The sequence below is a fragment of the Emydura macquarii genome, unplaced genomic scaffold (assembly GCF_026122565.2).
Source record: "Emydura macquarii macquarii isolate MOO-44397 ecotype Brisbane River unplaced genomic scaffold, CSIRO-AGI_Emac_v2 contig_1043, whole genome shotgun sequence".
Lineage (NCBI taxonomy): Eukaryota > Metazoa > Chordata > Testudines > Chelidae > Emydura > Emydura macquarii.
This window is the reverse complement of record NW_027131180.1, coordinates 17,321,258-17,464,853: the sequence shown is the minus strand read 5'-3', so window position 1 is coordinate 17,464,853 and position 143,596 is coordinate 17,321,258. Positions and strand designations below refer to the sequence as shown.

The 143,596-nt window shown below is 41.6% G+C and overlaps 3 protein-coding genes across 8 annotated transcripts; all 3 read right to left on the bottom strand.

Moving 5' to 3' along the window:
* Positions 1-10,535: 10,535 nt before the first annotated feature.
* Positions 10,536-30,756, bottom strand: LOC137151022 (histone H4 transcription factor-like). Of its 2 annotated transcripts, XM_067545211.1 has the most exons (10): positions 30,733-30,756; positions 29,189-29,352; positions 26,567-26,790; positions 19,733-19,844; positions 18,844-18,996; positions 17,802-17,879; positions 16,639-16,759; positions 14,812-14,950; positions 14,369-14,484; positions 10,536-13,959 (listed from the first exon to the last, which is right to left on the bottom strand). In XM_067545211.1, the coding sequence occupies exons 2-10, from the start codon at positions 29,337-29,339 to the stop codon at positions 13,566-13,568; spliced, it is 1,488 nt and encodes a 495-aa protein (XP_067401312.1). In that variant the 5' UTR covers positions 29,340-29,352; positions 30,733-30,756; the 3' UTR covers positions 10,536-13,565. The 2 variants fall into 2 exon arrangements, with proteins under 2 accessions (XP_067401312.1, XP_067401311.1); XM_067545210.1 differs by lacking the exon at positions 30,733-30,756 and having other exon boundaries at positions 29,189-30,090.
* Positions 30,757-42,241: 11,485 nt separating this feature from the next.
* Positions 42,242-81,462, bottom strand: PRDM15 (PR/SET domain 15). 4 transcript variants are annotated; one of them, XM_067545205.1, is made up of 26 exons: positions 81,357-81,462; positions 77,590-77,674; positions 73,250-73,295; positions 72,270-72,363; positions 69,788-69,941; positions 68,732-68,984; positions 67,113-67,235; positions 65,041-65,139; positions 64,027-64,251; positions 62,325-62,460; positions 60,648-60,829; positions 59,970-60,064; positions 58,977-59,064; positions 56,567-56,734; positions 54,946-55,040; positions 53,913-54,044; positions 52,475-52,609; positions 50,625-50,788; positions 49,889-49,968; positions 48,844-48,963; positions 47,991-48,122; positions 47,439-47,522; positions 47,031-47,206; positions 45,785-45,865; positions 44,176-44,385; positions 42,242-43,690 (listed from the first exon to the last, which is right to left on the bottom strand). In XM_067545205.1, the coding sequence occupies exons 3-26, from the start codon at positions 73,284-73,286 to the stop codon at positions 43,214-43,216; spliced, it is 3,540 nt and encodes a 1,179-aa protein (XP_067401306.1). In that variant the 5' UTR covers positions 73,287-73,295; positions 77,590-77,674; positions 81,357-81,462; the 3' UTR covers positions 42,242-43,213. The 4 variants fall into 4 exon arrangements, with proteins under 4 accessions (XP_067401306.1, XP_067401307.1, XP_067401310.1 ...); XM_067545206.1 differs by lacking the exon at positions 81,357-81,462 and adding an exon at positions 81,019-81,119; XM_067545209.1 differs by lacking the exons at positions 77,590-77,674; positions 81,357-81,462 and adding an exon at positions 81,019-81,043.
* Positions 81,463-89,570: 8,108 nt separating this feature from the next.
* On the bottom strand, positions 89,571-134,634 carry C2CD2 (C2 calcium dependent domain containing 2). 2 transcript variants are annotated; one of them, XM_067545203.1, is made up of 14 exons: positions 134,213-134,634; positions 131,219-131,317; positions 119,539-119,658; positions 118,847-118,951; positions 113,926-114,048; positions 113,478-113,598; positions 109,899-110,007; positions 106,743-106,804; positions 103,027-103,154; positions 102,373-102,544; positions 100,570-100,683; positions 98,907-99,034; positions 96,893-97,205; positions 89,571-91,078 (listed from the first exon to the last, which is right to left on the bottom strand). In XM_067545203.1, exons 1-14 carry the CDS (start codon positions 134,483-134,485, stop codon positions 90,852-90,854), a joined length of 2,094 nt encoding a protein of 697 aa, XP_067401304.1. In that variant the 5' UTR covers positions 134,486-134,634; the 3' UTR covers positions 89,571-90,851. The 2 variants fall into 2 exon arrangements, with proteins under 2 accessions (XP_067401304.1, XP_067401305.1); XM_067545204.1 differs by having other exon boundaries at positions 96,893-97,190.
* Positions 134,635-143,596: the final 8,962 nt, after the last annotated feature.

The following is a 143,596-nucleotide window of genomic DNA, read 5'->3' as shown; positions in this document are numbered from 1 at the left end:
ACAGACAAAAGTGCTAGTGTAGACATAGCCTTAGTCCTATATGTTTCAGCTTGAGCACCCAAAAACTGGGGCATAAGATATCAGTGACTTGTTTTGAAAATGTGGGGGGCCTTTATCGGCATTCTGATTGTGCTTTTTACTGTAATATTTTAAACCAATACAAAACTTGGAAAATAGGGAAATATTTTAGAAGTGGGGAAACTGAGGTACAGTGGGTGCAATCCACAAAGGTATTTAGGTGTTTATGTCCTGTTTTTACATACTGCTGCAATCCACAAAACTCCTGGTGGCCGCCTAACACCATAGGGGTCTAAACTCACCTGGTGCCTACATTTTTTTCCTTTGTACCTGTTCATTGCCGCTTCACTCTAGGTGTCTAACTCCCGTCTGAGCATGCGCAGTAGTGCCTCATAGGCATTCGGACACCTATCTCCTGCCTAAGCTCCAGAGCCATTCACATAGGCATTAGGCAGCCCAAGTCGCATGGGTGGGGCCTGATCTGACAGGCGATCTCTGAGCATGCCTACCAACTCCATCCTCTCATGCGAGTTCACACAAAAACTATTTGACTTGAAAAGAGGCAGATCCCTGTTCAGATCCCTTCCCCCCCTCAGGAGGAGGGGAAACTTGAACTGGGTGGGCTCCCACATCCTGGGTGAGTACCCTATCCCCTCGGCTAATGGATATAAGGGAGTTCTCCTTTCCTCCAGCCATTTTGTTTCAGCCCCCATATGCAACATAGGCTGCCAAAGGCCTATCTTCCCCCAGTGGAGCTAGGTACCTCCCTGCAGCCCAGACTTATGCACCTATCTCTAAGAAAGGGGCAGTGCTTAGCTCACACCCCTCGTCAGCATCTCCCATCAGCTACTTTAAGCAGCTCCCCACCTATAATCCTTTGTGGATTACAGGTGTGAGACCCCTCTCTCTCCCTATTCATTGTATAGGGAGTCTAAGGACCTGACTCAGGCTTTGTGGATCGCAGTGGTGTTCTTATGATTTTCTAAGCAACTAAAAGCTAGGTTCTGCAACGCTCAGCATTGTAATGTCTGCAGCCCTTCATGGATCCCACCCAGCATGATTTGCTCCAGGTCACACAGGCAGCCTGTGCAGAGCCAGAACAGAACACTGCAGCTTCCCATGCCCATGCCTTACTCAGTAGGCCATTCTTCCTCTTCATTTGCTTAACTTATTCAAGCACAAAGAAGAGGGACTTGCCCAATAATTTGTTATTCTATTAAAACGACTGTTGCAACACTCATATACCATGCACCAAAAAAAGGGAAAGCTAGTTAAAAAACAGGGTTACTTACCAGTAACTGTTGTTCTTCGAGATGTGTTGCTCATATCCATTCCATGTAGGTGAGTGCGCGCCCCGTGCACGAGCCTGCGGAAAACTTTTCTGCCCTAGCAACCCAGCGGTCGGTCTCGGCGCCCCCTGGAGTGGCGCGCATATAGCGCGGTATATAGGGCGCCACCGACCCCACCAGCCCCCAGTCCCTTCTTTCTGCCGACTCCGACAGCGGGGACGGAGGGTGGGTTTGGAATGGATATGAGCAACACATCTCGAAGAACAACAGTTACTGGTAAGTAACCCTGTTTTCTCTCTTCGAGAGTTGCTCATATGCATTCCATGTAGGTGATTACATAGCCATACCTTTGGCGGTGGGAAGGAGTCAGTGGCGTGAAGCCCTTCTCAGCACGGCTCTGCCAACTGCTGCATCCTCTCTTGCTTGTTGCACGATGGCATAATGAGAGGTGAAGGTATGGACCGATGACCAGGTTGCAGCTCTGCAGATATCCTGTAGGGGCACTCGTTCCAGAAAAGCCGCCGAGGTGGCTTGGGCCCTGGTTGAGTGTGCTGTAATCGGTCCCGGGAGTGGTACCTTCGCCATCCCATAACAGGTGCGGATGCAGGTGGTGATCCAGGAGGAGATGCACTGGGTGGAGACAGGTAAGCCTTTCATGCGGTCCGCCACTGCGACGAAGAGCTGTGTGGACTTCCGGAACGGCTTGGTCCGGTCTATATAGAAGGCTAAGGCTCGCCTGACATCCAGTGAGTGCCATCTCCGCTCCTCCTCCGATCCATGTGGTTTGGGGAAGAACACGGGGAGGAAAATATCCTGATTATAATGAAACTGGGATACCACCTTAGGCAGGAAGGCCGGGTGGGGTCTCAGTCGCACCTTATCTTTGAAAAATACCGTGTAAGGAGGGTCTGAGGTTAGGGCTCTTAGCTCAGAGACCCTCCTAGCCGATGTAATGGCTACGAGGAAGGCTACCTTCCATGATAGGACCAGAAGAGGGCATGTAGCCATAGGCTCAAAGGGGGGACCTGTGAGGATAGTTAGAACTAGATTTAAGTCCCAGAGAGGCAAGGGTTCACAAACTTGTGGGAACAGCCTCTCTATTCCCTTGAGAAACCTGATGGACATCGGGTGGGAGAATATAGACCTCCCCTCCACTGGGCAATGGAAGGCCGAAATGGCCGCCAGATGCACCCTTAGGGAGGCCAGGGCCAGGCCCTGCGTCTTTAGATGTAGGAGGTAGTCTAATATGGCCTGGATAGTTGAGTCCAGGGGCAAGATGCCACGTGACTGTGCCCAATAAGTGAAGCGTTTCCACTTTGCCCGGTAAACCACCTGGGTGGAAGGTTTCCTGCTCCCCAGCAGGACGCTTTGGACTTGTTCTGTCAACCATGGAGCCTCCATGCCGTCAGGTGGAGGGAGTCCAAGTCTGGGTGGAGCAGGCGACCCTGTTCCTGGGAGAGGAGATCGTATCGTCTCGGGAGCGGGATCGGTGTGGCGATGGAGAGGTCGAGCAGCATACTGTACCAGTGCTGTCTCGGCCATGCCGGTGCGATCAGGATGATGTCCGCTCTGTCCCTCTTGACTTTCAAGAACACTTTGGGGAGCAGTGGGGTCGGTGGAAACGCGTAGAGAAGTGGCCCCGACCAGTCTATCAGGAACGCGTCCGAAATGGAGTTCTGTTCTCGCCCGCGCAGGGAGCAGAATTGTGGGCATTTCGTGTTCTGTAGCGTGGCAAAGAGGTCCAGATGGGGAACTCCCCACTTGCGGAAGAGAAACGCTGTAATCTCCCCATGGAGTGACCATTCGTGGCGGGGAAAGAACGACCTGCTGAGGCAGTCTGCCTCGTCGTTCCTCACCCCTGGGAGGTGAGATGCCACCAAGTGGAAGTCGTTTCTCACCGCAAGGTCCCATAGTTGTAGCGCCTCGCGACACAGGGTCGAGGAGCGCGCCCCGCCTTGTCTGTTGATGTAAAACATCGTGGCGGTGTTGTCCGTAAGGACTTGTATCACCCGCCCCCTGAGAAAGCGGAGAAAAACTTTGCAAGCGAGAAGGACTGCTCGGAGTTCCCGAACGTTTATATGGAGCAGTCTGTCTTGCAGTGACCACTGACCTTGAGTACTCAGGTTGTGGGTAATGTGAGCCCCCCACCCGATATCGGAGGCATCTGTGATCAATGTTACCGAGGGGACCAGGTCTGCGAAGGGGACTCCTTCCATTACTTGTCTCTGGTCTGTCCACCAGTTCAGTGACGCTAGGACCTGGGGTGGGACGGTGACTACCCTGCCCAGAGAGTGTCTGGCTGGGGCATATACTGACGCTAACCAGCCCTGCAGAGGCCTGAGTCTGAGGCGAGCCAGCCTGACCACGTATGTGCATGCCGCCATGTGTCCCAACAGCTGTAGGCAGCGCCTGGCTGTTGTTGTGGGAAATGACTGTAGCTCGAGTATGATGGCAGTCATGGCTTGGAAACGAGGTAGTGGAAGGAAGGCCCTGGCCTGTACTGCGTCCAGAGTGGCCCCAATAAATTCTATGCGCTGTACTGGGGTCAGTGTGGATTTCTGCTCGTTTATGAGCAGCCCCAGTCGGTTGCATGTCGCGCACGTTAGGGCTAAACTGTTTGCTACATGGAGTCTGGATCTTCCCCGAAGTAACCAATCGTCCAGGTAGGGGAAGATCTGGACCCCTTTGCGCCTCAGGTAGGCCGCCACCACCGCTATACACTTGGTGAAGACCCTGGGCGCTGAAGAAAGGCCAAAGGGGAGGGCTGTAAACTGGTAGTGGCCACCAGCTACCATGAACCGTAGGAAACGTCTGTGGCCAGGGAGGATAGACACGTGGAAATATGCGTCTTTCAAGTCGAGAGCGGCATACCAATCTCCAGGATCCAATGTGGGAATGATGGAGGCTAGGGAGATCATGTGGAACTTGAGCCGCCTGATGAACCTGTTGAGGCGGCGGAGGTCCAGAATGGGCCGGAGGCCTCCCTTTGCCTTGGGAATAAGGAAATACCGGGAATAAAACCCCCTGCCCCTTTCCATAGGTGGGACTTCCTCTACTGCCCCTAGGCGGAGCAGGGAGCGGACCTCCTGAAGTAGGAGTTGCTCGTGAGAGGGGTCCCTGAAGAGGGACGGGGTAGGGGGAGAGTCCGGTGGGAAGGCCGAGAGCTGTAAGGCGTAACCCCTCCGCACCACACTTAACACCCAGCGGTCTGAGGTTATGCCTCGCCACTCTCGGAGGAAGGGGTGAAGTCTATCTTTGAAAGGTAGGGTGAGATCCTGGTCGACCCCTGGGGTCGTTAGAATGGCAGAAGTGCCACTCCCGAGCGTCCCATCAAAAAGGGCGCTTGCCGTTCTTGCGCGGCCCGGATTGGGAGCCCTTGGCAGGCCCGGAGCGGTTCCGGCGGTTGTTCTGCCGGAAACGGTCCCCGGTTCTTCTAGGTTGGGTCTGGCGGGGGGGCGGCCTAGGAGCGGGCTGTTGCTGTTGTTGTCTCTGGGGCTGCTGTCTGCCCTGGCGCCTCGTTGTCTGCGGCACGTAAAGCCCTAAGGATCGCAGAGTGGCGCGAGAGTCTTTTAGGGCGTGCAGTTTATCGTCTGTTTTGGCGGAGAACAGGCCTGTGCCCTCGAAGGGCAGATCTTGAATGGCCTGCTGTGCCTCAGTGGAGAGGCCAGATGACTGTAGCCAGGACGACCGGCGCATAACTATGCCGGACGCCATGGCCCTACCCGCCGCATCGGTCGCGTCACTGGCAGACTGGATTGTAGCGCCCCCTACCGTTGACCCTTCCTAGAGGACGGTGGTGAAGTCCTGTGCTAGATCTGGAGGAAGGGCCGACGTAAATCTCTGGAGTGAAGCCCAGAGATTCAAATTATAGCGCCCCAAGAGTGCTTGGTGGTTCGCTATGCGGAGCTGAAGGGCCGCGGTCGAGTACACCTTTCTCCCAAAAAGGTTTAACTTCTTGTAGTCTTTATTTTTGGGAGTATTAGCCTGGGCACCTTGGCGCTCCCTCTGATTGACAGCGTCCACCACTAAGGTGCCCGGGGCTGGGTGGTTGTACAGGTACTCGAACCCCTGCTGCGGTACATAATATTTTCGCTCCGCGGTCTTAGAGGTTGGAGCTACCGAAGCAGGGGTCTCCCATAGGGGCTTGACCAGTTTGAGTACCCGGTCGTGCACCGGGAGTGCCACCCTAGAGGGGCCCACAGAGGCTGGGATACCGAATATAGGGTCCTCCTCCTCCGAGAGCTCCCTGAGGTCTATTTTAAGGTTCTCCGCCAGACGCTTAAGGAGCTCTTGATGTGCCTTAAAATCAGGCAAAGGGGTCCTCCGATCCCTAGATGTTGTATCAGGGGGAGAGGAGGAGGAAGACTGTAACAATGGGCCTGTAGAGGGCCCTTCCAGAGGATCAGACTCGTAGTCCGACGAATGATCCCCTTCTTGGGGGGGCTCCTCCTGTTGTGCCCCCTGTGATGGGGGGGGTGGTTGAGGTTTGGAGGAGGAGGGAAGTGACCCTGTGCCCTGAATTGTCTGAGGCGGCCAGGGTCCCCAATAAGGCCACTGCCAGGGGCCTTGCCCCCACGCCGGTACCGGTCCCGGTGCCAGGTAGGCGGGCCCAGATGGATGAGCCGGGCTCCGACTCCTCTTGCGGTGCCCTTTAACCGGAGAAGGGCTGCGGGATGCAGGAGAGCGGTGGTGGCGCTTGGAGCGTCGGGGAGACGAGCTGGACGAGGAGGAGTACCTCCGCGACTTATGACGGCGCTTGGTGGCGTGAACCCTAGGGCTTCTTGAGCGCCGTTTCCCCGTGGACAGGTGCGGTACCGTAGAGGTGTCCGGTGCCGAGGCGTCCGGTACCGACGCTCACTTAGGAGTACGGGAGCGAGATGTAGATCGCTCCCGGTGCCGATGGCTGTGCGCCGGGCTGCGAGAGCGGGCCCGCGCGGCGTGATGGTACCGGCTTTCCCTCGGTACCGAGCTCCCCGAACGCCTTTGATGTCCCGCGTCCTGTCTCGGCGCCGCACGCCGCGCTGGAGAGGAGCTGGCGACCTCGATCGAGTTCGGTGCCGTGTAGTATCTCCCGGTACCGGGGATCGAGAGGTGTGGCGGGGGCGAGATGTATGCCCTGACGCCCTCGCGTGTACCGGGCTGACAGAGCGCCGGTACCGCTCTTGAGCCCTCGATGCCCCTGAAGTAGGAGCGTCGTGTGATGGGCTCGGGGTCCGGGTGCGCGAGCGAGCCCGGCGTGGAGGAGTGTCCTGTTGCCTCTCAGGACGTGACACCGGGGATCGAGACCGGTGCCGTGGTGAGGGCGCCGGGATCCGCACCAGACTGCGTTCCGATGATCGGGAACGATCCTTTGTGTGTCTCGGCACCAGAGCCAATGGAGAGCGGTGCCGAGAGCCCGAAGACGAACGGGAGCGGTGCCGTGGCTCCGACGTCCGGGTCTTTCCCCGCCTTGCTGAGCGGCGCCGGGGCTCCGAAGGTCTCAGATCGGATGCGGAGCTTTCCCGGGAACCTCCGGAACAGCTACGGTGCCGTTCTTTGGAGGAGCTCGACGACTCGCGGTCGGAGCTGGGGGGGGAGGATGTTGCTCTCCCTCTCCCCGACCGTCTGGGGGGAGACACCGAGTCCTGTCTCGACCTCCCACCGGAGTAGCCCAGCGCGGGCTTACCCCGAGACGCTATCCCCGATGCCCTCGGCCGAGGGGGGGATGGAGGCGTAGGCAGGGCCATGAGGGCTCGTGCCGCTGTGAACGCCTCCGGCGTCGACGGCCCTTGTAGAGGCGCTCCCCCACCCCTCGGGGTCGGGGGAGGCTCTCTACGAGGAGATGCCGGTGCCGGGACAGATTCAACGGCACGTGGCTGGGGCATCTCCTGTATCACCCCCTGCTGTGCCGGTCGCAGGGGGGAGTCCATAGGTGCGGCCGCTGGCCGTTTCTTTTTCTTCGGTGCCGGCTTAGACGGTACCGATGGTGTTGCTGTCGGTACCGGTGGTGCGCTCCGGATCGACAAGACGCTCGGTGCCGTCGGTGATCTGGACGGCTCGGAGTCGGGACGAAGTGCCGTCTCCATCAGGATCGCCCGAAGGCGAGCGTCTCTGTCTTTCTGAGTACGCGGCTTGAAAGCCTTACATATGCGGCATTTGTCCTTGCGGTGTTGTTCTCCGAGGCACCGAAGGCAGCGGTCATGGGGGTCGCTGACGGAGAACACCTTACCGCAAGCCGCACAAGGTTTAAACCCGGTGGAGCCAGGCATGGCTCCTAAGGGAGCCCCTTAGGGGCTAACTATATACACTATATTACACTAACTATACACTATAAAAACAATAAAAAACTTATATACAATACTAAGGTAGGTTGCTACTTGCTGAAGAGGCAAGGGGCAGACGTTCCACTGACCGTCATGGGCGGAAAGAAGGAACTGGGGACCCGCGCGGTCGGTGGCGCCCTATATACCGCGCTATATGCGCGCCACTCCAGGGGGCGCCGAGACCGACCGCTGGGTTGCTAGGGCAGAAAAGTTTTCCGCAGGCTCGTGCACGGGGCGCGCACTCACCTACATGGAATGCATATGAGCAACTCTCGAAGAGAGAACATAGTAATTACTGCAAAAGGCATAGTTACGCCAATATAAAGACAATGTGGAGAAGGAGCGTGATCTAGAGCACCGAGCAAGATCAGAACCAAAAAAGGGAATGAATAGCCACATTTGGGTTCCCCCCAAAATCTATTGTCATTATGTAATTGACAACCTGGGAACAAATGACATTTTGTAGTAAGAAGGTAAATGTTTCTATCCTTTAACATACAAAGAATGCTATGAACCTTATTTAACACACCTCTATTTTATGTCATATATTAAAATACCTCACATTAGAAGAACAGTAAGGTTGCAAAGTCAAGCACTCAGAAGTTAAGGAATGCCAAAAACAGTGCACTGAATGAGGCAGAAGTTCTGTAGCAAAAATTATAGATCATCACAGAATTAAAGCCTATCATAATGCATACACACAAGGGGGCTAAATTAAGGTGGCACAGACAACCCTAATTCTGGCATTTCCTAACTTCTGAGTGCTTGATTTGCAACTTCACATTCTTTTAACTTATTTTTTCAAATATTATTTTCTAATTTAAAAAAAAAAAAAGCAAACTGGAAAAAAAAATTCCATTATGTGGCAACATATTGACCGCTGCATGGGTCATCAGCAGAACTGGAATATTTAGAGCCACATCACAAATTCTACTAGTTGAGCTAAAAGAGCAACTAATAGTAGTAGTAAGTTGTCATCTTCTACATGGACCAACCACTAGAGAGGGGCGAGATGCACATTTTATCAGTGAATTTCATACCATTTGCTAACAGCAGCAGAATGGTGAGATTTGACCATTCTGGGTTCCATTCCTGGCTTTGGAAATAAGTATGCTCTAGTGGTACAGACTCTAGATCCTTCTTGTCCCCTTTCCCCCCTGATCAAGACTTACCCTTTCTTCCTTCCTCCACCCAGCCCCTTTCTGCCCTCCCTCTCCCCCCAAGGCTCCTGTCTTGCTTTTCCCTTTCCTGGCTCCTATCTCACTCCACCTTCCCTCCCCCAAAAGCCCTCACTTCATCCCTTTGCATTCCCCTCAGACTGCTTCCTTATCCTCCATTCTCGCTCAGCACCAACAAGACAGACATGAAGAGCACAAGAGAGAGAGTTTCTGTGCTCTCAGTTCTTGTGTCAGGCACCACAATGGTACCTGCAGCCAGAAATAGCAATTGCAGAGAAAGTTGTACTTAGCTCTGCATTCTGTGGGAATGGAGCATGCTCAGTACAGAGAGAACCTTCTGAGAATTTAGTTGGCAAACTACAACAAGCCTCTACTTAGCATGTATGAACTGTGATTTTTTTTTTTAGAGGCTTATCATTTGGCCTTATTAAATGGGCAAATTTTCATGGGAATGGCAAAAGGCACATCCCTGACATCAGGCAGACCTCTGCCAACTTTCAAATCCCTGCTTTTCAATTAAACAGTTGTAAGAATTTGTATAATATGAAGAAAACATTGTATTTTTCCCTAATTGCATTCTTAGAAAGAGCTGGGCTGCTTTTGCATATATTTTCCCCCCAAAAAATCAAGCAGAGGTAGATATCCAGCATGAGAAATTTCAGTCAGAACTATTAAAATTTGGCAAATGTATAAACAACTGAAATCAGGCCCTTATAATGGAAACTTGGAAAGTGTTAGAAAACTTTAACTATATGCTCTGTCTATAATAACATGATCCTCAGATGAAAGGGGGACCTATGAAAGGGCAAAATATGAATAAAACAAATGAATTTTAAAATAAATAACTGAAAACTAAAGTTGCTTCCATAGTGTTAAGAAAAAATGGGGGTTCCCCCCTTCCTCACTGGGTTCCTCAAGCCCATGAATGCAAATTGTAAAAGAGCAACAATCTCCTCTAGCTCAGGCTTGCTGCTTCCTGGCAGGTGTAACCACTCTTGTGGTACATTTCCTCCTGCTGCAAGGTGAGCAGGAGGGCATCTAATGAGTTCTCTTTATATCACTTGTCAGTTGGTGCTGCAAGACTGGTGAGCTCTCTTTGCTCTTATCTCCTCAAAGCCAAGGGACAATCCTGTCACACTGAAGCCCATTAAAGTTAAAAGGCCAGATCCTCAGCTACTATAGATTTGCATAGGTGCCTAGACTTCAATGGAGCTATGCCAGTGTACAATAACTGATGATCTGGCTCCATGAGAACAGGATCTGGCCCTAAGTGAATCATGGCCATCTCATACCTGGAACGTGGTAGTAAAACAGCTGTTTTTCAACCTGGGTCTCACATATCACAATACATGATTTTACATTTCTAACAAAGCTTTTTCCTCACTAAGAAATAGCTGCTTAAAACATTTATTAAATTAGTTTGTTTCTCTCTCACACATACACTGCACAGAACAATGTATTACACCAAACTAATAATGGATTATAATCATGAGCGTTTAGTACACCTGCACCCTCTACAGGCACATCCATGAAATGGCAGCCTCCTCAAATTTACACCTAATGCTGCTGCACAACCGATGGAAAAAACAACTTGAAAGTAAAGTGAAAGGCTAAACAGGAACTAGAGCGTTTCTGGTGACTTCACTTTTCCATTTTTTTGGACTGAATGAGCACAACATTTTTGTAGTTCGGAATCACAACAGTGTAGGGAAATCTAAATGAAAACACTTTTTTCCCCAAAGAAGGGCTTTCTTTAAATAATAAGATAAACGTATTTATTATATTTTGTTTTGCATAATGCAAACAGGGATCCTAGTAGAACACCCAAAGCTGAAAACAAAAACAATAAACCACAAAAACCGTCGGACCTGAGCACTGGTGAACATGAGCCCTAAGTACAAGCAGTGTAAACAAAGCCTCTTGATCTGCACAGGAATTAGTATATGAACATGTTATAAAACTAGAGAACTACAAATCTGATTTGAACACAAATTACACTTTGAGCTTTCTAAAGCCCCAACCCTGCAGACACGTACATGCTTAACTTTACTACTGTAAAGTTAAGCATGCGTATAAGAGTTTGCAGGATTGGGGTGGGGGGGTGTGGTGTCATTAATAAAGTAACTAAGGCAGGAAGTCATTTTTAAAAGTGTTAGCACTTTCCATTATAAAAGATTCTTTTCTTTGAGAAGCATTAACACCACTAGTGTTTCCAGCAGGCCTTTGATAGTCAGCAGGGAGAAATCCCTCAGGCTACAGAAGTGCCTTTTTTTTATCTAGTGAAATTCCATTCAGATTTAGGTGAGTTGTAAAGTGTTAACCAAAAAACGCCCCCCAGTTTTCTTTTTCTTACTAGCATTCCACAGGAAAGTACTGGGAGCCTGCCAAAATCAATCATTATTCTAGATAGCCTGGTCTATGCTGCCACTAAAGTAGTTGCAGTTGGGAACACTGGGAGCTGCTGGAGCAACTGCATGGGGGAGCGGGGGGGGAGAAGAGCTAGGCTGGCCTTCTCCCCAGCACCTCTCTAATCTCACCCCAGCATCCCATTTCCTACTCACCCCATTTCAGGGGGCACCATATGCACCACGAGCTCCCCCAACTCCTGAAGGGTGGGGGATGACAGAGAGAGAGAGAGAGAGAGAGAGAGAGAGAGAAGATGGAATTCCAACATTAAACCCCCCTTGACCCAGCACATGACCCCATCAACTCAAACCTCCTCTGGAGGCATCACATGGGGGCAGATACTCCCACAACTTTTAGGATGGGAGAGAGCGAGCCAAGCTGGACTCCAACAATAATGCCCCAAACCTAGTAGATGGTCCCAGCACCCCATCTCCCACTCTGGGGGGAACATATGGGACAGTAGCCCCTGCTCCCAGGAAGGGAAGACAAAGAGCTAGATCAGGACCCACTAGATACTCCCAGCATTCCATCACCGCACCCTGGGATACACTGCTACCAACTGAAGTAGAGCTACAGGACTAACATGTGGTAGAAATCTGTACTGCAGTGGTGGAGGTTCAGATGTACATATCAAAACTTGTTTTTTCCCTTTAAAAATAAATCTAGAAAAATTATAAAACTACATTAAAAGAACATTACTTAGGTTGCAAAGTCAAGCACACAGAAGTTAGGAAATAGGAAAAATCAACCCACAGTGCATATGCATTCTTATCTTTAATTATATAGGATGTTTTCACAGGCTCAACCCTTATTCAGTGCATAAATTGGTTGTGCAAAGGGGCTGAATTAAGGTTGTCTGGACAACTTAAAACCTGGCATTTTCTAGCTTTGGAGTGCTTGACGTTTCAACCTAAATAATGTTCTTTTAATGTAATTTTTACTTGTAATATGTGATTAAATGCAAAAAATATGTTAATAAAATACGATGGGACTGAAATTTCACAGAAGTAAAAAAAAAATTAGATTTAAGGTAACTACAGGTTTCCACAACCTTAACTCAGCCTTTATTTGTATGCAATACAATATTTTGATCAAAATTAATTTTTTCTAAGAACACTTTTGTTTTGGTCAAAAATGTATGGTATTTTGACAAAAAATGAAAAACTTTTTTGGCTTTTGTTTAGATAAAAACCCTAAAGATTACATCTCTGGTAGGCATCTAGCTAGAAGGAAAAGGTCCTATAACAATTTCTGAAACAATTAGGTAATAAGGGGCAGGGCTGAACTTGGTGGCTAATTCAACTAGGACTGGAATGGGGACAAATTTTTCTCAAAGGACGGTTCTTTATTGTGGAATTCCCTCCCAATAAAGGTCTGCAAGAACCCCTCCTTAGCTGCCTTTTGGGTATACCTCAAGTTCTCATGTCAGCTGGACTATTTTTGGCTGTGTCTGAGCTCCCTCCCCTTGTTTTTATATCTGCTATTCTTGGTTCTCCACTTGTACTGGTCAGGATCTGATCCCACTGCAGGTTGGGTTATTTGATGTATACTAGGTTTGTGTTAGGTAACGATTGTAATGGGTATGACCCTGGCCTAGTTTTTCTGATAACCTTGGCTGTATGTAATTATTTCTGAAAACTACAGTCACCACTTCTAGTACCAAAATGATTATTCTAAAATACTTTGTAATCTCTCAATTACAATTAGTGTTATTTGAAACCAAGATCAGTTCTGTGAACATCTTTTTCACTATTCTATGAATGCAAACAATTCCTGCATTATAGTCACCTTTAAACAACGAAAAAGATTTTAAAATTATATTCATTTAACACATTATAGCTTAAAGCCACGGTACACTAAATACAACAATCCTTTAGCACATTACTTGAAAGACACTTAAAATCACTAACTAAAGGCAAAGAAACCTGTCAAAAAACATTGTAGACCATATGCATTATGAAAAATAAATGTGTTGATCTCATCAAAAATAGCAATACACACTCTACCGGATCAAACCTTTTGTCCAGCTCAGAACTTTGCCTCTGAGAGAGAGATTTGTTTGCTTTATATATATAGACTATAACAGGTCACAGGTTAATGAAATCCAATACTGTCTTGTTTGATGAGTTATTCATCTTAAGTATCACATACTGTCCATACAGAAAAACCTTTCTGGTATACTATCGTATGTATAGATAAAATAATTTAGTATATTTAGCATATTTAACAAATATATACACAATACTACATATAACATTTTGACAGGTGATAACAGTGCAGACTCTGTGTCATATTTAGTTAAAAGAACAATCTCTTCTAAAGGGAATACTAAATAGATTCCAAGTTAAAATCCAAGAAAATGCGTTTTTTTCTTAAACACCAATCTGAATTCCCAAGCCCAGTGCTATTTCTTTTAATGTTTCCTTTGTACTCATTGCTTCATCAAGTTCAGAGGGAGCAGCAGAGTTTTCAAATGACTGTGGAGCAGTTTGAAGTTCAAAATAAACTGGCTCCCTTATGGAGGTCTCTGATTCTACTATAACCTTTTCTGAAGTAGTCTGTGACCATCTCTGAAATCTTGTGGAATGTAGTTCCACTGACGAATGGCTCCTTTTGCAAGAGGCATAGCTCTCTTTTCCAGTGCTGTTCTGAACTACTGAGGACTTCTTTGGTGCCATCTTGTTCTCAAGACCCTGATCTAAACCCACAACGGCATTATAAATTGCTACATTCAGCTTCAAGTACCCATCATCATCTTCTTTGTATCTAAGAGAATAAAATTAAAGTAATGAAAATACAAGTAAATGTAGCTTTATATACATGCATACAAATTCAAAATTTACATTATGTCATCTAATTAGATTGCATAAACCCAAAGGGCTAGCATTTAAAAGATTAATATAAATTTGAATTTACAAAATGGTAGTTAAATGAAACAAAATGTATGCAAAGAAATAAACAATGACACTAACTACTTTGTGAGACTAACTATACTTGAAACACGTATACGGAAGAGATATCTATTCATCTATATTTTATTAGAAGAGCTCCTCATTCTCTAAATTGAGAATTAGATGGTAATCAGCTAAATATCTGTACCCCTTCTACAGGACTGCCCCTGCAGAAAAAAAAGATTTAATGTTTTGCTTTGGGTAAGAATAAATTGATAACATACCTGAAGCGAGAATGATAGCTGAGTTTATGTGCCTTGCGAAGATGCAGAGTCAATGTGTAACACCAGGAAAAACATTTCTGACAGATGTGACATTTATATTTTAAATTGCCAATATTCTGGAGAAAAGATAGTGTGGAAATCAGTAATTGCAGCTGATGATAAATATAAATCCCTATATATTTACAGAGTGCAGTAAATTGGCATAGGAATATATTCCTTGAAATATTTTGCTTCTCAAGATAGGAATGGCTTGCTGATTTACAGGAAAGAAAAACATGGTATTGGCCCAGTTTTCAAGACTGGGAACATCAATTGTGTACATCTAATTTATACACCAAAATACTCTATATGCAAACACAAGTCAGGTATTTGCACATACACATGCATTTTGAAAATCCCCCTATTGTCTATTAAAAGATACTTCACTCTACTTTAATACCCACCATATGTGCTCTCTTGTAATGCTGTCTCATGATCTGTGAAGTCCGCGAAGTAAAAACACATCCTTCTACATCACAGCTGTAAGCATTTGAATCATTGTGTGTTTCAACATGTTTATGCAGATCATAAGCATTCTTAAAACTGAGGAGCATACAGGTGAAAAATTACTTTTACTGTTCAAGCAACAGCAATAATAGCAGAGAGGTGTGGTCTAGTGCAGTGGTTCTCAACCTTTTTTGACTCAGGACCCATTTGTAAGTGTTTGTACTCATTTGTACAGCCTGTTGAGACGCAGTAAATAGTCTGGGGTGGAGGCCCTGTGGTGGTTTCAGTTTGATCCTGCCCCCCGAGTGAGGTAGGGTCCTGCCCGGCACTCATCCCACAGTGGTGGCTCCTGCAACTCGTGTACTGTGGGGCTGGCTGGGCATGGTTCTCCCTCTAGGCATTGCAACCTCCGTTGCAAACCTCAGGTTTGGCCCTGCTCCCCTGACTGGACCAAATCCATATGAGTGAAATTGTGACTTGGTTCATGGGGTTGCAGTGCCACTCGCTCAAACGTGGCCTACCCTGGATTCCAGTCATACCAAACCTGAATGGCACTGGGACCCCAGAGGTTGTAGTGCATGGAGCAGGGAGGTGAGTCCAGCCAGCCCGGAGGGACAGGAACCCCAGGAGCTGCCATGTGACACTTTGAAACATTCTGATGACCCAATTTTGGGTCCCAATGCACAGGCTGGGAATCCCTGGTCGAGTGAATGAAGCACAGAAATGGGAGCTATAGATTCTTAAGTTCCATTCCTGGCTTTGACAATGATGAGTGAAGGGGACTTTCTACAAATCACTTAACCTCTCTACTTCCATTTCACAATCTGTGAAAGGGGAATAATACTTTCAACATTCTTGTTGCTATGATTTGGGGGTCATCTCTGATTCCACTTTCTTCCAATGCATCCAAGCTATGTGCGAATCTTGCCAATTTTTCCACAATAACTTTTCAGTGAGCCACCCATGCCTTTCTGTCCCTGGATCTAAAACTCCTGTCCATGCCCTGATCAACTGCTATCATAGTTAAGAGCAATTTCCTCCTCTCTAGTCCCTCATATTAATCCCTCCAGCCTACCTAAAATACGTACACAAAAGTGTTATCTATTTATCTGACCACATTATCCTCTCCCGGTATCCATCCACTGCATCAGGTTTAAACATCTTATCCTTCCTTTCAAGGCCCTACATAATTTTGCCCCGCCTACACATATAACAAAAGTGTCCTATTTCATTACACCGTGCTCCCTTTGCTCCATCAATGTTCCCTTTGACTGAACTGGAAAAAGGAAAAAGGGTTGGGAGAGCCACCAGGAAGTTAGAGAATGAGGTGGGGAGTAGAAAAATAGTGGTGGCTGAGAGGAAATGGGTAAGATGATCCAGTGGCAGGAGGGCAGTTCAGAAATGTAACTCTCACAGAAAATATCCAGTAACCCTTGGAGCTGGCAAAACACAAGTTAAGAGATGCCAAATTAAGGAAAAAATTGTTGCTAAACATACCCTAAATTGACCATTAATTACTTTTTCTTACACTATTCATAGTCTTACCTGGAAAACTCATCTTTTGGCACTAACAAAATAAGCGTCAAACCTACTTCCACCATAAGTTCAAGAAGTGCCTTTTTGTGTTCCAACAGACTAAGGCATCAGTCTATCTAATTTTTTTGAGCAAAGGGTGACTATTTTAAGGGTTGAGAGTTTTTCTTAACTTTTATCTCTTACATTCATTGAACACTGAATTATTTCCATACTTTTGTTGATTAGCTACGAGTTCCAAATCTTCTTACCTACTCTCACAGAGATCACAGTGGAAAGGGCGTTCATCACAGTGTCGAAATCTGATGTGCACTTTCACAGAGGAGACACTTGTACATACCATGTCACAAAACGGACATGTAACATGGGTAACTGGAGAAATAATAATACTTTCATTTTTAAAGACATTCAGTCTGCGGTGCAATAGTATAAAAACACTTAGAAAAAGCCATTCACACCAAAATTAACTAACACAAATTTAGGTATATGATGCACAAGAAAAAAAAGAGGGGAAAAGAGAGAGAACAGAGGGGTAAGAAATATGGGCCAAACATTGGACATTCCAATGAACATGCAGGTGAAAAAGTGTTTTGAGGTATTTTCAAAAGTTAGGTGGAGAGAGAAATACATTTCAGAGAGGTAGGGGAGTTTGTTTCACTCTTTAGGGTCTAGTAAAACAAAGGCATAATTGCCTACTTGCTTATGGTACAATGGTGGGATTCCTAAAAGGTGGATGTTGTGAGAGTGCATACAATAGGAAATTCTGAATGTAGCCAGGATCTGCATTCTGATGGGGAGTTAAAGAAGTGTGTCACTTTATAATCAATCAGACGCTTTATGGGCAGCCAATGTAAAACGTGTAGGGTTGGCATAATTGCTTATGCTAAGGGCTTGTCTGGATGGGGAAATTGACCAGAATAGCAACTGAGAATAAGGTATTCCTCTGTAGCTACTCCTGGGTAGCTCCACATGTGAACACTCTTATCCCGAAATAGGAGTGCCCTTTTCTTATTGAGTTTAATCCACTTGGAAAGGTAATTAAACTAAATTAGAAAAAAGGCTCTCTTATTCCACAATAGTGCTAGCATTTTAAATTTACATCCTATCTTATTCCAGAATAACCTCCTCATGAAGACAAACCCTAAGAGAGAATTGGAATACTCAAACTTTGTAGTCAAGTGGGGACATGATGAGGAGAAAGTCCTAAACAAGTGGGCATGTGAAGAGGAGAAAATCATCTCACATGGACTATGGGTCTGATGTTAAGACTTCTGTTTCCCCACAGTTGTATCATAGTTGCCTTGCGTCTATATATTGCATCATATGTAAAGATATCTTAATACTATCATCTATGTACAGTTGCCCTACGTAGTTTAGTAGAAAATGTATTTTATTTTAAAAAGCTCTGACTCACCATGTCCTCTCACATGGTCTCGTAGTAACCTCTCATTGGCAAAGCGTTTGTCACAATTCTGACAAACAAATGTTTGTTCTGAAATTTAACGGGAACTGATCAGTGATACAATAGATATTAATTGATCTATTTTTAAAACAAATGTTTTAAAACATTTTGATCACTAAACAGCAGAGAGACAATTTCGGTATTCTTTTGCATTCCTGATGTTCTTAAGAAAACCTTGTTTAGGGTAATTGCAGAATTTTCATTAGCAATACATTACTCCCAACAAAATAACAATCTGTTAAAAAACATTAACAGTTTGAAACCTGCCAAGTTTTTAAGTTATATAGCTTACATATATATATTAAGCTATATATACTTATACAGACCCCATCATCCATAGTACCTGAGCACTTTCCAAGTATTTAAAAACAGAAACACCCTCTCTCTTCCTTCCAGGCCTGCATGGAAAATAACTTGATTAGTTTACTGTTTATTGAGGGGGTGTCTGTGCTGCAGTGAAGAATATACTGACTGAAATCTAGGCTCAAGAAAGTGTTGCATTTAGTTCTGAAAGTGGTTAGCTCCATGACCACTTAAATCACTTGCAGAAGTGAATTCCATAATGTAAATCCAGCTCCTGTAAGAGTTCTGTCTCTGGCACTCAACAGCCTCTCCTACTGGTCATCCGTTTCATTGTTTTAGTGGAATTCAGTTGCCTTGAGAAGCCATGGGCATGGAGTCAGAGGCAATCTCTGTTTTTACAATGTGATGCCACAGCTGTCAGGTGGATATAGCCACTATGTTAACACATGCATCTGTGAGTGCTCTCTCTTTCCCCCATTACCCCAATTCATCATTTATGTTGGGCAATCACTGCAAAGCCAGAAGTGCTTCCATGCTTCAGGAAGATAATTGACTTCCTAAAGTCAATTTTGCATTTTCATGCAACTGACACTTCTGAAAAGTAATAATGGGCATTATCTATGTACTGTTATAAAGCAGCTCAAAAGTAAATGCCTTAAATAAACAAACAAAAATAGAGCAAATCACTTACGATCGTCTGAAACTTGTCGCTTGGCATGATCAAAAAACTTGGTATTATTGGAGAACATCGCTCCACAAGAGGGACAGGCCACCACTCTTTCTTGAGTGTGAGTTCTTAAGTGATCCCATAGCTTGTGCTTTCCTTTAAATGTTCTTGAACAGTCTAAAAAACACATACTATATAAGATTACAGAACAGTTGCACATTAGCACTTTATTTTCTCTTGAGCACAAACAGGAAAGATTGTATTATATACTTATAGTCCACCGTTACATTTTTAGAAGAGCACAAGTAAAATGCTTTTTAGGAAAAGTCAGAACATTACTACTGCAAACACTACAAAGAAAGAGTTCAGTTCTGCAAATGCTACACAGGCCTGTTCAAAAGCATACTGAGGTAAACAGAACAATTCCCACTGACATCAATGGGCTTTGGCTTAGGCAAAATTCCCATTAAAGTTATGTGCAGAATCTCCATTAAATTACTGTTTTTGCCTTCTTACAAAGAGGGAAAAAGTTTTAGGGAAGCAACATTGTTACTCTAAGCTCAAAAACATGCCTTCAAAGTGGACCCCAAGCCTGTTGGTGCTGAAAGCTCTCAACTCCCACGGAGGTCAAAGGGAAGTTGAGGGTGGCTCAGAACTTTGAAGGATTGGATTCTGGCATGCTAAGCTTTTAATAAAGTGACTTGGCATTGCTAGTGCAATCCATTTAAACTGATCAGGGAGCATGCAATGTAGGTAAAGTACTTTAATTACTTCAGATCACTGGGAAAAGGCTGTATGAAGATATCTAACATATTCCTGTACTTCATGAAACACTCGGTAAATTTTATAGAGGCAGTGTAGTTATTAGGACAATATTCCATATTTTGTAAATTAAATATAATATGTGAGCTACCTTTCCAGTGACAACAAATTGCTTTCTTGTTACTTGTAATGTTTTCTTTCTCCGTACAGAATGCATGCATGGCAACATGCCGATAAAACCATTCTGGGTTGTTGTAGGTAACCTGAAGACAAAATAGAACCATGGAGATGATGGATAATATTGGCAGGAAATCAAATGACAAGAATAAAACACATTGATAGAAGTGATTTCTAGAAATCAAAGAGAGGGACTAATTAGTGTAATAACATTTGGATGAAATAACTCACCCCAACATAGAGCAAATGGTGCCTTATCTATTGCAACTCTGGTATGTTCCATATTTCTGCTTCCACATATACCAGATCCTGAATTTGGCCTTAACCATAGTAGCTTAAAGATAAAGCCAATCTAATTTAGTCCAGTGGCTCAGACTTTTAGTTATGATGGGTTAGCAAATAATTACCATCACCATCCCATCGCACCGTGCCCTGGCATAGTTTTCACTGTCTATCCATTTTTCATTATCTATTCTTTTTTTTGCTTCCCCCTACACTCTCCCACTCATCAGAAGCCTACTAGTATGGGTTGCTCAGAGTGGACATAGATGGCATGTTGCACATCATGTCAGTAACTTTAAGAGATTTAAGTGTTGCTGCAGTGGAGGGGATAGAGAGAAGCTTAAGGGCTGCTTCTTGAGCCAGAAGCCTTGTACCATTGAGTTGACTGCAGTTTGATACATTAGGAACCACCGAAGAAGCTGAGAAGTGGGTGATTTTCAAGGAGGACTTTATCCATAGCTACAGGAGCACATTTGCAGTGGGAGTGGAAGAGATTAGCAGCTTTCCCTGCCCCCACTGCTCTTCTCTTTTGTTGTGCATCCTACCCCACCTTTCTAGACTAGTCTAGCCTGCCTACCAGGTTGGGAAACACTGTTTTAATTAATAAAATTCTTAACAGCAGTTTAAGCTTGAAGGAACATGTATAGAAAGATTTAGCAAAGTGCTACACATAGAAAGAATAAAATTAAAGGGCATATTCTCCTCTTAATAAGTGAAAAAAATGCATACGAAAAACCCCTGATTATCCATTAAAACTGATTATATGTTAACCAAAAATGAAGTTCCTACCCCATCAGAACAACTCCCATAAATGTTAAGGGTTGGGTTTTCTTTCTTTCTTTCTTTTTTTTTAATAAAAACATGCTCTGCAAAAGAGAACATGTTTCTTAACATGCACAACCAAGCAGGCTCTTGGTTCCTGGTCTGAAAAAAAGATGAGCTCTCTCTTAGTTTTATTGGTATTTCTTAAAATTAAAAGACCTACCCATATGCTGGATCAGTTCTAGTACGTATATCCACAAGGACTTTAAAAAAAAAAAACAAACAATCATCGTGGGAAAAGCAACCTCTTTAAGTTATGGAGCTCAATGGAAATGGTGCTTATAGGTCAAGCTATACAATCATTTATAACATATGATACACTAATGTTTATAATATCTGTTTTGGGTTTTAACTTTAAAGAGAAATTAATGTTTGTGAAAGGTTCTGTGTTTAACGTACGGGACCCAGATCCACAGAGGGATTTAGGCACTTAGAAAAATCACAGGAACAACTTTGTGATCCACAAACCCTGAGCTAGGCACCTAGGTTTCCTATACAATGAATGGGGAAAGATAGATGCCTAAAGCCATTCACAAAACTCAGCACCTTAGGTAGGAACTGCCTAAACTAGCCAGTGGGAAATGCCACTGAGAGGTGATTTAAGCCCCACCCTTGTTATGGAGATAAGTTCCTAATTCTGGGCTGCAGGCAGGTGTCTATTTCTGATTGTGATCCACAAACTGGGAGAAAATATATATGACTTAGGCAGAGGAATGCCTGAGGCCTGATCTGGTAGGCATGCTCTGAAGCCACCTAACTGTGCACAGAACAGCAGGGAACCCTAGTTGAGGTCTCATATGGATCTCCCTCATTCTTCCCTTTTGAAGTTGTTCCACTTTAAGTAACTGAAAATTAAGTGGGCCAGAAAAAAGTGTGAGAATCACTACAGGTTAGTGAGGGATTTGAACTGCTGTTCTCCAGTATTCTAGATGAGTCCTCTAATCACTGGGCTAAAAGTTATAAGGGAGGTGCTCCTTTCCTTGCCTGCCCACCTTCCATGTTTGATGTGCTTGTAAACCTAACTCCACATCTATTGGATTGAGCCCCGCATGCAATTTAGTCAGAAGGATTCCTATTTTCTTGCATCATGGCTCATGTGGAGGTTTAGATGACAGATATGCATGCACATGGGTCAGAGCAATGGACTTATAAACCAAAGTTTGAGAGTTCAATTGTCATTAAAGACTTATTTTCAGACAATTTTCAGACTAGAAATATTCCCTTCCAGCCTTGGAATATGTGAACGCCTACAGTGAGGCAGCAGCATGCTTGCCCAGAGACAGAAACATAGGCACCTAATTAACTTTTACTGCAAAAATGTCAATGCTGAGTGAGTTTAGGTACCTACAGGGTTAGGCAGCAGCCACGCAGTCCTAAATCTGGGGGTTAGGCACCTAAGTACCTTTGTGAATCCAGGCTCTGGTGATTAAAATTCTGTTTATAGAGGCAGAGGTTGTTGTGAAATGTTGGTTTTAATCTGTCAGTAATTCTTATTTGATGTAGAAATACAAGAGAGAAATGCAGAAGAACATGGAGAGAACTCAAGAGTTATATGAGCACTGTCTCTTTAAAGTCAGAGCCAAAGCAACAAATGAGCTTTCTTCTAGGTTAACATCTCAAGCCAGAGAGATAGACCAGGATCCAGTCACCCTTTAGGTAGACTAAGGTCAAAGGGTTTGTGAAATACTACATCTTGAGAAAAGAAATTAGGAAATACCTCCAGAACTAGATAAGGGGACTGTTAATAGAAACATGGGACAACAGTCATTGTACAGAGAATGGAAACTATACCACTCCCTCAAGATAGTACACCTGTTCAAACACTACACTGATTGAAATTCAGCAATGAGCTCCATTTAGGCAGACCTTTGTACCTGTGCAGACTCCCAGTGAGATCAATGGGGATACACCTAATGGACTTCACTGTAGAATCAAGACCATTGTTCGTAACCTCAACCACAATTGGCACATATTTAAAATGAAAAAGGAGTCACAGGCGAGAAAGGGCTGGGATCTGAGGGGAGGAAGTACTTGAGACTCCTGAAACCATATGATTTTGAAAGGCTGAGAGGCCAAAAGAGTGTGGGGAGGGAGAGAGCTCTTTTAGAAATGTGTTTATTTTTAATTCTGTTGAGTTAAACCTAAAGTGAACCTATTTAGATGAGATTTGCAGAATTTGAGTTTCATAGAGTTTCTGCATGCCAAGTCTTTTGTTTTAATCTGATTCTCTCTCTCTCTTTTTAATTTACTTCTTTTTTATTAAACCATTTGAGTCAAAGACTGATGTTTGTAAATTTCATGAAAAACCAATCCTGAGAGGGGCAACAACCTTCAACCTTTAAAAAGTGGTAGTAGTGAAGGAAGATTGTCTGAAGCCTACCTTGGTCAGTATGCTCAATCCAAAAGGACTAAGGGCATTCTCTCCCAGTTGGAGTGTTGCTAGCAGGCCTTCAGCCCAATGGATGCAAAGATAATGCCCACTGACCATGTACAAGAACTGAGTTGAGGGGGCCAAAAATGACAGAGACATTGTTTCCCCACGCTGCCCTACCAATATGGACCCACTCTGTTAGGAGTGACTATCCCTAAGGGGCAAAAGATAGTTTAGTTTCAGAGCCCATTCAGACATTACTAGCTATGCTAACATTGGCAAAGAAGATATCAAATGGTGTAAAATGTAATGGTTCTCTTGATACAGAGAGACAAAGTGAGTGAAGTAATACCTTTTATTGGACCAACTTCTGTTGGTGAAAGACACAATCTTTCAAGCTTACACAGAGCTCTTCTTCAACAACCAACATGGTTACTACAACACTGCAGACAACTCTTGATGCAGACACTGTCCACTAGGAACTGGATGGAGATCATTAATTAAATTTTATATATTCCACCAGAGCTGTCAGAAGCTCACAATTTTCAATTGAGACCAGGCTATGTCAGATTTGAACAGGGTGGATAAAAATCAATTATTTAAAAAAAAATTAAAAAATGGATTTTTTTAATTTAAAATAAAATACTAAATTTCTCTCATTTAAAAAATTACAGTTACAATTAAATCTCACCATAAACATGCTAAACGTACACTTACAGTCTCATAAAAATGAATTAATGGCTCTAATCTGTCCAGCTTAACTACAAGCTCTTGCTTCTTGAAAGTTCTGGGCTTTCAGTTTCTGTCTCTCAGCAGACTAAAGTCACATGTGCAAAGAAAGACACAGGCTGGATAGGATTATTGTTGTTCTGTGCCTATGTGGTGGTGGAGCTGGACCAAGCAAGGCAGAGGAGTTAGTTAAGACACTGTCTTAAAGGCACAGAGAATATTTTCATCGTTTGGTATTATTCACTCAATGCTGCAAACATGGTAAAGATGAGAAGATATTTAGAAGAAGAAACGGAAGGATGCTCCTTAACGTATGGCTGCACTGCCCATTTAATGCATCTTTTAGCCAAAGACTTAGGTACATCTTCTCCAGGAATAAAAGAAATTGTTGAAGTCGCAAAATACTTCCCTAACAGCCATTTTGTTTCAGCTTCACTGAAGAGTGCAGGAGGATCCAAACTAATTCTCCCTCAAGATGTTAGATGGAATTCTGTGGTTGATTGTTTTGAACAATTTATTAAGAACTGGCCTATTCTCATAAAACTTTGTGAAGAAAACCGTGATAAAATAGATAGAGGTATCTCATCCAAAGTATCTAACATTGGATTAAAAAGGAATGTAGAGGATATGCTCAATATACTGAAGCCTATATCCATAGCCTTAAACAAACTTCAGAGAAGTAGTTGCTGCATTGCTGATGCTGTCGAAATTTGGAAGGCACTTCAAGAGACATTGAAGAAAGAAATACCTCACCAGAAATTTAAACTGCCGGCAATAAAGAAGCAAATGGATCAAGCACTAACTCCACCTCATTTTCTTGCAAACATTCCCGACCCCAGATATAAAGGTAGATGCCTAATTTCTGCAGAAGATACTGCTGCCATGGCATAGGCATCTCAAAACCACTCCTCAGTTATGCCAGTCATAATAAATTTCAGGGTTGGAGCAGAACCATTAAAACAGTACATGTTTACTGATGATGTTTTGAACAAAGTCACTCCCCTGAATTGGTGGAAATCATTAGCCAGGCACCTTGAAACAGAGCTCCTTCAGTTGCTAAGCCAACTTTTCACAGCAATAGCTTCCTCTGCAGGCACAGAGAGAATGTTTTCATCGTTTGGTATTATTCACTCAAAGCTAAGAAATCAACTGGGATTTGAAAAAACAGGAAAACTCGTATTTCTGTTTCAGTCTATGAATAAAAATGACAGAGGGAGTGGGAAAGATGAGAGCTAATTGTAGAAGTTTTAAGGACAGCATGCATTTAGTGTTGTGATGACTCGTCAGTTAATAAAATTTGAAAATTTTAAAAAAAAAAAAGTTTAAGGACAGACGCCAGCCAATAACTCAGGAGACTGCTGCAATTGCAAATGTGAAACATTTATGTAACATTTAAGATTTAGTTTAATAAAATAAGTGCTATTGTGTGTCTGATTTAGTTCTTACCATTCCTAATGTACTGCTGCTGCATCTGCAGCTTGACACAGGTAGAGTATTATGTATTATTTCCTAAATTGATTTAAAAAAAAAAATCACACAAAATATACCCTCCTAGATGTTGTAAGATGCTGTATTGAGTTGTAAATTAACATGTTTTAGTGATCAGATTTGCACCATTGTTTAAGAAATGTGAAGTAGTATCAGTGGGAAATTTGATTTAAATCAATGATTTTCTCTTGGTGATTTAAATTACCTTGATTTAAGTCAATCCACCCTGGATTTGAACTAGTGACCTAAAGTTGCTCATTAACAAGTCCCCTGGGCTATCCAGTTCCAGAAACAGTAAAAAGCTGCAAATATCTGAGAAATCATCAGATATTCTGTCCATTTCCTTGAACAAATATTAGACAAAAGGAAATACTGTGGGTCTCTAACAAGGTTGATGGCATATTCGTTAGCTTAAAATATTTCTGGTTACTTTACAGAGATCTTTAATCTGTGGGGCATGCCCCCCAGTGGGGTGCAGAGGAACATTCGAGGGGGCATGACCAGGCTGGGGCCTGACCCCACAGGGAGGGAGTACCACCCTGCCCCACTCTGCTCAAGGTGTGGACACTGCCTTGGTGCCTGGCTGCAACCTCCCCAGCATCAGTGCCCAGCCCTTGAGTGTCTGCGTCCGACCCCAGTCTCAGTCCACAGCCTTCGTGTCTGGCTCCTGGGGCCTGCTGCAACCTCCGTCCACCATGGTCCCCAGAGACAGCCCTCAGCCCCCAATCCCACCCCAACCAGCTGGGGAGGGTGCAGGGGGCACAGACAGGGGTAAGGAGGTCAAAATTTTGAGGACCACTACTTTACAATTTTGTATGATATATTTCTAAAAAACACAGAAAAAGTAGTGCAGTGGGAAAAAAAGTCATTTTAGTTACTAACAAAAGGAAGAATACTTGGATTTAAACTAAATTGCTAAAATAAATGGTGTTTACATACAAACAGCATATACTTTGGCAAACTATCACAATAATTACCATTTCTGCTTATTGAATGGAACCACTAATAAATGATAAAAAAGATTCAGCAGTGAAACCTCTTTTCCAGGTTTTGGAACTTGGGAGGGCTAAGGTAGAATTAGGAGACAAAAAAGGAAGCAACATTCACTTCACTTACATCACAATTCTCCCAATGGCAAACAAACATCTCTGAAATCCTTGGTATCTGATTCTGATTATGGCTGTTCTGGGAACATGCTGGCAAATCTTGTTGTGATGCCCTTAACTGAGAGCCTAAGAATTTCAGCTTGGTGTGGTAACTATGAAAATGTACATGGGTTATCAGCTCCCTGGGACCTGTAGCCAAAAATTCACAATTTCTCCACCAACACTGGTACTGTTCTAAACATAAAAAAGAAGTAACGTTTAATGGAATATTGTATTAAGTTAGAGACTATGTTAGACAATCTTCAAGAAGGTACCAGAAGATAAAACGTGAGCAAAGTTAGGTGATAATCTACTAAACCATAGGTAAAACCTGTAGAGTAATGGATAACTGCTATGGACAGATTATTAAGTATCTAAAGATTTTAAGCCTCAGGAATAATAGATTTTTCCCTTTCTTAAAACTCTGATAATTCTAGTATACCCAACAAGGTAACAAGTAGAATTTTCCCCAGAAAGAGAGAGGGGGGCCTAGAATCTCTGAATAACATCTATTCTGTTGAATGGTTCTCCAGTGCTAAACATGTTACTGATTACTATTAGAAAGACAAGCTGGGTGAGGGAATATACTGGGACCAACATGGCTACAATAGTAATCAGTTGTAAGCAGTGTTATTTATATTGTGGTAATGTTTGAAGGCTTGAGGCCCGACTCTTAGGCACTGGACTTTTAACAAAATGACAGTCCTTGCTCCAAAAATCTAGGCTGTGTTTTCAAATTTTACAAAGCAAGAGGCCTACAATCAATCAATTTGCACTCCAGCCTGTGTAACAACCAAGCAAACTTTTAAATTATTCAATAATCTTTCCTGAACTTACTCGAGTAGTTAGTTATATAGTACAAACTGGATTATCCAAATGTAATGGCGCAAAAAATAAGTATGGAAACAAAAGGAAATTGCCAGGCATTGAACCAAGAGAAGAAGATATAACCATTTCAGATAAACCATTTCAGATAATTTTAGTCTGCAAAAGAGAAGAGTGAGGGGGGATTTGATAGCGGCCTTTAACTACCTGAAAGGGGGTTCTAGGGAGGATGGGGCTAGGCTGTTCTCGGTGGTGGCAGATGACGAACAAGGAGCAACGGTCTCAAGTTGCAGGGAGGGAGGTCTAGGTTGGACATTAGGAAAAAGTTTTTTACTAGGAGGGTGGTGAAGCACTGGAATGGGTTACCTAGGGAGGTGGTGGAATCTCCATCCTTAGAGGTTTTTAAGCTGCGGCTTGACAAAGCCCTGGTTGGGATGATATAGCAGAGGTTAGTCCTGCTTTGAGCAGGGGGTTGGACTAGATGACCTCCTGAGTAACTCTAATATTCTATGATTCTATGATTCTATGATAAACGAGTTTCAGATCATTTTGATTTCGGTATTTGAGTGTTGCATAATATTTGAGTTTTGGTAGTACAAAAATTAAATCCTAAAGGACATTTTTGTGAATGCTGAACAGCCAGTTTCTGTATCATGTATTTTTAGTTTGCAGGCCTACACACTGTCATCACTCTGTTCCGCCTACTTGTTCCAATCCAGTGAGTTGGCAGGGACTCTAAATTTGACAGGGACTCCATCTGGGTGCAAGGATTTGCCCACATAGAGCCAATTACAGAAGCAGAGCCCATGTAATAAGACAACAAAACAAAAATGAACACAAGAATTTACTCGTGTCTCTAAGGCTCAGCACTCCAGTAGGTTATATGCAGCTGTAACATCATAGAATTATTCATTCTGGAACACCAAAGCAATCCAGGACAAGCCCAATAGTTTCAGAGTACCAATACAGAATTTTGTAAAAGTTAACTTTTTTCTTATGTATGAGCTAAAATACCTGTCAGTCTGGATAGTGGAGGCATTGAACACATATTGTTGACGTTGGTTTAATTTTACTTTTCATTTACCTTTAATTAAACTCAGTCTAGTATCTACATAGGCAATTAAAATGTGTGAAAATACTATTAAGAATAAAGGTCATGATGAATAAAGAACCACAACAATGATATTAAAAATATCTACTACACTATTGCTATTACAGTCTACATAGGCTACTTACAATTTTCTGTGAATACAACTGAGTTTTTCCTTTAAGTAACTGTAATACCATTTGAAGAAAGATGCAAGACATATAACAGCAGCAATTAAATACTGTTTATTTCAATTTCAATAAAAGCAGCAAAAGGACAAGTTTCTCTATATTCATTCCTCCAACCTCCACCTTAAACCTAGAAATCTTAAAAGTAACACTAAGTTCCAGAAATCTAAAATTTTTTTTGAAACTACCAATTAAAAAAAAATGTCAATGCACTTCATCCCTAATTCAAGAAATTGCGTTTGAACTTCTGATGACTTCACCTACATTAGCATTATTTCTATTTTAGTACTATATCTTTAGAAAGAGAAATCCAGCAACATCAGATACAAAGAAAAAACAAAAATAGGCCCCAGCCCTGCAGGTGACCCTGCACACACATGAAGTCTCATTGACTTCATTCTACCAGCACTGTGCCACTTGCAAGATCTAAGGCCACAGAATGCAAAAATCCTCAAAACTGCAATATCATCTGTATCGTGAATGAGACAGATACCTGTTCTTTCCAGTGGACGTTGTAGATACTCTTTCAAGTGTTCTGCAATGTGATCACAGAATTCCTCCATGTATTTTCCTACAAAAAGGCATTCTTCCCATTCACACAATAATATCAGTTCAGAGTTCTTGAATCTGTTTCCAGGGGGCATTGCTTAAAATCCTCTAAAGTACAAAGTAGTTTTATTTATTACTACATTTACAGATATTTCATCATGTAATTTAGCCCCCAAATTACGGCATGTACCTTTTTATAACTGGGTGGATAATATCATTCAGAATCTAAGACCTAATCTTGCACACACTTAAGCATTGTGTATACAGAAAAGTTGTACCTCTAACAATATTGGTATAGTTAAAGCGGTACACACACAGTTATGTGTGGACACAGTTATACTGATATAAATCTGTTTATACTAGTATAGGTTATTCCTGTACAGGAAGGGGAGTAAAGTATTCTGACATAAGGACCTGTCTAGCATAAATGTGTTCATACTAGGGGTTGTACTGGTATAACTATACATTGGTAAAAAACCCACATCCCTAGTCAACATAATACCAACACAAAATCTGTGTGAAGACTAGGCCGTAGGCAGATGTGTATAGAAATGGGCCTCAAATCTGCCTGGCTGACTCTCTCTATTTCAAGATCATGAAATTAAATAGGTATTTACTGCACTTGCTAACAATATTTTTGTACTTTGACTACAGAAAGTGCAAGCAAAAGGAACACAAATTAGCTAAGCACCCTTTTCCAAAACCGCTGACATACCTGAAAACGTTATACTGTAAAAGGTACCTCTAACAAATAGTAACAGTGCCACCTGAGCAGTTACAAATGATTGTATTGCTCCATTTTCCTAACTCTTTGACCTGTAGGACAGAATGCCATGATGGTCTAGAGATGTCCTGAATTCCACACCCCTCCCACCCGTGTAGTCATTCATTGTCAAATAGGGCATTAGTGAGTTACCCAATTTTGGAATAATTAACAAAAAGGCCCAAAATCATCATTCTTCTTAAAAAATCGAGCTCTCTCTGCATCCAAAAGCTGCCAGCACGCTGCCAACGGGTGGGGAGAAAGAGGACGGGGGGGGGAATTTCCACTGGTGGAAAGGAGCCACTTGCAAACAAGGCTGGACAGGCCAAGGTCAATGCCCACCACCTGGAGAGCGCTCCAGGACTGGGTCCGGTATTTGCTGACTGCTGTTACAGCAGCCTCTCAGGGGGCAGAGCCCCATGGCTGCTGGGGGGCGGAGGGGAGGGCCCCTGCTGCAGGAACCGCCCCCTCTCTCGGAACTACAGCGGTGTACACCTTTCCCTTCGCCCTTCCTTTCTTACATTAACCCCACGGACCCGGCTGCTTCTGGGGTGTGTCCGTGGCCCCGCTTTAACAACCCACGGATGGGAGTGAGGGGGGGCAGCGTTGTGTTGACACTCAGGCGCCACCCCCAGAATTGACCAGAGCCGGCGCGCGGGACACGGACACGCGCCGACCCCGGCTCGCGCCGCACGCGGACCCACAGACCAGGTCCTGCAAAGCACCTGAGGGTGGCCGGGGCCGGGCCCGCGCGCCTCAGTCGCTCTGGCAGCCGAACCCAACCGTCCGAGCCGCACGTTCGGAGGGGGGAGGCTGGTGAAGAGATCCCAGACGGTGGGCGGCCTCGTGGGGAGGACGCAGCCGCAGGCGGCTCCCGAGCCCCTCCTCCAGTCCCGGCCCAGTCCTCAGAAGCGGCTCGAGTCTCCAAGTCGTCCTCCGCGTCCGCTCCTCCCAGCGGACGGCACCCCCTCTTCTTCCCATTAGCGCCGGCGGCTAGGAGAGGGGCGTGCCCAACCGCTGCCAATGGATGAGCTCCGCGCTCATCGCCCCCACCTTGGCTGAGCGCCGCATCCTCGATCAACAACAGCCGCTCCCTGGGATCGTCTAGGGGCGGGGCTAGAAACCGCCGGCAGTCGGCCCCGCCCCCTCCCCGCGTGCCAAAGGGGGAGGGGACAAGGAGGGGTCCAGCTCCGCCCCCCTCATACAATTAACAAACCAGGGGAGGGTCGCCTCCCATCCCCCATCCTGACACTGCCCTGACCTGCCCCCAGGTGCTGTCTCCCAGTCCCCTCCCCCCACCGCCTGCTTTATAGGGTGTGATTAAAACATCAAGCATCATCCTGAGGCAGGGCCATCACCCCCCACCTGCCCGTCTGCCCTCCCTCCTGCAAAGCTGGACCAGGTTTCCCAGCATAGTCGGGGCCACAGTTGTCGCCTGTGACCTTTGCAGGCGGCTTGGATTTGTGGGGCGTAAGATGTGTAAGTTGTACATTACCCGCTATGACATCGTGACACATGCACACACACACACACACACAAAAAGGAGGCCTATAACTTGCATTGAATTTAATCATTTCTCTTTCGTCCTATCTGTGATGTCTGCTCTCATCTGGGAAGACAGCGCTGGAAACAGTGTTCCTAGGATAACTGGGTGATTGTAAGAATCCATTTTTCCAAAAGGAACTGCAGTGCCATTGTTATCCAAATAACAAATATCACAGGATCTTTTTCAGGGGATAAGGCAACAAGCCAAGTTTATTGTGAATACAGAAATTTGGTAAATAGTATCAATAATGCAAATACCAGGGAAACAGGATCAACACTGCAACAATATCAATATTGTGCTTTACAAATACAGAGATTCTTGCTAATAAAGTATACTTCATTGACAGGTTTCAATTGGTACTTTCATTCACACTCATACACACAGACAGGCATACACAGACAGGGAGACAGACAAACATACATGGGGGTCTCACAGGTGTTATAGTTACCAGCCTCTTGGTTCTCATGGTAGTCACTAGCCAGGTGACTGTAGCACGAGGGTGAGGAGCAAGGTTCTGCGGATGCGCATCATTACTCCTGGATGGTGTGGTGATGGAGACCCGAACCTCCAGCCTTCATCTTTCTATCCCATTTTATAGGAAAAAGATTCCATGTGAGTCGATGGGTTTTTGCTCTGTCATGCAGATGCATTTGGTGTGATCCTTAATCACCCACATTGTTGCAAGCCTGATCAGATTTTGTCCTTTGAAGTGGGCTGACTCCAAAGTTATCAGGGTGGACTCCTCTTTGGCCAGTTGCGTGGTAAAAGTTATTATCTTTGCTCCTTTCTTCTTCCCTCAAACGTTTTAGGTGAGGCTGGTGTTTTCTTCATCGTGTTTCAACATCCCTTACTGAGACCCAATTGTTCAATCACTCTCCCTGTCTACACCCACCTCAGTTGCTCAGCCATCCACACTTCAATCACTCAGTGCCAACTCCTAGTTGAAGAATTCACGTATTATTTTTAAAGCAAACATTATTTCATTTTTGCCAGTGTCTTTCACAACTAGGTAGGTATATTACATTTCACAGTGTGGCTTTTTATACTTAAAATAGGGTTTTTACAAATATATTGGAAATGGGTAAAATTAACAGATAAAATGGTCAGTGAAGTGGTTTTACAAACAATCTTAAACCAAATAGAATTATACAAAGTACAGACAGACTTGAATTATTATGCAGTAAATGGATATTTTAAAAAGACTGAAGTGAACATTTCAAAGGGCAGAACAATAAGAGTCAGTTGAGGTTTTAGCTTTTGATTAAAGTTACAATGTATCAGGCTCAAGTGCCTCTTGGTAGAAAGAGTGTGTGTGGGGAGGTGTTTGTGGCTCTGTTCTTTCATGTATTTCATTAAAACAGGATTGGGCCAACACCATGGGCTACTTGGTTTAGGCGCGTGTTGCCAGTCTAGGAAGCCCGTGCTATGCTAATTAATGTGAGGGGCACTGAAGCTCCAGGCCTGTAAACATTAACATGCATGTTTAACTTTACTCATGTGTGTAGACTTGTTGAAGTCAATGGGACTACTCAAGGTCTTAAAGTTAATTGCGTTTAAGCATATACAGGATTGGGGCGATATATGATGACTCATGTGGTTAAACACATGTAAATTTTTGCAGGATTGGGGCCTTAGATTATAAATACTTTGAGGCAGGCACTATCTCTTACTATATGACTGTATAGTACCTAGTACACTAGGGCCTCAGTCCTGCCTGGGGTCTGTAGCCAGTACCACAATACATACACAACACATGTGAGACATTGTTGATGTCATATCATTTTCTTGGTAGCCTACTGAGCAATTGCTATTTATGTCTTTTATTTTTCCTTGAAATGTCTTTGTTCTGCCAGTTTTTGAGAATTTTTTTGAGACCAAATAGAATATTCATGGAACAAAAGAAAAAGAGAGGCAAGGTAAGTGATGTAATATCTTTTATTGGATCAATTTCTGTTGGTGGAAGGTACAAGCTTTCAAGCTACACAGAGCTCTTCTTTAGGTCTGGGCAAGGAAATCACAGTGCCTGAGCTAAATATGGTTTGGGATAGATTATTCAGCATAAGGGGTAATACATGTTGTAGGCGATTACTTGAAATGAAGTGGGCAATTGAAGGTTAGATTTTTACTCATAACGAGTTTGAAGTGGGCAATTAAGGGTAGCAGGTAGTGTAGTGTATTAAAGATTGTTGTAATGAGCCATAAAACCAGTGTCCCTGTTGAGTCCACAGTTTTTGGTGTCTAGTGGAGTTATGAATTTAAGTTCCCAGACTTGCCTTTTGAAGGTGTTGTGCAGGTTTCCTTTGAGGATGAGTATTGAAAGATCAGATATGGAGCGATCTCATGCCTTACTCTGCACATAGTCCCATTGATCTTCAATGGGATTACTCAAATAGTAATGTACAATTCCACATGATAACGGAGATGATAATCTAGCCCTTAGCTGATAGCTATTTCTGTTTGAGTCCAATAGGTTAACAAATCAAATATTGCTGGCATTAATTTTAGTTGACAAAATAGATTTGCTTTTTGATAGACTGGTAAATGCAAAAGTCTGACTGATAAAAACTACACAGGGAATTTATTTATGAGAGGAAAGTGTATAGGCTTGTGTGACAGAATATACCCATGTGATCACACCCTACTTGCTATTGTAATAATTTTTGTACAAGGCATGTCTTGTAAAATATCATTTGAAAACTTACCATTTACTAGACAGTATCATCCTGATAAAATATGTGTGGCAACATTGTATGTAAATTTATAAGATTTCCCTGTATGATGTTATTAACACATGTTCCAAACCCCATGGTCCCACCCAAACTGAAGTTAGCAAACAGGTCTGTCCTAAACAAAGGAATGTGTGCTCTGTTTAATTTGTATTTACACCGTAAGCAGAGTCATCAAGCAGGAACGGAAACAAAGAAAGCTCAAAGAGGTGAAAAAAAGAGCAGGGAACATCCTTCCACATAGACTCTTTTTCTCCTAGTTCCCAGCTAGAAATGTTTTTCAAGAGAGAGACTGAAACTATAAAAAGGAGGGACAAACACCCCAAGACACCCTTCTCCCTCTTCCTGCCTATTGCAGTCACTGCACCTGAAGTGACAAAGGAAGTATTTGTTGGACTTTGTGGGAGGAGTCCTGACCTTCAGGGTTTGGTCAGGAAGACTGCTGAAAGCATATGGTGAGAAACTTTGCTTGAATGTGATATTGTTTGTTAAATTAGGTATTAGTAAACATCTTATCTTTATATTTCTTGTAACTATTTCTGGTTTTTCTGTCTCATTACTTATACACACTTAAAATCTCTCTTTGCAGTTAATCAACTTGTTTTACTGTTTTATCTAACCCAGTGTGTTTAAATTGAAGTGTCTGAATAACTATTTGAGATAATAAAACGGCATATCATTCCCTTTAAGGAATAACAGACTTAAAATATTTTGTACTGTTCAGGAGAGGGTTGGGCAGTACAGGACACACATTTCTGGGGGGAAATCTGGGACTAGCAGTATGTTGGGGTCACCCTGCAACACAACCAAGGCTGGTGAGAGCCAGAGTGTAACCCAAATGTGGCTGGCAGGCCGCAGTTACACACAGGTATTCAGGGTGTGACTTACATGCCGGAAGGCTGTTTGTGAACAGCTCAGATGGGAGCTACTTCAGCAAGGCATTGTAAGGCACCCACAGTTGCAGGGCAGGGGTGACACAGTTGCTCATTACTCTGGATTGTACCCTGGTATGTCACAGCTTGATCTACAAAATAAATTATAACTGTCTCTCTTTAGCGACCTTTTTGGGCTGGTGTGGGGGGAAGGAGTCTAGATTATTTAAGCCTTACTCCCATCCCCTACATGTGGAAAAATAAAAGAGAACCTCCATTAAAAAAAAGTGGGACTTTCCTGCCCCTTCTTACTTTTTCATGTTTACTATGTTCTATTCTAACTCAGCTGATATTGGTTTCCCAGGGCATTGTCTGCAGCCCTCCATTTATATTGCTGTTACTTTGGATGGCAGCATTGAATGTGTTGCATATGTTGCAGTCCTAATGTGGTTTGTCCTTAAAAAATAAAATAAAATTGTAAATGTCAACACTGTTTGGCCCCAATCCTGAAAATACTTATGTACACCTTTAAAGTTAAACAGGTGTGTAAGCGTTTATAGGACTGGGCCTTTTATTTGCAGCTAGGTCAAAGCCACACATATTTGGTTAATTTTGCTGTACATTGTGATGGTTGCCTGAGCAGTAGTCCAGGATGTGTGATAATCAGACAGTCAGAATTTAGGCTGTTACAAACTTCAGCTGCATATGGCTAGTCAGTGTTCAGTTTAAATTAATTTTTAGGTCACTGTTCATTTTGGTGAAGTCCTTGAATTTATGGTTGATGTCTATTTTGTATTTAGTTTACTGACTACGATGAAAGAACAGAATGTTAAATAGGAAGGTAATTTAACATGCTATAGAAGGAAAATAAGAGCTGTCCATTTGCCAACCAGAAATGTTTTGAAGAATGATAGGATTCCTCTAACGCAAGAGCAATAAATACAGTGTGCCTTGTAAAAACCTTTCTGCCAGCAGCATATTATATATCTGTTTCAGGAGATTGTTACCTGTTTAACCCATTTTTCTCACTTAACTAACCACACAAATAAATTATGCCTATAAGAAAACTTAGTTCATGTTGAGATCTGTATGTACTGCATGGGAAAGAGTAGGGAGTAGAGTGAATGAAAATAAGATACATTTTCCCTCAGGAGCAAATTTGTCATTTTTCCTTTTGATTTCTCAAGTTAAACAGTTCTAACTTGTGTATGTACAAAGACAAAGTCTTTTGTTTTACCTGAGTAAAGCCTGCAGGATTAGGGAAAAAATTGACTGATCTTGACTTCTTCACGCACACCAGAAAAACAAAATAAAATATCTCTCACATAACACACTGCCTCACGTACCTTCATTTACACTGAAAACTAATCTTTAAACTGCATATGATAAATTGGACTGTTTGGCACATGCAGCACTTGTATGTCAAGGTCAGAAAATATGCAGTGTTGTTGTAGTGGTGTTGGCCCCAGGATATCGGAGATACAAAGTGGGTGAGGTAATATCTTTTATTGGACTAATTTCTGTTGGAGAGAGAGACAAGCTTTTGAGCTACACAGAGCTCTTCTTCAAGTCTGAGAAAGGTCCTAAGCGTGTCACAGCTAAATACAAGATCAAACAGATAGTTTAGCATGTCGAACTATCTGTTCTGTCCTGTATTTAGCTATGATGACACTCTTAGGCAAGCAAGGTGGGAAGGCGCCTTTGCTTCACTGCCGGACGCCATGTGAGCCAGCCAGCTACCCGCATAGTCTAAGGATGAGGTCAGGGCCTGGCCAAGGCTCCCCGCAGCTTCCCTACATCTGCTCGTGTCAGCCCCATGCATCTGCAGGGCAGCTGCAGTGACGGGGGGCAAGCAGCGTGCACTGGGGTTGCCTCCCAGTGGGGAGTGTAGGACACTGGCTGTACAGAGGTTGGGGATCACCCTGCAGCCCTCCTCCACCTTCCGGGACATGGACTTGGAGGGTGGGCCTGCCCCAGAAACACCCTGGGGCCCTGCCTCTACGTCGGGTGCACTGCGATAGCAAGCAAGAGGGACAGAGTCTTTCATGCATGCCCAGCCCTGCCCCGCCCTGCCCCGCCCCGCCCCCTGAGGCCATGAAAACTTTAGAAACATTAAATAAATATATAACAAAACTAAATATTAAAAACCAGAGAATACTAGTAGAAAGAAATTAAAATAATCTTAAGTCAACCTGAACCCCACTGTCTAGAGCAGAAGAGAAGATAAAAGTTGATTAGATGTTAAGTGAAGCCCATGGAAGACCCTTATATGGTGCCAGAAGGCCAAAGGCTGTCTCCGTCCTGTGTGTACCCTTGGTGTGGTTTTTAGAGTAATTTAGACAAAATCATATTGCCTTGTTGTACCAGAGGATGACGGATGATGAGACAGAAAATCCATTCTGCTGCAGTTCCATAACTGGACCCCAGCTTGTCTCACTAAGGCTAGTACAAGATAAATGCTTATGCAGCAGCTGCTATCCATCGTTATGGCAGCAAAACCCTTGGGAGAAACAAAGCAGGAGCACCATGAATCCCCAGTTGCAAGAGACTTGGATCTGGGCTATTGTTCCTTCCAGGGGAAGCGGACACACAGAATGGAGTCTGGGTTCCCAGAACTTCTGGGCCACTGGTGCGGCTGATGCTCTTCAATTTGACTACCTGTCTGGGGAAGAGCTCAGAGCTGGATGACAGGCAGCGGTAGAGGGCTGTGTGCGGGTGCAGAGACAGCATGAGAAAACTCAGGACAGCCTGGGGGAGAGCTCAGGGGCAGTAGAGGATGCCTTGGATTCTTTAGAAAACAATCCAAAATGTCAAATGTGATTTGACGATATTATGGATGCTTCACTTGATGAGTTTGTTTGAAATGGAAATGTGGGTTCTGTAGCCCAAACTAACAGTGTGTGTAGAAAGGTAGGAAGAAAACATCCAAGACAATGTTTTTAAAGTTTATTTTAAAATGTGCTTGTATGCTATACTTTGTGTAAGTCACAGCCTGAAGTAAATTATCGCAGCATTATGAAGCCTTCCAAATCAGGGGTTTATCAAAAAAACTGCAGCTTCTTCCTTCTTACCTACTGCAGTGCAAACATGATAGTAGCAGAAAAATAAACCGAACATCTCAAAGCTGGAGGAAACACCCTTTGGAAGTGCTGATAACAACTCTGTGTCTTTTCCCATGTTCAGTTGTTTCTGTGAAACTGAATTTTTAATTTGTTTTGGACATTAGTGGGCATGAGCTTATCTCTGTTGTTTTTTGGGGTTGCAGAGATCATGATGGAGTTGCAAGGTACAAATACCACATTTGTAAGAAGTGCTTCTCTTGCTGTTCTAGGTTGCTCCACCCCGTCACAAGGCTCAGCAGCTCCAGTGGCCTAATAAGTATTTTCATTTTTGGTAAAGTTATTTCTCTTTTGGATATTGTCTCAATGCTATTTGGAACAACACCCCTTCATTCCCATTGAATGAATTCAGATTAATTTCTTTAATAAGTTCCTGATGTCCTCCAATGCCCTCTTGTAAGACCTGATACTTGTAATGGTGTTGCAAGGTAGCTATTTTGCTCAAAGAATAAAAATAGTAATTTGATTTTCCTCTTTTACCCTTAGCATTTTCTCATACTTGTGACAGTTCCCAGGGAGAGTTTTTCATTTGTTACATTGGAATGAACACAAATTTAAATTTCTAGATCATCTTCAAAAATCTGGAAACTGAAATTCACATCAATTCCCAAACATCAGAAGTCAGCAGCTGTTCCTTGTTCTTTCTACCAGTACTATTTTGGCTTCTCTTTACCAGGACAAGAATGCTATGAATGAAGTCACTGACTCACAACTTAAGTGAAGGCAAAATACTGCAGGCCCCTGAGTGGCAGTGGGAGGCACAGTCCACAGCAGATACACTTAATTTCCCTTCTCTAAGGAAGCCAGGAATGGGAGATGTTACAGCACCTATAGTCTGTGTATATGGATGGCATGTAGACATTTCAACTCATGGCTTTCAGGATGGGAAATTCAGGTACCTTTATATACACCCACACAGCACCATTTACTGGATCGTTATATTACACACTAAGTTCATTTTTCAGAAAATATTTCCTAATTTTAACCTACCGAGGTGTCTACTTCAGACAAAATCCAAAACATTAAAAGGTACAGAAACTTAGCTGTTTAGACAAATGGAAAAGCTATATATGTTTCTGCATAAAATATACACACCTTCCATACTGAGAAGTCTCAAAAATTTGTAATAGTAGACAGTGTAATAGCACTTGATTCAGTATGTCTTCCTGAGACAACTCAGACTATAGGTGAGGAGTACTTAACCTCTTTCTCATCCCACTTTTTGACAATGGAACTGCTGCAGTATAATTATTTTAAAACTGTACCCTCTGATGTTTGCATTCTGTGGCATGTACAAATGTAACATGACAGAGCTATCAAATAAGCCTATTGCCTTTAAAGCAATTCTGTGTAGCTTGTAGGCAAAGCCCTATGGTATATTAATCCCTTTTTGGTTTTGAATTATAGCACTAGTAAAGATTCTAGAGCTTGAGCCTCCTTCGTTTGTGTCCATGTGCCATAAGCAGCATTCAACTAAATAAATGTTTTACCAATAAACAATTGTATGTACATGGAATGCTATACAATGTCACTATTTTGGCTCAAAATAATTTAATATTTTGCCATTATCTATGTGCAAAATTCCCAAATCATTGTTGAAAAGATAGAGAATAACTTCACGTTAGTCAAAAAGGCTGGGGATTTATTGGCAAAGATGTTCAATAAATGTAGGTCTCTGCTGGATTACACATCCCTCGTATATTTCCTTTGAAACAAGAGTGGCGTAACTTTGGTGTTACTTGGAACTAATGACAGACAATATTTCTTGTGTACATTTCAGGAAGCTCTGCTGCTATGCCAAATAAGTGTAGGAGATATAGAAACTGCTCAGATAAGCAAGTTCATCATCTTGGGCCAAATTATCAAAGAAAAAACCTTGGCAAACTGAATGTGAAAAAAGTTAAAAGCAGCCCAATCCTGACTACAGCAGCATTGTGAAGGGCATGCTTTCATGGGGAGAGCAGTTGTGAAGCTGCAGCACTCTCTATTTCTCCAAGATCAGTTCACTTTTCAAAATCATCCACCCCCAATGTCTCCAAAAAGACACCAGTCATGCTGCAGTTCCATGCTTTGCATATCACCCTGGGGACACAGCTTTTTGGAGGGAAGCTTAGTGAAAAATTCAGCAGAGAAGTGCTTTGATAAATGTGATGCTTGCAGTATACTCACCAAAGTAGAATAGTTTAAAGTTGTGTTCTGAAAAATTCAGCTGAAGTTTATTGTTTGAAAAATGTTCTCTTTAAAAGTGGCCTGGTCAAGGAACTTCAAATTTTTTGTTCTGCGGTGAAGTGCCTTTTAGTATTTTGGGGTTAGGGCAGGGCTACTGGAGGATTAAAAGAGAGACATTTCTTTTGATATGATTACAGTAGATCAAATAAATGGTTGGCATGCAAAAATTCATTATATGATCACATAGATAAAAGCCTTTCCTTCTCCTCCACCATGCCCATCCTGATCCCACCAACATGTAAATACCCCCGCCACACTTAACCTCCTATGGTCTTGCTAACATCCAGAGGGAAGAAGCTGTGCTTCATTGCTCCTCATGGTATCTGTCTCAGTAGGGCTCTTTATCTCAAATCTTATAACATCAACCCTATTTCAATGTCTGGCACTTAAAGGGAAAAAGTAGGGTAATTCACACACAAACCACAAACTTCAGTGGGAATGAGTTGATCTTGAATGTGTATAGCAATAGCGCCGATCCTGTCCCACGGCAAGCGCATTGTAATGCGTCTGCCTCAAAAATCCTTAAATATGAAAGTCTGGGAATGAACAGTTAAGGGATGAAGCCACTTTCCTCATTATTTATATTGCAGAAACACCCAAAGGCCCCAGTCTGCTAGGCTCTGGAGAAAAGAAAGAAACTAAATACACACTCATAACTAAGGCTAAGATTTAGTCATGGGTATTTTTAGTAAAACGGATATGTGATGAGCAATAAACAAAAATTCGCAGCCCGTGCCTGTCTGTGACTTCTACTAAAAATACCCGACTAAATCTTAGCTGCTCCTGGGGGATGCTGCTACTCTGGAGGGTCTTGGGGACTGATGGCTGGCCCCTGCTCCAGTGGCAGGGGCTGACTGCCCCCAGCTACTGGCTGCTCTGAGGCCGCCAGGGACCACTCTCTCACAGCCTCCGGGGCCACTGCTCCAGCTGTTCCTGGGACCACTGCTGGCCCAGCAGTCCCAGAGGTCAGCTGTTCAGTCCTGAGGTCAATTGCACCGGCCACTGCAGTTGCAGAAGTCACAAAGTCCACAACCTCCATGACAGACTCACAGCCTTAATTACATTCTTTAGGGGTGAGGCAGATCTTGCTAACACACACTTTCAAGTTTTAACTCATTCCTCATCATGTTTTTGTTTACAAATTTAACAATTTTCATTAACATGTTAGGCACAGATGGGCTTTTCATCAACATCAGTCTGTCTCCATTGTGAAGCCCAGCAATTGCCTTATCATCAAGGAAAATCTCTCTTACCAAGTTTGAGTGTCTCTGTTTGTAAAGGAGCAAAGGAATTTTTTCTTCATCCATTAGTGGTTTGGAAGATTTGCCTTTCTGGTGTCCAGGGGCAAAGAGCAACTTTTACTGTTCACTGCTCTTTGAGAACAGTAATGTTTTGTCCTTTGTGTGGGAAGATATTACTTTCATTTTGACATGCAACAATCCAGACTGCAAAGTGGCAAAAACAGAAAATATGGAGGATACATCTTATCAGGCATTGGAAATGGCAGTCTCAGCATAATGGGTATATCTGTCCTTCATTTCCCCTGTATCCAGGCAGGCCTTTATCTATTGGCTCAGACTGCCTCCTTGTGGCAGTATACGTGTATGTTAGACATAGCACTTCATGACACAGGTGTGGCTGTGGGATTTGGAAATTCTACCAGCAGAATCCACACACTAGTTCTGCCATGCAGACGAATAAGGAGATGAAAAGACACATGGAACTAAGTCAGACCCGCCATTAATATGTAAATATCCACCAAGAACACAGTTAAATACAAATGCTATATAAAAAATTACTTTCTCAAATGTTTATTACATGATGAAAGAAGACTAATTGGTAAATTCACATCCTGAACTTGATCAAAGGGGACTGATTGCTCTTCAGGCCTATTAGCTAAAAGCAATATTAAAAGAGCAGTAATTTTGACAAAATTACATAAAATCTTATGTTATGGTTTCAGCTCATAACCGGCTTAATTCAAACTTAACTGTACTAGAAGACATAAAAGTTGTTTTAATATTAGACTGGCTATTTGCTTCAGGGAGCAATGACATGTTTTACTGATAAAAGGTTTTTCCATCACCACAATGGAAATACTTTGTGAAATTGGGTACATTTTCTTTCACCCCATAGATTTCCCCCCTCCTCCCAGCCCCAAACCCTCACCCTTCCTTTACCAGATGTTGTTAGATACAAGACCTTCTAAGGATGCAAACACAAGACAATCTTTTTTTGTTTTTGTTTTTTGGCTCAATTATATCTTTACATTTCAGTCTCTAGAAGGTGACAACCAGTGAATCCCAGCTCACCGTATACATCATCTCCATGCTTACCCTCCAGATTGGAAAGAAATTACATTTTGTGGTTGAAGGGTGAGTCATATTTACTATTTATGATTTCCCTTCTTTGTGTAAGGTCTATCGTGATGCTGCTGTCAAAACTCAGAATCATTATTGCACAAAACATACCACCACACCGGGATGCTGAATTTAGAATGAGCTTTCCCAATGGTGCTATGTCTAGAAATAGTGTGAGAATCTCAAGACCACAGTGTTGCAGGGTGCTATGCCAATTTTAGTTTACATTTCATTGTATAAACATTTTTCCATCTCTGTTTGGTATCCAGCAAACAATTCAGTTAATAGTTTTCCATGTTTTTTTTTTTTAACTGTCTCATAGTCCAGTCCATTTAAAGACTTTTCAAGTATAAATCAGTAGCTGTACATCTGCTGTTGCTGCTCTGTTTGAACTTGCTGCTGTCCTGACTGCTGTTGTGTTTGCTGCGATTGGGGCTGCAGGACATCCGTCTGAGGCACTGCCCTCCATGTCAGCGGATGCTGCTCTGCGATCTGGTTCCCTAGAGGAGCAATGGAGTTCACCAGGGTTGTCAGGTTTATAAAATGGGCCACAGACTGAGGATTGGCCGCCTCTGGCTGTGGCTGGATCTGAATATCATTTTGGCGGTTGTGCAGCATGGCAGAACCACTGACCGTATCAAATGTCACGGTAAGAATTGAATTGTCGAGCTGTAACTGGCGTTCAGGAGTGGTAAGGTGGCCCACAGCCACTGGCTGGAGGTTTGTAAACTGGGTTCCAGCTGCCGTGGTAATCGGGGTGACGGTAATATTTGTCAACCCAACAGAACTGGAAGGGGCCGTGACGTTTGGGTCACCAAGGGTCACCACCACCTAAGGAAAAAAACAGAAATAAAACCTCAATTTTCTATTTGGCTGTCTCTAAATTAAAACCTGTTAGCTGGACGCGGACCATTTTGATGTCCCTACTGCTGGTCACAGATATCATGCTGCAGGAATTCTGACTGCTGCCATAAGTGGAAGAAAGCAACTAACAAGCTAGAGACAAATGTGATATTCATAATGATTCATTGAATTAGTTCCAAACTTGCCATCACAGCTTCAGCTAGTTGATGGCATCCAGCAGATTAAGAGGTGGTAGCACCATATGGGCTGAAATGAAGATAAAGAGTTTAGTGGAAGTGGAGGGGATTAAATAGACCCATCTTCTGCCCCATCTTTACAATTTCTGTATCTCTTTGCATGGTGATTTCTAGCTCAGTTTTAAATCCCTAGCTCATTCATGTTTGCCTTTAGGGACTCCCACCGCATCAGCTCTGGTAGCAATGTCTGTCCAGTGGCTTTTCATTGGAACTCACCTGCTGAATACTTTGTACAGCTGAATTGGTTTCATCTCCCACATTCCCTGTGAATTCAGCTTCCTTCTCAGTGTATTCATTGAAGGCAGGGTCCTCAGGCACTTGCACTTCCTCCTCTTCGCCTGGCTTCTGCTTTCTCTTATGGCCACGTTTAGGAGCTTTCACATGCTTGCCTTCGGGTAATTCTCCCTGTTCCAAGGTTAATTCCGGCTACAGGAACAGAGATTTCAGTACAACAGAATGTCACTGCTAAAGCCATTTAGCTCAGCAAAGATCTGAGAAAGAATTTGTCACCAGAGGTTGATTTACTGTCCATCCCAGGTGAAGATGACCTGATGACACCAGATCTGAGGGAACGGTTGCGCTCCCTATTATTAACTCTACAATACCAGTACCCCCACTAAACAACAAAGCAGAGTGATTATTAACATCTCTTTAGTACTGTTCAAAAGAAGACCTACAACTGCTGGGCTGAGTCACTAATTCCCCACCAACCATACTGAACACAGTTAAGATACTTGCAAAGAGCATAACCCTTATTTAAAGTAGGCATGGGATCAGGTTTTCCTTAGAATTTTTCTCCATCTACGTCTTTCACACGCATTCTGCTATTTGTTTTTCCACTCTGTCCATTCCCTCCTGTTTTTCACTCTATTTTTTCTTGGAGTTTTTGCTGTTCCCCTCACTGCTCCATTTTTTAGACAGTTTGATCACATCTGTTGCCTCTTTGAATCCCTCCAATACCTTCTGCTCCCTTCTTATCGAATTTGAACTCTGGTTTTTGTCCAGCATAGCTCCCTGACCATCCCATCTCTTCCTACTCAAGCTCACTTGTTCCCTGGTGCTCTCCCTGAGCACTTACCACCTCTCTTTCATCTCCTTCTCTTACTCCTCTCAGAAACCCTGGCTCAGTTGAAGTCAAAGTGAGTTTTTCCATTGACTTCAGTGAAGTCAGGTTTTCACCCTTCTGTTTTCCTCTTCAGAATCCTGCTTCCTGATCTGGTCAATCTTCTCTTTACTGTCCCTCCTTCTTCCACAAGGCCTATAAAGCCCCAGCTCTAATTTGCCCTGTGATGCTTCCACACTGATTACCAAAGGTTTGTTAGTCTTGAGAGCAGGGTCCTTGTTTCTGATCTATTCAACAGAGCCAAAACACACTGACAGTACTGAAATGGTTAATAATAATGTTTGTTAACTCTTCCCACTCTCTGCTCCATTTTTCACTGCATTTTCTCTCTGCTTCTTTTTTCATGATCTCTATCATCAGAACACAAACCCAATCCCCAGTGCAGTCTCTAGGCACTACCATAATAATAAACTATAATGTTTGAATAAAGTTTTCAAGCCTGTTTTTTCAACTTCAGAAAAAGGAGTTGTTCATCCTCAGTTAAGACTAAGCCTGTAGCAAATGCAAAAACTTGCCCATAGTGTGTACAGGGTCTGAATCCAACCCCAGCATTCCAATGAGCATGTTCCAATTTTAGCGAGAGTTGCCACCAGTGATGGCATATGCCATTGATGTATGTCACTCAGTGTCATGGAAACGGCATGTGAATGGCAAGGACCCAAAGCTACAGAAGAATTTAGGATTCTGCTATGCTTAGTTTACCTGAACAATCCCAATAGAGGAGGCATCAATGGTGGTAGCTTCCGGGAGTTGCTCTAAATCATCAATTCTAACTGAAAGAACCTACAGATAAACAGATACTGGTCAGCCTGATAAATTACAGCCAGCACAGAGCACAAAACAGCAGTGGAGATATCCACTGACAAGTAATAACAAAGGACAAGCTCATGCAATCTAACACATTTTAATTGATTTGGTTAATCAGTATAATGGGTTTGTGTTTGATTTTAATCAATAATAATAATCTTATGGCATATCATCTTCCTTCCTTTCACTGAAAGCGCAGCAACCAATTCCATAACATTTACATTCCATAAAATATCATTGGCATCAAGCTTTCTGTGGGGAAAAAATAAGCAGAATATATGGGTCACTAAATTGCCATAAGAACAAAGTGACCACTCTATTTGAAATTTAGTTTAAACATAACTGCAGCTGCAGTCCATATTTTTATCTTGCTTCCTAGGTGGACAATAACCAATTAAAACAGAAGGATTTCAGAAGAAGACAAACCCTGCCCTGATGCCTCAGTGAGCAACAAAAATTACAGCGCCCCTGAACTACAAGCCTCTTAGTGTGGCGTGCTCCACTGTGTACAACAGGATCCATAAATCTCAGTTCACTGAAGATCAGACATAACCAGGTCTCCACATTTCAGGCACTTTATTACCCAGCTTGGTTTTAATGCAAAAGAAAGAGCAAGAGATTTGCCCCTTGTTTGGTTTCCCAGCCTTCACTGGGAAACAAGGGAGTTCAAAGGAGAGCAATAATAATGATAAACGTTTTATAAAGTAAGATCTCTAAGGGAAAAGTTAATGGAGTAGGCCATGTTTGAGCGAGATTAAAGGAATTCTGAGGGAAGACATAATAGCTGGTGACAAATGTATGAAAAGGATGACATAAAGAGAACGGGGATCAATTATCCTTACTAGTCGAAGACAAATAAGAAAAATATGGAGTTAAGATGCAGCAGAAAAATTTAGTTGAATTAATAGGAAAAAAGGATTATTAAACTGTAAGAACAGTTAGATACAAGAACAGAGGGGCAAGGTGGTTGTGGAACTGCCATCAATGAACAAAATCTGGCCTAACACAGACGCTTAGTCCACAAATAACCAAGATCAGTCCTGCCAGAATGCAAGAAGGATGAACTAGATGACCCACTTGAAGTCATGTCTAAGTCAAGTGAATTTATAATATACCACAATCCATCTGTCACAGATCTCACCTCTGGATGTTTGCGCCTCATGTGTCGACTCATTGAAGCTCTGGTAGAAACCTTTGTCCCACAGAGCTGACAACTCTGAGCTTCTATCTTATCATGAGTTAGCTGGATGTGCTTCTGAAGCATGTAATCGGTGACATACTTCTTATCACAGACTGAACATGTCCACTGTTTCCCTACTGGTGGCAAATGAAATAAAAAGGGGTTAGTAGATATCCCTAAAGGTGAATATTGTAATAGTGCATTAAGAGAAATATTTTTTTTTAAATTACTTAGTGCAGAATAAAAATGAGAGTTCTGTAGCACTTTAAAGACTAACAAATTTAATTTCTGTGCAGAATGCTGACTCAGGATTGTCTGAAGCAGAATGTTAAGTTGTTGTCTTTCAATACATTATATTAGAGCATTTACCTGTGTGAATCAGTTTATGGGTCTCCATTGTGTTTCTCTCACTAAATGTCTTCCCACAGAGCTCACACATGAAATCTTTGATCCCTATATGGAAAGATAACATTTAACACTGAAGTGATAACAGACTAAGGTACCTGGTGCAATTATGAATCTTAGGTTATGAAAAATCAGTTTCACCAGTCACTTTTATCTATGAGTCATACCACTGTTTGCAAAAATACTGAAGGAAATGCCGACACTAGTGGGAGCTGGTGCAGTGTGTAAGACTTATCTCTGGAGATCAGAGTTCAAACCCTAATTCAAGACAAAAAGAATATCCGAGACCCAATGGTCTATGTTAAAAAAAACTCTGACACAGTGGGCAGGTCTCTGCTCCTGAGAAGCCAATGTCTTCGCACCTTTTAAAATATAGCATATGCTTATTCCTTTTAACAGTGTTCCTCATGCACTTCGACTGCTCAGAGCAGAATTATCCCATATACTTCCAAAACAACTATTTAACTGATTCAGTGCGACTTCTGCAGGATAACAGGTCCTCTGGGTTGTTCTCACCTGTGTGCCTTTTGTAGTGCTTCAGCATGTTGACCTTCTGCGCGAATTTCCGATGGCATTCCTTGCATTCATATTCCTTAATCCCTTTGTGGAGTTTCATGTGGTGACGCAGAGCATGTTTTGTCTTCATTCCTGTGAGCCATGAATATGTATCTGAAGACATGGTGGAAAAATTCATCCACATTACCCCCCCACCCCACCCAGGGTGATGACTCAAGGTGAGCATGTTTCAAACTGATGATCCTAACTTCACATCTCTAGTAGAAGATGTCCACAAATGCCCGTTTTTAATAGCTGAGCTAGAAATGGTCTTTATATAGCAGGTTTGGGGGTTTTTTAAATTTCAAACAAAATCTATGAAAAACATTTAAACAATCATTAAGGAGGAGAACGGAAAAGCATGGAGATGCTGGGAGTTTGACAGCAGCATTCTTAGGCACCCTATTAGTGTCTTGCAGTGATTCCAGTTCAAGTTTGCTCAAATAACAAAGTAAAAATGTTTATTCTAACTGTTAACTCCTGAACACAAAGCCTCAAACACACAGTTAAATTGTGTTCTTTCTGACTCTCTTTTTGGGATATACATATGATGGAAGTCAAGCAGGCAAGCACTCCTGAACTTAGTAGCAGGACAGATGAAGAGCTTCAGAAGTAAGATCTGCTTCCTGCAGGCCAGGGAACTGATGGATGTAAAATTAAGGCAGGCCCCTAATGTCCTGAACAGCATGGTTTCCTATTCAAAATACAAGACTCTTGTCACTTTGAGGACTTCCCAAGTATTTAACAAAGCTATTGGTTTTAATATGGGAAATGTAATCTAAACAAAATATCTAATTAAAAGGCAATACAATACCTTTACCACATTCCGCACACAGGTATTCTCGGATGTTATCGTGGACTCTCATGTGCTCTTTTAACATGTCCTTTCTGGCAAATGACTTTCCACACTGCTCACAGGCATGACTTTTTACACCTTAAAAAAAAGTTATTGCAGCATAAACAGAATCCCTAGGGGGAAATGTCTGAGTGTTGCTAAAAGCTAACATACTTCTGGCAACAGATTTACTGAGCAATCATCCAACTGTGTCCTGAACAGCTCCTCTCATACAAACTGTATCCCAAAATGAATTGAGGAATAGGCAAGGGAGAGAAGAGAGGTCTTCATCTGAGATTTGACACAAGACTGAGGCAGAGAGAGAGAGAAGACAGCTGTAGAGCAGAATCTGATGATGAGCAGTAGCAACGTATGCCTTTGTATCAACAGTGTTGAGTTTGTGTAAAGGCACAGAAGAGTAAATGGTGCTAACTGCGCAAATGGGGGGGAGGGGGGGAGCAAAGATGAAGGGACAGAAGTCTGACTGGAGAAGGCCCATGGAGATTTTTAAAAACCAAGGAGAACTATATTGAGCTGCATCCTGAAATGCACAGTGGAGCCAGCAAAGTTGTTTAAGGATGAAGCCATGTGGACGTGCTCCTCTCCACCTCAGATGAGGTGAGGAGCAGCATTCTGCACATGCTGGAGTAAGGAGCTAGTGCTTTGGGATGCCAAAGAGGTGGAAAGAACTGCAGTTCTCAAGGTGAGAAGAAATGAAGGCCTGGATGAGTATTTCAGCAGAGATAAGTAGAACGCCAACGTTTTTGGATGAAAGCTGTATTATATAATCAGGGAATCTCTTAAACCATCCTCTGCTGTCATTTACCCTCATCAATAACATTTTTTTTACTTTATAAAATTGGCCTGCCATTAAACCATAAAAACATCAATAATTGTATAGGTTCTTACTGAAAATTACCATAACCAGTTTCTTCCTGACAAGTAAAATTGTGGCCTCAGAAAGAATCTGGAAAAGGAAACCTTTGATATTAACCATAAAGGAACAACAACAATATTGCGTTACCTGTGTGTATAAGCTTATGTCGTTCCAGATTCCCGATACTGTTAAAAATCCTTCCACAAATTTCACACGGGTGGATGTATCTGAAACAGAAAAGAAAGCAGACAATGACATTCTCTTTTTGACAGGACTATGGCTTTCAGTAATCTCAATCAGCAACTGAAATTTGTTTTGAAAAGATTGTTATTGGAAAGGTTTCCTTGAAATATAAGTGTATGGGAAAATGGACTTAATAAAATAAGCCTTAAAAAACATACAAGTGCATCAGAAAGTAAGTGTGGCCAGGCGGTACTGCGCCCTTAAATTATACAGTCATTCTTTTATTTGATTAAAAATCTTTATTTTAAAAATCCAGAACTATTCTCTGCCCTGTGGTGTACCTGCTATATATGACATGACATATTGACAGTCAGGAGTGTATTTTAACCCTTTACTAAATGAGGACTTGATCCTGCAGCCCTTAATGAAGCAAGAAGTTCCAATGGGACATGAGAATTGCATGATTGTATAAATCTCAGACAATGTCATAAAATACCAGTTACTCAAATCCCAAAAGAAACTGAAAAAAAAAAGAAGGAATTTCTCTTGATGCCTTGACATTACAGAGAAAAGTCTCAAGAATTTCATTGTGTGTCTGTCCCTCACTAACCCCAGTCACCAAGCACCACTATTTGGCACAACAACCATGGTTTCAAAAAAGTAGTTGTTCACACAATATTAATCAGACATGTCATCTTACTTCTGCACATTGGGATCTGGCAGGTTCTCCCGGTGAATGACCATGTGAGCATGGTAAGTTGCCTTCAAGGCGAATCGTCGATTACAGATGCTACAGCCATAGCCTTTCTCCTTGTGAACCTCCATTATGTGTTTTAGGTACTCCTTCCCTCTGCCAAAGGTTAACTGCAGAATGAACCAATAGTGAACGCATGGGAAAAAATCTCTCAGAAAATAGTGACTAGTTAATGTAGTACTGGGATCTACAGCACAAATAGCCAGTAATCAGAAATATGTACTCACTAATCAGACAAAGAGTACAGGGAAATCTATGCTCCTTCCTGGAACATGTTTGGTCATTGAATATAAAGGACATCCAAAACCAGTCCTTCTGCATGGATGCTAGTTTGGAATGTTAGCTCAGGCTGGTGCTCCCTTGCTGGCAGGGGCAGGGAATGCTGGAGGCAGTTCACTCAACCACTGAAGACAGAACGCATCGCTCTGCTAGGAATCCTCTGATTATTTCTGGGCCTGCAGGGAGCTACAGCCAACCTCCCTTGCCATCAATGCAGGAGACCAGCAGGCGGAGAGAGTATCTTTTGGACTCTAAGGATCTTCCCCCTCTCATAGGGGAAGAGGAGAGGATAAAGAGAAATTGTTTCCTCATGCCGGAGTCTTATTTTGCTAAGCTTTACTTTTCTGTTCATCCTTAGGAATGCATGAAGAGACAACATTTCCAGCCAGGAAGAGCCTTCCCTGCCCAGTACTTGTTCATCTCTGTTGCTGTCAGCTCTGATAATGGATTGTTCCATTTGCATAGGACTGCAGGGATGTTTAATAGCAGAGCTGACAAATAAACAGCTTTCTAACATACATTGTGTGAATTCTCTTATTTTGAAGTCTATGTTATCAAACAGTTTATGTAACTATTAGCGTGGCACAACACTCAGCCTGACTAGTTACTGAAAAGTACTGTTTTGATTCTCAGCTGCTTAAACTGTACTGAGCTGAAAGCAAGTACAGTGTGACTGCTGAGGTCATACATCTTTATTATGATTACTTACCATAGCATCTAGAGACCCCAGTTAAGATCTGGGCCCTTTATTATGTTGCATCTAGAGACCCCAGTTAAGATCTGGGCCCTGTTGAGCTAAGAGGTGTACATAGTAAGAGATGGTTGATGCCTGTCTGAAAGGGATTACAATCTGAATAGACTAGACAGACAAAGGCTGGGAGAAGGAAAGTATTCTTATCATCCCAGTTTTAAAGATGGAAAACAAAGCGCAGAGACACTACATGATGTGTCCAAGATAACAGTCTGTGGCAGAGCCAGACTTGAACACTAATCTCCTGAATCCAAGTCCAGTGCCTTAACTTCAAAGCCTTTCTGCCATAAGCGATGATTCAGTCAGTTTAGCTGTTCTAATCAGTCAGCTCTTTCACTGTTTCGCTCATGCAGTACAGTCTCTAGCTACTTTTCCGAGCTACGAGAGAGAATACTAAGAGTCTTGAAGATCCCATTTCCCCCCCGGCCCTGCCACACACATTTCTTTCCAACTCCCAAAAGCCCTGCCTTGCGATGACCATCTCTTGCTCTTACAGTGGGTGTAAGGCCACTAATGCCATTCTATTAGCGTGGCATGCCAGAAAGGAGTGTGGTACCTTCCCGCTGTGGTACTCTTGCTGACCTGGGAGTGCAGGACCAGAGTTAGGTTGTGGTCTTGAATCCTCCCAGTTGTGCTGCTGCTAGACCATCAGACTGGCCCTCTCTTAGCTTATTTACAATGTTTTCTGAAATTCTGATTCTAACAAGTTTTTCTTTGAAAGAAGAAAACACCACACATTTAGTTTGAAAGGAGTATTTAAAGCTACCTGGCACCTTTTGCAGCTATACTTGTGAGGCTCAGAATCTGCACTTTCATCAGAGTTGTCGTCATTTTCCTCTGATGAGATTCCGATTTTACCAATGAACTCTTCCCTCTGGTGGTCATCCATTAGTGCAATGTCCTGTAAAGGGTGGGGAAGGAGATCCCATCTTATCAGATCTAATTACTATTACAAAAGTTAATATAGCCCCAACTATTCTGCCACAATGATTAAGCAGCAACAATAATGCGATCCAAGGTATTCTCCCATATAATGAAATCTCTGCAAACTGAAAGTTCCCCAGTTTGTAGACAGACACATTGTTGTTATTTTTTAAATGCCAAAGAGATGCCTATTTCATGTGATAAATATATGAATATTAGTATAAAAGGGGACTAAACTGCAGCAGTGTTAAATCTATAGCACCATTTTAATGGCACTATTGCAGAGCGTAACACCTTTCAGTTCATGTTAAAGAAATTGCACCGTTTCACTAAGCCATTGGACTCTTAACTGCATTGAAAGATTGCTCCAGAGAGTTCAACAAGAGATGTTTCCTCCTGAGGATCTTGTAATACTTCAGGGATTCTCAAAGACTTTCGGAATGTGGAACACAATATAACAAAGAGACTATTTGAGGCATGCCTTCCCTCCCATTCATAACTGCTTAACAGCCCTGTAGCAGTTATAGCAATTGCTTATATAGAAAAGTAAGATCCAAAAATATTTTGTATATTTTAGCTGCCTATTAATGCAATTTAGCAGCTGGCAACCAAGAGGAGGAGGAGCAGCATCATGCAACCTGTTAACTCTCTGCAGACCACTGGTCTGTGCTCTGCTATAATAATCAATAATACTTCTACCCAACACTCGCATAGCATCTTTCACCCAAAGATCTACAAGGGATCATACCAGCATTCATGAATTGAGCCTCAACACCCTGTGATGCAGGGAAGTGTTCTCTTTGCTTTAGGTGGGTGAACTGAAGTACTGTGGTTAAGTGGCATGTCCAAGATCAGGCAGAGTGCCACAGGCCAATTTTGGGACTTAAACTAAGCTGTCCTGACTTCTAGTTGCTTGTGGTAACCAGGAGACAACACTCCCTCTATGTAATCTAGCCCTTAATGTTTAAATTGATGGCGTCCTCAACTCTCCTACTTCATAGATTTTTCCCATACTTAACCACCCTCAATGTTGATGATAAGCTACTAAGGTTTTATCTTAAGAAACCAAAACTGCTGTTTCTGAAATTTCCAAAGGCCAAATTCTGGGTTTAATCAAGAAACAGGCGTAACAGACCCCTGAAGAGATGTACATACAGGGCAAGGAAATGTCGGTGACCCTTCTCACGTGGCCAGCATTAGCATAACACTTTAGTATTCTCTAACAGGTTTCCAATAAAAAGTGCAAGTGAATGCAAGTTATCAGAGTATCAACACAATACCTTAAAATGGACATGAATGTGATCTCTTAGCACATCCACTCTGAAAAATTTACGTCCACAGATTTCACAGGTGTATTTCTTGTCTCCGTGTGTCAGGAGGTGTTTGTTCATATTGCTCCTACATGAAAATACCTAGGGTGGAAGAACACTGAAGAATGTTTTTCATGTCATGCCTTAAAAGACATCTGAGCTACTCCTCTTCATAACTTAATCTGCAATTAGGTATATGAGATATTTAATACTGTTCTACTTGTTCCTGGGCAGGGCAACCTATTTGTCTATGTTTCACAGAAATAAGAGCTCGCATCATCCATTCCACAATGGGCTACAACAGTTGTTAATGTAGTGACATGTATAAATAATTGTTCAGAGGATTAGCAGAGATCAGTTGTGTAGCAGAGGTGGACTTCTAATAAAGGTGGAGCAGAATTACAGTGAATACATTTGGAGATATTTCGGGATGGTCCCTTGAAACAGGATTGCCTAAGAAGGGTGGTCTCTTCTATATATGCTTCACTGTACTGACACTTAGCTATATCCAAGTAAAAAAACATCATTAACTTAGAAATAAGGTTGCTTGAATGCAAATTCCACCACCTCAAATTGCTAAATATCTGAGATAGTAGTTAAGCCCACATTCACGTCTGTGTCAATATTCACATTTACTCTAATCTTAGATTGTATATTTTACCACCGTAATATCACATCACCCAATCACATTTGTGGACTCCATCACTACACAACAAACTCACTTTCAGTTCTAACACAGAATTGCTCACAAAGCACACATCCAGCTCCTCTCATTCCAACACAAACCCTTCAACCTAAGGCAAATTAAGAGATTTTAACAACTGACAAATCTGGGTTTTTACAGTCTAGAATTGGTCCTCAGAAAATATGAGGCTGGACTTGGGGTTTTGTTTAATGCTGCTTTAAGGGAAAAGTTCCTTAGAACCTTGGCTCGGGAGTACTGGAGGATTTCTGGAGCTTGAATGCAAAGCTCTAACCGACACAAACTGACAAAAAGGCCTACCTTCCCACACACAGGGCATCCTGAGGGTTCCTTCTTGTAGCGGACCATGTTCTCTGTGCTGTGCTCAAAGTCTTCTCTTTTCACACGCCTCACTCCTTAATGTCACAGTCCCCACCAAAAAAATAAAACAAAATAAACCACGTTTTCCACTCCAACCTGCATGCCTTTTCAGTCGAATACACCCAGTTACTGTAAAGCACAGTGAAATAGGGGAGTGGTGCTCTATGAGTTATCTAGTCTCTGAATGACCGAACCAATGCTTAGTTACAGTGGTGAAAGGGATCTTAGAAATACAAGACAGATGTTTTGGAGATACATTTTTGTTTTCCTATTGGTTACTGTACCAATATTAAAGTGTGAGAAATGATATTTCTATTGTAAGCAAGTTACTTTTATTATTTGTTTCAGTAAAGTCTACCACGTGTTAGGTGCTTTATCCGTAGTGATGAGCAGTTTAACCTAGAAACTCTTCCAGTCAGTCGGGGGTGCTGTGGATGCACAGCAGCTCAACCCCAGGTACTTAATGTTTAACAAATGCCCCGGCTGCTTTCAAGGTTAGAAGGGCCCCTGCTCCTATTCCCAGTGAGAGAAGGAGGCCCCATGTCACTGGCCCAGCCTCTACAACAGATGAGGGAAGACCCTCTGCCCTCACCACCTCTCAAACGGAGGGCTGGGGGATAGGGGTCAAGAAAAAAGGAGGGGCCTCTCTTGTCATGTGCCTAGGACCCAGATTGTCCTGCTTCTAAATTTGGTCTTGTCCCTCAAAACTGCTAGCGGCGGTTTAAAACATACAATGACATCTGGGTATGTTCTCATTTTTAACCTCTTCTTTGCAGCTGTCATCTCCTTCAGAGGTTATGGCTTAATTATCAAAGGTGCTGGGCATCTGCAATACTTACTGAATTCAGATAGATTTGTGAATGCTCAGCTCTTCTGGTCTGATTTCATAAGGGCTCTAGACACGGTAATGCAACATACTACACAGCATTCCATTTATTTGTTAAATTGACAGTCATAATCCCAGATTAGTTCTCTGGCATGGATCTGTGCTTACCCACTGCCATCTCATTCACAATGAAAGACAGTAACTCTGCCCACAAGCTTTCCAGTTACCACAGAAGCTTCAAAAGACTCAGATTTTTAAGGCCAGAAGAGATCACTGTGATCATCTAGTCTGACCTCCTGTTTAATACAGACCATGACATTTTTATCCGACAGTTAATGCATTTAGCCCAACAACTGGCAATTGAACTCTAGAGCAAATAGTTTAGAAAGACACCCAATCTTCATTTAAAGATTACAAGTGATGGAGCATCTACCACTTCCCACAGTGATCAATTCCAATGGTTCATCATCATAATATGAGAACGCCCATAGTGGGTCACACCAATGGTCCATCTAGCCCAGTATCTTGTCTTCTGACAGTGGTCAATGCCACTTATCTTTACTGTTGAAAATTTGCTAGATCCCTCACCAAGAACAAGCTACACCAGATCAGCTAACTAATTTTGAAATGATAGCCAACATCCAGTGAAAACTGATGCAGAATGATTTGCTTAATTTTCCCAAGCCAACTGACACTTCAAAAGCGACAAGTCAGGTTCATGCCAAGTGTACTTACCTTCCAAGTGTCTCCTTTGATGATCCAACATGACATCCTTCCGGTAAAACATCTTATTGCAGATTTCACATGCAAATTTCTTATCCCCGTGCTTCTTCTTGTGTTTTGAGAGGTTACTGTTTGTAGAAAAGAACCTGAAACACATCTCACACTGAAAAGTCTTGTCATCTGTAGGTAATGGAAAGAAAAAATTATTTTAAGATGAAAATGGTTTTAAAAAAAAATGTGATAGGAAATTCATTCCAGTGTCAGATCTAAATTACAATGTACCATACACAAATTGGGGGAAAGCAGAACAGGACAGCTTTTTGTTTTTACTTGTCAATTTGTCTTCTCATTAAAAAAAAATCATTTAACCAATCTAGAATCTCAACAGGTTAAGGTCTGCCCCTCAAAACCAATTACAGACCACTTTACTAGAGGTTCTACATTCCCTCCCTCCAGTTTGTCTTGCCGTATGAAAGGTTATAAGTCACCAAAATTGTTTCCAAAGTTAATTCAGCAATGGCAAATATTAAAGAGTTAACTTGAACATTGATTCTGGCACAATACGTTCCCCATACAGGCCCCGGTTCTCACAGTCTGACATGCTCATTAATATCGTCCAGACTAGGTTCTGTCACAGGTTTTTCAAATACGACGGTCTGTTGGGAGTGGCACTGTCTGAGGAAAGAGGAACATAATAGCCGAGGAACTGCTATCCCAGCTTCAAACAAGGGCACACCTAGTCTAGCATCTGGTTTCCAAGAGCAGACAGTACCAGATGCTCCAGAGGAAGGTGTAAAACTCCCCTAATGGATAGTTATACAATAACATGCCTACTGGGGAAGTTTCTGCCTAACTCAGTGGTTAAGCCATGTTCAAAAGTATGAGAGTTGTTGAATGGTCCTGCATATGCCACAGGGATAAGACAGAAGAAAGAAGTATTAGGCCAGTTAACGGTAGGTCCAAAATGTTTTTAGTTTTGGGAAGGATCAACTCCATGAGAGAGAGTTGCCATTGTCTGATGGAGGCAGATAATTGGGATGTCTTGGCACCATCTATCCTTTTATATAAGCCTTGCCCCTTGGAAGAAAGTTCTTAAGTAAGGTTACTTCCACAGTTGTGCTTGAAGGGACAATTACCCAGGGGATTCCAAGCTGATGGATATTTTGTGTCCAAGGAGTAGCTAAGGGCTCTAAGGAGAGGATGCAGAGGAAAGGACAGGTTGTAGTGATATCATAGAGCAAGAAACAACAGGACCTAGTGAGAGACTGGATTTACTGGGAGAAGGAATGAGACAGCAGGAGAAGATGAGTGCAAGACTGGGAACCTGGAGGCTGTAAGTCTGAGCTGACACAGATGAGAGGAAGTAGAGCTGAACTGAAAGGAAAAATGTGAAGCTTAGTTTTAGGAAAAGCAAGTTAGAGATGTTGGCAGGATATCTGGGAGAAGATATCTGAGGCATAGTTGGGGACATGAGATTCGAGAGAGGAAGAGAGAGAAAATACAATGCATAGATGGAATTGCTGCTGTACAGATTGCCTGAAATAGTTTTCCACGATGCAGTAACAGATGTTTGCTTTTACAGTGCTGCTGTACTGTGAGAAAGGTGAAACCTGAATGACTATTTTTCCCTTTTGGTTGCTATAGAGATGAATTATGGTGTAGCAGACTTCACCTGGGGGCCAGCAGGCTGTGGCTCAACAGTCCCCAAAATCCTGGGATGGCCTTGACAGGCAATCTGAGGGCCTGGCAACTGAGTTACAGCTGTCTTCCTCTGGTGTTCCCCGGCTTCTCCTGGTCAGACAAAGTGGGGAGGGAAGGGTACAGAGACTCGGGCCCTCCCTCTCCACTGGGTCCAGGCCCAAGGGGGAAAAGGGTGAGGAGCATCTCAGCTCCCTCTTGCTGATATACTAGACCAGCCACCCTTGGGCCACTACATATCTTCCCTGTTATTTCTTCAGTTTGAGGCAGGGTCACGGCACTCTGCTCCCCTCCGCAAGGAGGGTTGCTCATAGTCATTTGGGGCTTCCCAGCTCTCTTTGCAGCATCCAGTGACTCCCTGTTGTCAGGGAGAAGGGCAGAGAATAAGGAGTCATGCCCCTGGCTGCCCAGTCAGACCTTATGTACAATCCAGGCCCTTCCCCGGTGGATTCCTCTGTCCCAGAAGCTACCAACCAATTGGCGTCATTCCTGCAGATAGTCTTTTCTTCACTTCCTGCCTTACTTGATTGCCAGAGTCCCCTTTTAAGCAGGTCCTCCATTTGGAGCATGTTCTGCAGCTGCTGAGGGGCATGGCCTTCTTCGCCCAGTACTGCTCCATTGTTTCTTTAGTCTTAGTGAGGGGTCTGTAAACCCTATCACATATGGGAAATTGATAAAACTGATTCAAGATTAGGTAATGTTGATGGTTAGCGGTTCTTATCACCTGTTCTGCAGTTGTGGAATTCCAATGCACTCTCTATCCGAAAGGCCTTTTCACATGTAGCACACTTGTACCTGTACTCGCTGTCGACCTGAGGATTGCAAACAGTAAACATTTAAAAGAGGGAGAGGAAACACAAACCATATGCAATGGAAAGTGAGAGAGAGCTTGCAAAGAAATCTAGGTTGCTTTTTTAAAGTCTTTCAGCTTTTTCAATTTCTTCAACAGAATTTTTTTCTTCAAAACATTTCAATGCAGAATTCTGACATTTTAAATTTCAGAGCATGATTCTTAATTCTGAACTTGCTGCAAAAAATATGGTGTTGTACTTACTGATCTATAAAAAGATGCCTATAGACGTGTGTATGTGAGTGTCTTTTTGGCTGCTAGTCAGCCCTGCAACGACAAATTTGATTTAGGAAAAACAAGATGTTTTCTGACTCATAGTCAGACTCCACAATATTCTTGGCATCAGATGCCAGTAATCTTCGAGTTTAGGGCCTGATCCAAAGCCAACTAAAGTCAGTGGAAAGACTCTTATTGCCATTCATGGGTTTTACAATCATCATGATTTGTATTGCAATAGCGCTAAGAGGCCCCAGTCAAAGATCAGGCTCCAGTGGCAAGAAGCACTGTACCCTCTCTCCCCCCACACACAAAAGAGACGGTCTCTGCTCTAGAGAGCTCACAGGCTAAACACGCAACAGGTGGAAATGAACAGAGAGGACATGCAAGCAAGATGACAGTAAAACAATCCTATTTAGTATAATAAGCAGTCAGAGCACACCTTTAGATCCAACCCTGAGTCTCCAGCTAGGTCTGATTCAGTGACAATCCCCTTTGATGTAACAAATGCCTGAGCACTTTTCCCTAGCCAATTCACACCAGGGGATCCACTCACACAGGACTGACTCACACACCCACAATCATCAGCCTAGAACTCACAGCACATTTTCATCTTTCCTCGTGAAGAACCATCTGGTTGTTTCTACTCACCTCATTCCTGCTGTGTTTATATGAAACATGCTGCTTCAGGCTCTCTTTACGGCTGAACAGTTTTGCACATTCCTCACATTTAAACAGTTTGTCACCTGAGGGATCAATCAAGATAAAACAGAGTGAGTGATTGATGTAACCAACTGGGAACTCCATGTGTGATATCTAAAAAATTCTATAGGTTGCTCCATACAAATAGGCTAGCGATCAGCTGATATGTGAGCAGCTTCAATAATTAAAAAGATTAATTCATGGATTTTTAAAGTCAGAAAGGACCATTGATCAACTAGTCTGACCTTCTGTATAATACAAGATATAGAACTTCCCCAATATAATTCCTGAATTTAGTTCAACATGCCCAATAACCCGTGGTTGAACTAGAACATGGATTTTAGAGAGATAACTAATCTTGATTTAAAGACTCAGCATGAGGGAGAATGCACTACAACCTCTCATTGTTGGAAGTCTGCACCTTATTTCCAGTCTCAATTTATCTAGCTTCAACTTCCAGTCATTGGATCTTATCGTGCTTTTGCCTGTTTGATTCTAGAACCCTCTAATAATTAATGATGGAACCTGTGAAAAACATCTGCATATAGAATATCTCAGCTCCTCTACTGAACACTTGGATTAACTGGAGAGAACTACATCGTGGTAGGGAGCTGAAGGCAAACGCACCATGAGAGCGGATGTGCCTGCTGAGATTGCTGCTATTCTGGAAGATCTTACTGCAGATGTTGCACTGATACACCCGTTTGTGTTCCCCAAGTTGCTTTATCAGCTTTCGACGTATTCCATGTCTACTGGAGAGCATTAAACTTCTTTTGAGGGACATGGTGTTTTGGTGATGAGCATACCTACTGGATTAGAGAAAGAAAGGCAGTGAGTGAACAGTATTTCATAGTTATTTTTTTAAAAAAGTTAGGCATCCCATCTTCTGGCAATGGCTAAGAGTGCTATCTCAGCCTGTAGGGCTGGGGTCTGCACATTTTTTTTGTTGAGACGCCCTTTGGAAATATTTCAGGCTATGATGACCCCCCTATGCCATGACACCCTTACTTCTGCACGGTTGCTGGGGGTGGCACTCCCTTCAGAGCACCCGACCAGCAACTGCTGTTCTCTGGCCACCCAGCTCTGAAGGGCTCTGGCTGTCAGCCATGCACAGGGCATGTGCGAGGGCTGAGGCTCACAACCTTCCCCCATAATAACCTCATGACCCCTTGAAGGGTCCCAACCCCGTTTGAGAACCCCTGCTTTCGGGGGAAGTCAGTGCCTCGTTCTGACAATGACGACTCCCCCTGGCCATCTATGAAGAGTAGCTGATCTGTTGGAAGAGAATTTTCTCCAATCACCCTCAGCCAGAAAAACAGTGGCCACCCACAATCAAAGATTGCATTGTCAGAGCTCTCCCAGGAACCACTCTTCTCACCCTCCAAAGGAATCTCAGCGTCACTTTTCACTTAAAAGCCCTACAGTCTTCATGCAAGAACCATACAAAATGAGCATGCATGGAACGATCCAGCAGCACTGTTGTTTCACTGTCTAAATGCCATTTAGGACATGTTTTTGAATGTGTACTTTCTTACTGCTATGTACTTGCTGTGGACTTCAATTAAATTATTTATAACACTACAAACTAGAACCTCCAAGTCTCTCAAGAAACTAGCTTTACTGGAACAAGTTTTAAAAATATAATTAAATGAATAACAAGGGCCCCCCCAGAGACTGTACATTTCATAGACATTTTCCCCCTTTGCTCAAGGTTTATTACAAACTCTGAAATGTCATTTGCAATGATGCAAGAGATATGATTCACAGGATACAAGTATCAGTGAGAGACTAAATAACATGTCTGGCAGAGATTTTAACATGCACATCTTTAGCTTTTTTAGCACCAACATTCAGTGGGAGTAACATTTAACTTTGCAGCCTCTCATGGGTTCCAAAATCCCATTGTACAAAACTGTACCAAGATAGAGAAATCATCCTATTGCACTGCACTCTGAGGGTGTCACCATATCACCAGTCTCCCATCACCCATGGCTACAACCAGCATCAGTTCACAGTGCATTGGGCCTGCTTGAATCCCCCTTTTTGGCATACAGGGGTGCAGAGATTCCTTGACCAGCTGTTATACCGGCAGCACGCACAAGTGCATACGCACATACACAAAGCAGAAGGCTTTGAATGGATGTGTCAGCATATCCAGTCTGTCTAAGTGTACAAGGCTCTCATCATTTGTTCCAAATGAGCCCTTCCTCCATGCTAACAGGAGGAAACTACAATGGTGCTTTACAGATGTTAGAAGGAAAGGTTCTACCCCATTATGAAGGACTGCATCCCACTGTGACTTACTTTGTTACCGAACTGATGTTGTTTGTGGTGCTTGGCAGCTTTCCTAAAACCAGTTCCATAATCCTCTCTTCTGCAGCAGAGGGAAGGGCTACCTCATCAGGTGGGATCTCTGTTATAATTTCAGCTACTCGATCCACTGTGAATATATTATTATAAAAATACAATACTTACATGAAAAGCTTTAAACACATACACAGAGAAATAAAACTCAGAATATTTCTGAGGCTGATTCAACCCATTGTATTTACTTTGACACATTCTTGATCTAGAAATAAACTGAAATGGAGATTCAACTTTTGGCATCTGACTGAGTTCAAAATGGACAGGACAGTTAAAAAATGAAGATTCAATTTCAAATCCATAATGGGAAGTGGCTTCTGGTTGGGTTCCAAGACAAATGAAACCCTCCCACTATGTGGGGAGGACAGGACTCTTTTGGAACAATTTATTCTCAGAAGGAATAGAAAAGAAAACATTTCTCTATTCTCCACAGGACCCTTCTTTACACAAGGGAGAACAAGGTCTTCAGCTATATCTATCTACAACAAGAATAGGAACAAGAGAATTGCCACACCCTCTAGTCAACACCAGCAGTGTCCAGGATACAGACGTTTACCCTGAAATAGGCAATTATAGAAAAACTTGCCCACAGGAAATGTTTCTGCCTAACAACCTCAAGTTAAAGGTAGGCTTATACTCCCTGAAGCATGAGGGATTTATCTCCTTTCCAAATTTTGTTTTTATCTTATTTAATGTAACTGTAGATATTCTTGTTAGCCACATAAATGTACAATCTTTTGTTTTTCCTGCTAAGCTCACGGCCTCAGACAAGCTTTACATCCATAGAATAGTGTACTGCAAAGAATGAGGAGCCAAGTTTATTTTGCAGACTTAGATTCACAAGCCATGACCTCAGGGCAGTGTTAAAACTAGAGCTGTTCACAGTTTGGTGTGTAGGGCAGGTACAGCAGGTGCAATGCTCTGTGTGGCACATTCAACAGCTTCACTGATAACACGGGTGTCATGTAACAGAATGCTGAACTGTAGCTGAGGCACTGACAACATGTCTGTCACAGGGGCACAGCCTTTTAAGACCAGTGGTTGCCAGGAGTTGTAGTCTCAAGACAGGACATGTGTCAGTGAAGGATTGGCTGACCAAGCATTATGTGACTCCCTACTGGGGACTATATAAAAGAAGGCTCCTGGCTCAGTCTTGTGAAGATGAGGGTTGAGGGAAGTCCCTTCATGGGGACAAGGCAGAAGGCTGATGGGACAGCCAAGAAAGGTTAGGCAGAAGGATGTGTCCTCTCCCTTCCCAGCTTGCAGAAAGCAAGATAGGCCTCTGTTACCCAGTATTTTGTGTTACTTTGCGCCTTTTTGCATCTTCTGCTTTAATAAAACCAGCCCTGAAGAAAGGCACTTGGACCTGCATTTGAAAATCTGGGCTTTCTTTTAGCTGCCCCAATTGGTGAATCTTCCCACTAACTTACACACAGCTACTGCAGTGTTTAGCACTGAAGCATCTACAAAAGACTGACAATCATTTTCTGCAATGACACTAGAGTTTTCTGCATAAACTAAAAAAAGCTCCAGGATTCCCCATCTAGACACAAAACTTTGCAGACTTTTTCTTTTTTGAAAAAATATATCAATAAGGTAGAAGCACCTTTGGCAACTACTTTTACTAAACCTCTCATCTCACCTGCTGAGTCTTTATCTTCAGCAATTACAAGAGGTGTTTCTGCTTTTGCTGCTTTGGGCTTTCTTCCCCTTCGTGGAGTCCTCCTGGAGTCTGTGTTGGCACTGGCACCTTCACCAATTACAGGCTGATCAGCAATGGGAGCTTCTGCAGGCTTCTCTGGTGTTACATCATTTTGGCTTGTTTGGGGGACTCCTTTGGCTAGTTCCAAGTGACTCAAGAGATGTTCTGCAGGCATGTGTGTGTGTGGGGGGGGAACATAGTCATGAAACATGTGGATGGCTGCACCACCAAAACTTAGAGTTAGATCTCCTTTATTTAACTGAATCTTGCCTAGATCAAGTATTTCATTGGTAGTTAAAACACCTATCTAACTAAAAGCACACTCTCTGTTATAAACTAAACTGATCATTGAGATGGATTGAAATTGTAGAGGTTTTAATATTTGTGACTGTAACTCCCTTCGGAGCCAATCCACAGAGGATCTGAATTGTTACAGAGCCTTGACTTTTCAGCTCAAGCTGTAGCAGTTCGTACTTTTTGCTCTGAAGGTCCCTGGTTCAATCCCTGGTGTGTCAGCCAAGATGATTACATTATATTTTATTGAACAAGACTGTAGCCCATCGATGTGCCTCAATGATTTAACAGCATCCTGTTTTCAAAAATGACCTAGTAGCCTAAGTCTCATTGAAAGTCAACAGGATTTATGCTGCTAAACCTTTTAGGTGCTTTCAAAAATTATGCTCAATAGCTAGAAACATGAAGTATGAAAATGACAAGTTCTATTAACTTTTATTTATATAGTGTCTTTCAATCACTAAATTGATAACAACAGTCAATATCAGTTGCTACTGCAGTTTTACTCTTTTTTCTTGGGCTCTGGAAAAAACATTCTACAAACCTGTAATTTATGGCATTGTGAAGCCAACTCCCTGCCCATAATCTGTTGTCTTGGGAGGATAGAACGCCCAGAATATTTCTGGGTATATTTTTATATGAATTTCAGATTCCCCTTACCTGTCAGCAGCTGAGGTTCCTGGAAAGCAGATGGACACACTTTACACGTCCACTGGCTGGACTCTGCTTCAAGGGGCCCACTACTCTCTGGAGTGTTCACTAGGTCATGCCAAAAAGAAATTATTAGAAGTTTATAAAATAAAGGCAGCAAACCCTTCAGCACCTTATCCTGCAAGGAAGCTCCAGAAAAGCAGATTACAAATCAATCAATCAAGACTGAAAGAGGCAGCTGCTGCTATCCTGACACTAGTATGATAGTCTGGTAAAGAACAGGTTGGATAAAAACCATCCCTCCTCAGATATTTTAAGAAGTACAAAATGCCAGAAATTACACTCAAAGACTAACATTTAATCCATGGGAAGGTTACAGAGAGGACTTTCCCATACCATCATTTAAGGAGCCAAAATAGGAACTGGAAAGAAAACAGGAGAGGAGATTCATGAAGTGTAAGCCCTCCTATGTCTCATTTGAGTTGTAGACAGGATCTCCCTCTCCTTCTTCCTAAATTAAGTGGAGATCAAAGGAACAGTACAAAAAGCACACCTGGGTGAACCACCTTGGCCACCTTCAAAACTGGAGTTACCCACCTCTGGACAAACTGGGGATATAGACTGAACAAAGTACTCTCTGAAAAGCATCATGGAAATACTAACATTTGGGTTCAAGTAAATAAAGGTGGTGATAAGGAAATCACTTATTTTAAGGGTTTAGTTAGCTGGATATTTTGCCAGATGAGCATATTGGTGTTTTGCTTAAGTGACTTCCCAGCTCTTACAAAAAAAGAAAGAAATGTAGGATGTTATTTTAAGAAACCATGCAACACATAATGCTATCTCAAGGAAAAAGAAGGTATCAGAATCAGAAAAATTGTTAAATAACTGTGGGATGTGAAGAGAGATTAAGTTCCAAACAGGTCATCTAAGGATCCATCAGGTGGACCTCAGAAATCTAGAACATTCTGCAGATTGTTTAAGATCCCCAAAGTTGAATATTTCACCATCTATTGAAATCCCTCAGCCTGCCAGGTGGGTAGACAGGGATCCCAAGGAGCATATTTCATTTTGGAAACACATTCCAGTTTCCAAAACAAAATATCGCAGAATCTCAGTTCCATGAAAATTTCTTGAGTCTTAGATTTTGTCCCAATTCTGGATGAAAATTATTTTGAAAATTTGAAATTTCTTACAGAACTGAAATTCACTTTCCCATCCAGCTCTACATTAAAGGGAGGCTATTTTGGTGGAGTATTCTACACTTCTACAACCAAAAAAAATTTAGCATAACCACTTTTCAAAGAACAGTCCAATATTATCTTCTTTTGATCTGGATTCTAAGATCGTGCACCCTGATTTGAGTTTTAAGTGTGGCAATTTTAAAAGTTTAATGCTTTTTAAATTTCTTTTCCCCAGTAACCAGAGATTAGATTTTTTTCTGCTTCATGCCTGTGGGAAGTGGGAGCCTGTCTCTAAAACATACTTAGGTTTTCCAAATGATCTGTTCTTCATCAATATTAACCACCTTGCTTACAAGTTTATTTAAGATTTTTAACTACATCCTTCTATTTTAGCCAACACAAGATTCAGGGGTAACTACTATCCTTGTCATCGCCAAAATAGTGTTGCTCCCACTCTGCTGTATCTTTTTGGTTTTCTTCCTGTAGTCTACCATATCTCAGGTATTATCTCAGGTCTTGCCAAAAAAAAAAAAAGAAGAGGTAACATGAAAAAAATTAAGTTAAAAGCAGTCAGTGGCGTTCAGGACAAGAAACACATCTGCTTGAAAAAGTTTCCATGTCCCTTCAGCCATTTTTCTACCTTCAGTGGGTTTTAAGCACAGCACTCATTAAGGTAATAAAATGAAAAGCCATAGACTTAAAATCTTTCCCGATTAACTATCACAGATGGATTAAGCTCATATATGATATTTACTGTATTTCACGTGAACATGTTTTCATCACTGAAGAAACACTGTGCAGTGAGCAGCTCTTTGCTCCTTCCAGATCTGCCCTTAAACTGCCACTATTGGCTCCATATAGCATAGACAGGAACACAGGATGAAATATTTTATTTACCTGAAAAGTCAGCTACAGGTATACTAGACTTCTTGGTTTTTTTATTCGAGAGGACTGCACTGGGAGGCTTTGAAGAGTTTTTGTTCCCTTCCTTGTCGCATTCCATCACTACTAAGCATACATCTGCGATGGGGGGGAAAAAATAGTTCCTTTTTGTTATTTTCCCAATATCTGACTGTTTTGTATCCTTGCTGCAGTTCAATGTGACATCTATGGGTGCTGCAGACTATGCTACCACAGCAGGTCTTAGACCACTAACTCTGCAAGAGACCCTAACCAAGGCAAAATATTATGTACACCTGAATACTGCAGAATAGCTTCCAGTTTAGAATCCAGGATACAGAAGCATCACACACCAGAGGTGTGTACTATGGATGTCACTGTGTATGGGGTGTACTACCTTACGAAGGCAGGTAAGATCTCCATATTTTCATTAGGCCATTTTCAAAGATCACTAACACTGTATCAGCGACCAACGCTCCGAGGCCATTTGGAAGGGAATAATCTACAAATATATATATTCATTCTAATATTTAGCACAGACTTGGAGCTTGATCCACACTAATCAGAAAACCTGGATAGAGGATATTTGATTTCATCTCACAACACATTCACAAGATAAACCTACTCTGGTGCTTTCTGGCTTGGAAAAAAACAAACAAAAGGAAGGCTTTCAGTTTACACCACAACATCATGGGGTACCAAAACTACTTTGCCAGAATGACCCAAATACCAATCAGCTTTATAGCACTTCAGATTGCCTGCTGTGCTGTCAAGAACATAAAGTTACCAAGCTCACTGATGGTGCTGGCATATCACCACGCCACCACTGCTACATTCATCATCCTGGAAATTTTTCTCAGCCCAGGAATCACAATGTACAGTAAAGTGTTCTCAACTAAACAGCAACAACAAGACTCCTGCAATGCTAAAAGGTCTACTTTTTGGCTGCAGAAATGGAAAGGTAGAAGAGAATTGAAGGGGAAATTATTATTATTTGTATTACTGCAGCACAATGCATAGACTCTTTAATGTCTGATTAAGCTGTCTAACTTCCTTTGCAGAAACTCGAGTAATCAGGTGGAACAAAAGGTGTTTGAACTCATCTCCTTGTTTCACAGGGCCCTACATAAGACTGCTGAAGGTGCATGTAATTGCTCCAATTGTACAAGACCCTGTGACAAGGACAGAAAGCTTCACTACAATTAAAAGAAAAGAAGACTGCTTCTCAGGTGACCTGTTTGTGCATTTGGACTGTGCTGACATTTGAACTTCTTTGGAAAGGGACTGAAAAGCTCTTCTATGAAGACAGGTTTTGATGCAATTGCTGATTCTGCAACTAATGATTATTCCTCCAGTCTTGGGTCTCAAGTTGCTGGAAAATCAGTTAGGACATGCATCTTTTTTTAAAGGCTCTGACACCTCACGGTGCAGAACCTAGGCTTCTTTCTTGTAGGGCAGAAATACATCTGAGAGTCTGATTTTTTACATGGCTTACAAATTCAGGGCCAGATCCTATGAGATACTGAGCACCCTTAACTACCCCTGAACTCAGGAAGATGATCAGCACCTAGCTGGACTGGGCCCTTAGGGAAGAGGAATAAGGCCCCCAAACGTACCATTGGCAATACTAGTGACCTGCTTCAACACTGGCTTTTCCATTTTTTTGGCGTAAAAAGCTGCATACCACACTCGCAGCTCAGTCCCTGGTGGGATGTCCCGGGAAGTGGTGAAGTAAATATCATTGTCATGCTGGAAGGCAGTCAGGTTCTGGTGTTCATATTCAGTGGCTGCTCTCACCATCATCATCCAATTGCAGTCATCTTCATTAGAGGTATCAAAATAAACCAGGGGCCCATCTTTCTGGAAAACCTGTGAGCCACCCATACAAACAAAATACATATATAATACAAATATGATGAATAATACATTATCGTTATTAATAGTAAATAAGACTATGTATTTTGTGCCTTTATGGTGCCTTTCACCCATGCGTCTCAAAGGGCTTTAGAAACAAAGTGAGTCAACACTCCTGCGAGGTAAGTATCACATATGCTTTCAGACATGTAAACTGAGGCACAAAGACTTGCACAAGGTCACAAAGCAAGTCAGTGGCAAAGTGGGAGGAGATCCCAGGAGTGATAACTCAAAGTAACTTGCTTTAGCCTCAAGGTCATAATTCCTCTCTCAAAACAGAAATGTAATTTAACTTGTTTATCTAGCAAGGGTAAGGAAAAAAAATCCCCAATACAAAATAATGTATAGCCTTGATTTTGGTGTCTAGATCTTTATTTCTGAACTAGCTATTACTGTGAGGGAAAGAATGGATTGAAACAGCCAAAGTAGTTTTTCACTGAAACTTTCCAAGGGGAGAGGATGAAACAAAACTGAGAAAGAAATAAACTTTTCTTCTGGATGTTGTGTAAGCAGCACCACAACATCGTATGTACCTGGCAAGGAAAAAACATACTGGCTTTTGTGACTACCTATTAGAGAAATGGGATCAAATCAAAACCCTTCATTAAAAATACTTTGAGCATCCCACAGTTCAAGATCTGAATCCAAATTTTGTGGCTTGAACCTATTTCTAATGATCACTTTCTTTGCATCATCTGTAGGTGATGAGCGTTAAACTTCCTTCATGTCAGTACCATTTTGCAAGTGCCATACTGTACCTTCAGTGGAAATGCTGACTCCTTTTCCAGTTTGGCAACTTTCTTGGATTCAAATGGGCCAAACTGGGTACGTTTGACAAGCTGAGTCACTGCAAATACTCCTTCAGTCCCATCTTCTAATTGCCTGATCTCCAGATTGGAAGGAAGGGATGACCTAATGAAAACAAAAATGAAAGAATTTAAGTACCATGTAAAGCAGCTGTGCAGAACGCAATTCTCCCAAAGTCCAAAAGGATTTCTCAATGCTGAAATGACAGTGGGTTGTTATTCTGAATAAAACTAGTTTCCACTGGAACCTTTAAAGAATAAACAATGGAAACATTTCTACTGAGCTTTGATTTCATACAAGTTTATTTTTAAAATATTCTGGTTTTTGGTCCAAATCTGAGCAGCCAGTGTCTTTTTCATAAATCATTGCTTTCAAGATATTTTCCTCTTTAATCAGAATCTTTCCAATTGCTGATACATACGTTTTATAAAACATCCGTTGCTACAAAGCTTATGCTCAATGGAAATGGCTTCCAAACATTTTTAAAGTTCCAATTAAGACAAATTTATAAACAGACAAACATTCCCCTGCAGGGTTTGCTACCCCAGCTTTTCAACAGGGCCCTAATGCATGAGGGCCTGATAATGAAATTGGCTAGAAGCCAACAATAAACAAAGGTAAAATCGACCAGTCTATTTTCACTCTCAAGACTCAGAGAAATACAAAAAATAAACAGACATTATTAAAATTTTAGTGAAAAGCAAAGGAGAGTTTTAAAAGCAGTTTTAATAACCTATGAGATCACGTTATTTATAACGTAGGAAAGGACACTGGTTTGGTTTTTAAGATTTGGTTTTTTTTAAAACCAGGCAGCACCCATTTAATCCTTTCAATAGAATTGAAAGAACAATGATCTTGTGGTTAAGTCACTGGACTCGGACTCAAGAGTTCTGTGTTGCAGTCCCAGCTCTGCTGCAGACTTCCCATTTGGTCTTAGGCAAGTCAATCTCACTCAGCCTCAGCTCCCCAAATGTAAAACAGGGATGGTAATATTTCTCCCACCCTTTGCCTGTTTTGTTTATTTAGACTGTAAGCTCTACAGGATAGGGGCCATCTCTTCTTATAATAAGTTGTACAGTGACAACCAATGGGGCATCTAGGCATTACTAGAATTCCTGGTGGTATGTGAGGGGTGTTCATTCCCTAGAGGCGCCATGAAGAGGAGAAAGTTGATATTCATTCAGTTTAGCTCTCAATGAGTCAGTTTGGTGGTTCTGATCAAACATTTACTGCAATGCCCCCAGGCTGTAGGTTAGAGATCAGTATCTTTCACTGACTTCCTGTGTTCCTACAGTGTTTCAAAATTCCATTATAAATGACCTCTCTTTCCCATAGCAAAAATCATACATTTTACATCAGAATATAAATTCCAAATAGAAACATTTAATGATTCAATATAAAGTTTATTACTCAATTTTGTTTTATCCTATTCCTAACTCTATATTTAATTTGTTAATTTCTTTTGGCAAATATTTCTGCTATTGTATTATAGACCTAGATTTACTGACAAAACTAGGATTCATGATCACTCTTTAGAAGAGTTATGAAAATGTTCCAAGTTTTGCTTCTCACAGTGGAGGAATTACAGAGGCAGTGCAAAGCTGTGTAACCCCCATTAACAACACTGGGAAATTCCAATGAACCATTTTGAATTTTGAAAATGTAATGCAGTGTGTCTGAGGAGGAGGAACAGGATAAATGTCAAAGATGCTCACCCAATACAGGAAACAAGTCTCCACCACAACTGGCACTATCTGACTCCTTTGTCAGCAATCTCTGAGGGTTGCCAAGGACTGGATAAAGGGAGACTCTTGTAGGCCTTGATTCAGCAAGTCGTTTAAGCAGGTGCTTCAATTCTTTGTTTAATTGAGGCAGGCCCAATGAAAGCAATTCTGGGCCCCAGGGCCAAACAGTCAATGGCCCCCATAGAAAGGGATGGCTGAGGTCCAAGTGGGCTTCTGCTGGAAGTTTTTGATGATTTATTACGTGCCATGCAGGTTCCGGAGTGGCTGAGACAGCAGTATCTGCTACTCAGCTTCCTGGGTTCCCTGGACTCCCCAGGGAGATTACTGATGAAGCCAGGAAGCTGAGTAGCAGATATCACCTCTTCAGCAGCCTAGGAACCTGCATGATGCATAATAAATAAGCTCAGCTCAGAGGCGGGGTGGAGAGTGCAAGTGGCGGGAGCCTTGATGAAAAGGGGTGCATGGAAGAGAGGCGGATACATACCTATCTGCCCAGGCCCTTTTAAATCACTGGGCCCCTGGGCAATTGCCCCCCTTGCTATCCACCTGTCAGCAGGCTTGAATCGAGGCTATATCTATTCTGTTAACAGAGGACTTCATTTTTCAGCTGTCAGTTTGGCATCTTTCACAAAGACAAAATTTACTTTAAAAAACGAACAAGCCACAGAGTCCTGCTAAAGTTACTTACCTTGCCCTGCTCAACACAAAGGAGTCTTTGACGGTCACCACTGGGCCCAGCTCCGGACACTCCGAATCATGGTACTGACCACAATCCTCGCACCCTGTAAGTAAATAGCACATAGAGCCTTCAAGGAAAATGCTGTCCTCAGGCAGCTCTCTCTCAATCAACAACCAGACAGAAAATTCAAACATGGAACTAATTACACACAATAAATTAGTAATTTATACTGCCCCAAAGGACATACACAATTGAATCAAAGATACCATTCAACACATATCTAGGACTACCAGAAGATACTTTAAAAATGTAAATATTTTCCAAAAGAAAATATTTTCCAAACAAAACTCCAGGAAATATTTAGTTACTGTGCTAGCGTCTAATACCTAAAAATCACTATTCTGTTCATTGGAACCCTGTGTTAAAAACGCATATTCAAAATCTGATGGGCTCTCAGAGACTGGGAGTAAAATTCTGGCCCTACTGAAATAAAAAAAATTAACATCATATAGAATTTAATTCCAGACTGTAGCTAGTGAGAAAGAACACCTTGCTTTTATAACAGGAAACTAAACTCTCACCAGCAGTGCTCACTTCTGTGAAACTTACACAGGACTTCCTGTAAGGATTTGCTGTAGCTGAAGCTTTCACTCAGTGGCCAGCATTCAAATTAGGAGTGCCTGAAACTAGTGCAAGATAGTCGGGACACAATCTACAGCATGGGGCTCTCAAGATTTCTTATTGTCCAGCACTATTTAGGAACACAAGAAGCACTTATCATTTTCTTTAATCTTCTGGTAGATGAACGATCATCCAAGTGGGGAACACTAGTGTTTTATAACCTATGTCTCCACGCTGCCATAAGCTATTGGGGTTTCCCTTAAATAATCACCTTTACAAAAACAATATAAGAGTAAGGTGGTTTGAGCTTTAAAATTAATGCTCTGTGATGATGATGTCTCCTCCATCATTATTCTTCTAATACTTACAAATAAACATGGTCTCATCACTGCCATCTTCTGCCATTTCTGAAACCTGTCAAAATACAAGGGATAAAACTGAGCATAATGTAAATGCTTCCTGACACAATTCTAATACACAGATCGAATAAAAGACACTTCTACTGAGTGATAATGTTAACTGACCCCAATGCATGTGCAAAGAGACTATTGAACCCTAGCAGAGTATATCATACATAGAATGTAAAACACAAATTAAAGCTGCTAATGATCCACCAAAGTCTATATTAAGGGTGATGGCAAGTGCCTTGCAAGACCCCCTCCTATAAGCTTTTTCTAAACACTCTGGTTCATGCAGTTCTATAATGAAAAATAACAGAAAATACAAGCACTGATGAATAAACAGCTCACACCATCTCATGCACCACCACATCCTTAGAAGCAGGCACATAAAACACAATGGAACTTTTTATTTTATTGTGAAGTATTTTTTTTCCCCTTTCACACACCTGCTCACTACAAACAAATATCCACTAAACAATGTGGGACTTTTATTCCATTTCACTATACACTGGCTTTCTCTATGAGTTCACTCTAAGGGCATTCCACTGTATATTACAATAAAACCTGTTAGCAAAGTATCCACTAAGGCAAGGTTCACGAAAAAGGGGGCAGAAATTAAAAAATTTTAAGTGTGCATCAACTATTCAGGAACTATGAAACAGCTTATGTTTCAGAGACCAGCACATATCTCCCTATGAAGTGCAGAGATTTTCTACAGGTACTGAGCAAAGAGACCATTATATCATTAAGATGTCCAGAAAAACCACATTCTGGACTGAAACTTCACATACAAAGTCTGAGGGGTTATATGTTTTTAAGACAATTTAAAACTAATTTGTTCATTTGATTTTAAGATCTAAGCATGCAAAAATCATGGAGAAGTTCTGCAATTTCAAACTTTATTTTTGCACTCCATCTATAACTCAAAGATGTAGTCCATGTAAACAGATATCATGAAGGCTATTTGACCACAATATTGCTTTATTTAATCATTTAGATTTTTGAGTAAAGACTCAGATCTTGAGTTTGCTGGTTTTGGTGTGGTCCACAGTCATATTGCATCATTCCTCCTACACTTTTAAAGCACTTTGAGTGTTACAGATGAAAAGCATTGTATAATTCCTAGTTATTTCTTCTCACTGATGTCTAAATAACCCAAACTGTCAATAGCCAGTTGTTTTAACTAGGCCCTATGTTTTGTTAATGATTACCTGAGACCCACAGCAAAAAACAGGCAAGCACAAACAAGTTCAGGAAGGTCATTCCTCTCCCAACCCTGAGAGGTCACCCTGGTCCTCTAGAGACATATCCAGAGGCACAAGAAAGAGCAGCAGAACCCCCAAACAAGGGACAGGCAGTGGGAGATGAGAAGGCAAAATGATAATCGGCTGAACCAAGTAAGGAGAGAAAGAGGCTGAGGTGGCAGTGGGTGCATTTGAGAGAGGATAAATGCAGAGGAATGAGAGACTAAAGCTGCAAACAGAGGGAGGAGGGGGGAAGACTAAAGACCTGCCCTGCAGTTGGTGATAAACAGCAAAGTTAGTCTCATCTGAGAAGTGAATGGTTTTCATGCTGCCGTAAGAAATGCTCACCAAAGATACATCTAGGCACAGCAGTCACCTAAGGTCACTGTAGAGGCAGAGAGCCCCTTAGCATGAATAACAGAAACACTGTCTCTTCTTGTACGAGCCAGAGTTCTTAAAAATTCATGCTTCATGCGCTTTGCCCATCCAGCAAATATAAATATCCAAGAACCATCTCAGAGTCACCAGTACCTGTTTCTGAATGGACCAACAGTCATTCTGGATGATGTCTCCTAAAATGGGCATAGAACAAGCATGCAAGTTCCATCAACAGCCCTACCACAGTAAGTGAAGTCCACTCATGCTCAACCCTTTCCAGTGAGGCTCAGGGCTATTTTTAGGACTTCCCTGCAATTCACAGTCCTAGCACAATAGCCCATGCTGCAGACCTGCCAGTACCACGTATACGTACTAGAAAGCAGTATCTGATATTTCCTGTGTAGCTCCCATCTGCATTGATGATCACTGAAACACAGGGTCAGCTCTGCGCAGAGATGCTAAACATGTTCTTCCGTCTTCAGAAATCAAGAAGCAACTCCCGATCAAGGAGGCACAACATCGTTTCATTATCAAGTGGATCTGAGCCAACACTCCACTAGGCAAGTCCCACAGCAAGAAAGGGGACAAGGTGGATGCTATTGTCCAGCCACTTGGACTCTTCCCGGATCTGTCCCCCAACCAATGTCCCCAAGAGGGTGATTTGGATATCCACAGTCTCCTTATGAATTCCAACGGATGCCACTTCCAACCATTGTCACCCATTCAAGCTGCAATGAAATGCGTGTCTTGTGTAAAAGAGCCATAGTGTGTTGTGTGCCGACAATGGCTGTGACACCCTTGGAATTCTAGGTTTTACATAGCCTGTGCCCTTGCAGCGATAGTGTGGATGGGTTCTAAAGTAATCCCTATAGAATGGGGTTGAGAGTCACTGGTGTGGCACGCTGCCTGTGTGATGCCTGTCGGGCAAGCAATTCTGGCTCCACCACTATCAGAATGGCATTTTTCACAAACAGCAGAAACTTGGTTTTGATAATAATAAGGACACAGATGTGTGACATTGTGGAAGAACCAAAACTGTTATTTGCTCTGGGAGCTAGGAGGAAGTGCAAGTGATTTAACAGAGAAAAGGGAGAACACGGTAACATAATGCTACCATTCTATCCCCAAGGACAGAGGGGATAGAAAACAAGAGGTCACCCAAATACCCCTCATTAATTAATTGATAAGATCAGGCACTAACTCTCAGTAAATTTACATCAATTTAATTTTCACCTGTCTAAACAAGTGGTTTTCATTTCCTACACAGAGCAATGATTTCTGATGCATCAGAGATCTTTTCAGCAAGTTTAGCCCAATGACCTACTATGTTGTGCAAAGGAAGAACAGATAATGCAATATGTATAAGGCTTCTGATTTTAGGTTTTCACCAACAAACACTAATAAAACACCATATTTTTATATATATATATAATATATATATATATATATATACACACACACACGTATGTGCACACAAACACACACACACACATATATATATTGCTGTTTATCCCATGACCACCAGAAAAACAACAGAAATGGTTACTCAATTTGTGTTGACTTCACCCCTTTCCCAGTGTAGTTTGTTTATACAGGCAATGTCCCTGCTCCCTAGCTTGTATCTAAGGGCTTGTCCACACAGAGCAGCAATGCGGGCTACAGGGGTATGATTTCTAAAGTTGCATCAATGTGTTGCACATTCTCTGATTTGTGTAGATCCTGATGGTGCATAGTAAAGGTTCCCTAGTCCGCTTTAATGTAGTGCTGTTTGAAACAGTACTACATATATGTATAGAGAGAGAGCCCCTCTATGTGAAACTCAAAACTTACTAAAACTAAGCCCCAAAAATGAAATTAATAAATCCTGAAAACCAGAAGCCCTAAATATGTATCAAGTAGACTCCTAACTGCTGTGTAAATATATACATTGGGATCGAACTAATGAAATTTGAAACTAAAGGAAACACCTTAACATGCAGGTGCAGAGAGAGATCTCAAGGACTACTGTACATTACTATATGCTCTCTCACAATACAGATTTCTAGATGGTCTCTATATCTTTGCTTTTCCCAAATTTGAGGAAGGAAGAGTAACCCTACTACTGGATTAATGATTCTTCTTTGCATTCACATATAACTTTTCAGGCAAGGAGGACCTCAAAGGTCCTTACAACCTGAAGTAAGTTTTCATACCTTTTTAAAATACGTGTTATTCTGCCCCATTAAAAAATGGGTAAATGAGGCCCAAAGAGCTGAAGCAACTAGTACAAAGTCACCCTGTGTGGCACAGCTGAAGATAGAACCTAGTAGTTCTTACTCCCAATTCCTGCTTTAATCCTGAGACCATGTTCATTTCCTCCATAAGACACTAACATTTATACTAGCAGAGAAAGCTGTTACGTTATTCATCCCACTGCACACGACTGGCGGCTTAGAGATGATATAGAATTTCTGCAAAGCCCAGACATTTTTGTATGACACTGACAGGAATAGTTAAATGGTGACTAAACAAATGAACAGCCATGTTCCCATCTCCATGCATGAGGAGTTCTACAAATCATGTTTCAGCAAAGTGGACAATGGCCAGTAGACCACAGGTATACAGTGTACTCTTGATAATGGGGGAAGGGCAGGAAAGGGGCAGGAGGACAGTATATGCTTTAAGTAGAAAGAGTGAGGAACTCACATCAGCTTGATAGTCTCCACTTGTTTTGGGGGTCAAGGGTTGAAGAAATGCTGTGTGAACAGTCCAAGTTTCTTTAGCACATTGTCTACACAAAGGAGCATACGAGTTCTGTCAGCCCACAAACCGCAAACTATCATCAGCTCAACAAACTTTTAGAGTAATAGTTAGTGATGAGAATCTACTGGTTTGCTTTCTCAATTACCAATATATCCAACTATACACAAATTATAGATAGCATCTTATAAATAGTTAGAGTTAAATCAATTAAGATTTTGCAAATAAATGGGAAAATTGAATCCACCCCTCAAAAGTGTGCAACAAAACTAAAAATATCTAATCATCGTCAGCAGGTCGTAAGTTTAAGTGATGCCCATTTTCTGATTTTATACCTAACTGAACAATTTTGTACGTAAATGAGAGCTCAGCTGAGCATGTAACCAGGAATACTCCCTTTTTCCAATTGTAGAAAGGCTCCGATCCTGAAAGTTTCTCTATATGCACAAACTGTAAAATCTATGTGGAGCCCCACTGAGGGTCTGTACAGGCACAGGGATCTGCCTGCATGGTGCAAGCTGCAGGATCACTATCTACACATTTAAATTGCACTTATAATTTCCATTTATCTGAGCATACAAGAGTGAATTAGGGCACATTACTACATATTTAAAATAAAGAGGTCAGAGTGGCAAGATGTGCAATTTTGGTTTCATGAATTGAACTGGTAACCTAGATACAAAGGGAAATGATATCATTTTTTTAAACAAGCATAAGATATGTAGGGTTAAACCTTTAACTTTTTGTCTGAATTTATGAGGATACCTGTCATTACAAAAACAAAGAACAAGAATGTATGATATAGGTATCCCTTTCCACAAATTTAATTTTCTACTAACAACATTACAAAAGAATTTCACTGATTTGCACAAATAACTGGAAGACACGACAAATGAATGAAAGTTATAAATACACACATAAACAAGGAGAAGTATCACAAAATTTACTTTCTTCACTTATTTCACATTTCTTACCATACTAGAAAATATTTTGCAGTATATTTGGTCAAGTAAAGTCTTAACATAAGGCCTTATTATACAGTTCTGCTGTTAATTTTTTTTGCTGAGAGATGGGAAAAGGATGTCTTATTTTTTATGCCCCAGTCATGGAGAGTGCAGATTAGCAAAGTGTAAAGGATTGAGTTTGTACTGTACCTTCTTAAAAGCATATTTTATGTAGTTCCTCTGTGAACATGATAATCACTTATGTGAAAAAGTAAACTTCAAAGTGTATTTAATGAAAGGCATCAGCAGGGAATGAATATTTATAGGAAAGAGCACTGAATGCACCACTGAAAAGGGCATTTTCTCTTTATAATTCAACCTACAGAATCACATCTTGTTCTTCATTATAGCTCAGCACTTACAAAGGAGAATCAAAATAATAAAAGGACCAATATGTTTTATAATTTAAATGACTTGAAATTAAAGCAGAAAATTACACTGCTAACTGCCATCAGAAAACTCAGTGTACTTCCTAGTAACATAGAAGGTCTTGATCCTGCCCTCTCAATCCTATCTTCCTGACTTTTCAACATGCCTTTAAACCCCATCCTTTAGCAATAAACTTAGGAATCAGATACTTTCATTTATACCATTTGATGCATCCAAATGAACACAGACATGTTTTTGAAGAAATATTGATGGGATACTAATAGTACCATAATATTACATTTTAGGCTAAAATGTAACTGTTACCAAATAAAATTCAGTTAGGTGACTCCCACATCACTGAGATGTACTGCAATTGCATTTGTTTAAGGTTATTGCAAAACTTTCAAGTGTCTTCCATTTCCACAGGCCAGAATGACAATACAGAATTAACCATGACAATTACAGAATGGAGAACACCTTCATCATTGTCACCACCACTGCCTCAAAGGTACATTTCCCATGGAGGTCAATGGGGCTGAGCTATTTTAAATGTAAAGCTTCTAAGAAATGCTTAGGTCAAGTATCATGGTGGCAATGCCTGTATTATGTAAATAATACTTAATAATAATTCACTAAACATGACCACTTCCCAACCTGCTTACAAAGGGCCTGATCCAATTTAACTGTAAGGTAACATTGCCCAAGAAGATTCTGTTTAAATTAAATGCAAAAGAGTAGGGAGCCATCTTTCAAAAATATGTAATGGACCAATCAGAAACAGCCCTACTGCCTAGTAGAGGTGATCTTTAAAGACTGAAGAACATTGTACTGAAAACCTTGGAGACTTTGAAGTGGCTTCTTCTGACAGCAGCAATTTCTCTCACTGGAGGTGGGGTCTATAGGGCAGGTTTCACTTTATGTGGCAGAATAGCTTAGAAATGTTTTTTAACAGCTAATTCCTTTCAGGTCTAGGTAACGGGTAGCTCAAAGACAGAAGAGCACATCTCATCTCTTTACAGAGCTCATAAAGGGCTTGTTTATCCAGATACGGAAGCAGTAACAACCATCTCTGGATATATACAATAAATCCTGCCTCTCTGTGGACGTGTTTCCACACTGTATTTTAATATGCTCTTTAAATCATCCGCTTGCGCATTTATGGATCAGACAGACTCGCAAGGAGTCTGTTCACCAACCCCTAAGTTACTGCACCTCTGTGATAACAGATAAAATCTCTCTGATCTCTTTCTTCCTGGATCGGCTGCGAGTCTTTGTCGGTCTCTCCACGTTGGATGAGAGGGTTTGGCTATGTGTAAAAATCTGATTTAATCCTCTTTCGCTCGCGCACGGACTCACAGCGGCTCTAGCCATGGGAACGGGCTGGGAATCAGGGGGGTGGGAGGGACGGTGTCGGGGTATGTGTGTGTGTGTGTGTGTGGCGGCGGGGAGAGGCTAGTTTGTTTACACACACACACACACGGAAATCGGGACGGTCTGTACATGAACCACCACAGGCCGAGGTGGGACCTGGGGGCTCCCGGCACCTGCCGAGCCACAGCGAGCCCGAGCCCCGCCCGGAGCCGGCCCCAGCCCAGCAACAGCGCCCCCGCCGGCCTCCGCGCGCGCGGCCCCTTGCGGGGCTGACCCGGCCGCTCCCGGCTCCGGGCTGCAGCGGCAGCTCGGTCCAAGGCGGCGGGCGGCTGGGCCGGGATCCGGGAGCGGCTCCGCCGGGTTTTGCCTCGGACCCGCCTGCCCCCCCGGCGGCGGCGCGGCCGCTGCTGTAACAAAGAACAGGCGGCATGGAGGGAGATGGAGATGGAGGAGGAGGAGGAGGCGGCGGCGCGACCGACGGACAGGGGGCCCCGCGCGCGCCAGGGGCAGCCCCGGGGAGCGGGCCCGCGCGGCGATGGGGCAGTTGGGGTGCGGGGGGAGGGGCGGGTCACCGGGCAGGGGCTGGCAGCGGCGCGCGCCGCGCTGGAATGCGGGGGTTGGTTTGCGTTACCTGCTTTTGGAATGTTCCGACCCGGATCGAATCCGGACTCCAGGTTCCGATCCGCTCCGGAAACCACGCACCACCGGAAGCCCGGCCCGGCCGCCCGCCCGCGCAAAGCACAATGGGAGTCGTAGTCCGCGGGTCCGGAGGCGAGGGAGCCGCCTACTGCCGGGTGGGGCGGCCGCGCGGGCCTGGGGGCGGGGGCTCGGGGCCGGGCTGTTGTTATCCAACAGCGCTGGTTGGAGGCCTCGCTAGGGCGCTCGCAGCAGCACTCAAGAACCCCCCTCCCCCCACCCAGCGCAGCGGCAGCTCGCCACAGGGTCCCTTGTGCAGGGCGCTGTACATACCAGGCTGCCAGTGCAGAGAGCTTCCACCGCCCCGTGCTGGCAGCTTGTGATCAGACTGTGCCTGCAGCACGGGGGTCGCCTGCCCAACTCCAGGTTAAGGAACAGACCCTTATTTCATTGCTTTGTCCAGGGGTGGGCAGCCCTCCGTCCACTTTGCAAAGGTTTCCTCCCCTCGACCTTTATTCTTGTACAGGCACTCGCTGCACAACTAGGGATCCTGGGCAGCCCCGCCTGCAGCATGTGCACTAAATCCAATGTGCTGCACGGTTGCCTCAGACCAGGCCTGCTCTGCACCTTGCACTTACATCCACCTAGCTAGGTCGTTAGGCTGACCTAGCCCCGTCCCTGCCTCCCCTACCCACAGCTTAGGCCACTGAAGAATTTTTCCATTGACTTAGCTATTAGCACAGGAGGGGATGGATTAGGGTGACCGTGTTTGTTGAATGGCAATAAGGGAAAACCACATGAACAATCAAGGCTAATGCTTTATTTTTAAAGGCTATTTTAGGGAAACACCATTTCCCTTAGGCTGTCATGTATTTTTTCTCTAGTGTCCATTTCTACTGTCCTCAAATATACAATGCTGCTAGCTTCAGTTTAATGTTTAAAATGGTACTTCTCAGTTTTAATACATTTCAGTACCTCATCACATAAGGGACAAGTGGTTACTCTACAGGAAAACAATTAAATAAGGACGGTCCCTTAATATAAAGGACCGGTGGCCACCTTAGGCTGGGTTTAGTAGAGCAGCAGAAAAACCTCTTCCATCACTGTAGCAACTGACTGCTAAAGCACTGCAGCTGTTGTCCTATAGCACTTGTAGTATAGAAATGACACCCCCGTGCTTTAACTGGAGTGCTCAGGATTTATACAGCTGGTAAACCCACAGATGGTAACACAAACGTGCGATCTTTTGAGTTAGTAGCCAGGCTGAATCCTTTCCGTAACACTGCTGTTCATGTAAACAATAGGGCATTACTCACACACTCCCACATCATTGAGGTGCAACTGCATTTTTAAAGGTTATTGCAAAACTTTCAAGTGTCTTCCATTTCCACAGGCCAGAACGACAATACAGAACTAATCATGACTGTTAGAACTAACCCTGACAATACAGACCACCAGACTGACAATACGGAACTAACCCTGACAGTTATAAGTAACCATACCACACCTTGCAAAGCACACTCACAGAGGTAGGATAGTTACTGTAACATGGCAGTTGAAACAGTTTAATTTAGTAAATTAAGCAGGGACTTGCAATTTGGCAGGAGGCTATTTGCTGTTTCAATAAAAAATATACCAAAATTTGGCCAAATTATAATCTTTTAAAAAGTCTCTGAACAAACTGAGGATAGAGGCTTAGAGTTTGGCAGCTAAATTTTCAAGATTTGGTCTGCACTGACCATACTGCAGTCCCTCACGGCACCTGCATGCAATCACTCTGCACATGTGCTATCCCCACAGAATGACTGAACAAACTATCCCAGGATTACAGAAACTGAGCAGGAATTTTATTGCAATTGCTGTTCCCAGCTGCTATGGGCTGCTGTTGGGCCAGGCCCAGAAACTGAGAGCAGGAAAACTGCCTCTCTTGTGCTGCCAATGGTCTCCTTCCTTGCAGCTAAGTACCATGAAGAAGGAAGCATCTTGATTCAAACATAGATGGGACAAGTACTGGGCCTGAGGGAAATAGTAATGTTCATTGTTGAAAACTTGGAATCACAGTATGACATACAGAAAACACTGATGTTTTCTCTGACCACTGCCAATACATTTGCCGATACAGACGTTTACCACATCCTGACATCCAAAATGTCAGTTGAATTGAGCACATATGAGAAACATATGGCAAGAAAACCCAGCTGTTTCTGGAAATCCTTCCTACCCCAGAACAGGAGAAAACCAAAAAAGCATTCAAAACCTTCAACACAATGCTCAGTGTGAAATGGAAGATGACTGTGGCCCGTAATCTGAGCCCCAAAGATTTTGGTGTTGAAGGTTCTTTTCAGAATGTCATCCAGGTGTTGCATCCCTTCCTCAAAGTGAATTTTTCAGTAGACAACAGCCATTATGCCAGAGTGTTTCAATCATTTGCCAATAAAGATGAAATTTCATATCTGAAAGGGGAATTCACTACTTATGTGAACATGCCTAACTAACTGTTAACTCTCAGACTGGGATCTGCTATTAGTGTGCTCAGGAATTGACACGACTCTCGTTCGATAATGACAGAAAGGCTTTAATTACTAATTTATAAACATATAAAATGAGCCCTCAAACCAAAAGTCCAGTATATTTTAGCTGCAAAAGGAAAGATCCTCACCAATGCAGGCAAGAGGTGGCGCTGGTTTCTTAGCAGCTTCCCCAGAGAGCCTGGATCTGTGGTCTCAGAAGACAGCTGGGCAAAATGGCAGGTCTTGTCAGTTTCTTGTCCAGAGTGATTCTTCCCTCTTGAAGCTTGCTTGCCTCCCCCCAGTTCCATTGCTTCTCTTTTATAGTCTTAAATTCAATGTTTTTCAAAGCATTTTGGTAATTTACACGAGTAAACACAGGAATTCCAGAAAACAATACAAGAGGGAGAGACCCATGTGTTTTACTTAGTTAAAAGGCACTATCCACCTAGATTTGTTGTTTAGTTTCAGTGTTCCACCTTTCAAACAAAGGGGTATTGGGGTTGTTGTGATTAAATTGAGCAATACCTGGGGTGGCATCCATCCATGGGCTTTGATCATAAGGTATTTTGAGAGATCTGGATCTATGGAGGTCTAGCACGCCCTGCATTTAACACATTTTTGCTTACTGCATAGATGAGTGACTCCCAGAGGATAAGTTCATTAGGGAAGATGGTCCAGACAAGAGAGGCAATTAATAAACAGTTATCTAATGAAATACCAGACATACTTTGAGAATGTAAAGACAGCTGGGTGTGTTGCAATGAGAAACCACCACCCCTTTTCAAAAGGGACTCCAGCCACCATTTCACATACTCTGCAATATGCAACTTATTAATATTTGGTAGCTTAATTTTATAAGTAGGCCCAGCCTAACTGAAATTTCATGGTCTACACTAACCCTGACAATATGAAATTGGAAGTGCTGGCTTTTTGGAACCAGACACCAAGACACACTTCCCAACTTCAGCAAAGTGGCACAGCCAGCTCTGAGTCAACCCTAGATCTATTGATGTAGATAGAGCGCTTATTCTCAAAGTTGGACTACCTCCAAGACAGCAAGAGGCTCAACATGAGTGAGGATTCTTGGAAGAAAACTATGTGAGCATATGCAAACCAGGATTTCTGGAAAAACTACTAGCTCTGAGATAGGCAAATAATACTTTTGTACATAAAAGTTTAAATTATACTGGAGTAAAATGTGTATGTTATGGAAAGGTGAGTTTGTTTTTGTTTTTTCCCCACCCCATTTTTCTCTTTTTTTTTTTAAAAAAAAAACCTGATATTAATGTTTAGAAAATAAACATTGGAAAATTCCAGGGTTTTTTTTTTTAAAACAAATAAAAACTGAAAATGTGGAACACTAAGTATCCTTTAGGCAAAGAATTCCATTCAATTCATCCAAATACTACTGCATCTTGACATCCAATATTGCTATGCTACTATGTATATATAATCCTCCTGACTATATTACCTGTTGAGGTGCCTTCCAGCCCTATTCTTGTATGTTTCCAAACAAGATTATACCTTGACATTCTGTTCTACTAAAGGACCTTTTCTGACAATAAGATAAGAGAAGTGAGAGTTGCTTTGAGATATAACAAGTTGTCCATTAAGAACTGGACATGTTCATAAACCTGGACAAATTATGCAAACATTTAGAGTCAGGCTCAATAGCTTTCCACCACAGCTTTAGCCTGCAAGGGATCCTTCCTTGATAAAAGGAGGTCAGCCAATGCCATTGGACCCAATAAGAACTAAGCAAGAGTGTCAGGCACAGCTAGGAGGAGTTTGCTGCTAGGAGAAACCAGGTAAAGAGACCCTGTAAACATGGAGTCGTCTTATTAATACAGATGAGCAGATAGAGAATCTGGTACATCTCGAAGACCTGGGCACATATGACAGGCTACTACAGAGAGACAATCAGTGTTTATTGTTTTATGTACAGCAGTAGTTATTTCTTTTTTAAAAAAGAAGACATCCTCTTTTCATGCTTATTAGTGATAGTCTAATAAATCTGTACAGCACAGTTCTCTTAATTGCACCAAGTTATTTTAGTGTATAAATTTAAAAAAAGTTAACACAGCTGAGTGCTAAGTGTAAATGTTTCACCCTGTTTGGAATATGAGAGCATATTACACCCTTGGTAAACACAGCTACACTTTTTATACAAGGTTGTTAAAACAACAAGAGTGGCAAGATAACCAGTTCCATACATCCCGGTTACTTTTGCAGCATGCTGTAGCTTGCACAACAGTAGCATAGCTGTCCTGAGTAATTCATTGCTCACCCTTAATTGAATGGTGGGAAGATTAACTGAATGTAAGCAGAGTTTACTTATCATTAAGGCCCTGATTCAGCAAGGTACTTAAGCACATGCCTTACTTTAAGCACATGAATCGTCCCATTGAAGTCAATGTGAATGTCAAGGAGTAAATGTGAGGCCATTGGTTGCTAAAAGCAGTTTAATTAACAACTCTTCTGCTCTTTATATCATAGGTTTTCCAGCAGGGCAGCTACATGTAATATGCACTGTACTAATAGGTTCTGTTCACTTCCTGCAGTCATTTAATCCTAATGCTACGGTGTATTTGGGTTTTTTATGGTACCATGCTCGCACTTAACCTTTGGCTTTATAGTCAATGAGACGCAATCAAAAAAAAAAAGTCACATTTATGCAATTTCCTTCCCCCTCCCATAGTACTATTGCTCTAACATCTAAGAGATCACTAGAAATGAAAGGAACTATTTGGTGTGAGGGTAGGGTGGGGAGGGGGAGGTGAAGTGCTGTCAAATGCACAAAGTATAGTTAGCTTCATTGTTTCCCCCTGCAATTTCCAAACAACAAAGAGAAAACACATGGGGGGAAAAAACAAACCAACCCCTGCATACTTTCTTTGGCTTACAGAATGCACCAATAAATAAGAATTTTAAAAACAACAATAAGAAAAGATTTCATGAATTATTTCCATAACACACCTTTGAAATAATATGATTAAGAGGAAAAACAACTATATATAACACAATGAAAAAGTTTTGGTGCATGGTGTGATATTACTTTCTCAAATACTGAATTACTAAAATCATTAAGAGATTACTGCATCTGAAGAAGAGAGCTGAAGTCTCTCGAAAGCTTATGTCTGCAAATATTAAATTTGTTATTCTTTAAAGTGCCTCAGAACTCTCGTTGTTTTTGCATTAAAAGAGTGTGTGTGTGTGTGTGTGTGTATTACAACTCCTTCCCCTCTTCCAAAGTTAGGCAACCATGCTGGATGTGATCTTGCAAGGTTCTGAGCTGCCTCAATGCCATTGATATACTTCACAGATCTTTGCAGGAGGCATTCAGCACCTGAGAGGATTGGACCCAGTGTTAATCTCATTACTTTAAGTGCCCAATCTTGTTTGCATTGAACTCTGGCAAAATGCACATTCACTGAAATGGGAGCAGGCTGTAGATGAACTACTGGTATGTGCCCATCTATTCCTAGAAGGATTGAGTGTTGCTAGCTCTTGCTGTTTTAACAGTAAACCATTCCAGTGCCTGGAAACAAATGATTACATAAGAATCTCAGCTTTCATTTATAAAATAAGAGTAAGTTTCTAGCCCTCATGGTTGCAGAGGAAAGCTTGAAAACATGACTGAGTTCACCCTAAAGACTCAGAAACCAGAGGGCACATAACCCCCCTCAAATATTTTTTTAATCTGATAATTCTGGGAGGCCTGACATGATTTAGAACATTTGAGATTGTCAATACTGAGGATTTGAACTGGCAGTTTGGGTTGACACCTAGTGACTATGACTAACGTTCTCAACACTACCTACAGTGATTTCTAGAAGGTGGAAAAATGCATTAACCGCACATGACAAATCTTCCATCTGAATAGGCCAATGGGGTGGGGGGGCAGTTGTGAAGTTTTTAATTTATTAACTAAAATTAAGACTCCCTTTTATCCCAAATACCTGTGCCCCCTTCATCTTGATAATTGGCTGCTCTAGTTTCCACCTTCGTTCCCCACTACCAAAACTTAAATTTTGGCAGTCACCCAAGATTTCCATAAAAATCAAGGTTTACTTGTATACTGGTGGAGGAGAGTGCCTTGTGCTTGCATTCTGCCAAGCTGAATTTAATCCCTTACACCAATTTAAAAGATGAACTATACAAGGTTTTGTACACTAAAATCCCAATTCAGTAATTTAACAGACTAACTATTTAGTGTCAAATATCCTTTTTACAATCAGTGATCCCTTTCACACATCAGGGCCCAATCCTGAAGTTCTTCGGTTCTTGTACACTGCGGTGATATCTATGCACCTTAGGAAAACTTTAGTTTAGAAAGGCCCCAACTTCTGCATTCAGGGTTTAGTTTTGATTTTCCTCCTTTCAGCAAACAGCATCACTAAGGGCAAATCTACACTTAAAATGCTGCATTGTGGCAATTGCACCAATGGAGCTCTACCACTATAACTCTACCAATAAAGACGCGCTAAACCAACGGGAGAGAGCTCTCCCATCGGCATAGTTCCCCGAGAGATGGTAGGTATGTTGGCGGGAAAGCTCTTTTGCCAACATAGTGCTGTCTACATGAGGGGTGGGAGGAGGGGTAGGTTGGTATAACTACGTCACTCAGGGGTGTGGATTTTTAGGTATTTAGGTAGTGTAGACCAGACATAAAACTTTAAATAGGGCAGGGATCTCTCTTTTACCTGCCGTTATGTGAAAAGAACACAAAGTCAAGGGGAATTGTGTGTGCACCAAAGGAGTGCAGGGATATCCTTTTAGTGCTGATGTCATCAGTTGTCATAAAGTAGATATGGAATCTTAACCTCTGTTTTTTGCAAATTAGTAAAAAGGAGAAACATTCTCAAATGTGTTAAAGTAGGACTTTAACCTAACCCTATAGCAATAATGATTTGGGATTTTTTTTAAAGCATACAAAAGCTGCCGAGTGCAGAGTTATATTACAAAAAACTGCAGTTGCAACAAAGAAAGAATTTTTTTAAAGTAGTGTTTAAAAATGCCTTCAAGTATTTATAACAACAATACAGCAAGACTGTTGTGACAGCACATATTTTTTGTTAATAGTAACAAAGCACTGCCACAGTGCTATTACTAAGCCATATAAAATGTATTTGGAACTAGAGGCTCAGTTAAAAGCATTTGGTGGTTCATTCCTTTGAACGTTTAATTTTTGCTAAAGACCCTCGCCCCAATTTCATACCTTTCATACATCTTTGCTAAGGAATCTGGAGCCTACTAAAAGTATTGAAAGCTGTTATTTTACCTATTCAACCATTTCTATTTTTGGAGAATTCGCCTTTAAGGCTAAGGCCCAATACTGCCATCCATACTCAGTCAAATGTCTTGTTGAAGTCTTTGGGCCAGATTCACTAGTGACAGAAGCAGGCATGACTCTGTTGACTTCAATGGAATTGCATCAGTTTAGATCAGTGGTGATATTGGTGTAATATGAGTTTTGCCTGGGTAAAGACAGCAGGATTGGGTCCTACGGTCTCAAAAGAGAATTCATGTATGGTATAGGAATGTGTAAACAGGCATATATATGAAAAATACATAACCTGTGAAATGCATATAAATACTGACATAGGCGTGTGCACGGGTATGTCGGGTGTGCCAGGCACACCCTAAAGAAAGGGTGTTAAACATATGGCCCGTGGGCCAGATTTGGCCCACGAACCTTTTTATTCCACCTGTGTACCTTTTTGATGTGTCCTGCGGCGCCATCTCGCTACGTTCCTTGCTGGAGGATAGAGCCGCCGCCGAAAGAGTGGAGGGCATACGATTTCTCGGCGGACGGACACAGCGAGCTGCCGCTGAAAAAGAAGCCGCAAGATTTTGCGGCGGACAGTAGGACGCGGTGAGAATTCCGCCGGCGGGAAATTCAAATGTGGCCCACTGGTGGAATTCAGTTTGACACCCCTGATAAAGATGAAAATTCCCTGGGTGCACACTCTAATGAAATGTGCTGTGCACGCCTATGAATATTGAAGTTTTATCCCCCACTTCCTAGACAGTTAAGTGAGAATTACAATTTTTCTTTATCTGATTTTAAAGAAAGGAGCCAACCACAATATCTTTTAAAACACAGAAAGAAAAAAAACCCCAAACAAAACAAAAAAAAACCCCCCTCACCATACAACAAAATCTGTAAACCTATAACTGCACAAGGAGAAAGAGAACATTTTCAAAAATTGTGTTTTCCAGGCTACTAGTAACTGGCAAATAAGATTATGGACTAATAAAAATCTATGTGGGGTTAAACATGCTCTACACAACATTCATTGCTCCGAACTTTGCTTTTGATATGACTGCTAGTGTACTTGTCTAACAAGTACTGCAGATAAGGGAGTAGCGTTCCCCTGTTGCATTAGCAATTAGAGCCTCTTATATAGTGGGGGTAAAAGTAAGTACTTTTAAATACTTTGTTTGCAAGTGGGAACAAAGTAAACTTAGAAAAAAGGGTTTTTAGCATAATATATCCACAATTAAATATTCTAGGACAAGTATTTGCATAATTATCAAGTATTATGGCTAATATCGAAGGCAAATGTCTACCTACACTGATTTAGCAGTTATTACAGCAGTTGTCTTAATCAGCATTTAATTTCCTTTTCCAAAAACAAACCAGTTTCCAAATTATAACAGGAACCAGATCAATGTCTCTCTGCTTTCACTTTCAGCCTGACTAGAAACCCAAGCTGAGATCTGTATTGCTACGATTCAGTGTCATATTACAGAAGAACAAACCACAGTGTATATCACCTCTTTACAGTGGTCCAGTCAGCTAGCTGGAAACCAAGAAGTCATGTTGGCTAGAAGATAAAATGTAAACTAAGTTTAATAGTCTAAACTTGAAAAAAAGTGAGCCTCCCCAATCACACCTGTCCAACCCCACCTTCTCCAAAAAAATAAAATAAAATAAAATAAAAAAAATAAAATAAAATAAAAAATAAAAATCCTATCACTACAAATGGTAGAATCAAACCTTCTCTAAATCAGGATTGACTGCAGAGTGACAACTTGGTTGGGAGGGGAAATCATGTTGTCATACAATCAACACTATTTATATTTAAGGGGTTTGGGGGGGGGGGGGGAAGGGGGGAACCCTTCTTGCTTAAATGCTGTAAAAATATAAAGTGGTCTGGAAAAATAAAAGCCAAGCTTTGTCCCCTTATTCCTGAACCACTGCATTGGTGAGTATCATTTTATGCATGTCACAATCTGTTTTTACATCTTCTAGTATTGTTTTGTAAACAGCTGATCAACTGATGTGCAAGTATCATTCAGAGAGCATTAGGTTTTATACACATGGCTCCACAGAAGTGCCATTCAGCTTGTTCTTGTTTTTGTTCTTAGAAAGAATTTTCTTGTGAAGGATGCGTGTTAGCGTTGCTCCCTTCCTTTGGGTTTCATCAGATGTTGGCTGCTGCAGGTAAACAAGGTCATTGTGTGACTGGCTCATTCCTGGATCTTTCTGATGATGCCGCCGACGGAAAAATAGTTTTGCGCTTTTTTTCAAAATTCCACCTGCAGAAGTGAACGAGATGGGGGAAGAATTTAGATGAAAGTACGTTTTCCCCTAGAGGTCACCATTTTATTTTGTTTTTAATATTCTATTAAAAAAATTCATAATTTTTAGTGTGCTTCCAATTTGAAGTTATATCCTCTTAAATATTCAGTGTGAAAGATAATCTAGGAAAACAAGAATGATGTGCACTGGAGCAAGAATATTAAGGAAGTTCTCTAGGTTAGACACTATCAATGTTCTATCAAAGTTCTGTTTTGTAATGAGTTAGTCAACAGTTAAGTTCGCCTGTATACGATCTGTGATGTCAACTAATGCTCATATTTCAGAATGCATCTACATGTATGCTATTGTATTTCCAGCAACATGCACACATATCCTTCTCGCTCACCACAGTGGAACAACCTTAGGAAAGTCTAGCCTCTTAAGTTAGTAAATGAGTAAGTAATATATCAATATCTTTTTTTTTTTTGCTTGACCTCATGGAAATAGCACTTTTCATGCTAACCTAATCATGCAGATTCATGAGAATTACAGTAATTATAGATCTCTATCTACACATACACTTATCGGTAATAGAAAAGTCAAAGAAGAAAAGATTATCTGCAACAAAAGCGATGTAGGAGTTCACTATTATTATTAAGAGGAGCACTAAAGAGAATGTCAGTTTTCCTTCAGTTCTTGAAGACAATGTGGTTGAAAAGGACAGACATGCTATTGTAGAACAAGGTTCAGATAAGACTTGTTAATATTAGAAATCCTTTGAATTCTCCAACTTTTCAGGGCCAATCCACAAGTACTGTAGACGTCTCTTTCCTTACATTTGGTTAGTTTCAGTTGTTCTCAAAGACCATGATAACTTGTATACATGCGGAGCAGTCAGATTGATTTAATCCTTCTAATACATTAGAAAGCACAGCATGTGGTATGGGGAAGAGATATGCAATGAATGGGATATGTTCAGAAACACACACACACCCACCCACCCACCCTCCTCTCCCCAGGTATTTATTGCATTACACGGATTACTGCTGAAAATCAAGGAATCTGAAAAGTGTACAGCTAGTTTATGCACAAGATGAAGTTGGCATTTTAATTCCAAGTTCAGCATCCTGTTGGCATCTGTAAATGCTAATTTATGAAGAGCAATACATGCCATGTACCTGAACAGGCCATACAATGTGCATTAGAGGCAGAGCTGGTAGTGCCACCTACACTTAAGGTTGCCCAACACTTCCCATTATAAGGCCCTATTGTCGGTTGCTTATAACTTTGCCTAATTTTAGTTGACTGGGCATGGAAAAATTCAGGCAGGTGTCTGCCTCTGGCTAAACTTCTTCATTTTTAAAATGTCAGCAGAAATGATTCAGCTGTTTCAGAAAAAAAGGCTAGGGAAAAACACATGGTTTTGCCCATGTTAAAAACATTCTTGCCACAATTTCATTGAGAAGCTTTATGCCTTCTCATTTGGCAGGGAGCCTCCTTTCAAGGATGTGCCATTTGCTGTTTCTGTAAAACATTTTTAAAAAGCCCAAATCTGGACTAGTAATAAGTAAAAAATCTCAGTTTGAATACTCTTAGTACAGACCTGCTAGAGTTTGACAGCTCAATTCTTGAAAATCCCCCTCCAGTGTCTTGTCAAGCAACATTGTTAAAATTAACAGACATAAGTAGTTACATAATAAATTACTACTCCAATTACATGAAAAGTTACTTTTAATAATACAATCATGATTAATTCATGAAAAGTAAAGCAGTTTAGACTGCTATTATTATTACTTTACTCTTTCCCTGGCATCTGTGTCACACGTTCTTTGTGGTCATGTGAACTACAGCCAGCCTCCTCCTCAATAAACTTGGATATGTAACGTACGTCATCAGTAACCTTTTCTTTCTGTGAGAAAATGGATTGCTTGGGAGAGCCAGTAGTCCCCCATTTGCAAGAATTCTCTCTTCTGTAAGTGATCTTGTTTTGTGTGTGCACACAGCCTCAACTGTAAGGCAGCAGCATGGAATTAGTCAGTGTCTGATACAAAACCCTAAGTTAAGAAGAGAGGGCAGCCCACACTGGTATTAAAGGGATGGGTTAGCAATATATATTTAAAATGACAACTTTATTTTGCACACAGTTGGGTGTTGGCATTTTCTTCTCCTCCTATACAGGATTTTCATGCAGATTGGAAACTGGCAGTTAAAGTGAAGAACTTGGGGGGAGTGCATTGTAGTACCCCAAGACTGAGTATCAAATACTCATGATCTTCCTCCAGGGAGCTCAAACTAATACAAGAGAACAAAATGTGGTTTCCACTACTAACTTTCCAGTGCTGTGAAGTCACAATTGCTTGTATCCACACCACTGTCACATCTAACTAGGTTCATGTATTGGCACCCATCACCATCTTGATGCCATTTATTTTGCTTTGCTGTCATTACCTATGAATATAGAAACCAAGGCACATGGGGAAACTTTTTATATGACACTGTACTGGAAGTTGGATACGGCTACCATTATTGTCAAGGAAGTTTCCTGTCAAATACATAATTATTAAAAAATAGCCCCAATGAAATTCAGTGCAATATCCTTACAGTTAATACCAGATTAGTTGTCCTGTACAACAATATTGAATTCATCATTGAATAATTGTATTTAGTACATTTTTGTTTAATTAACGAACTTCATATCCCATGTCTTCATACTATTCATGGCTTTGGACTATAACCCCTCTTTCTCCCAGTCTTCTCTATTCCACAAAAGTAGCTTTCATCCAGGAAGTGCAATATAGTTATTTAATAAAAGCCTCTGTTTTCACTCTGGTACTGCTTATACATTATTGTTCAATCTATACTTCTGGAAGCAGGAGTATCTTTCTTTCAGGACGTGATGCTAGTGAAACAGTCAGTTTAGCTGGGCAGTAAGATGGGAAGACAAGTGACTGGAGGCAGGTGAAAGCAACTAAAAAAGCAACTTGTATTTTCATACAATACTTTTCTTACTTTTGGCAAAAGAAAGGGAGTAGGGCATGTAGAATTCTTAGCAAGCACTCTGAAGGAGTTAAAGTCACAATCAAGTCTTAATTTGTTTGGTTGACTCCATAAAAGCAAATGAATGTGCACTAAGTAATAAACAGTATGGTTTTTGAAATGATACTGCAATATTTTAAAAATAAAAGACATTTTAGCTCAAATAATTGAGAGTTGTTAGGAAACTGTTAGAAACCCATAAACAATTTGTCTCACACACACACACGCACATTCATGTATGGTTATGTGATCATCTCTAGTTTATATGTGCAGGTCTTTGATTAACTCCTAGATACTACAAGGATGAGTGCCACTGAAATACAGAGAGATAACAGGAAAATTGCAGTAATTATCCAAATCTCCCCAATCTGTTATCTTCAATCTGATAATCTGGACAGAGAGGGGAATCTTCCCCTCCCACCCCCCAAATTAATTATTTGAATAGATGACACATATACAACTAGAATGACTTGCTACTGCAGACTAAGCTGCTAAGAACTCTCTACATAAACACAAGAAGGTATTGTGGAAAGAGGGGAAAAAACCCTAAACTGACACAGGGAAGAAGATAACAGGTGAGAAAACAAACTAAAGTTTTGCTTCACTTTTATAATAAGTGTCTCACAGTAATGCTACATTTTCTTTAATGAAAGTAAGACAAAAATAACTTACTGTGTAGGCAATTAATTCTGGTTGGCATAGTAGTCCTCTTAAGTTTACAAAGGACATGGGTGAGAAAGATGAAGTCAGAAAGGTAATAAGAGGTTAAAAAAAAACCAGCATATACAAGAGCAAAAATAATAATGAAAGACAGTACAAATATTGAACCATTAACATAGTACTTGAAGGATTTTTTGTTAAGTAGAACATTTGGCAAATGGTTTCCCTGCAAAATGAATGCAGATGTGAGCTTTTAAACAACAGAAACATTTTGTACTAGCATAACTGGGGAGGGGAGGGGAGAGGGGAGGGTTGGGCAGATGAGGGAAGGAGGAAATATTCCTATCTTACTTCACAAAAGCCATCATGCTGTCAAGAGAGCACAACCTAAAGGAGCCCCACAGTCAGACTGCAAATTTCTTTTCTCTGACTGACTTTCGCGTAGAACATCTTTGTGCTATTTATATAACACAAAAATCCGCACAATGTGTAAGAACGTGGTACTTGATGTATTGTGTTTTTTGCACTCTAGTATTGCATCATGAACTCAGAACGCTTTTACTTAAGAGTTAGGAGATGGTGAACACAATTATTTTAAAACTAGAAAAGAGAGCAGCCATAAAGTCTGAGCAGTCAGATTGGACAGAGAAGGAAAAAAAGAGTATGTATTTAATGTAACTGCGTTTTTAAAAACAACTCCACCCAAACAGCTACTCAAATACAAGACTGCTTGTTTGTTTTCTGAAGGTAAATTTTTAAACGAGTCCAGAGGCTTAGTGACAGTGCACCTGGAATCACATGTGATTTCCTAATTTTCAGGTCTCAAAATGTGGGACGGTTAAGCACAGGCAAAGCCCGCTGTCTATAAGGCACTTCTTAATGGACAGTTTATGGACACATTTGCCAAACTGCTTATTCACCTTGACAGCTTCAGGTAAGGTGCTAACAACAAGCGATTGCCCGGAAAGACAAGATGGGAAAATCATGACAGAATGTGAGAAACCCTCAGCATGTAAAGATCCATGGTATATTTTACAGCAGAGACTATGAACTTAAAACCAGGAAGAGATCAAGATTTGGGGGCGGAGTTTTCAGTACTATTCATAAAGGCCATACAAAAAAAAACCCCATAAGGAGAGGGCTTGAGGGGGGTGGGATGCATAAAATATTTGGCAGCTACTAGACAGAGGCCCTTAGACTTGCCTCTCTCAACTAGTAACTAGGTAAGTAAGTGGGGGGAGGGGAGTCCATTGAACAGAATGTGCCTTCCAGCTGGTCTCCTTCAGGTTCAAAAATCCCACCCCCCAGAACAGAAGAAGAGATACTCAAATTCATCTCCAAGGTTAGTTTAAGGGAAGAAAATCTAATGAGCCACAAGGCAGAAGACATGCTCAGGTCACATGCAGCCTGCACACACACTCAGGCAAGTATCAGTTATGAAAAGGAAACAATTTATCCCTTATTTAAAGAAGACAAATCATGTCCCCTGTTTCATTCTCTTTTGTAAATACTTGTATTATTGAAAAAGGCAAGAGGGGAGAGCGATAAACTGTTCAATGGGTAGTTTAATGTGCACAGAGTAAAAAAAGTTAGTCAGGGACACAAATATCCTTTTGTGGGGATGGTGCAGGGTGGAGGAGGGAAAAAAAGGGCAGTTGTGCGCAGAGACGATGGTGGAGTGGATTCTGGATTTGTATTCTTTTCTCACTTTATTTGGGCCCCCACTACTCTTAATCTTAATTTACCAGAAAGAATTTGCATCAGCGAATTGGCAGTTTGGTCACTGATCTCCTCAGAGAAGCCAGACGAAAGAATGGATTTGTTGTGATTTACCCTTTCACTCCCGGAACAATTCCTTCCGTATCATGACAGAGTGGCGCAGCGTGGGGAAGCCTGTACTCTATTTTTTGTGGTTAGCTAGAGGATTTCAATTGTCAGGGCTATTTAGTCTGGCATTTTTCACAAGCACCGAATCCAATTGGAAATGGCAGAAGAAGAAGAAGAAGGGAAAAAAAAAAAAAAAAAGGTAAGAACGGAAAAGAATTACCCGATAGCACTGCTTGAAAAGACACTGAGGCTCAGCTATAGGAATCACTTTGATACAATATAGGTAAGTGTCAATAGAGCTCATATACCTTTAGATTTTTTCACAGTCCCAGATTCCGAGACACTTAATGAACTCCCGGACATGTCTTCACAGTTCTGGTCTAAGAGTGCATTGCTGTTCCATCGCTGGCTGCTGTCATCCAAACCCCACGCATTTGGGCTATTTTCCTGTGGGTCAATGGCAGGCAGTGTTCGGGAAGCAGCCAGTGGTAGTTTTTTACTGGAGGGGACTTCTGTGGTAGAAGCCTCCACAATGCAAGGGCCTTCCTCTTTACATGAGCCATCCATGGCTGCTGCATAGTCCATCATCAGCGCAGCTTCACTGTCCTGAGATAAGGAGGTCTGCCACAGTGAAAAAGAAAAAAAAAACCAGACACTGACTATTTGCTGGACAAATCAATCTCCACCCTAGAGGCTTTATTCATTCTTTGCACTCTGTTTGGACTTGCCCAGATACTGCCAGAAATCCATAGTATAGTGCATTCTCTTTGCTCCTTTTCTTAGCCGAGCACAGAGCAAATTAACTTCGGCTTTAAGAAAACAACAGTGCAGCTGGCTTGATTAAAAAAAAGAATCCACTCCAGTGACTCCACCAGTCACTACTGGTCAGTGGAAGACTTTCCTTTGCAAGTAAATGTATGTGTGGAAGGATCTAAAAAGGTATCAACTTCCAGAGAAATCTAAGCTTTGGTTAAAAAAGGGTTTTAAGATCGTATGGTGGCAAAGGAACCTTTATGAAAGTCAGCTGACTGCAAGTCTAAGCAGTGCCATCTTCCCCACTTTGTAGCCAGTTTCAAGGCTGCTGCTGCTTCTCCTCCTCCCACCTTTCACTGCAACACAGGACAGTGCAGACAGACAAGGACCATGTCAGCTTGCACTGTTTCGCCTCAGAACCCTTCAGGTAGCTGTGAAAAATGACAAAAAACTGCAGTAGATTTCACTGCACTGTAGCTTGGAAAAATGAAAAACAGCAGAGGCACTGGAGCTATTCAGTAGGGGGTTGGGGTAGAGCAGCCAGAAGGCAATGTGAGCATAGACTCAAAGACTCTAAGGTCAGAAGAGACCAATATGATCATCTAGTCTGACCTCCTCCACAATGCAGGCCACAGAACCTCACCCACCCACTCCTGTAATAGACCCCTAACCTAAGACTGAGTTATTGAAGTCCTCAAATCATGGTTTAAAGACTTCAAGGTACAAAGAATCCACCAGCCCGTGAGCTGTCCCCATGCTACAGAGGAAGGTGAAAAACCCCCAGAGCTTTTGCCAATCTGCCCTGGGGGAAAATTCCTTCCCAACCCCAAATATGGCGATCAGTTAAACCCTGAGAATGTGGGCAAGACTCACCAGCCAGACACCCAAGAAAGAATTCTCTGTAATACCTCAGAACCCACCCCATCAAACGTCCCATCACAGGCCATTGGCATATCTATCATCAGTAGTCAAAGATCAGTCAATTGCCAAACTAGGCTGTCTCATCCTACCATCCCCTCCATACATTTATCAAAGCTCCATTTTGAAGCCAGGTAGGTTTTTTGCCCCCACTGCTCTTCCTGGAAGGCTGTTCCAGAACTTCACTCCTCTGATGAGAGAGAAAAACTTCTTCTCTTTGCTAGTAGCCCAAGAGTGTACTGGATCATTTAAAAAATCAAGTGCCTCTTACAGGGAGGTCAGTTTGCAAGAGTCCAGGGACTGTACCCTGGTAGGAATTCCAACACCATCTCCTTGCCTTGCAGCTGCAGTTCTCACCAGGCTGTTGAGCCTGGACAGGTCCTCCCAACCCCTGAACAGAGCCCCGTCCCCAAGATAATGGCCTCTATCTAGTAGAGATAGTCATCTGGCTAAAATGTGTCTGATTAACACTCTGGTTTTAGGCTTAACATGCGACACTTAAGCACTGAAGCCACAAGAATGTAAAACCCCGTTTCTGCAAAATCTGTAGAATGCAAAGAGAACACAGTGCATATTCAAGTATCAGACCCAGCAAACTGAACAATCTCTTCTGTGTCTGGCATTAAATACAAGAGTGATTTGGAACTCTACCTTGGACACCCCTGATATGATAATGGTGCTTTTCTTTCTCGGAGATTTCAGCTTCTGCTGGGCAGACTCACTTAATTGTCGAATGGCGGCTTCAGCAACTGGATCGGTGCCATTCAACACCAGCAGCTCTGAAAAGAAAGTGCTTTAAGATAAAATGTAGGCAAGGGTTTAAGTGCAGAGCAAAAGCAGAAGAACAGGAAGAGGAAGATGTTAGTTTGAATTTTAAACACAAAAATACAGAGATCAACAGAAATTATGTAACTAAACACCACCTGAACCAAATATAAGCCAAACAATCATTTTGCTATTAGTTTCTATTGCATTCCCACATCCTTCCTTTGTATCCTGGAATATGTACATCATTCCCTCTTCAGAGATTGTATATGAAGCTTCACAGTCTCTTTGGGGATGTTATAAATGAAGTAAATAAATAGGCCTTAAAGAGGCCTATGCCAAAACAAACAAACAAAAAATTAAGTAATCTGCATCAACTCCAGTGCTTGCATTGATGTGCAACAACCTCCCATGGATCTTTCTCCTGGGGCCAGCAGATGTTCATCTTCCAGCAAACCCTCTGACTGTTTCAGGAATTGTGTGGCTTGGCTCCAGAGAGTGTGCTGTGTGCTCCAATCTCTACCCCAAAGCAGCAGTAAACTCCATTGCACGTGCCATTTAAAGCTACACTGGATGACATAACCAGTCTCTAAAATTGCTAATTTCCATGATACCGTAGTTCCAAGAAGGGAGTGATGTTCACTGTGACACAAGGAATGAAGAGCATAAGGAGAGTGGATAAGGGAATAGATTTTTTTTTTTTTTTTAAAGTGCTTTTTAACTATTTTCAAATTGCAGGAAGACATCCACAAGACCATTCAAATAAGGTCATGGAAGATTCAAATTATGGAGGAAAAAAAGTGTCTGCACTGATATACGCTTTAAGGGTTTGGGTCTATATTTAAATACATTAAAAAGCATACATAACCACATGCCAAAAATGAACCCAAGAGAAAGGGTTCTATCACCATCACCACCACCTAATACTTCAAACACACTTCGCCTTCTATCTACTGAGTGATTTACAAGAAATAGAGAAGCAGGCACAGCAAGGATATGAGTTGCTTAACATCAAAAAGTGAGTCAGTGGCAGAGCTAGAAGAGAATCCATGCTTCTGACTTCCATATGCTCTCTTACACTTCCATCCATTTAGACACAAGGGAGAGAGCACCGCCTCTGACAGGAGGACTCAGCAGTGGCCCAACTCACAGTGGCTTTTGTGCATTGTACCCTCTGGTGGAAGTAGTTTAAAGGTTGTGGATGAGGAAGACATTGCACCTTCCTAATCCCATGGAACTCAGGGATGTGTATGAAAAAAATCCTCAATTGACAAGGAAGAGGAGTCAACCTGGCTGCTGATCCATTGGCCTCCCTTCTCTCCTAACAGCATAGTTCCCTGACAGATTTTCAGGAGGTTAGGAATTAGTTTCATGAAGACTTTAACTGCAACCCAATATTTTATACTGACTGTAATATTGCCTAACATAAATGCTATATCTGCCAGAAGGCAGTAATGTGTGGGTCCTGCTGTTAATTCAATGTTTTAGGATAATCTATTGCATAGCAGAGAAAAAGGGAGCTAGATTACAAGATTTGGAGGTCTCTTACCTGTATCCGAAGAAGATAACACTTTGCTGACAGGAGCACCTTGACAATGGATTGCTTGAACTGAGAAATCCTTTTCAATCACCTTCACTTTAGCAGGAGTTTTCACAGGAGAATCTGAGAAGCAAGTTTCTCATTTATTCTCTCTCACCAAGATAACTTTGGCGATAATATTTAGAAATGTGTATAACAAAAATAACGGGCATCTGGAAAAGTGTTTTTACTGATGCAAATTAGCATTTGGAAAAAGCCTATCTAGTATAATTCAAAGCAAAAGTTCTGTCACTGGTAGATGCCAAACCTTCAGTCTTAAAATGAGCTCATTTTCCTGTTTGTAATTTTGATTTTAAAACATTCCATACAAAAGAGCCACTTAAATAAAACGAGAAAAAGTTTGCACAATAGACTTTTCGATGACTAACTCATATCCACATTTACACATGCACACGCAATTTTAAGAGGGTTTTGACTTAGTACCTGTCACAGAAGGGCTAGCAACACTGGTTACAGTAAGGCACAGTTTGAATGGGCACTATGCAAGCTTCCTCACATAATGCTGCCAATCTACTGTAGAGCTAGTTGTAGTGAACAGGATTAGAAAGACCCAGCCAGGTCTGTAATAAGCACAGACTCTGGCAGTCTCACCAAGTTGTGTGGTAGTGTTGTAGTGTGGAAAAGCATCCACCAGAAGCCAAACTCATTTCCATTGTGATCTGAGCCAAAAAGTCTAATATTATAACGTGCAGACATTACTGACTGCTTAAGAGCAATGACAACCAGGGTCAGTGACCCAGGGACCTCTTGATACCAACTGGCAGAGCGCATAGAGAGTGCATACGGTATAACAGGGATCCCTGGGTTGGGTATCTGCATATTAGTTTCATCAAAGGGTGGCATGTGGGGTCTCCATCAAGAGTTGGGAGCCTTCTGGCCATCAAATCCTTCACCGAGGAGGCAAAGTGACAGCATGTATGTCTCATGAAAGAAGAGTCAGAGTGTGTCTGGCTGTAAAGCGCTGCAGGGATTTTGGGTGAGCAATACTTTAGATGCAAGAGCATCTCGTTCAATAAGTCCAGACTCCAGAACGAGAGTTATGATTTTACTTTATATGTAACCATTTATTTCCAATACTTCTACTTGCTACTACTTCAGTCGCTTTGCTTTGTTAAATAAACTTATTTAAGCTCTCAGTATAAACATGTTTCAGTACTGTGTGTTTGGCAAAGCGCTGATCTGAAATTTAATAGGAACGCCTACATTAGCAGTTTGTTGCATGTTTTTAGAGGGTCATATGTGCCACTTTTTGCAGGGGCAGTCTGTCAAGGGTGTAAGAAACACCACAAATTCAATGGATTTATATATCAATAGCAGCATTGTGCTATCTACTGTACCCCCCACTTAGTGATTTGGGTTTTCAAAAAGAATACTAAAAACACACAACGCCCCCCAGCCCAGCCACCTCAACAAAGAGAGACACCTAACATTCACTGTACCAAGCAAAGGAAATCATGATCATTTCTCACCGAAGGTACCAGGAGGCAGATTCTGCTCCCACTGAAGTCATCGGCAACACTTCCATTGACTTCAATGAGGCAGGACTTGACTCCATGCAAAAGGAATATTTTATTCAAAGTAACCAAGACTCCCCCCACACCCTACCCATCAAAGACCAAACCAAACCAACCAAACAGATCTAGACAATATTCCTTTTTCTTTCCCTGTCCTCCAGAGGTGCTATACTACTGAAAACCAGCAAAAAACTAACAATCTTGGATTTGCGTTTTAAAGTTTCACTGATGTCTTCACCTGGGCTCAGTGCAGAATGTTTCCCTTCTAGTCGCGGTTTGGTTTTCACAGCAGTGACAGTAGTGACCACAGTACCACAAGGCATCACAGTTCGATCCTTTTCTATCTTTGTGGTAGGAAGTTGAGCAGGAACTTGCCAGGATTTTGACTCATTAGGTTCTACGTAAGAGAACTAGAAAGAGAAAAATTAGTAATTAAAAATAACTACACCTTAAAGGAAACAGGCACACTATGAAACAGCAGCTGGAATTGTAAAGTGGACTAGATCAAAGTGCACTATCAAACTGTTAGAGCATGTTAGCAAGGTACCCACAGACCTTTAAGCATGCGACAGGGTAGTGTGGGGCAGACTGACACCCCAACTGAACTAAACATTCGTGTAGACAAGTGCTCAAAAGACCCAAATTATTCCTTAAAGCTTTATCCATAACAGTCCCAGCTTTTGCTTTAGGTAGGGGATGATTCACCTTATACAGTCACTTACACAAGTACAAAGGGAGTTCACAACACTGCCGTTTTGATTTAGTAGCACAACACCCAGTTTATACTTCTGTGAATGGTCACAAAACATGCAGGGCCATGGTGTATTGGGCCTGTGTTCTGAAGTGTACAATCAGATAGTCAAAGACAACCATTAACGTAAGAATGTGATACCTCTGCAGTGACAGATCCTAACACAGGGCTATGGCAGCTGGGCCTGCTGTTCAGTGCAAAGCTTTGTTGTCCAGAAGGCTGTTTCTTGAACAAGTCTAAAGGTACAGTTGCCCAGGCTGAAAAAGAACCTAAAATAAATGGTAGTGACACAGTAAGGTCATGTCTGAGCTCTCAATATCTTTGAAGTTATTTTGAAAAGGTAGATAGGAAGAAAGCAGAGGACATTGCAAGGAATTATCTGTACAGCACAATAAGGTATTTACTTTATAAAGAGACAAGATCATTTGCAGAGGAAATTTTAAAAGAAGGATCTGCAGTTCTTGCAGGCAAGGTTTTTAGAATAGTTATAACACTTGACAGAAAAGAAGGCAGATGTTGAATCATTAATAGTTTAAAATAATGACAAAGTGGTAATCATTTTTCCTCTGCAGCCAAGATACTTGGAGAAAATAAAATCTCTAGAGATTCTGAACATTGATGAGAGATTGTACAAAAGACAGTCCACCTGAATTCTTTCATCTTCTCCTCAATTGCCCTTGTCTTGTATTTTATACAGGGTGCTCCCTGGATTCATGTTAGACTGGAATAGCTAACTAAGAGTACTTCCTTATGTGGATCTGACAGTGCAAGTTTAGATTCTCTCTCTCTATTAGATATCATATAGTTATCTTGCAGTGGAACATTACTGTTAACAAAATTAACATAATGCTAAAACTTTGTTACGCAGGTCCATGGGCAAAATCCTGGCCCCTTTCAAGTCAATGGGAGTTTTGCCACGGACTTCAATTGAGTCAGGATTTCACTCCATTAAGTATGAAGAAGTCAGGACCTCCACATTTCAGAAAGGCAAGCATTTGACATTCTCCTTACTGTTGTGCTACAGGTTAGCTTCTTCAACTGACATAGAAAGGCCTTTTTAGATTAGACTACAATAAAAGGCACGGATGACACTGACACCCCTCCCATCCAATAAACCCCTACCAAGCCGTGGGGTGGGGGAGGAAAAAAAAGAAAATGTAAATCTAAAATAAATAAAACAAACTCTATCCCAAGCAGAATTTTTACCCTGAATAGGGAGAGCCATTATCCTTCAGTGTTGCTATCCATTTTACATGGAAGGCACTCAGATGCTATGGTGACAGGCAACAATATAAAACTCTAGAGATAGATGGACGTAATTAAAGTTAGACTCCTGCCATCATTTCCCATATTCCTCTTACTAAGGTTTAACAAACAAGCAAATAAACAAACACACCACCAACCACATATCCAACTAAACATTACTTTTTCAGAAATTTTAAGTCTATTAGCTTTTTCTAATGATCATTGTGTAGTTATTTATTGTTAGACCCTTTTTAAGCAAAACAAAGGAATAAAAATGTGCTGTTAATACTGTATGGTATGTGTAGTAGTTGACACATCTTGAAAGACTATTATTATTAGAGACACATGGGCAGGACAGATTTTTTGTAGGTAAGTGATAATACATACTTTGCTTCCAGAATTAGAAATTGCCCCCCTACTGTGGAGTGTTACTAGGATATAGCTCTACATTAGAGCTGTGTGAAACAAATTTTTTTTTTTTTTGGCCATTTCATTTGTGTAAGGTTTTCCTCTTCTCCAAATTTCTGTATAGTCATTTTGTCAAAAATGTATATTTTCCCTCTCACATTTGTATGCCGAGAAAAAAGTTACTTTATGTATGTTTCTCCCCTCTCTCTTCACAATCATTTCTCCCCCAAAACTGGCTTATGTCCACTTGATCTGTGGCCCAACAGTTTTTAAAAACAACTCCAATTACCAAAAGTGTAATAAAACATGAAACTCACCCACCCCTGCATGGTTTTCTGATAGTTTTGTAATTCCTTTTTACACACCTTGAATTTAAAAACACATTCCATGTGACTAATGTAGCACTCTAAATATGGTTTTGATAACAAGTTATTAAGCATGGCTTACATAAGTTGTTATATTGGATAAGGGCTTAATTAATAGGTAGGAGGCAGAAGGCCGGAGAAAAGGAGTGTAATCTTTACTTGGTGGGGTGTGGAAAGTTCAATGCAGTACTCTGTAACTTTGTTTTGAATCATTATTAATCTAAATGTAACTAAATTTGACAATACTGAAATAGAAGAGAATAGTTAATAAGACTTCGAAAGGATGCTTCCATTTTTACAGAATAATCCTGACATATTAGCAAACTGACCCAAGAGGGGTAACACAAAATGTAGAGTTTCTAGCAAAAGTGAAGCCCTAGAGTAGAGAAACAATGCTCAAAGTAAATTCAGCTGGAATGGCATTACATTTCTATTGACGATGAAAGAGGATTGGGGTGTACTAAGAGCACCTGCACTGAGAATTCTTGGTCCAGTGCTCGGCCACAGTAGCAGAAGAGGAAGGTGGCTTGCGTTTAGAAGAATCTATTAGAAGTTTAAGAATTATAGTGCCATCACTTTATAAACTTACAAGTAAAACAATAATTTGGTACAAGGTATCATGGCTGTTGTAAACAAAGTTGTGAAAGTGAACATCCCCTTCAATCTTAAAGCCTGCCTACTCCACCTCCTCACCAGCAATCCAAGAAGAAAGATAAATATGCCTGCTCCTCTCCTGACCAAATAGACCTTTCCATTGAACAGTAACTCTCTTTCTTGTAAGTAGGGATAAGGAGCTCCAAGATGGGGTGGTAGAATCAAGCATAGTAGTGTGCAATTCCTTATAGACAAAGTTTGATTACACGTAAGTGGGATTAATCAGTTTTGTGCTTGGAAACAGTCAGTTTTGGGCGGAGGGGAAGATTCAGGATTACTCAGTATTTCTTTCCTTCCATCCACTCAGCAGCAATGGATGTATTTTTCCTTCCTCTGGCACAAGAAGGTATATTTGATGTTTTATAAATACAAAAACTATTCAGAGTTGGTAAGCAGTTCCAGACACAATTGTCACAACAATTTATTTCTGGGCTATGGTAAGCTGTCAAGTTTTTGCACTCTGTAGAAGTGCAGCACTCTATTCTGCTGACAAGCCAAATAGTAAGTGGATCTCATAAGCCCATTCAGGAACATAAAACATTGTAAGTCTAAGGTCTTAGGAAAGAGAATATTAGAGGGCAAAACCATAAAAAACACCAGCCAGCTCAAGACAGCACTCAGATTCAAGTCTTGTTCATATATTCAGTCCTGCCTTAGGGCTTTGTTAAAGATTAAAGCAAAACCCAGGAATATGGAAAAGCATTTGCATAACGTCATCCCTCATGTCTATGTTTGGGGACAGAAGGAAACAGTGAAAAACCCATACCCACTTTGTAGTAGGATGTCATCAAAAAACTGTCACTGGAGCTAGCCTTTGATCTTTAATTTAAGTATCTGAGCCCTAAAGCAGAACTGGGATTATAAACATATATTTAATTCTGAAATCCTTCTTGAGTTGGCCATTTTATTTTTTTTAATGTAACCCTGTAAAACTCTTGGCCTTTCTTTCTAGGGCTCTCTTGCCCCAGCGACTATTAGCGTCTTTGTTCCTGGAGTTATTGAGGAGTACCTGATCTGGCTATCAGGGTTAGTCAGCAGAACAGGTCCACAGTGACTACAGACTTCTGAGGCCGGACAACTTCTTATAGGATCTTATTCAACTATGTAAAGAAAAGAGGATTTATTTCAAGATCTCAGTAATGCCCACGAGGGGACCATGCAAAAGAATTCAGTTGCAGCACTTACTATCCAATTTCCCATCTTCCAAGATCTGCAGTTGTAACTCTTTGGATTTGGCATTTAATTCACTGTGAAATAAATAAAACGATGTTAGGCCTTTAACTGGAGAAGGAATGAAAACTCTCTATTGTACTGTTGCAGTGTTTCTCCGTTCTTCATTTTAAAATACCCTTTTCACAAGGCTTCAACCTTATACTAGGTCATACACCTTGTACTACCATATTGCACCATGCAGTACAGTTTTATTGACCAGTCAGTGGGAAGTGTCAAACAGCACTTACAGCACTCTACCTTTCAAACACCAGAGAGAAAAACACATGTGCCACTTCTTGAACTCAATTAACTTAAGGAAAAGGAATGCGGGGGTGGAGCCTGAACTTGGATATATCACTAGAGAGCCTTTTTTCAGTTGCTTATAAACTTTGCCTTTCAGGATGAAGCTTCCCCTTGTCTGTTCTCTACTCAAAGACTGAGAAACAATTCCTTCTGTGCACAGCTGAGACAACATCATCTCCCAAATTCATAAGTCAAGAAGATGGAATAGATCCAACGGTCTATTAAAAGTAGAGTAAATCTGCCAATGCAAGATTATTTTAATGAGAGAGGTAAATATTAAATTTAAGTAGTTTTCTGGCATTGATATCGGATCACTGACTGAAACTTTCCGATTTAAAAATCATTAGCGATTCTCCCCCTGCCAGATTCTCTCTGAGAAGGGTCAATGTTATTTTGACACAAAGTTAGACTGAAGGGACACTGTTAAGAAAATGAGAGTAAAGAACCAGTTGCTACATGACATGACCAGCATGAATCATTATTAGACACAACTGCTTTGGGTACAACCCGTGGTGCTTTATGCAATAGACAAAAAAATACCCCAAACCAAATCTATCGACTGGGCTGTTAAAGCACATGGATGTGTATTGTGACATTCCCTCTAAACTTTATTCTATTCCTTCTGCAATAAGCACAACTGTTTAATGGAAACTTTAACACTGAAAACATGTTTTTACACTACGCTTCTATTCAGGTGGGACTTTTCTTGACTTAAGCAGTGCTGAGCTACAGGAGCACCCAAGGAAGACGCAGGGTGCAGCAGGAAGTGGAGTGATGTTGGCAATTCAGTAGGTGACACTCTTCCCATTGAGCAAATGCCTCAGCCTGCTGGTAGGGGCAGTGGCCCTGAAAGTGACTTTTTTTTGTAAGTGAGGGAAGATGTACAACCAAATCCTGACTATTTATCATCGTTAAAGATCTCTCAGGACTTTTGCAAACTTATCTACCTTCGGCACATGTAAGGCACCCATCACCATGGAAACCATACCATCAATTCTGGTGTAATGACCAAATTCCAGTTAAATTAATCATATCCCGCTCACCTGAATGCCTCCTGCAATTTTAGCTGCAGAAGAATACCCTTTCCACTTCTTGTCCTAAAACACTGGGGAACAGCTGCTGTGCAATGTTGAACAGATACTCTGTTCCACCAATAGATGGCTGAAGCCATTCACAAATACAGTATAAGAAGTTCGTAAAGCACTTTGAGATATTTCAAGATAAAAGATGCTTTACAACTGGTTTATTTCTACCACTAATGCAAACGAGTGCGTCATGCTAATCCCAGCAATGGGGTGGCAAAGCACCACATTGTCATGGCAGATTGTCTGGTCTGAGGCTTTACAAGAAGGCCACAGTCTTAGATGAGAGATAGATTTGAGAAATATGGGTATTTCAGTGATGAGACTGAGTACAGAAAAGAATAAGTCACTAGAATTTAGGTGTCTTAAGATGGCAGCTTCAAGGCTATTTTTTCCCCACTAAATGTAACAGAACAATATACAGCAGCATGCACTGGACACAGCTTCCGTCTGAGTGCACGATAAAAACCAAGATTTTCAGAGTTGCTTTAAGAAACATTTATCAAGCTTCTCTTCCTGGCTATGTCAAATTAAGAGCGATTATCATACATTCAAATCAGGGGAGCTGCATTCCCCAAATCCTAAACCATCTCAGAGTACAATTCCTTCACAACCCATCCACAGTTGCTGCTTCCCAACTCTCTCACCTGTGCTATGCATGCACCTACGCTCACAGTGCAGGGAACAAGGAGAAGAGAGAAAGCTTCCCTTCTGCAGAACTGTGCACTGCAGCGCTCGCCACCCCCTATGACTGAAGAACAGATACAAACAGTTCACTCCACCCTCAAGCAGGTGGTGAATCAGCTGTCTGTCCCAGCAGTAGCTCTGATCTAATCCTCTCCTCTATATCAGGTCTTCATAAAACTTGCCTCTCTGCCCTTTTAGCAGGGCAAAAGGGACAACAGATGCCATACAGTGACTCCGTGGTGAGGAGGACGCTGGTGACACAGCAAGTAACGCTCTTCTTGGAAATGAGTAGGGAGGAAGGAAGGTTCCAAAAATGGATTGGGGAAGGAAAGCTATTGATAGGCTGGAAGGGAGATGGAGATCCCAATGGGAACCAGCACCTTTTACTTTAACGCCCTGGGAGAAGAGAAGCACCTACAAGCACAGTACACAGAGCAGCACTTCTTTTCCCCACTCATCATGACAACCTGCTTCTGCTCTCTCTCTTCCTTTCAGCCAGCAAAGTAAGAAGGCTCTGGGCATATCAGTAGCTTTCTACTAAACAACGCTGAAGCTGGCTGTTATTTTCTGCTTTGCCATTAAAGGGGATGGTAGGAAAAGAATTTTAAGACTGTCATTTAAATTCCCTCTGTTGTGATCACCTAAGCAACTGTTGTGTCTTTCACAGTACTGTCAGACAGCAGCTTTATCCAAACTGTCTGTAATCCTTTTTTCCATTGCCACTCCACAATATATACCACTGTGTCCTGCACTTACAATATAACTATTGACTAAGATATTTGCCCCATACATCTCTACTAGAAACCACATATCTATACTTTCCAATCCCAGACCCAACAATCCTCAATCAAAAGTAAAAATGACTGAAATCCAGGCCAACACTTGCCATAACTCAGTACCAGAAAATTGCTTTAAGACCACAATTATGACCTGCCAGTGTCCAATCACCGGAGACAACTGATAGGACATGATAAAACACAGTTCCTCCCCCAACATCTTATATAAATTGAGACTGTAGAAACATTCAATAGAAAATGTTAGCTTGGTGGATACTTACAAGATGAACTCCTCTTTCCAAGAGAGGTTTGCAGCATTTCTGGCTCCAGAGCTGGAAAATTTCTGCAGAGGATCATTCAACTGAGTTATACATACTGGGTTGATGCTGCCTGTAATGGGAAAAGGAACAAATAGCCAACGGTTGATTTCAAATTGTCAATCAGTGTGCCCGCTCAAGAGAAATAGGGGACACCTTTTTGTCTAACTACCCCTTATTATTTGTGTTACATTAGTGCCCAGTCAAGTCTGGCCCACTGTTGCCCTACATGCTGCATAAAACAAATTAAGAAACAATCCATGTCCCCAGAGACTTTACACTTTAATTTAAAGACAAGGAGCTATGAGTGTGGATGTAACAAAATCGGATGGGGGAGGGGGGGAGAGGAGAGGAGGAGGGAGAGAGGAGGTAATAAAGATGGGAAACATAGCTACAAAGAGAAATTATGTAAACAACTAAATGATTTCAAGTCACTTAAAACAAAAATTAGATACATATTTGAAGTCCTTACTGACTGTCTACCTAGCTGTTTCTTGAGGAACTACTATTTCTTGTGTTAACAGATAATTGACCACAATATTGTTAATGAGCAATAGATTTATAGATTGCTATTTTTAAAGAGATCATGCCAGTCTAGAGCATTGCTCCACTAATGCAGAAATGACTATTGAAAAGTTGAAGGTAAAAGTGAATAAATTTACTCTTATTCCAAGCAGGAACAGTTGGTGTTATTTATAGCTTGTAACACACACACACTTTTACAATGCCAAAAGTAACTATTTTTCATCTTTGGGGCACTAAGGAGAATGAGAATAGGCAAGAATATACATAGATTTGCACTGAAGTTTGTGCACAGAAACAGACAAAATTGTACACTGAATCCACTTCTCAGATATTATATTATCTCTGTATCTGTAATTTGCTATATTAGATCAATCTAAGATGTGTTACCTGAAGCCCATGCACATAGAAAACCCTATACAAAACACATGTAGAGCCTACTAGCAAAGTAATTTTAAACAATGGTTATTAACCAGTTAGAACTATACAAACTCAAACAGGCATATTAATATGGCAAAACCCTATTATAGACAGGTTAAAATATCATAAAAAACAAGCAAAGAAACCATTTATGCAGGTTAGTCAATCATGCTACAGAGAACTCCAACATGATTAGAGTCAACGTAGTCCTGCCTACAAATGGAAAAACAAACTGTTTTAAAATGTTTTAACATGATCCAGTAACAGTCATTTAAGAAAAAAAAAATCCTTTAATCTGGCCGGGCTCTGGTTTCAACCTGTCCACAGCGGCAAGCCAAACCCAAGCGCAAGGTTTAACGACTGCTGAATTCTGGCCTATTTACACTACAAAAGCCACAGAGACCAACCTGAAGCACTTCAAAAGGGGCATCTGTTTGTTTGCTAAGGAAAGTAACTAGCAATTCTGGGTGAGGCATGTTAAGGATTTTCAGAAAGTTCTGAACACCCACGTTATGGGGGGGAGAGGGGAGAAGTCTACATTAAAAAGCACCACTTTGAAGTTTCTCAAGTTGGGCACACAAAAAACAAGGCACCCAAAGGTCACTGATCATACAGTTTTGAAAAGTGGTATCTTGCCCTGGAGCAATAAAACAGGCAAGCTTGATCTCGAAGAAGCTTAGACACTTGAAAGACAGGTTGAAAACCTACTCCCCAGACACATGCAGCACAACTTGTTTTAGTGGGCAGGCAGTGACCTCCTGTTTGGCTTCACACTCCATTTGCCCCAAACCAATGACTGTTTTTTTGGGGGGGAAAAGCATGTCTTTCTTCAATGAAGTATCCCTGCCTGAATAAACATCTCATGGTGGGTTCTAGTGTTAACAAATTACTCAAAGTGCAGATAAACTGGTGTCATACCAAGTAATATTCAACCAAACAGCAAAGATCTTGAGTTGGATTATAACACCTGTGTTCGGAGGGCTGCTTTTGAACCCCGCCTTTCAGACACACCCAGATGACCAGCTTTTAGAAATACAAAACCAATCAACGAATTGAGATGGCTTTACATGTTCATTTCATTTCTCGGATGTTCTGCAGAGGAGATGGCAAGGATGACGAATCTTTATACATCCACCCTTTATAAATCCATTACACAAGCACCATATCGCCCAATATCGCACAGACATAACTAAGGGTTTGTATACACAGAGGGGTAACGCATTCTATGGGGGTGTGATTTCTAAAACAGACTAACATGTTGCACCTTAACTGGTTTGGGCAGATGACGCTGGTATGCACTAAAAGTTCCCTAGTGAGCTTCAGCATAGAGCTGTTTCAAGCAGCACTATGTTTAATGTGCACCAGCAGAGTCTATACAGACCAACTAACATGCAACACATTAGAGAGATTTAGAAATCACTCCTCCATAGAGTGAATTGTCTACACTGTGTAGAGAAGCCTTACGTTGCTGTTCCAGAATGAGGTTTCCAGCTTGCAAGGGCTTATGTTGAATCATCAGTTTTTAAGCAGAGCTTCCAAATAATTTAAGTGGAAAGTTGTATTAAAAAGTGACAGTACAATATGGGTATTTCAAGGTGTTTTACCTCCTGCAATGTGACCTTTCAGACCATGCAATGTGTATCTGAATTTTCTTGGAAACCTCTGAACATAACTATTCATACTGGGCCACATCTAGTCCCTCCTCACTAGTAGACCTGCAGGAGAGGGGCCCTGACCGAGGAAAGAGAACTCTTAGGAAGTTTCCTTTAGAGTTCCCTACACACCTCAAGAGAATGATCACCCCCATCCCACATACACATAGAACTGAACGCCAGCGCACTGTATTCTATGTCCTCCTCTTCCCACACTACCCTTTAGAACTGTGCATATCTTGCCAAAGGACAGAGCCATCTCTGTAGAGGTCCTATGCCTTCACATTGGCAACAGGGTCCTCTGCTGCTAGGGAGTGCAACCCATTCTAGCTGTCTTATCAAGGAATTAATCTTCTGCTGTCTCAGGAACCCCGCTCCCCCCTTTAATTGCAGAGGGGCTTCATGGTACTCAGCAGTGCTACGCACAAGCTAATTTGCTCTGGTTTGCTGGGGGCATGGAAGGAAAGTGTCATGATGTGCATAGTGCATAATCCCTCTTGGTTTGAAATAGCCCCAAATTGTTGAGCTGGGCATGCAACAAAGGCACCTGCTCAACAGGATGTTGGGAGGGCTGAGGGGCTGCTTCCCATACTGACAACAGGATGGAAAGGAGCTGGGCAGATTTATTTTTGGAATAATTAATTAGTGCTTCTGGAGTTTTGTTTTATTACAATATTATGTGCCAGGACACTTAGCTTTGTATATCAGTCATTTAATTATTCAAATGAGAATAAATCAGTTACCCCACCCCACCTACAGGTCCTCGGAAGTGGAGAGGTCAGAGAGGACAAAGGCTCACCAGTGACATGGAAGCAACAGACCATAATGAGGAGTTCTCATCCACTCATTGCATTTTGTTGTGTCTGAAAGTATGCTCACTAAAAGTACAAGAGTCACCCTCCTTATAGTTTTGAAGCAAAATTTCTGCCTGCCATAGCTTTTGTTTTACCTGCATCACTGTGATCCATCAGTGTAGCTACAATGTTTTTCACTAGCAGTTTTAGTTCATGAGCCCTTGGAGGTTTCGGAGGACTGGTGCATTGTGGGAGAATTCCTATGTTTTGTACATTCTGTGAAAAGGAAACAAGACATAAGGGATCATCCATATAAAATACTGAATATCTCGTATACTCACACAGATTAACATGATAAAAGTCATTTGACAATAAAAATTACAGTGCAACATTAGCAACAAAGTAGACATCCAGAAATTATAAAGTCAAATCCTCCTGTGCCAGAGGGTATGTACTTTTAAGTGTTTTCCTATGGTTTCTGATCAAATATTATAATTTTAACTTGCAGTTCATTTATTGGATCACGAGTGTCCTGTAACCTGACATATTAATATTAAACAGAAAGCAGGTTGAAAAAATGATATAAATACATATTAGACTTACCTGTACCTCCTTTATATCTGTAGGTTTTGTACTCAAGATTACTGATGGTGAAACTGAACTAATTAGATTCTGGAAAACATCTCTGAATGGCTCAGATATTGCACATTTCCCAGCCATCTGGCCCTAATAGAAGAGAAAACGAGTCATGCTTTTAATCAATCAGAATCTAACTAAACTAATAAATATTAATGCAGAAATTCACTGGACAGCTGACTATGCAGTCCCCACCCCTATATCATAAAGCAAACTGTCTAAGAATGAGAGCAGGTCTAGTTTTAATAGTCAGATCTACTGAGATGTCATAGAAAGTCATCTGATCTTAGTTATTAAAAATAAAAAACCCACATTCAAAGGAGACCAAATATATGCATTATAATCAGATGCAGTTCTGAAAGAGAGATGGAAACAGTAGTCATTACTAACCTCAAAAAGAACCTCAGTCATAATTTTATATATATAGTATTTGTCATACTGTTAAAGCTCTTTTAACACCTTAGCAACACCAGCATAGCAGTATTGTACATAACAGACAGCAGGTCAGATTATCAACATAGCACCATTGACTTCTATGAAACTATGTTGACTTCCACTAGCTGAAATTTGGCAATTTCCATTCAGCACACAATGATCATTACGGTACTTCTCAGCCCTCCCTAAAATAGTTCTGTATGGATGTGCACACAGTCAGGAAACTTAAGCTATCACTCCCATCCCTCTTGTCGTCCAAGAAATTTTTTCCAGATATTGAAGTTTCATTGAAGGATTCATTTATGCTCTGTCCTTTATATTACAGACATCAAAATGTACAGCAAAATTTTGCTTATACATGGTAGCTTTGAGGTTACTTATAAAACGCACCAATGCAGTAATTGTTTGCTTTCCAGTGATTTGATAAAGGTGGTTTATTTTAGCTACAATAAGTGGCAGCATGCTATTCTAAGCATCAGTTTTCTTCAATATTTGTAACTGAGGGAATGTTTAAATTAAATCATTGCACAAAGGCAGCAATTAGGAAATTAAACAGCACTGGAAGTGGTCCAGAGAGAATCTAGAAGAGGTTCAATTTCTAACGTACAGAGATGTAAAGCAGGATATACATAGAGACACTGCACAGACCTATGTGAAAGAGAATACCTATAGTTGAAAATAGAGGAGTCTTCTGTCTGAACAAACAGCTGACATCTCAGTTAGAAAGATTATACTGTTACAGACCATAACTTTTAAAGGAATGGAGCTCATTTACAGAGTCTTATATAAAACATTCATATTTACCAGATTCTTACAGTAAGATGGAAAGAATATCCTGATGAGTACTCTGGTCAGGTGAGAATGCACAACTATTTTGTATGCAATTGGAGGATTCACATTCTCTGGCAACAAGTCAGAGACCAAAGAATGGATATTAGGCTAGGCCCTATTACAGAAGCCAAGCTATTTTGCTGTGTTCCTGGCAGAAATATCCCAACAACTCACTAGTGCAACTCAAGATGATCATTACAATGGCTATAGAAGGCCTAATCCTGGCAGATGAGTGTCTCCTGCGACATTCATATGAGCTTCAGCAACTCTCAACGATTTTGACGAGAGCCAAGAATGCTCAGCACATCACAGGACTGACCCCTTCATTTTGGAAACCTAAACCGTGTTTTAGAACTAGCACAAATTAATGAGAAATTCCTGCACTGGTGTAATTGACCACCAAACCTTCACCACAGGCCTAATAAATGTAAAGTCAGAGTCCCTTCCTGACCTGTTGAGGGGTAGTATTAGGGGTGTTAGAACAAGCCCAATCTGCAATGTACATAAATCTTGTTTTACCCCCTTTATGTTGTCACACTCCTAAGATATGTAAATATTATTCACATAAAGCAGTGGTTCCCAACCCATGGCCCAACAGGATCCTTCAAAGTGGTCCGCCACTCCCCTCCCGCTGGCGGCAGAAGGGAGCCACTGCCTACGGGTCCAGGTGGAGTGCATTGCCGCAGGGCTACAGGATGCATGCGGTTTCCCTGCTGCAGCCAAAGGGAGGGGAGATCAGTGCTCCCCTCCCCCTGTCTGTAGCAGGAAACAGGGCAAAGCGCTCTGCCTAGGTCCCTAGGCGTGGTGTCCCTGCTGGAGCCAGAGGGAGTGGAGCACTGATCTCCCATCCCCCTGCCTGCAGAAGGGAGCCATTGTCTAGGGATCCAGGTGAAGCGCACAGGGTACAGGACGCGTGTGGTTTCCCTACTGCAGCCAGGGGGACGGGAGATCAATGAGGAAGCAGCCTCCTCGCTGAACTCCTTCTGTCTGGCTGCAGTGGGGGGAGAGGGGACTGCTGGCAGAGACTGGTGGCCCTTCAAGGTTGTAAAAATGATATCTACGACCCTCAAGCCAAAAAGGTTGGGAACCACTGATATAAAGCACCCTCCATCCTTAACACACCTTCCATCTTATTTTTCTCATGTTGTGCTACTGCATCACTCTCTTGTAACCTATTTAAGAGGCCGTATTTCTATAAGTTGCATGTTGTTGTGCTCCAATATTTTTAATACACCGCAAAAGATTGCTACAATTAAGCTTCCAGTGTCTACTTAGGCACTGTCACCTTCACAATTTGTGAAGTGCATAGGTATTCAAATCTTAGTTAAACTTGCTTGAAAAATGCAAAACAAAGTTTTCAACAAAAAAATCTTTTTGGGTGTTTTCTCCCCACTTTTACTGCCCACTTTCAATGAAAATGTAGTTTGATGAAAAATATTGTTGAAAATGTAAGAGTCCAACCAGCTCTAATTTTGACAGGAACTAAGTTCATAGAATCATAGAATATTAGAGTTGGAAGGGACCTCAGGAGGTCATCTAGTCCAACCCCCTGCTCAAAGCAGGACCAATCCCAACTAAATCATCCCAGCCAGGGCTTTGTCAAGCCGGCCTTAAAAACCTCTAAGGATGGAGATTCCACCACCTCCCTAGGTAACCCATTCCAGTGCTTCATCACTCTCTTAGTGAAAAAGCTTTTCCTAATATCCAACCTAGACCGCCCCCACTGCTACTTGAGACCATTGCTCCTTGTTCTGTCATCTTCTAACATTGAGAACAGCCTAGCTCCATCCTCTCTGGAACCCCCTTTCAGGTAGTTAAAGGCTGCTATCAAATCCCCCCTCATTCTTCTCTTCTGCAGTTATGCCAATTTTTATCATTGGCATTTTCTGATGCTTTCACGCCCATGTGTGAAGCAGTTCACTTAAAACAAAATCTTCCACCCACCCAAATTTAATTTCAAATGTAAAGCCTTGGAAAAACAGATACCCAATTTTATGGGTGAGTGGTGTAATTAGGTTTATATAAAAGTTTTTTTTCAAAGATTACATTCCACTTCTCCGTTGGCTTCACGTGGAATATAAATGTTTGAAAAAACTTGACCACCATTATCTGTGCCCCATCTTCAACTGCAAGTTTCCATTTAACCCTCTTTCTAGAATCCAACAAGGAAACATTAAAACTGCATGTGAATACTTACCTCAAGAACTCCTAACAGGTCGTTTTTAGAATACGCTAGAACTGTTGTTCCTAAGTACAGCGTGCCAAGTGTGATTCAGATTCACCCAGCTTTTGTCAGTGTAAACTAGAGTCTTATTACCTCATCCAGTTTAATTAATGTGTGTGAAGCACTGTGAAGATAAAAAGTTCTCTACATATAAAAATAGTAATGAGCATGACTTAAGTATTACTTAAAAAAAGGAACAGAGGAAAATATTTAAGTGAAGAATCTGAAATAATTTCCAAATTGTAGTTTATTTACAAATTTCAAAACTGAGGTTTTTTGACTCTAGAACTACAACATTAATGGGAATTCAGTATGCATCTTAAGGGGGGAATGAACCCTTTAGTTACTTAGCTTTTACAGGATCTTTTTAAGAGCATGTATAACACCCAATGCATTATAACTATGCTTGTAAATCCACAGTCAAGAACCTTTCAAAAAGCAGTTTTTAATCCAACAGGCCACTCTGACTGTTCCAGAGACATTATCAACGGTCAATAAGTACTTAGTGACTGTTTAATACACGGATATTAGACACCATTCCAAGTGATTAAGGTCATTTAGGTTGCCACACATGCACAATAAATCTGTTTTTTAAGAAGTCTTCTGAAGAACGTTTTCTTATACATCAGTTTTTAATACATATAGTTGTACATCCATGATAGTAAAACTAAATATTTTTCCCCGCAGCTTATCATTCAGTCAATACAACAACTCCTCAGAAGAAACTCTAACATGTACTGAAGCCAACTTTTTAAACTGGGCTGGGGAACCCTGCCACACAAGTTACTGTGCAAGATACAAAAAAGTACATGCATAGTAAAAAAGGTATAAGAATCATTTTCAATTGTGAAGGTACAATTTCGCTCATCTGACAAGTACAAGGTGGAGTGAGGAGAGAAAGGTCCCAAATAATGAGAAAATTCATTTGTAACTTTAAAGATAACATATGCAAACCAGAAAACACAAATCTAGTATTTAGCACCATGGAAAGCCTTAAGATACTTAGCCTCCACCTCTGTGCCAACTAATAATTTGTCAAATTGTTTCTGAAATAAGGTTGTCATATTCTAATACTAATGCAAGTGATCCAAAACAGTGACTTAAAATTATTTAGATTGGGGCACTATTACTACAGATTGACAAAATTGCTTTGAGAAATAATTTTATTTAAGAATCAAGGTTTTTCATGCTTTTAGATTTGGATGAAACCAATGACCCAACAAAAGATATCTCTGTCAAAACTGGTCAACTCTATCTCAACCGAGGTTTAACATTTTAGTATCCATGTGGGATGCTACCATGCATAAAAGGGGACTAAAAATGTGTCCTTTCGTTTGGTTTTAGAGGACTGGTTAAGACAAAAAAAAATAAATAAGAATAAAAAACTTACTGACTGACCTCCTGCACTGCTGTTGGCTGGATTTTAATATTCGTTTCAGGGACATTAAGGAAAGACCACACAACTTCGATGTCTTCTCCTTTCTCTTTCATATAGAGTTCCAGCTGTTGAAATGACAGAGGTTATTACAAGTCTGCAGATGACAAAAACTATCATCTTTTAAGAGAAGTGCTGAGCAAACTCATCAATGCTGCAAAGTGCAGTTCCACTGAAGTCAGAGTGACACAAGCATTTACTTTTGAGATTTATTAATAATGACCTAAGAACATCATACAAGAAGTTATTTCAGCTTTTTAAGTATATTCTGAGTATAGCTGTAGGGCACCGATTAAAAAGAAAAGTCAGACTAATGGAATAAAAATATATTTTCATGATCCACAATTATAAACGCAATATTGTTTATCTGCACAATCTTCTCAAACAAATATTTAGTTTTAATTATACAATGAATTGGGACAAAAGTATCTTGTTTTTTACAAAAGAAAAAAACCCCTTTATTGTCAACAGTGCTAACATAAGTATTTAAGCATTTTGTAACTATGAGATGCAAAAGGTAAAGCTATCTTTCAGCTGAACCATAGTATTAAATGTAAAAAATAGGTCCAATTAGTTTTTTGGATCTGAATGTAATATTTAGCAAGAGAAATCTTTAAAAAAAAAAAAAAAAAAAAAAAAAAAAAAAATATCTTACCTGCAAGTGAAGTGGAGACAGTTTCACACTGTATGACTGACATTCTGTAGTAGTAGGTAAAGTATCTGACACATGAACAATAAATTGAATGGAGTCTCCCACTACATTACAAGAAACCACCTAGTGGGACATAAAAAAACTTAAATAAATAAATAAATACATAAAGGTTTTCATTCAAGAAACTTTCTACCCTGACCAGTTAGAAAAATTATGAAGGACGCTAGACTATCATTTCTGGAGACCACAGTTCAAATCCTGACTGTAGTGCAAAGCATTTGCAACTACTATCTTTCCCAAAAATTGGAGGTTTTGACACAATCATTAAAATGATCCAAATAAGTTCCTTGATTCTCAAACATCTCCCCCGCCCACCACACTTTCAAAAACATGCAAACTTTTAGTCAAAGATCAAATTTTTGTATCAAAACATGATAAAATTTCACTTTTTTCATATTTAATGTGATGTGAAACTAGCCATCCTGTGAAAGTTTCATGAGACATTCAGATTTCTGGTCACAAGATGGCCTGAACAAAATAATGAAGTTGCTTTTGTGGAATTCCACAAAAGCAAAGTATCATTTTGGCACAATGTCTACAAATATTAAATGTGTTAGTCTTTAAAGTGCCACAGAACTCTCGTTTTTGCTGAGATCACAAAGATGAATTTTGTTGCATCATCCTAGTTTCCACATTTGTGAACATAAAAAAGCATGCCATCATATAATTTAGCATAATTAACTGTTCCCACTTAAGAGATTTGGCCTATCCAGAAAAGTTGTTGAAATTTAGTACTGAAGTGCACTGGCAGAGTTTGGAGTGAATATTCAAAAGACAAAACTCGTACAGTGCTTGCCTGCAATACCATCTTGCTTAACCCAATGTAGCCATTCCATTTGCTTTTATAAGCAGTAACTTTATTTATATGCCGCAATATATACCTACAAAGGCAGAAACTCATTCTCCCCCCCTCATTTCCCACAAGCCACTTTGGTTCAGGAATTGACTTTCTACAAAGAAATTGCAGTACATATTTCACAACACAGAAAAGAGCCCCAGGAATAGACGAGTAAGATAATTCACTAAGGAAGCAGAATCACATCAGCAATCTTAAGTCTGTGGACATCACATTCACACTCTTATAATGCAAGTACACTAGCTCAATATGAAGTGATCTGACCATTTCTGATGAAGGATTAATTTGATAGGAACATTTTAAAGTATACTATTAAAGCACACAAGTAGGATTTGTTACTCTACTCATTTGCTCTGCAATCAGAGATAAAGTTTTTAAAGTAAGTCAGTGTATCCTCTGAAAGATTGTGGGAGAGAAAACATGACATATCTTAATATCTTTATCAGCATCAGTCTTTCCTTGGATGCACTTTATCTTGCAGGACTCCATTGAACAAATTACAGAAAGGACAGGAACAGGCTTAAAATAAGTTTAAGATAAACTGGTGCAACTCCTGCATGCAAGAAAGGCCTAAATAATGGTATTAAATAAATACATTCTGTCCCAATTCACATCCCATGATGCTTACAAACTGACTGGTTATTTTGATTTAATTAGATTGAGAAAATCTTTCTAATAAGGGTAATTAAACACTGAAATAGGTTTTCAATGGAGGTTATGAAATCCCCAACATTGGAGGTTTCTAAGAACAAGTTAGAAAAAATATCTGTTGGGATGGTGTAGATATACTTGGTCTTGCCTTAGGGCAGGGGACTGGACTAGATGACCTCTCAAGGTCCCTTCCAGCCCTACATTTCTATTTCTATTATTAATAGCTTCAGGGCCTACCCATTAAGGCCTAGACTTAATCATGCATAAAGTTCCACCAATATTTCCCCTATAGTCCCTCTCCACAGCCTCAAAAATATTCTTAGGAGAAGATAACATTCATTACTTCCCCATTTTCCCCCCTACCCCTCCCCACGCTTCCTCCATCCCAAAGTCTGCTTCCCTGAGAACTGATTTAGAATTCTTATTTGCATTACCTATTTCAACAGTTGGTTATATGGTCTACAGGATCACTAACACAATTCCACAATAAAAAAGCAGTCTATTTTAAACAGCAAGCCAAACAAACAAATAAAAATCAACAAATAAACTTATACTCAATTTCCTTCTCTCTCACAGACTCAACCCAGAAGTCCTCGGTGTCATGCTGTTTCAAACTGAACCACCACAACACTTCTTGCAAAGACTGAGAAATTTCTTTACAAAGGGACCCAGACCCCCCTTCTTTTAGGCAGGGTCTAACGTGCCTACAGTTACTTACACATATAAGATAACCATTTCCTTTATCCTAAAATGTAAAAGCCAGGCCTGCTAAGTCCCAAGCAGACAGTGGCCACATCAAATGGAACGGGTGCTCCATCTTTGCATTCTCTACCTTGTCTGAATGGAATTAAAGCTAAAATAGCCAGTATTTGTATGGTGAATTTACACGATAAACAATGTTCTTATCTTCTAGCTCTGGTTCTTTTCCAGTGACAGTCAGCAAACCTTATTCCCTTCTCCCCTGAGTTGTAATGAACATTAGTGGTTCTGAGTCACAAACAATTAAGTAAACAAATATCTGTTAATTTCAAGATCCATCACGGACAAGTAGCTGCAGATTTGCCAATAGAAAATAATGATACAACATTCTGGCTCACACCGAGTAGCACCTTACTTTTCAAGTATTCCCACAAAATGAATTGGATGACTCATGAGGTAAAGTACAATTGAGTAAGGGTATCACATTCTGTCCTAAAATTAGCAAGGAAGAGTAGGTTCTCTTTTAATCTTTTAAGAAGATGTTAAAACAATGGAATGTTTAAAAAAAGACTGAAGACCAATTGTTCCATTTGCTTTTTTAGTAATTTCCTTCAGAAGCATGTCTTATAATTCCTCTTGGGTCTATAAACATTAAGAAGGCTATTTGCCCTATTATCATTTGCACCAGAGCAGGAGTTAAGATTCCTAACATTTCCAGGATTCTCCCAAATATATGCCCGTGTCCAACTTGTTTCCTTGTATTCTTCTGTTCTGAATGTAGAAGTAAAGACATCGTCAGAGAAAACAACCTCACTTATCACTTGTTCCTCAGAGTGAGGTTACAGTTGTAAGTAGATGAAAGCCCAAATGATTTAATAAAATAGACAGCACCTCTTCCCTTTTGGGGGAAGAGAGGGAAGGCTAGTCTTGCCCTCAAAATTAACAAAATAATATCTTTACTCATCTACATTTTACTACCACCCAGGAGGCCTGTCATCATTTCCATCACACTCTGTTTCCAAGGTTGAAATCCTTAGTGGTGCAGCAACCCTGCCTGGCTAATTCAGGGTTGAGGCTGATGAGCTCTCAGAGAAGTTATGTCCCAGTCCTCTTTCATAGCCTGGTGTTTAAAATAGCCACCACCTCACAAACTAGCAGGGAGTAGGGCATGGTGGAGAAGCTGTAAGAAGATCTCCCTTCATCTATAGTTTCTTTCAAATTCCTAGGTAACCATGTACATCAAATGCTGTTCCATATATTGTATGGAACAGCACATTTGTATTGTTATATCTGTATCTTTAGATACCCCAATTAATTTTCTTTACATTTCTTTAAAATTTCTGTAAAGAGACAATGAAAGGGAAAGCTTCAAGTAGCTGTAATTCCCCAAGTTTAGACAATATTTTAATGAGAATTTGTCTACAGTATATAAATAAGACTATCGTATATAAATATGCTATTTATCAGTATATAAATAGTATATCAGTATATAAATAAAACTATTTTAAACTTTCCCTTTCACTTTCTATTTACAGAAGTTTTATATTTCTATCTCATTCTGATTTTAAAACTTTTTATCAGGTATTTGCAGATTTTTAAAAAAAATTTTAAATCATCAATAAAATTCTAAATTTCTCTCTCTATAAGTTACAATTAAATCTCATCACAAACATGAAACCTTCTCATAATTAATGGCTCTATCTCAAAATCACCCTTCAGTTATGCCAGTCTCATTCTCATTAGCTGGCCTTGGCAGCGGCGCGTGGGAATTCGGCAGCGGTGGGGTTCCGTTGGGAGGGGGGCATTGCCCGCCGCCGAAACCCTGCCACCGTCTGCCCCTTTTCGGCAACGGGGGGACTTCGGCGGAGGGCACGGAACCCCGCCACCGCCTAATTCCCCCCCATCGCCGAATTCTCCCCCGCCGCCAGGGCCACCATTAGGCCCTTGATAGAAAAAAGGTTCCCCACCCCTGATTTAAACAGTACATGTTTACTGATGATATTTTGAACAAAGTCACTCCCCTGAATTGGTGGAAATCATTAGCCAGGCACCTTGAAATAGAGTGCCTTCAGTTGCTAAGCCAACTTTTCACAGCAGTAGCTTCCTCTGCAGGCAGACAGATAATATTTTCATCATTTGGTATTATTCACTCAAAGCTAAAATCAACTGGGAGTTGGAAAAACTCGTATTTCTGTTTCAATCTATGAATAAAAATGACAGTGGGAGTGGGGAAGATGAGAGCTAGTTGTAGACATTTTAAATACAGCATACGTTTAGTGTTGTGATGACTTGTCTGTTAGAGTTAAAAAATTTGAAAATAAAAAAAAAAAAAGATTAAGGTCAGCTGTGAGCTGGCAACTCAGGAGACTGCTGCAATTGCAAATGTGAAACATTTATGTAACATTTAAGATTAGTTTAACAAATATAAGTGCTATTGTGTTTGTGTGTGTGATTTAGTTCTTACCATTCCTAATGTACTACTGCTGTATCTGCAGCTTGACACAGGTAATGAGTATTATGTACTATTTCTTAAATTAATAAAAATCAAGTTATCTAAAAAAAAAAAATCACACAAAGTATATCCTCCTAGATGTTGTAAGATGCTGTATTGAGTTGTAAATTAATATGTTTTTGTGATCAGATTTGCACCATTATTTAAGAAATATGTGAAGAAGAATAAGTGGGAAACTTGATTTAAATCAATGATTTTCTCTTGGTGATATCACCGTGATTTAAATCAATCCACCCTGGCATATCCCAAAATGAAATGGATTTTAAGTGGTCATGATTTAAGGATTTAAATTCTTATTTTCTCAGTAGCAGTATATTTAGGGTTTTTTTAACATGACTGGATAAATATATTTAGTAAAATTCTCAGTGTGTCACTAGCACTGGCTGGCCTTTACTTTGAAAAAAGAAATAGGTGCTACTACGCAACACAATTTTTATTCCCAGATAAACAGCTTACTTAAAGTTGAGTGCATATCAGTAATTTAGGAATAAAAACCTTACAAGAAAGATAGAGTTTGCAAAAGAAGAAAAAACACACCATTAGAAAGTCAGAACATTAATGCTAAGGATAAATTTACAATAAACCCCCGTGTTTGAAGGTATGCTAATTTATTCTTAGGCACCCAAACTTAACTCTGCACCCTGGAGTCCTTCTCAGCGAAAGATATGGATGAAGACGAGAGCCCTAACAGTTTCATCTTATCAATGACCATACAAACCATTTTTACCTTTAAAACTTGCTAATATGTATTCTCAGCCTAAAACTTCACTGTAGGGAACTTACTTCTTTTTCTTCATATAGTCCTAACAAATGACTGATGAGAAAAGGTAGACATCCAGGAGATGAACAGAGTAGAACTATGCCTTGATTATAAATGCTTGAGGCTTGCCAAGGGGTTAATAATGCCTAGGAGGCTTTTGTTATCCAGAAAGAAAGGTGTTGTAAAATCTTGCCCAAAAATTCCCTGCTGACCTTTACCAGTCAAGAAAGAGGGGGAATCCAACTCACAGGTCACAACCCAGAGCTCACTTAGCAGCTTTCTGAACCACACAGACAAACAAGCAGAGAAGTCTCTACATTTGTCTCCCCGCTCTAACCTAGGCTCGCCTCTGCTACCTCAGAGACAGATTTTAGTCTGGATCAGAGCAAGGTTGCCTGCAAAATAATTGGAAGACACTCCAGAGCATGGCTTATTGAGCCCTACTGAATGAGGGCAACAGATTAATCTGGCTGTTCACTACCCAGAAGAGTTCTGTTGATCAGGACTTTGTGGATGCTATGGTGGAGGAAAAGAAGCCTTTCTTCGGCTCTCACGCAACCATAACATAGGGTTTCAAGAGTGTTTAAGCTGCAACCAAATCAGATTTGGGACAAGACCCTAAGACTGGGATTCTAGCCATCTTCCCCTCTCACAAGGAAATTTTCTATCATGGCAACCTGTGAGGACAAAGCATGGGGTTGAGGGAGTTTAGGGCCATATCAATGGTCAAAGACAAAGAAATATAAAATCCTACTAAGGTTCAGTGCTGCATTGACTGAAGAGTATCCTCTCTAAGTTTTCAAACTGATCAGGTTCGTTAAGTCACAGCAGGTTAACGATTAAAAATAGATCCTTCACTCTGTAAAGAAAGTGCTTCCTCAACTCAAAATGAAGAGCCAGTTAATTGCAGGGATTTGATCTCCCCTCCCCCACCATCAAAAGTCCTAGCCCAAGGATTCTGCACATGGCCCAACTGTATTAGTAGAGGCAAAAGACACCTGGGACAGTCTCATCGTAGACAAGAGATCCTAAACTAACTCAGGCGAATCACAGTCTCCGTGGAAATTTACATCATCTTGTTCCAAAAATATTGACTGGTATAAATACTATCACAGAGAGGAAATCAGTCAGCTCAGCCAGGGATTCTTCTGTGCAGTGAGTAATCTATATACCAATGCCAGTTTTTGACTCTCACATTCTAGATTAACACACTATTTAATCACGTTTTGAAACTGAGGGATGAGACCAAAACAGCCACACCATCTCTCCAAACTTATACACAACCAAGTACCCAGTAGAAAACCTCCAGGTCAGGGGTTCTCAAACTTTATTTTGCTGGGACTCCCTTTGAAAATATTTCAGGCTGTGACGACCCCCACAAAAGTGGTGACTCCCCTCCCCCCCATGTCATGCCACCCTTACTGCTGACCCTTACACCCTGACTGCTCACGGCTCCCCCCCATAATAACCTCATGACCCCCAGTTTGAGAACCCCTGCTCTAGGTTAACATTAGCCTACAGTTTCATCCAGCTAGACCTCAGAAATACAAAAATCAGAAATCTCATCTAAGACCAAGATTAATAGTCAATGATCTTGCAGTAAGCAGCGTGAATCACAGAGCATGTTTCTCTCCTGCCAGTAACCTGGCTTCTCTCCTCAGGAGTTCAGGTTAAGATGACTGGATGGATATCAAACACCCCAAGCATGTCTTAAACTTAACAGACTGTCTTTTGCATTACTTGTCTTTACCTGCTCATCTCTCTCAGCAAGCTACAAACGGGATTGAAAGGCTCAAAACCTTACAGTGGTGCTACTCTATACCACCAGCTCTTGGCAGCATTGCTCAACTCTCTCAGTCTCCCTACAGAAGCCACTGAAGTGGCACAGTTGCAATGGCAGAGTAGCTGAGTAAGACACCCCCTCCCCCGGGCAGGCTGCAAAGCCCATCTGAAAACAACACTGCTCATTAGCCCACTAAATAAAGCCTTCCTTTCTCTCAACCACTTCCTTCTCTTCCCCCACTCAAGGGACTTTTGGGAATATGAAGAATATGTCAAACAGGCAAGGTCAATGTTCTGGAGGAAAAGGAGGGGACTTTTGGTTGTATCTGAAAAACAACAAAATAGATTTCAAAACTTGCTCTGGCCTATGCCAAAGCCACATGTGTCAAATTCCAGACAAGGGCGGAGGGAATCTACAAAGCTTTTACAGCCAAGTAATAAGCTTTCTGGAAAGAGGTAATGGTGATGGAAATGCTGACTGAATAAACTACAGCAATACAAGTACTTCTAAAAACAAATCACTTCATTCTAGACATTTAGGTCCTGTCCAAGCTATATTTTTAATTGATTTTGTAACTGGTTAGAGCAGTGGCTCTCAACCTTTCCAAAGTACTGTACCCCTTTCACGAGTCTGATTTGTCTTATGTACCCACAACTTTCACCTCACTTAAAAACTACTTGCTTACAAAATTAGACATAAAAATACAAAAGTGTAACAGCCCACTGTTACTGAAAAATTGCTTACTTTCTCATTTGTGACATATAATTATAAAATAAATCAATTGGAATATAAATATTGTACGTACATTCCAGTGTACAGTACATGGAGCAGTACAAACAAGTCATTGCCTGTATGAAATTTTAGTTTGGACTGACTTTGCAAGTGCTTTTTATGTAGTCTGTTGTAAAACTAGGCAAGTATCTAGACGAGTTGATGTACCCCCTGAAGACCTCTGTGTACCCCCAGAGATAGACATACTCCTGGCTCAGAAACACTCGGTTAAAGGCTTGGTCACCTTACCTTGTAAAAAGTCACATAGTTCAGTTTGCTTCCACACAAGACACTGTGCTGCAATCAAGACCACTTTTGTGTGCCCACAGCTAGCACCCTGCCTAACCATCAGCGCATCCTGGGAAACCCACCAATTTCCTACATTTTAAGCTCTTCAAGGAAGGGACAGTGTGTTGGGGTATGTTTGTACAGTGCCTGGCACAATGGGGCCCTGATCCTAAGAGAGGTCTCTGGGTCTACTATAATAACAAACAAACCACCGCCAACATTCTGGCCAGCTATCCACCTCAGTAGGAGATACAGTGCCCTGGTAGACTTGTGAACAGAGTAGAACCAGCAGCAGATGGACTAATGCACTCAGGCATGTCCTACTGCACAGAGAGCCCAGAGGAAGGAGGACTAATCACACATAGGGGGCATGCTCACACACCAAATTTAGAGCCAGCTGTGCTAGTAACTAGTTACAAACTCAGGTTGAAAGTTGCATTGTGGACAGGGCCTAAGAAAAGGTTTCAGTTATGTATTATAGAATTTCCCATTCTAATTTAATATATTTGTACTGACAAATCAGTTCCAGAAACAGTAAAAATTCATGGGAGCTATTTATTTCTCCATGAATTTACTATCAGTCCTCTTTGGATTTGCAATTAATGTTCCACAGGAAAACTACCAGAGTTTGCTAGAAATCCCCTCACCCCATGCATTAAAAAAGGGAGTGAAAGTATCTATCAGAGGGCTCCTTCTTCAATTTACAACTATTGTGCATTAAGGCAAACAATATTATTTGAATTTCATTCAGGGTGTGTCTTAAGTCAAAAAGAGTAAAGAAATTCACAGATAATGCTGAAGCTATTTCCATAAAGACCTGCCTATATGATTAGGACAGCGTTCAATCCAGTCCTGTCTACAGCTGACTTTTTTTGTCAAAATGCTTCTCATTGGAAAATGTAAATTTGTCAACACCAAAAGTTATCAGACTCAATTAAACTTTCATCAGAAAGGTTTTTCAGGTCCAGGATGTTTTTTGGGAGGGGGAAAGTGGGGAGGAGGGATAAAAATGGAAGACACACAATTAGGCATTCACCTTGGATATGGGAGACTCTGGTTCAAGTGCAGGCATATCCCAGGGGAGTGCCCTAATTACCAGGCTATTGACTTCTCTGGTCTGGTTCTCCTCCCTCCTCCTCCTCCTCCTCTCCCCTTCCTCCCCCCTCCCCCAAATCTCCCTCTTATGTTTATTTCCACACACACACACACAAAATGATATAGATGCATAGATTTTAAGGCCAGAAGGGTCCACCATGATCATCTCCTCTGACCTCCTGTATAACACAGGTCATAGAGCTCCCCTGATTGAATTAATTCCTGTTTGCACTAAAGCATCACTTTTGAAATTTTTAAATCAAGATTGAAGGTTTTTTCTAAAGGTCTCACTTTTGTTCTGATGCAGAACAAAAACAAATTTTGAAACCTCAAACCTTTTTGCAAAATACAATTGTTGTTTTTTCGCTATCTCTAGTCCAAGCCATGTAGACTGCTTCTATTTAGGTTTCTAAATCATGCTACATCATTGGAGAAGTCCAGCACTGCAGCATGATTCTGTAAGTCTTTGGTCCCATCTATACAGGCAAGACCAAAGCAGATTTTAACCTTTTGGGAATACTACCATGTTGTCAGTGAGACACCCAGCACAGCAGTTTTTCTGAGTACAGACTGGGCCTTGCTCACCCTGTTTTGCTTAGGCATTGAAGATCATATGACATGTAAGGTCACCTAGTACAGTAGATCCTGCTAATCATCTCTCTCTCTCTGATACCCACACACACACCCCTTCCCCCAGTTCTCAAAGTCTTAACAGCCAAGTGTCATACTAAAATATTATGATGTATTGTAAGTACTTGAAATTAGACTACAGTTGTCTGAGGAAGTGAAGAATTACTCATTTTGCCATGCACTGCATTTGTTCACTTGCTAATTTTTAAACTCAGAAATGTATAGTGGGTCTCCCAGGCATTAGTGCAAATCAATGACATTCTGTTAGACATATACACTTTAAAGTTCATGTTAACACATACACAGTAATATACTTCATTTGTACAAGGGGGCCACATTACAGGTGACATGGCACTGTAACTTTAAGACAGCAAAAAATATTATCCAGTGGCCTAAAGCAGCCATAAGACTGGCAGATCCTGTGTGTTGGGGAATCCTCAGATGAGGTGAAGCCACCATAACAGCAACTATGACATCTCAGCCCCAATTGCTGGAGAAAAGGAAGATGTGGATGGGCATCCTTACATCCTGAGAGTTAAGACTCCCCGAACTTACCCTGTGGATTGGTTCAATCACCAGAAAGCCATGGGATCTACGCACACTCAGGTCTAACTCTGAATGCAGCTATGCCAGATCAGAGGATCTGGGCCCTTACTTTCTATTCAACTAAGGGTTTGTTATTTTAAAAAAACCCAGTCAAACCCAAAACAAAACAAACCTCAAATCTGGAAGCCTAAAGTTAGACTACTCTGACTTACATGCACAGTTCACAGGGGTGATGAGAACCCATATTCCTATTGAATTAATAGGAGAGTGGGTGCTTAGCACTTGTGAAAATCAGGCCACTTTGTGTCAGGGGCCTAACGATAGGCATCTAAGTTTGAAAACTTAGTCATTAGCTTCTACAGTTTTGTTCAAATTATGCCCCCAGATGCAACTTTCATTGAAGTCAGTTGAGTTGTGCTTGTTCATCTCAAGGAAAGAATGTACATGTTCCAATGGCCACATTCTATTCTATTTTAATGCTGGGTGCTTCTCTGAAAAATAAAGTGTCCATAAAGATAATTCTCACTTCATATCTACTTAGGGTGACTTTCTGGCCCCATTAAACACAAGGACAAAATTCCTATTGAGTTCAAGGGGGCCAGGATTTCACCTTACACTTTGCACCTATTTGGCCTATTCTTATCTGGTTGCAGTTAAGTAAAACTTTTAATCAAGAAAACAGAAGTGAGTAGGAGACTGAGTTTGAAGTACTTTATTCTCCAGAAATGTCCTTTTCTTTCCTCATCCTAAGACGACTTTAACAATAATGGTAGAGGGAAATAATGAAAAAATAATGTTTGGCCATTTAACCTTGACAAATGCATACATAGAACTTAGAATAAGCTCAATTTTGTGATCAATAGCTAGTAGCCCTGAAGTACACTCTGAAACTTATAATCGGCTCAAATAAGTGTGCACAGGGTTAACAACAGTCTATAATTCAGAAAGTCCATTACGAACCTTGACAAGAGCTTAGTATTTTAAAAAAGGAATAACAATTTTAATCTGTTAAGAGACAGCATTAAAGTTTACCTTCTCTTGGGCTGACTTTACAACACTTACAACTCGTCTAACTGCTAGCTCTAGTGGGTGAGGAGTTGTGTCTTCTTCAAATGTAAGCAACAACGAATCCTAAGAAACAAGTAAACACGTTTTAATTCAATAAATTATTTTCACTTGAAAATAATAGACATAGTCATTAAAGTTTTTGAAACTGTCAGGTAATAGAAAGTGTGAGTTTTCATATATAAAATTATGGGTTTTTTTTAAATCCTATTCACTATGCTCCAGTACATAATACAAGAAACATCCTGGAAAATTTCACACTCATGAGGCCTGATCCTGACTCATCTTGACAGCAATGGGAGGTGAGGGCATTCAGCATATTGTAGAATCAAGCTCATAAGTAGTTCTATTGAATTCCTCTCCTGTGTAAGATTTTCTCACAGCTACCATAATATTTAAAAAAAATAGTAACAATTGTTTTCAGGAGCCAGTCTAATAACTCTAATACTACTCTACAGCACGTTTATATGGCTGCACGATCTATCCCAAAATGAAGAGATATCAAACTATCATTTGAAAGAAAGATCTTCAAACACACAACAGTAGCTCTGCTAAGTATTAAAAACAAAAGGATCCCCACACGCATACAATACTGACCAGAATCTAGGAAGAAGAGTATGATGTCAATATAATACATGCAAAAAGGGGGGGGGGGGGGGGAAGATCCCTAAAATCCACTGCTTTGTGAAATCGTGTTTTCAGAAACACCAGTAATTAAATTTTACTTAGGCTGTGTGTACTCATTGGCTGCTGCCTCATTAACAGACTTCCCAGGTTAACTTTTGCTTCATTGTAACAGTCCGCAAGGAGAAATTTCATTAGCATTGTGATGCTGACATTGTTCTGAGCCTTTGGGAGCATAGCTGAGAGAGTAACAATATATTGCAGCGCCAGGCAGAGAATTCATCCAAAGAAAAGGCTACAGAGGCTCTGTTAGGGAGGGTGTGTCTGAGAGACAATGTTACTTGTTGTATCTGTTTGCATACAGTACCTTGTTAATTTCTATTTCCTGGCACTTGTCCCCAAATTAGCAACAATTCTTAAAATATTTATTTTTGTTGAACTCTGTCCTTCATCCTTAATCATAACACACACAGTTTTCTCATCACACTGCACTGGTATTTTAAGAGGACAATCAGGTATTTCCTACCCACCTTCCCCATTTACAAATAATGCCTGAAGAATTTTAAATTTAACTAACACATGCACACGAACACCTTCTCTAATGCATGTAACTAACCAGAAGGCATTGTAGGATTGCTAAGAAATAATAGCTTGCTAACAAAAGAGCAATGGCTTGGGGTGATGGTGCTGAAGAATCCATATAAAAGCTATAGAAATATAATGTTTCCCAGATGGTAGAGCAGGGTATTTCCATCAACACAGCAAAGGTTCAATTCTCAGTCCAGGAAATTAGGTTGTTGTGGCCTGACCTACCCTTGCATCCTCCCTTCAGATCCCGAGTTTTGTTTTTTAATGCTATATATAGTTTTACATCCTTTGCAAATAGATACTCTGAGAAGGAAAAAGGCAGGTCAAATGTGCATGCCAATTCAGATGGGGTTTTTTTTGTTTGGTTTTTTTTTTTTTGGTTTGTTTAATATAACTTTCAAACCTAAGTTGTCTGAGTGACATAAGGTCAAACATGATCTTATTTTACTCTATTCTGCTCCTCCCTACAAGACTAAGATCTGCCAGACAAATAAAAATAAGTTAAACAGAAGTAAAATAAAACACTAAATCAAAAACATAAATGAGAGGTCCTGGAATTGACCAGTTTTGAGAGTTATATACAAGGGGAAAAATCTGGCTCATGATTGACATTAGAGTCATGTGACAAGTCAGGAAGTTTCTATTGTTTACCTCCTCAGAAGTACAGAACAATGTTATCAATTGCATACCAGAGTCCATCTTGATTGAATGAGAGAGAGGTCAGCAACACCTTCTCTCCTGCACTTCTAGCCATCTCCCTTCTATAGTTTTCTTTTGTTTTTAAAAGGAATTAGTGGCTAGAACAGGAAAGTGTCTAGATTTCGTTGGAAAAGATATTCTGAATGGATGTAACCATATCTACTTTTTGTTTTGGCAAACGTGGTAAATAGCGGCCAAGACAAAGCAGATGTCAAATCGTGACATTCCTTTAACATAATAAAACCAGGTAAACATTATATAGGTTTTAACAACTGTCTATAGCTAGCATTTTTCATAGTGCCCAAAAGACTTGATTCATGGTTAGCAAATGAAACAATAAAAACTGAGTCTAATGAAGTTCTAGTATATTATTGGGATAGACAACACTTTTATTCAGCTCTCACGGCAGACTCTACAACCACAAGAGTGCTCCAAAAGGGATGTCTGTGTAAGCCTTTGGATCAGATTCTGCTTTCAGTTACATCAGCGTACATCCAGTTCATTGAGGCTTAATATTCCTGATTTGTATAGCTGTAATGGAGAGCAAAATTTGGCCCTTGTATTTCCAAATTCATGTATGTATTTCCCAAAATAGAGTTCCATTTTTAATGGAATGACCATCAACATTTGGAAGGAAAAAGATAACTTGGAAGTGTCCTTTACATTGTAGTCTTAAAAGTCTGAGATTCAGTTTTCAAGTTACTCTTCAAGACTTCAACCTACACAAATGTGCAGAAATAAAAGCCACAACAGTATCGGAAATACATACACGATCCTTTTGGAGTAAAAGACAAAGCCATTTTCCCCACTCCCTTTACATCAGTTTCCCTCTGATCTGAAAGTCCATTAGAGTCAACAGGGTTACACGAGCATGAAATAAGACTGGAGAAACAGGTCTACATTCAAAACCACGTGATCTGAAGGCACACATACTTCCAGTGAGTAAGTGCACATGCCCATAACATGGTGACACAGACGATTGCAACGTCGATTTCAGTGCAAGGATTTGACTAATTTTTTTTCAATTCTACAGGATACACGGCCACTTACCCCTCTAACTTTGGCTTCTGCATTCAGCGCTGTTATCCAGGCTTTCTGCCACTGTGTCCTCCAGCTGTTCAGAGACAGCACCCAGGCCAATAGGCTGTCGTTTCCCTGAAGAAGTTCATCCGAAGGTGGCAGCGGCGGCTTCCTTCTGCTGTTTCGCAGAGCGATGAGGGCATATTGCGCCAGGTAGATGGCCAGAGTGCCCAGGGCTGCCACAAACAGAGCGAGCAGGGTAAACCACTGGATCTCGTCCACCCAATCCGCCGGCCGAGCCATGACTGCACATACCCAGCGGCTAAGCCGCCTCCCTCCGCCCGCACGATCTTCAGGGTCCCTCCTCCCCACGCCAGGAGAGAAAAGTTCAAGGCATTTGCTGCTTCGCCCGCGCTACATCAGCCGGGCCCCTGGGAGCACCGAGCGGGACGAAGGGCGCGAGCCGGCGCAAAGTCCCTCCTGGGGACGGGAGCTGGTCAGCGGACCCGCCCCTGAGCCAGCGCCAGCCCGCAGCCAGGAGCCAGGAGCGGAGAGTGAAACGACCACAGCCCGCGGACTAGACGGTGCCCCCAGGGGCCGCTCCCGTCCCCTGCCCCGCTGGGGCTCAGGACGGAGCCGAGGCGCTGCGGCAGCCGCTGGTGGGGCAACCGAGCAGCCTCAGCCGCTGCTGCTGCGTCCTCTGCGCGCTGCCCAGCTGAGGCGTGCGCGGGCGGCGGCGGGGGGGCGGGGAGCGGCGCGACCAGCCTTGCAAGCAAGGGCCGGGCCAGGCACGGCTCTCGCGCATTGGCGCTGCGGCCTCCCCTCCGGCGCTGGCACAGGCGTAAAAGCGCCGCGCGCGGCCACCGGGCCGGACCAGAGCCCCGCGCGCGGCAGCGGGCTGCCCCCGATTCCGCTCCGCCCTCTGCTCGGTCCCGCCCCCTTCAACCTGGAGCTGGTGGCCGCCGCCGCCGCCTCCTGGTTCACTGCCCTTTCCGCCCGCCCCCTGCCCAGCCATTGCAAACGCACCCGGCTGGGGCAGGCTCCTGCTCCTTCGCGCGCATCGCCTGCCCAGCCAGGCGCTGTTGGGGTGACAGGGTGGGAACGGGGTGCAGGGTGGGGGGCTGCGCAGCGGCAGAGGCGTGTGTAGCGATGGGGCTGGAGCCCGGGCTGCCGTGGCGATCTTGGTATCGCTTGTGCAAATCATCGGTAACAGAGGGACGCCTTGTCCTGGCGTGCGTGTAGCAGCCAGACACGCAGGTTCAAAGCTGCTCTGTGAAACCACCCGGCTGTAGTGCCACTGGGTCGTTTTAAATGCCTGCTAAGTGGACCAAACTCTTTTGAGAATAAAAAATTGCTCTAGTCTAGACAAGTGCTTTATGTAGCCTGTGTGATGAGAATAACTGCTCCAGTCTAAGTGGAACAGATGGGAATGTAAATAAAGGTACTCAGTAGGACTCAAATGGGAGGCAGGTGCTCAACTCCCATTGACTTCCACTGCCCATTGTGCCTTTGAAAATCTCCCCTTAGATTGTTATATCACTGGTAAACAGCATTTTGGAAGGCCATTCCCTCCTCCCCCCCAGCATGTGAGTATTTTAGGAGGGCAGCCTTCACAATAATACTTTTGAAGGAGTAACACTCCCCAATAGCATTTTTGGAGAGAGTGAGCTAGAATAGCCTTCCTAGCCATCCACCTCACAGGATGGGTTGGTTTTTTTTGGCAGAGGAGAGAGAGGGAAGTGTACAAGAGCTTACTATACATTTTATCTTCTTCCACCATCCCATGACAGAAGAGGAATCAAGGCTCACCTATTCTTTCCTCCAACCTCTGAAATCCTGAACATCTCCTTATCCTTTGTGGCAGGGGTGTCAAACTAATTGGAAGAAGAGGGCTGAATTCTATGTTCAATGGTTCATGGCCCAGGGTAAAAATTCAGGACTATATACTCCCAAAAAGACATTGATGTCAGTTGGCAGTTTGCACAGATATCAAGGAAAAGATACCGTCTTAATGCAGTACCTAAATGTTTCGTTATTTGTTAAGTGCTTCGTTGTCACAGTCATCTTCAGCATGCACCCTTTTTGTTTTAAATATGTTCCTGTTTAAGCCTACTGCTATTTCTGCTCTTTGTTTCTCTTCCTTCTCCACCTTCCTTTCTACATTTCTTCCCCCTCCCCTGTCTTTGCAGCTCTCTTCTGTTCTTTTTTCTGCATTTCCTTCTTCCCTGGAGCAATTCCCAGTTTTCAACCCTATGGGCTTCACTCCTGTCTTCTTCCCAATCTACCCACTAAAATGATCAGTGATTAAATAGTTGATGTTGGCACTGACGTGTCATCTAAAGCAGTGGTTCTCAACATTTTTTTACCCAGGGATTCCTAAACTTAAATAGACAACCACCCAACACTCCCTCATTATTTTGTTGCTCATAATTTGTTTCTTTCACATTATTTTAATAGTTATCATGAATATTACTGTAGATAAATTATTATTTGAACAGATCAACAAAAAACATTAAAATATTGACAGCTTACCTGATACTAATGCCAAGGTTTTCAAACTGTGGGGCATGCCCTCCTAGGGGAGCTTGGGGAGGGAGTGCCACCTCCACTACCTGACTCACCTCAATGGGCCACCCAGCCTCTCTGAGTTGGTGGGGTGGGGAATGCAATCAAAAATTGCAGCATTGCTACAGAAGAGAGGTCTCCCCTGGCATCAGAAGGGGTTTCCTCACAGTCATTGACTCAACGAGCAGGCAGCAGCTAGCCCAGGAGACACCACTGCTCTGCCCTGCTACATCAGCACTTCAGAGAGCAAGGTCAAACGGAAGGCAGAAATCTGAGAGGGGATATGACTCCATGTGCCTCCTGCGTCACCTCTGGTTGCTGGCATGTTCACAGACCCCCTTGATTATACTGGTGGACCCCAGGTTAAGAACCACTGTAAAGTCTATATTCCAATCAGCTTTAGTTTATTACCAATGCAGCTAGAAACAATCTATTAAAATCAAAGCTGATATTCTGGAGAATCTGAATATGTTATGGTGACCAAATAAATAAATTATGAGGGTTGGGTCTGGCCTGCTGGCCATATGACATCCCTGCTCTATGTCTTCTCCAGAATCAGCTCCTTCTCTTGGAGAAACCCTGCAGGTGGCAACAGTCCAGGATTAGAGGCTCTGCAGCCTCTGCTTCATGTGCACAATCTCAGGCTGCTGTTTACCCTCCCAAATGCCAGTCTCTGAGATGTTTATCTTTTACAACCACACAGTTCCAAGCAAATGAAAAATTAGAAATAGAGACAGAAGAGCTGTGCATGGGACAGGAATACATTATATAACACATTATTTTAAAATAGCAAACATAATTTGCTAGTGTCCTTAAGCCTATAGGAGATTTGCCTGAGAAAAAACTGGAGAGTTTGGCCCTATTGTAGTGTACTTAAGTACAGCGTAGTACCTACCTTTAAAGTTGGCATTTATTCTGCACTGTTAATTTGCTGTATAGGGATGGGAAAGATGGTGTAGGACGCAGGACACTAGGGTTCAATTCCTGGCTCATCTACAGACTCCCTGTCTGACCTTAGGTAAGTGATTTAATCTGCCCCATTCTTCAATTCCCCACATGTACAATGGGGATATTATGGCCGTATCTCACAGGAGTGTTATGATGCTAAAATCTCATAATGAATGGGGTAGAGTTAGAGGTAACAGAATATTGTATATAAATAATAAAACAGTAATAACTGCCCCCAGAAATATTACCAGTTGACACATTTGAATAGATATTTTTACTATGAAAGTTTTATAAAATCTGTTGTTATTAGAAATGTTTTAATTTCAGATAAAAGGATTTTGTGTTTTGCTTTTTTCAGTTTGGATTTAAAGGTTCCCCTGCAGTGCTTGCAACTCAAGCATTGCACCCTTGTGCTAGAAAATAAAGGCTGCAAGGGGAGCTTCCTAGAAACTAACAACTGTAGAAGCAGAAGTGAAAGTGATTAGCTTAGTTTCATTGCTCAAACTGAATTAAGTGCAAACCACATATCGTATTATTGAAAGCAAGTATGAGAAGTAACACCTGCTGGGGGCCATCCAAATCTGTCCTACTATACAGCTACCTCCTGCCTGAATTTTTCCTCAGTCTGTAGAAATCTCACATGTTTGTACTGTCTGTGAGGTTTGCAGCAACTGGCAACCCTCCCCTAAGAAGGCAGAAATTGGCCACCTCTCCAAAAGAGAGGAGGACAGTTTGAAAATTTAATGTCTACCAGGATCTGCTGGCTGTGTTGTCAGATAGGGCCATGGACAGAAAATAAAGGACCACACTCCAGCTGGGGCGGGTGGTGGTGTATATGTTTTCTGGGCGAATAAGACCCTATGCAGCCATGTAGACAGCATAGGCCTAATGCTGCCACTGCTACAGTCTCACTCCCTAGAAAATGTGCAAATTGAGCTATTTATTCTGTTTCATAATGAACTGGAAATTAGTCAGTTATGAAATGATGAATTCTCAGATTCTCTGAAGTACAGCGTATCATTCCAGAGCAGCAGCTGTTAATTCCCAGTCAACAGGACTGCAGTTCTGCACACTAAGTACCACCCTTTTCTTAATCTCTTACAAAATACTGGTCCCCAGTGTCATTTCCAATAGTAGCTCTTTGTTGTTTTACATTTTTATCTTTCAACTGAGGGACTGGGGGAAGAATTATGACTCAGCAAACATTTAAAACATGTCTTTTTTTTCCTGAAGCAATGTGTCTGTGAGAGTTTGAAATAGCCAAGATCTCACTCATCAGAGTACAGCAACGAGGATGTGGTTAAAGTAATTAAGTGTCCATAACATTATGTAATTTGGGCCTGGACTCCAGGGCTTTGATTTAGCCAGTATTTGGCAGTACCACACACCACTCTTAAGTTGCTATATTGTTTTCCAGATTCTCAGCTTTTTTTCCCCTCAGGGCTAGTTTACACTTAAAACTTACAGAGAGGTCTCCCGCCAACATAATAAACCACCTAAACAAGAGGCAGTAGCTATGTCAGCGGGAGAGTGTCTCCTACCGACATAGCACTGTCCACACAAGTGAATATGCCGGCAACACGTATGTTGCTTAGGAGTGTGTTTTTTCACACCCCTGAGCGACAAAAGTTTTGCTGGCATAAGCGCTAGTGTAGACAAGGCCTCAGTAAGTCTCTAGTCGTTGTGACTGTGAAGAAAATCTCAGAAAAATGAACTGAGTGTAAGTGATATAGAGATAAGTCTGCAGAGAGCCTGAAACAATAGCTCTGAGAGATGTGAACGACCCCATTCATCTCAGTGAGGCGTTAACTCAGACGTTAATTTAAACTTTTTCAATAATTTTATTCCTCTTGTCAGAAAGCAGAGAAGAGGATCACAGATCAGAACATACTGTGATGGACAGCAAGTGGGTGATGGTTGGGAGATACCACACTTACCTTTTCCCCCAAATCAAGAAGAATCCAAGCCCAGTGGAATCTAGCAGAGCCTGTGATTATATTCAAGCCCCACTGGGCCCAACTCGAGTCCAGTGGAGCCCAGAGAGCTGCATGATCATGTTTGGAATATCTGCATAACCTACCGAAAGCAATGCCTCATTTTGAAAACTCACATGGGCAGAGATTGAAAAAGTATCATCTTTTTTCCCCCTCCACTTTGGTCCCTCCTACACTCTATTTATTGATTCAATGGAACTCCTTTAGGAAGTAGTGATTACACAGGAAACCCAAATTTCTAAAGTCATTCTTGAAAAATATTTTGAAATAGAGTAGTAAGGGGACTTGAATGGTGTATGATTGGCATTTTATTCTATTCTATTGCATTCTCCAGCTGGCCTGAGCCAATTAGCACTGAAGTTAATGGCAAAACTCCCATTGACTACAAAGGGAGAAGGATCAGGTCAGCAATTATTTAACTAATGATGTTATTTTATTTTATGTGTAGTTTTAACAGTAAATTAAATTACATAGTTATTATGCAGGAATAAAAAAACAAAAATAATTCTTACCAGTTCTCCATCCCTACACTAGAAGGTCCTCTTTTACTAACATGAGAGAGAGAGAGAAAGACACATAAGAGAGAAAAACATTGAACCCGAGGAAAGCTCTATGCTATTAATATTCAGTCTAATTCACAAAGAGGCCTTCTTGGAAGATAGTTGGCAATCTGCATCCAAAAAGGCTAAACAAACTGTAACAAACAAATACAAGCAACGAACTCAGCAACAAAGGGTACGTCTACACGGCAAGTGAAGGTGTGATTGAAGCACTGGTAGGCATACTTGGGATAGATTTTAACCTAAGTAACATGAGTAATAATAGCAGTAAATACTTTAGTACAGGCTAACAATCAGAGTAAAAACCCACCAGGGACCCTGGGTATATATTCTGGTAGCTAGCCTGTGTTACAGCCAGGCTGCTGCATCTTCACTGATATTGTTATCCATGCTAGCTTGATTAAAGCTAGCTCACATATGCCTACCTGTGCTACAATCATACCTTCACTTGCAGTGTAGACATACCCAAAGATGGAAACTCACCCAGTGCAAAGGCCCTCATGGGTATGTCCACATTATATAGTAAACCTGGGCTCAGACTCAGGTTTAAGCCCAAACCCATTATCATCTACACACAAATCTTTTTGACTTGGGCCAGAAAACCCTCAGGACTGGAGCCCAAGACTTGCTATGGTGTGGGTCCAAGCACAGGCAATTTCTAATGAGGACACAGCTCAAGCCCGGGTCCCCAGACATGTGTCTGGAAAGTCTGCCAATACTATCCCACAGTCCCCTAGGTCTGTGTTTTCCAACTCTTCTATCAAAACTTCCCATTTGATTCCCTGGAACTGGAAGCAACCTCCTGGTTCAGATACAGCTGCTCCACTTTTAACCCTTTCTTTCCATGATGACTGCTTCCCTGGAAACAGTTAACCCTGTCTTGCATTAGCTATGACTAGCACTATGAAGAAGCCCTACACCAAGTGCTTTGCTAGCTGGTCAAGGGAACACAGCCAGTTTCTGGTTAATTTCTGGTGTGTGACAAGCAGGACATTCAACTTCAGCTAGAGTGCAAGAAATGAACATGTGTACAAAGGTATCTGGGAGAGACTTGCAATGCTGGCGATTCACCGGACCACTGATCAATTCAGAGAGCAAGGCAAGTAGCTCAAGACTGACCACTGCAAAATCAGGGATTATAACCATTGCTTAGGGAACCCTCCATCTACCTGCCTTTTTAATGAGGAATTCAACCACATACTGGAAACTTTACTTAGCACTGAGCCCTCAGTGTGCATGACAATCTGCTGAGCTGGGCTGACACCCTAATAACCCCACCTAGTCACAGGCTCCACTGGAGGAGAAGCAGCAGCCCCCAGATGAAGCTAAGAAAGTGACCTTGATGCTGACACAGATCCTTGAAGAGGCTAGGTCCCTGGAGTAGCTGCAACACATCCTGGATCCATATTTGGAGGACCTGTTTGGAGACAGCTCTGGGGAGCAGCCCACAATGGAACACGCAGCTGAAGAAGTGCCACAGTCAAATCCTCAGACTGGTATGTTTCTGCCACCATGTTTGTTGTTACTAATATATGAATGGGAGGGATTTCTGGGTTATGGCCCTATAACATTATTACTACAAGCCGGGGATTGAAGCCTGCTTCTGTTCAGTTCCCTGGCATCTGCCTTCCTCCCATTTTACCACGTGGGATGCAAAATGGACACCAGGAAGTGAGAGAAAAAATTAAACAAGCAGTTATGAAATTTTTAGTAGATACTCGCTGATTGTTAGAAAGATGTGTTGGGGTATTAAAATTATGAGCCTTACATTCCCTTCCCTGCTACTATAGAGCACCATATAAATAGGCCATGCTGGACTGCCTGTAGCATGAGTCCAAACAATGCTGGAGGGTGTTTTTAATCCATGGGTGCCAGTATTATGAGGCCAAACTGTACCAGAGGAATTTAGTCCATGACTGCCTGTATTATGAGTCCAAATGATAACAGAGAGGTGGCTGTCTGTGTTATGGATCCAGATGGCCGGCAGTCGGTTCTCTGCATGAATGCAGGATGCTTGTAAGTAGGCTGAATTACATCTCCATGCTCAATCAGCATCTTGTTGATTTTGCTATGAATTTTCTACCATTCCTGGCGGGTGGTGCGTGCAGATTTCCAGCAGGGTCGGAACTCCAGACAGTCGGTTCCATTGTGGGGCAGGGCTTATTCATTAAGACTGCCTTTCTAGCTCTTGAGCCCTTCCATCCATAGATGCACTGGTCAATCACCAGATGCCTAAAAATCTTGGCATGGACAGATGATTGTCCTCTGCTGGCCTGGAACAGAAGTTCATGCTTCCACTCAGGGACCTCCAGAATAAAAATGTCCTCCAGGGCTTGCTTTGACCAAAAGGATTGTAAAGCCATAACTCATATGAGCCAATTCCTCACATAACCCATACACCATGGGAAAAAGGGTGGGGATTTATAAATTGTAACTGATTTTGCTATGTGTATCATACCATGATGTGTGATAGCTCGCAGTGAGGCTGCCAGGAACATCAGAACTGGGCAGTGTTTTTTGTGTGAATACAATAAAACCGAATGATAAAAAGTATAATCTTTGCCTTTGAATTGATGCAGTGCCTGGGAAAGAGTAGAAATGTCATTTATTCTCATGGTCTGATACTAATGTGCTCTTCCATTTTACATACAAGGCTCTTCCACCTCTACAGTAGCATGCACAAGGATCCAGGAGCCAGGGAGAACAAACTCTCCATCAACGGGCAAGGAGGAAGAGAGTCAGAGATGAAACTGATGGGAGACATTTTGGACAAAGCCAATCAGCAGATGGAGTACCAAAGACATAAGGGTGCAAGAAAGCTCGGAAAAGAGACACAGACTGCACAGCGCAAGGATTGATTGGCAGCACAGTTCTTGGAGCATGACCACAGGTTGAGGGAAGAAGACAGAGTGCAGTAGAAGGAGTTGTTAAAGAGGTTGCTTGTGCTCTTGGTCGCCAGGCCACAGCCTCCAGCTTTATCTCCTTCTCCAACCCCACACCTGATCTCCTCCATGCTATCATGTCCTACAGCCTATACAGCCTTTGGACAATTCTAGGATTGGCTGGTTCATATCACAAGCAATGAACACTAGTACAACAAACCATCAAATGTACTCTGTGCATTCCTCCACTCCAACTCAGCTGCCCGCACATGCAAGATGCACCAGAAGGGCCAAGGACAACAGAGGAACAGGGGACACAAGCAATAGTGAAACTGCTGTGGAGGAAATGGACATAGTTTGAGTGTTTTGCACTGTTGTACATTTCATATCAACATGCCCCTGTTACTGTTTTTTGCACTTGCTTTTGTATATTGTGTTCCGAGTTTTGATGGCAGCTGGTCTGCC

Excerpts from the sequence above, each read along its gene's own strand:
- LOC137151022 (XM_067545211.1), bottom strand. The coding sequence starts at position 29,339 with ATGCCCCCTGGAAACAGATTCAAGAACTCTGAACTGATATTATTGTGT. Across the intron at positions 26,791-29,188 it reads ACGTCCACTGGAAAGAACAG|AACAGTACCAGTGTTGGTGG; the intron begins GTATCTGTCTCA and ends TTTTATGTTTAG. Across the intron at positions 17,880-18,843 it reads GCGACAAGTTTCAGACGATC|AACAAACATTTGTTTGTCAG; the intron begins GTAAGTGATTTG and ends GTTAAATTTCAG.
- C2CD2 (XM_067545203.1), bottom strand. The coding sequence starts at position 134,485 with ATGGCTCGGCCGGCGGATTGGGTGGACGAGATCCAGTGGTTTACCCTG. Across the intron at positions 114,049-118,846 it reads AGCCAACAGCAGTGCAGGAG|GGCCAGATGGCTGGGAAATG; the intron begins GTCAGTCAGTAA and ends CTCTTCTATTAG. Across the intron at positions 99,035-100,569 it reads GTTATCTTCTTCGGATACAG|AGCTGCTGGTGTTGAATGGC; the intron begins GTAAGAGACCTC and ends CTTTCTTTTCAG.
- PRDM15 (XM_067545205.1), bottom strand. The coding sequence starts at position 73,286 with ATGGCAGAAGATGGCAGTGATGAGACCATGTTTATTT. Across the intron at positions 68,985-69,787 it reads AGTCAGCATTTCCACTGAAG|GTTTTCCAGAAAGATGGGCC; the intron begins GTACAGTATGGC and ends GGTGGCTCACAG. Across the intron at positions 60,065-60,647 it reads CAGGCACATCCGCTCTCATG|GTGACAAACTGTTTAAATGT; the intron begins GTGCGTTTGCCT and ends TTGATCCCTCAG.